Source organism: Theropithecus gelada, chromosome 19, assembly GCF_003255815.1.
Source record: "Theropithecus gelada isolate Dixy chromosome 19, Tgel_1.0, whole genome shotgun sequence".
NCBI classification, from domain to species: domain Eukaryota; kingdom Metazoa; phylum Chordata; class Mammalia; order Primates; family Cercopithecidae; genus Theropithecus; species Theropithecus gelada.
The window spans coordinates 7,731,319-7,870,464 of NC_037687.1; the positions used below are offsets into that span (position 1 = coordinate 7,731,319).

Sequence of the window (139,146 nt, forward strand, 5' to 3'; positions counted from 1 at the left end):
TATGGCCCCCTCTTTTCCCAGCCTTGAGCTCCTGCACTGGATGGGCCCCTCCCGAGACTGGGGGCTCCCCAGAGGCAGGACCTATGCCCCACTCTTAGAAGGGCCAGGAGGGCAGCCCTGAGTCACGGTCACATGCCCCTCGTTCCCTCTGCTTCCTGACCCCCACTCAGGCAGAGAGCCAGTCAACAGGAAGAGGAAAGGGGCGTGTGGGATGAGAAGAGCCTGGATTGCACTTTCATCTTCCGGGAACCTCAGGATCTGGAGCCCAAACCCAGGCTGTTTTTTTGGTATGGATTGCGGCAGTGGGGCGGGGAGAGCTTGGGGGGACTGGTATGTGTGGCTGGGAGTCCTCAGGCTAAGAGGGGACACAGAGATGGGCTTGTCCACACCCTTCCCTCCAGAGGGCCCCCCAGAACTCCAGGAGGGGGGTCCTGGACCACTCATTGCCTCCCTGCCCCCTCCCTTCAAGGCCCCAGGATGCTTCCAGGAACCAGAGAGCTGAGCCAGCAGGTCCTGAGACTTCCGAGAGCAGCCCAGGCCCAGCCTGGGAGATTTGGGGATTTCTCTCCAAGAACGCCCTCAGAGACCCTGAAATCCTGGACTCCAGGCTCCACCCTCACAGACCCAGGCCTTCACCTTCCTAGAGACCTAGGAAGCCAGGCCCCCAGACCCCACCCTCAGGGACCCAGGGTCGCTACGCCCTTACGGACCCAGAAGCCAGGTCCCTAGACCACACCCTCAGGGAACCAGGCCCCCTTGACCCTTAGGGATCCAGGAAGCCAAGGCCCCAGACTCCACTCTGAGGGACCCAGGCTTAGTCTCTTAAGGACCCAGGAAGTCAGGTCCCAGACCCCACCCTCAGGGACCCAGGCTCAGCCCCCTGAGGATCCAGGAAACCAGGCCCCCAAAGCCCATCTTCAGGAACCCAAGTCCCCAGCCCTTTAGGAACCCAGGATGCCAGGCTCCCAGACCCTATCCTCAGGGACCCAGGCACCCTCAGCCCCTTAGGGACCCAGGAAGCCGGGTCCCCAGACTCCCCCATTAGGGACCCAGGCCCAGTCACTTAAGGACCCAGGAAGTCAGGTCCCCAGACCCCAATCTTAGGAACCCAAGTCTCCCTAGCCCCTTAGGGACCTAGGAAGTCAGGCCTCCAGCCCCCACCCTCAGGGACCCAGGCTTAGTCCCTTAAAGACCCAGGAAGCCAGGTCCCCAGACCCCATTCTCAGGGACTCAGGCCTCCCAGCCCCTTAGGGATTCCCTCGGGAAGTCAGGCCCTCACTCTCAGGGACTGAGACCCAGCTACTTAGGGACCCAGGAAACCAGATCCCCAAGCCCCACCCTCAGAGACCCAGGCCCCCTAGCCCCTTAGAGATTCAGGAAACCAAGCCCCCAGACCCCGCCCTCAGGGACTCAGGCTAAGCTCCCTAAGGATCAGGAAGACAGGCCCCCAAACCCCGTCTTCAGGAACTCAAATCCCCAGCCCTTCAGGGACCCAGGAGGTTAGGACTCCAGCCTCTCAATCCTTGAGAGACCCAGGCCTCCAGCCCCGTAGGGACCCAGGAAGCCAGGCCCCCAGACCCCACCCTCAGAGACCCAGGCTTAGTCTCTTTTTTTTTTTTTTTTGAGATGGAGTCTCGCTCTGTCACCCGGGCTGGAGTGCAATGGCGCGATCTCGGCTCACTGCAAACTCCACCTCCCGGGTTCAAGTGATTCTCCTGCCTCAGCCTCCCGAGTAGCTGGGATTACAGGCACCCACCACCACACCCAGCTAATTTTTGTATTTTTAGTAGAAATGGGGTTTCACCAAGTTGGCCAGGCTGGTCTTGAACTCCTGACCTCAGTTGAGCCACCCACCTCAACCTCCCAAAGTGCTGGGAGTGAGGTTTAGTCTCTTAAAGACCCAGGAAGCCAGGCCCCCAGACCTCATCCTCAGGGACCCAGGCCCCCAGACCCCTAGGGACTTCGGTGTGGGATCGTGTATTTTTCTCCTCCGTCCCTGCTGTTCTCATGCAGGTTCTGGGTCTGTCAGGACAGTGGCGGGTGCTGCCTCTTTGCTGGACACACCTGGTCACTGCCCCCACTGTGTAACCCCTGATGTGGGTGATTAAAGGCCATGGGTTCCCAGCCCAGCTGCCCCCCTTTACCTGTTGTGTGACTTAATCCTCTCTGGGCCCCAGTTTTCTCATCTGTAAAGTGGGGATAACCACAGTTCTCTCACATAGGTTGCTGTGTGCATAAAGCCTTTGGCCCAATGCCTGATATTGGGAGGCTCTAAAAATGGGAGCATTTTTAGTGCAATTTCCTGAAACCATCTCTTCTATAATTAAGCAGCTCCCAACCCGGCAGGCAGCAAGGTCCTCTGTGGCTAACGCCTTCTCCTCTCCATTGCCCGCTCTGTTCGCCCCTCCAGTGACAATGACCCGCCTTTCTGTTTTATTTTTGGAGAGATGGTCTCGCTCTGTTGCCCAGGCTGGAGTGCAGTGGTATGATCACAGCTCACTGCATCCTTGACCTCCTGGACTCAGGCGATCCTCCCACCTCAGCCTCCCAAGTAGCTTGGACCACAGGCACATGCCACCTGCCCAGCTAATTTTAAAATTATTTTGTAGGCCGGGCACAGTGGCTCATATCTGTAATCCCAGCACTTTGGGAGGCCGAGGTGGGCGGATCATGAGGTCAGGAGATCGAGACCATCCTGGCCAACATGGTGAAACCCCATCTCTACTAAAAATATAAAAATTAGCTGGACGTGGTGGTGACATGTGCCTGTAATCCCAGCTACTCGGGAGACTGAGGCAGGAGAATCACTTGAACCCAGGAGGCAGAGCTTGCAGTGAACCGAGATCATGCCACTGCACTCCAGCCTGGCAACAGAGCAAGATGTCTACAAGGGTCTCACTATGTTGCCCAGGCTGGTCCCCAGCTACTGACCTTAAAGCAATCCTCCTGCCTTGGCTTCCCAAAGCATTGGGATTACAGGTATGAGCCACCATGTCCCGCTCTTCCATCCTCTTCACAGCCAGAAGCACAGCCTCTTCCATTCTCTCTCTGACTCTCATCCTCCTGCCTCCTCTTGTAAGGACTCCATGATGACATTGGGCCACCTGGATAATCCGGGGTGATCTCCCATCTCAAGACCCTTGAGGTAATTCCATCTGCAGAACCCCGTTTGCCATATAAGGTGACCTACTCACCGGTTCCAGGGATTCGAATGTGACCATCTTTGGGGAGCTGTTATTCAGCTGACCACTATACCCTAGGAGACAGATGTTGTTGTTGTTATTATTATTATTATTTATTTTTTAGGGGAGTCTCGCTCTATTGCCCAGGCTGGAGTGCAGTGGTGTGATCTCGGCTCACTGCAGCCTCCGTGTCCCAGGTTCAAGCGATTCTCGTGCCTCAGCCTTCACAGTAGCTGGACAGGTGTGCACCACCATGCCCGGCTAATTTTTGCATGTTTTTGGGTAGAGACGGGGTTTCCCTATGTTGGCCGGGCTGGTCTCGAACTCCTGGTGTCAAATAATCCATCCACCTAGGCCTCCCAAAATGCTGGGGTTACAGGAGTGAGCCACCGTGCCCGGCCCAAACTCTGGGCTTTCTGTTGGTGTCTGCTACATTCATCCTTTTGAGCTGTGTCTGGCTCTGGGGACACAGGAAAGGTAAGAATCCTCACGGGGGTTTGGGGGACAGGCCTGACAGGGAGACTCTGTCTGCCCCCGCTTCTTTGGAGAGCCCCCTGGGGACTTCCCCACGCTCCCCAGCCTTCCTAGGAAGAAGCCCTCGGGATCTGAGGGGGTTTCCTGGGATCGGGGGAGAGGGGTGTGAGGTTAATAAGAACAGACTACTGTGTCTCAAAGTCATGTCTTTAGAAAGTGGAATCACCATAGGGCTGCTCTGTCCAGGAAACCCTAACTGGGCTCCAAGCTCACCAGCAATTTGCTGACTGAGAGAGCTGCCCTGTGGTCACTCAGGGGGCTACTGGGGGGGACACCCCCTAAAAAGAATCAGGGAGTTGCTGGAAGGTGCACTTTTCTACCTCCATGCCCTGCTTTCCAGCACAAACACCCCTTTGGTCTCTCCAGGGCAGACCCTACTTTCTCTCCCTGTACCCCACTCCCCAAGCTGGAAATGCAACGGAGGGGGCATTGCTTTTCCAAAATTGTTCACGTCAAACCTCACCACGTGGGCACACCCTCTCTGTCTGTCCTCACCACCTCTTCCTCCCTGCCAGACTGTGGGCTCCAGGAGGGCAGCAACCATGACCCAAACCCCAACATTTCACTATGACAATTTTCTTTTCCTTCCCTTCATTCCTTCCTTCCTTCCTTTCTTTTCTTTCTTTCTCTCTCTCTCTTTCTCTCCCTCCTTTCTTTCCTGCCTCCCTCCCTCCCTCCTTCCTTTCTTTCTTCTTCTTCTTTCTTTCTTTCTCTTTCTTTCTTTTCTTTCTTTCTTTTTCTCCTTTCTTTCTTTTCCTTCCTTCCTCCTTCCCTCCCTCCTTTCCATCTTTCTTTTTCTTTTCTTTCATCAGAGTCTTGCTGTGTTGCCCAGGCTGAAGTACAATGGCACAATCTCAGCTCACTGCAGCTTCCACCTCTTGGGTTTAAGTAATTCTCCTGCGTCAACCTCCCGAGTAGCTAGGATTACAGGCTTGAAATACCACGCCCAGCTAATTTTTGTATTTTTTCGTAGAGATGTGGTTTTGCCATGTTGGCCAGGCTGGTCTCGAACTCCTGACTTCAGGTGGTCCACTGTCTTGGCCTCCCAAAGTGCTGGGATTGCAGGCGTGAGCCACCACACCTGGCCAAATTTTTCTTTTTTTTTTTTTCTAATTAAATTTATTTTTATTTTTTTGGCCAGGAATGGTGGCTCACACCTGTAATCTCAGTGCTTTGGGAGTCCGAGGCAGGAGGATGACTTGAGGACGGGTGTTCAAGACCAGCCTGGGCAACATAGCAAGACCCTCATCTCTTTAAAAAAAAAAAAAAAAAAAAGCTAAGCATGGTGGTGTGTGCCTGTAATTCCAGCTACTAGGAAGGCTAAGGTAGGAGGATCACTTGAGCCCAGGAGGTGAAGGCTGTAGTGAGTTACGATTGCACCACTGCATTCCAGTCTGGATGACAGAGTGAAACTCTATCTCAGAAAAAAATTTTAAAAAAATATTTTTATTTTTAGGACTAAATTTCTGTCTGGTGGGACAGGACAGATGGGGTACACATAAGAAGTCCCTTTCTTTTTTTTTTTTTTTTTTTTTTTTTTCAGAGACAGGGTTTTACTCTGTCACCCAGGCTGGAGTGCAGTGGCACCATCATAGCTCACTGCAACCTCCCAACTCCTGGGCTCAAGGGGTCCTCCCACCTCAGCATCCTCAGTACCTGGGACTATAGGCATGTGCCACCACATCCAGCTAATTAGAAATACTTTTCTTTTTTTTTTTTGAGATGGCGTCTTACTCTGTTACCAGACAGGAGTGCAGTGGCACGATCTCGGCTCACTGCAACCTCTGCCTCCTGGGTTCAAGCAATTCTCCGGCCTCAGCCTCCCAAGTAGCTGGGACTACAGGCGCAGGCCACCAGGCCCAGCTAATTTTTTGTATTTTTAGTAGAGACGGGGTTTCACCATGTTGGCCAGGATGGTCTCGATCTCTTGACCTCGTGATCTGCCTGCTTCACCCTCCCAAAGTGCTGGTATTACAGGTATGAGCCACTGCACCTGGCCTTGTTGTTATAGAGACGGAATCTTGCTATGTTTTCTGGGTTGGTCTCCAACTCTTAGCTTCAAGGGGTCCTCACACCTCAGGCCTCCTAAAGTCGTGGGATTACAGGTGTGAGCAACCACAGGCTAATTTTTGTGTTTTTAATAGAGACTGGGTTTTTTCTTTTTTTTTTTTTTTTTTTTTTGAGACGGAGTCTCTCTCTGTCGCCCAGGCTGGAGTGCAGTGGCCGGATCTCAGCTCACTGCAAGCTCCACCTCCCGGGTTTATGCCATTCTCCTGCCTCAGCCTCCTGAGTAGCTGGGACTACAGGCGTCCGCCACCTCGCCCGGCTAGTTTTTTGTATTTTCTTAGTAGAGACGGGGTTTCACCGTGTTAGCCAGGATGGTCTCGATCTCCTGACCTCGTGATCCACCCGTCTCGGCCTCCCAAAGTGCTGGGACTACAGGCTTGAGCCACCGTGCCTGGCCAGCTATTTTTAAGCACACAGCTCAGTAGTGTTAAGTATATTCACGTTGTTGCACAACCAATCTCTGGAATTGTTTCATCTTATAAAACTGAAAAAAAAAACTCAACAAAAACTGAAACTTTACCGATTGAACAACAACTACCCATTGCCCCATGCGCCAGCCCCTGGCACCCCCCATTTGACTTTTTGTGTCTGTGAGTGTGGTGACTCTAGGGACCTCCTACGAGTAGGATAATGTGTAATCATACCATATTTGTCTTTTTGTGGCTGACTTATTTCACTTAGCATAATCGCCGGTGTCCAAATTTCCTTCCTTTTTTTTTTTTTTTTTTTGAGAAGGAGTCTCGCTCTGTCACCCAGGCTGGGGTGCGGTGGCACAGTCTCTGCTCACTGCAACCTCCACCTCCCGGGTTCAAGCAGTTCTCCTGCCTCAGCCTCCCAAGTAGCTGGGATTACAGGTGTGTACCACCACACCCAGCTAATTTTTGTATTTTTAGTAGAGACGGGGTTTCACTATCTTGCCCAGGCTTGTCTTGAACTCCTGACCTCAAATGATCCCCCAGCCTCAGCCTCCCAAAGTTCTGGGATTACAGGCGTGAGCCACCACAGCTGGCCCAGAATTTCCTTCCTTTTCAGGGCTGAATTGTATTCTATTGTATGGATGGAGCACATTCCACTTATCCATTCATCTGTTTATGGACACCTAGGTTGTTTTAATCTTTTTTTTTTTTAGACAGAGTCTTGCTCTGTCACCTAGGCCGGAGTGCAGTGCTGTCATCTCAGCTCACTGCAACCTCCACCTCCTGGGTTCAAGCGATTCTCCTGCCTCAGCCTCCTGAGTATCTGAGATTACAGGCACCCACCACCATGCCCGGCTAAGTTTTGTATTTTTATTAGAGATGGGGTTTCACCATGTTGGCCAGGCTGGTCTCAAACTCCTGACCTCTGGTGATCTGCCCACCTCAGCCCCCCAAAGTGCTGGGATTACAGGCATGAGTCACTGTGCCCAGCCTATTTTTAAAGTAGAGATGAGGTTGTGGTATGTTGCCCTAGGCTGATCTCAAACTACCAGATTCAAGTGATCTTCCCACCTCCGCCTCCCAAAGTGCTGGGGTTGTTTACGGAAATACCAGGGGTTTGGTCTAGGTCCTGCTGTTCACCACACAGATAGCCAATCACCGAGGCAAGGATTATTGCAAGCAAGAAGGCTTTAGGCTTTCATTGGATGCTGCAACCAAGGAGATGGGAGCTCAGTCTCAAATCCATCTCTCTGGCCGATTAAAATTAGGGGTTTACATAGCAGGGGAGAAATAGAACAATATGTGGTAAAACAGGAAGGCAGGAGGGTTCAGGAAGCACTTGTGATGAGTGAGTGGCCTGGTGTCTCGTCATCTGCATGTGATGGTCTGCTGAGTTTCAACTCTGATGATTTTTGAGAGCCTGGGGGTCCTTTCCTGAGAAGGCACTCAGATAAAACAAAATGTTTTTGTTTGTTTATTTGAGACAGAGTTTCACTCTTGTTGCCCAGGATGGAGCACAGTGGCACGACCTTGGCTCACTGCAACCTCCCTGTCCCTGGTTCAAGCGATTCTCCTGCCTCAGCCTCCTGAGTACCTGGGATTACAGGCACCCACCACCATGCCCGGCTAATTTTTCACCTTTAGTAGAGACGGGGTTTTGCCAAGTTGACCAGATTGGTCTCGCACTCCTGAGCTCAGGCGATTCATCCACCTCAGCCTTCTAAAGTGCTGGGATTGCAGGCATGAGCCACTGTGCTCAGCCAGATAAAACAAATGTTAAATTTCAAGCTTTAAGACCACAGGGTCAATTTCTATGTTTATCGAAAAGAACTGTCTATGGCAGCAGTCTGCAACATTTTGGGCGCCAGGGACCGGTTTTGTAGAAGGCAGTTTTTCTTTTTCTTTTTTTTTAGAGTCTTGCTCTCTTGCCCAGGCTGGAATGCAGTGGCGCGATCTCGGCTCAATGCAACCTCCGCCTCCCCGGTTCAAGCCATTCTCCCACCTGAGCCTCCCGAATAGCTGGGACTACAGGCACGCACCACCACGCCCGGTTAATGTTTATATTTTTAGTAGAGACAGGGTTTCGCCATGTTGGCCGGGCTGGGGTCAAACTCCTGACCTCAGGTGATCCGCCCACCTCAGCCTCCCAAAGTGCCGGGATTATAGGCATGAGCCACCGTACCTGGCCTTGAAGTCTGTCTGTCATTCTGTCTCTGTTGTTCTTCAATTGGTCCCAAGTCTCCACCTCACTGTCAGTAAGTTTGATTAGAATCTGTCTGCATCTTCAAGACCATCAGTTAACCCGGCTCATCGAGGAGTGAGACCTCTAGGTAAGTATCTCACTGCTGTCCCACCTGGGAGTCTATCCCAGCTGACTCTGCCCTGTGCTGTGATGCTGTGATGATTAACACCTGGTATCAACTTGACCGGATGGGGGATGCCTGGATGGCTGGTGAAGCATTGCTTCTGGGTGTGTCTGTGAGGGTGTTACCAGAGGAGGCTGATATTTGAGTCCGTGGACTGGGAGAGGAAGACCCACCCTCAATGTGAGTGGGCACCATCCTGTTGGCCACCAGCATGGCTAGAACAAAGCAGGTGGAAGAAGGTGGGAGAAGCTGGCTTGCTCTCTGAGTCCGCTCCCTCTCTCTTCCCCTGCTGTGCCAATCCCTTGGCTTCCTCTCCTCCTACCCTTGGACATCAGGCTCTAGGTTCTTTGGCCTTTGAACTCTGGGACTGGCACCAGTGGCCTCCCAGGGGTTCTCGGGCCTTTGGCTGCAGACTGAAGGTTGCACTGTTTCCTTCCATGGTTTTTGAGGCTTTTGGATTTGGACTGAGCCACGCTACCGCTTCCTCTCTTTCCTGGGCTTGCAGACGGCCTACTATGGGACTTCGCCTTGTAATTGTGTGAGTTCATTCTCCCGAATAAACTCCCTTTACTATTGTGTTAGACTGTTCTTTCCTCCCCCCCCCCCCCCCCCCCCCCCCAGACGATGTCTCTTCTATCGCCCAGGCTGGAGTGTAGTGGTGCGATCTCAGCTCACTGCAAACTCCGCCTCCCAGGTTCAAGTGATTCTCCTGCCTCAGCCTCCCAAGTAGCTGGGATTACAGGCACCTGCCACCATACCTGGTTGATTTTCGTATTTTTAGTAGAGATGGGGTTTTACCATATTGGCCAGGCTGGTCTGGAACTCCTGACCTCAAGTGATCCGCCCGCCTCAGTCTCCCAAAGTGCTGGGATTACAGGCGTGAGCCACCACGCCCAGCTGTGTTAGGCCATTCTTGCATTGCTATAAAGAGATACCTGAGACTGGGTAATTTATAAGAAAAGAGGTTTAATTGACTCATGGTTCTGCAGGCTGTACAGGAAGCATAGCAGAGGTATCTGCTTCTGGAGGGGCCTCAGGAAGCTTCCAGTCGTGGCAGAAGACAAAGGGGAAGCAGGTGTCTCACATGGCGAAAGCAGGAACGAGAGAGAGCATGGCAGGGGAGGTATCACACACTCCTGAACAACCAGATTTTACATGAACTTCGAGTGAGAGCTCATTTATCACCAAGAGGATGGCCCAAGCCGTTCACGAAGAATCTGCCCGTAGGATCCAAAACACTTCCCACCAGCCCCCACCTCCAACACTGGGGATCACATTTCAACATGAGATTTGGAACCATGAGGGTTGGAATTTGCAGCCACTCGACCGAAAGGGGGACTGGAGATAAAGTTCAATCACAAGGCCAATGATTCAGTCAATCCTGCCTATGTAATGAGACCCCACTAAAAACTCCTGAGGCCTTGTGAGGTGGCTCATGCCTGTAATCCCAGCACTTTGGGAGGCCAAGGCAGGAGGATCGCTTGAACTCAGGAGCTCAAGACCAACCTGGACAATATGGTGAAACCCCGTCTCTACAAAAAATACAAACATTAGCTGGACAGGGTGGTGGCATGTGCCTGTAGTTCCAGCTACTCGAGAGGCTGAGAGGTGGGAGGATCACTTGAACCCAGGAGGTTGAAGCTGCAGTGAGCTATGATTGTGCCACTCCACTCTAGCCTGGGCAACAGGGCAAGACCTGGTCTCAAAACAAACAAACACACAAAACACTAAAGCAGTAATTGGATCAATCCTGCCTACTGAAACCCCAATCCTACCTACTGAAATCAATCCTACTGAAACCCCAATAAAAACTCAGGACACTGAGCTCAGTGGAGCTTACTGGCTTGTGAACCCATCGCCCTGGGAGTGGGGAAGGCATAGAAAGAGTGATGTGTACTGATGTTATGGGGAAGGACACAGGAGCTCTGTGTTTGGGACCTTCCCAGACCTCGCCCTACATATCTCCTCATTTGGCAGGTCCTGATTTGTATCTCGTTAAGAAAACTGAAATCAGGGACAGGCACCGTGGCTCATGCCTGTAATCCCAGCACTTTGGAAGGCTGAGGCAGGTGGATCACCAGGTCAAGAGATTGAGACTATCCTGGCTAACATGGTGAAACCCCGTCTCTACTGAAAACACAAAAATTAGCCAGGCATGGTGGTGGTGTGTGCCTGTAGTTCCAGCTACTTGGGAGGCTGAGGCAGAATTGCTTGAATCCGGGAGGTGGAGGTTGCAGTGAGTTGAGATCGCACCATTGCACTCCAGCCTGGGTGAAAGAGCAAGACTCCATCTCAAAAAAAAAAAAAAAGAAAGAAAGAAAGAAAAAGGAAAGAGAAAAGAAAACTGAAATCATAAGTATTAGCATTTTCCTAAGTTCTGGGAGTCATTCTAGTGAATTATGGAACCTGAAGGGGTCATGAGAATTTGTAGGCAGTTTATCAGAAATGTGGGTGGCTGGGGATCCCCGAACTTGTAGCTGGTATCTGAAATGAGAGCAGTCTTGATGGGGACTGTGTCCTTAACCTGTGGATGGAGTCTGCACTATCTGGGTGAATAGTGACAGAACTGCATTTAGAATTACAGGAGATCAGGAGCAGTGGCTCATGTCTGTAATCCCAGCACTTCGGGAGGCCAAGGTAGGCGAATCACTTGAGCTCAGGGGTTTGAGACCAGCCTGGGCAGCATAGTGAGACTGCTTCTCTACAAAAAAATTTTTTTAAAAAAATTAGCCAGGCATGGTGGCACACGCCTGTAGTTCCAGCTACTCGGGAGGCTGAGGCAGGAGGATTGCTTGAGCCTGGAGGACTGCTGGGAAGTCAAGGCTGCTGTGAGCTCTGTTCATGCTACTGCACTCCAGTCCAGGTGACAAAGTGAGATCCTCCCTCATAAAGGAAAAAAAAAAAAAAAAAAACCCCACAGGAGATCATCCTGGATTATCAGGTCAGTCCCTAAATGCAATCCTAAGTGTTCATATAAGAAGGCAGCAAGACCAGCCAGGGCTGCATAGTAAGACCCCGTCTCTACAAAAAAACTAACAAATTAGTTGGGTGTGGTGGTGCATGCCTGTAGTCCCAGCTACTTGGGAGGCTGAGGTGGGAGGATATCTTGAGCCCAGGAGGTCAAGGCGGCAGTGAGCTATGATCGTGCCATTGCACTCCAGCCTGGGTGACAGAGCGAGACCCTGTCTCCAAAAAAAGGTGGTTGTGAGGGGGATGCATAGAGAGATTTGATACAGAAGAAGTCATTGTCATGGCTGAAGGTAGATGCTACCCTACTGCCTTTGAAGATGGAAGAAGTGTCCAGGAATCAAGAAAGATGAGGACAACAGCTCTAGAAGCTGGAAGAGGTAAAGAAACATTTTCCCTTTGATATGGTTTGGCTGTGTCCTCCTCCCCAAATCTCACTTTGAATTGTAATAATCCCTATGGATCAAGGGTGGGGTAAGGTGGAGATAATTGAATCATGGGGGCAGTTTTCCCTACACTGTTCTTGTGGTGGTGTATAAGTCTCTCGAGATCTGATAATTTTATTTTTAATTTTTTTTGAGATGGAGTCTTGTTCTTTTGCCTAGGCTAGAGTGCAATGGCATGATCTTTCGCTCACTGCAACCTCTGCCTCCTGGGTTCAAGCAGTTCTCCTGTCTCAGCCTCCCAAGTAGCTGGGATTACAGGTGCCTGCCACCACGCCCAGCTAATTTCTGTATTTTTAGTAGAAATGGGGTTTCACCATATTGGCTAGGCTGGTCTCTTGGCCAGGCTAGTCTCAAACTCCTGACTTCATGATCCACCTGCCTTGGCCTCCCAAAGTGCTGGGATTACAAGTGTGAGCCACCGCACCTGGCCTCGAGATCTGATTTCATAAGTGAGAGTTCCCCTGCACAAGTTCTCTTGCCCGCCGCCATGTAAGACATGCCTCTGCTCGTCCTTTCTTTTCCGCCATGATTGTGAGGCCTCCTCAGCCATGTGGAACTGTGAGTCTATTAAGCCTCTTTCCTTTATAACTTACCCAGTGTCACGTATGTCTTCATTAGCAGCATGAGAATGGATTAACACATCCTTACACCTTGGTTTTTGCCCAGCAAAATCTGTTACAGTAGTGGTGGGAAACTCAAACACTCCTCCAAACCAACTGTGTCTGGAAGTCCAGCAGCCTGGCCGTCAGTCCAGTAGGCAAGTCAATAGGCTCCTGGACTTGCCCAGTGCCTGCTCCAGATTGCAGGTACAGAGGGATCAGAGGATGGGGGGTTGACAGGTTACAGTGGAAGATTTCCACCTGGCCAGGGAATGTGGTGTTCCTTCTATTTCCTGCTCAGCTGATGCTGTTATACACTCCAGTAGCCTGGGGGCTCCCAGCAGCCTGGAGTTCTAGACTCAGTTCTGCACAGAACTAAAAGCTGCCAACCTGTCACTCCCCTGTTGAACCTGTCTCCATGGGAAATTCTTGGAGAGCCCCTAACTCTCCGAGATGGAAGCAAGAAACTGGGAGTGTAGGGTGAATTCAGATCAAAAGTCCCTGGTTGAGAAAGCCAGGTTCTATGTATCATACACCCCTGTGTGAATTCAGCTATCTGTATACCTTCCAACCTCCCAGGCTTCCTTTTTTGTTTGTTTTTTGTTTTTGTTTTTGTTTTTGTTTTTTTTGAGACTTGGTCTCACTGCATTGCCCAGAATGGAGTACAGTGACTTTATCAGCCGGCGTGATCATAGCTTACTGCAGTCTCGAACTCCTAGGCTTAAGCGATTCTCCCACCTCAGCCTCCTGAGTAACGGACTACAAGCATGCACGCTTGTAGTCTCCAAGCCTTTTTCTTCCTGGGACTTCTGCCTCCAAAGTCCTACCTTCCCAGCTTCATCTACTCAAATGCCATTGTCCCTTGGAAAATCCACCTTCTCTGGAATGTATTTCCTGACCGACCCATCCAATAGTCACAGACCCTAGATGCATGGAGCAGAAGGGACCTGCTCGTCCCATCAGGGTACCCTGTCCCCCACCTGCCTCAAGGGCTTGCCTCAGGATGCCCATAATCTCCACAATGAGGTGACAGTCTTCTCAAAGATGGGTGCCACCACTGCAGTATCTCAAGATGGTCCCTCTCCCCAAAGACAAAGGTGGCCCCTCTGAATGCACAGGTGTCCTCTCCACGCATTCCTCCATTAAATTACTGGTCACTTTGTTCCTGTGCCCAGCTAGACCAGAATGCAGAGGTCCCAGGGGAAAGAACTGCGTCTGACCCATTTCTGTGTCCCCAGTACCCTCTGAGCCAAGCCCCATGCCAGGGACTGAGGAAGTAATGGTGTAGAGTGGGAAACTGCCCCGACCTTCAAGACCTCCCGGCCCAGTGCAAGTTACCCACCAAAGGTCAAGAGGTCACTGAGAGAGTCCAGGGGTCACTCGTGGGGATTAAACTAGGACGTCTGGGATAAAGCATAGAAGATCTCACTAGAGCCAGGATCCTCGATTCATTTCTCAGATATTTATTGATGCTTCCTCAAGCTGCAAAGACAGCTCCTAGTTCGGTGGAAAATGCGAGAAAACCAAACAGTTCCAGTCCTCAGTCACCTAACCTTGGTTAGAGAGAGAAGTAGAGTCATATCACGGGGACTCAGGAGCAGGGATTTTGGAGCAAGTGGAGGTTAGGTTGGGTCTGCGTGAGTGGAGTTGGGATGAGATTGGCATGGAGGTCCCAGAGCACAGGCACTGGACTGGACAGGGCTGTGTTGGGCCGAGTGTTTCTGAGACTCAGTAGTGCTGGATGAGGAAGAAAAAACTCTTTGGCGATCAGCTCCAGGAGCCGGGGAGGTGAGCAGCCCCCAGGATACCACGTGCTGCAATGGGCGTGGCTCCGGGGCACTGGGCGGGGTCAGCAGTTGTGCCTTTTCTCACAGATCCAGCCGTCCTTCTCGCTGTCACACGGTGCGTCGTTCCATAGCCCCGTGCGCAGCATCATGACACAGTCCTCGCGCCCCCGAGCATCATTGGGCTCTCCCTGGTTCCAGTGGCTGCAGTGGTTGAGTGGGAATGTTGCTGGGAATCTAGACGGAGGATGAACGCCGGGTCCCGCCTTCCTCTCCACGCTGTAGTCTATTTATTGCTTGGGTCTACTCTAGACACCCCAGCTGTCTAACCTGAGCGTACACCTGGTATATAACTTTTTAACGCCCAGAATTTAACCTGAGGACAGTTCCTGGGGTCCGGCCTGCCCATGCCTAAGCATAGAGCCCCAGCCAAGGGGTCCCTGAAATCTAGCCAAAGCATGCCCTCTAGAGTCTAACCTGTCTCCCTCCCCAGGTCTCACCAGGAGCCCCTCTCTCACCTGAAGCTGAGAGAGACTCCGTCCACCCACTGGTAGCCCTGAACCTTGCCCAGATGGCGCACAGCCCTCAGGCCCAGCCAGTAACCACGGCCACCTGTGTTCCGAGTCAGGAAGCCCTAGAAAGGAGGGGACATCTGAGCCTGCAGAGTCTGCCCCGCCCCGCCCCGCCCCGCCCCACCGCCTGACCACGCCTCCTCCCTCTGTGCACCTGCTCTTCCAGGCCCCCAACGATCACCAGGTGAGCGCTGGCATCCGCGCAGTGACCCTGCGCCGCCGCCCATGTGGTCTTTGGCACAGAGAAAAAGTAGCAGGAGCCCTCGAAGGACAGCCACGACGTGGGGCACGGCTCGCAGGAGTCTGCGGGGTGGCGAGGGTCGGAGAGGTCGAGTGTTTCCAGGGGGAACGCACCGAGAGGATGCAGCGGGTAGGGGTTCGGCCCCGCGGGCTCAGGGGTGGAGACACAGAACCAGGCCAAGGTCCAAGAGAGGCAGGGCCCACTTACACCCTCACAGCCCGCCCCCCGCCCCTCGTGTTGCTCACTATTATGGAGCCTCACGGCCTCCAGCGCCCGGAACAGCTCAGTGCGGACGTCCTCACGGTTCCTGCTGGCTTCAGCCAAGCCCTGGGTCACTGCGGGGTCAATGGAGCGGGGATTATGGCTGGGGTCAGGGCCAGGACTAGGGTCATGACTAGCTAAAGGTCAGGACCCCTGTCCGTGGTCATTGTGCCTTCGGTGCCAGCATCCAGGATGGCACAGGGTCAAGGGCGGTTACAACTGGGCAGGGTCTGGGTGTGGCCGATGCTGGGAGTCGCAGTCAAGGTCAGAGTGCAGCGTCAGGGTCAGGACGGGGTGCATGATCGGGGTCAGGGGTCAGCACTCAGGACGGGGTCGGGGTCCGGGGACACGGCCAGGACTTAGGGCTGGCGTCGCGTCAGGCACGCACAGCGCTCACGCAGTTCCCGCAGGGCGCTCTCCTGCTCCATCAGCTTCGCCTGCGCCTCCCCAAGCTCCGAGCGCGTGGTCTGCAGCTGCGCCTGCGTCCCGGAGCCTGGGAGTCGCCGGGTGAGAGGCCCGAGGGTGGTGAGGATGGGGTGGGACTTCGGAGACCAGACTGCTCCGCCCCACCGGCCGCAGGCCTCGCCCCCGGCCCCCCTCCCATCCCGGCCACAAGACCCCGCCCCTGCGCCCACAGCCTCGGCCGCGCCCCCTCACAGCAGCTGTGGCAGACTCCGACCTCCTCCTTCAGGGCACCCAGCGCCGCCGTCTGCTTCGAGGCTGGAATGACCCCCGCCCCAAAACGCACGCCCCCCTGGGTCACTTGGGAGGACTCAGGGGACTCCCTTCCCCACCCCAGGGCCAGCCTCAGGGACCAGAGAGTCCCCACGCACCCAAGACTCCATCTCCGGGGTCTCAAACGCTCCCGCCCCGCATGCCCCGGGGGCCCAGGCGCCTGGCTCGGCACGCACCGTTTGTCCTCAGCAGGTCCTGGCCGTCGAGTAGCGCCGCGCGCTCCGTGGAGGCTGTGGAGAGAGGCTCCTGCAGGCGAGGCCAGGGACTTGGAAATCCTCCCCTCGCCCGGGGGTGCGGGGTCCCCCGATTCGGGACCACAGAGCGGGCGGGCAGGCATACAGCGCACACGATGCGCACACACGCCGATGGGGGACAAACGCGCGGGGATTCGCACACACAGACGGCCCGAAGATGTACACACACTCTGCTCACACTCAGACGCGAGCAGGACGCCAGGGTGCAGCTGGTGCACATTGCAATGGGGGTTTTGTGTCCCCAGGGGGGCCGGACGCAACCCCTCCCCATCGAGAGTCACTCACCCTTGGACAATAGGATACTCAGAATCACAGCCCACAGGACTGTGGCGACCAGGACAGCCAGGGCCAAGAAGAGGGGTCTCCCGCTCCAGTGCACCCGGCGTCCCCAGTGCCCTGGCAGAATAAGGACGGCATGCTGGGTCCCCCAGGACTGAGCCCTGGAGGCCTGGGTTCCTCCCAGGAAACTGAGATTCAGAGAAGTTAAGTAACTTGCCTGTGGCCACACAGCTTCTAAGTGGCAGAGTGGGAACTGGACCCTGGTCCAACTGGCTCTGTGGCCTGTGGTGTCTCCTGCACCCACGACCCTGACCCGTCTTGGCTCTTCCCTCCCCTCCCCCATGAAACCCCAGACACAGGCAGGGATGAGGCAGTCTGGTTGCTCATACCTCCGGGGACCTCCTCCGAGCTGCCGCCCCACTTGCTGTACCTGGTGGTGTCCATGGCGGTGCAGGCACCCAGTCCCTGGCAGAGATATAAACTTCACCCCTGTCCTCACTGGACCTACTCACTCCCTTCCTTCCTTCCCATTTTCTTGGCCTTAATTCCTGGCAATTGGAATCCATAGACCAATCACAGGATTGGCCCCTTTCTAGGCTGGGCTGGGCTGGGCTGGAATGAGGAGGGACGGTTCCAGCCTCCCTGTCCTGGCCACTGCAGCGCCATCCCCAGGCTGGTGCTGGAGGCTTCTCTTTGGAGCTAGGTCCCCATTCTCTTATGGGCCTGGGGCTGGGTTTTATCTCGAGAGGGACACACTGAACCCGACCAAATTGTAACCGCTTCTGGCTCCTGAGAAAGCCCCCTCAGGCGTAACCCCCCAGGCCAGTTCAGGTCCCGCCTCAACTCCCCTGCCGGTGCCTGCAGAGGCTGGGTTTGAACCTGACCTTGATCCAGTCCCTCTGGACCAGAAGGGAACAAAGAGGTTTGTTACGGAGGTAGCTGGCTGAGCTGCAGGACTCTACCACTGTGTGGGTTCTAGGTAGCTTCTAGAAGCCTTAGTTTTCCCCTCTGTGTAAAGGAGATGGATATGGACCTCTCTCACAAAGATACTATGATAAAGAAACGGGACGGTCTCACTGGCTCACACCTGTAACCCCAGCACTTTGGGAGGCCAATGTGGAAGGATCGCTGAGCCCAGGAGTTCCAGACCAGACCAGCCTGGGCAACATAGCAAGACCCTCATTTCTACAAAAAAAAAAAAAATATATATATATATATATATATAAAAGAAAATTGAAAACATAGAAAAAAGAAAGAAAATGAGGTTTTACCTGTCTACCTAGGACCATCTCAGGCACATCAAAAACGCTCAATGTTCATGAAATTCATGCATTCTTTCAGCAAACATTGAACACCTGCCATATGCTAGGCATTGATCTTGGAACTAGGGCCACATCAGAGAATAAAATAAGCAAATTCCTCTCTTCTTGGAGCTCATATTCTAGGAGAAGTGTGGGGAGACAGACTCCATACTCAGCATAATAAACATAATTGAAAACATAAGTTGTATAACATAGTAGTTCTCAGCTGGGGGCAATTATGCCCACCAGGGGACATTTGGCTATGGCTGGAGGCACTTTTGGTTGTCACAGAATGTGTGTGTGTGTGTGTGTGTGCGCGCACGCGTGCTCCAGGCATCTAGTGGCTAGAGGCCAGGGATGGTGCCCAAAGTCCTACAATGCACAGGACATCCCTCATAGCAAAGAATGATCTGACTCCTAATATCCATAGTGCAAAAGGTGGGAACTCTAGTATACTATATTCAAAAGTCATAAATGCTATGAAAAAAAAATGAAGGGAAGAAAAAGTCCAGTAAGATAAGTGCTTGGCAGGACTGGGATGGGCACTAAGCAGTGGGCAGTGGCTAGGGTGGCCGGGGCCAGCCTCACTGACAAGGTGAAACGTTGAGCACTTAATGGAATATTCCAGCCCCTCTTGTAGATATGTAAACACACTCCATGTTCTTGAGCCTCTCAAAAACCCTTATCCATGGGTAACCACCCGAATGTGTTCTGGGGAAAGGATTTACATGGAAGTGATTCATCAGCCCTTACGGAGGAGATAGAATTAGTTCATTTGGGAAACCGGAGGAGGTTTTCTGGAAGAGATAGCATGAGACGTGTGGCTTTGAGGATATGTGTACTGTGGACCAAGAAAGGAAGGACACACCAGGCACAGGGCACAGCCAAGGCAAAGGCAAGGGGGCAGGAAAGTGGGACTCTGTTGGATACACCTGTGGCTGAAGCTGCCTTGGCGAGCTGGGGCAGAGCTGTCCAGCTTAGCGAGGAAGCCAGAAGACTGCCCATCAATGTCCTGTGCCCAGACCTCACTGCAGGGTAACTGAGCGGGGAAGAGAGGTCCTAGAAGGAGGCAGCAGACCTCTAACCTCTATCCCTGGCCCAGGACAAGGAAGGGAGGCCTGTTTCTCAGGTGGGTGGGGAACATGTAACAAGGGAATTTGAAGACGATATGATGAGTCTGGGAAGTACAAGAGACTGTGAGAACCACTGGAGACACTGGCTGAGCCTGGAGGGCTTCCTGAAGGAGGTGATGCCTGGGGAAAGAGTCAGAATTATTCCAGAGAAGATGGATACATTAAAGAACGGTCCCAACATGGTATCAGCACATGCAAAGATTGGGAGAGTAAGGGAGCAGGACTTGTTGGAGAAGCTAAGACTAATTCAGGGGCAATCATCTGGGGCTAGGGGGTCAGCTGGGGTCACATCATACAAGGACCTGAAGAGCAGGGACAAGAGGTTTGGGTGAATGTGGGAAGAAGGTAAAAGTCACAGGATTCAGCTCCAAGGCCATGACCACTCCGGTTTCCATTCTCTGCAGAGATGAGAGGATTGCTGTAACCAGGGGAGCCAGCCCACTGCAAAGGGCATGTGGTGTATTGGTTGTCGCTCTGAAGTTTGGCTTTGCTTTTATTTTTTATTATAAAGTATGCAAAGAGGTATGAGTATGCAGGAAAAAATGAAAACGCTTATGCCTTCCACTCGCCTTTATCAAGTTTTGACATCTTCACATATTTCAGATCTTCTTAAAAATCATCACATAACAAATAACATAACGTAACAAATAACATCATATAACAAATAACATCGTCACATAACAAATCATAGGAAACAGAGTGGAGGTCTTTTGTACCCCAACCTCCTCTTATTCCCCTCCCCAAGGCCACTGCCCTCCCAAACTTGGTGTTTATCCTATTTTAAAATGCTTTAATTACACATCTTTCCATGGTGAATATATTGGGCTGTTTTGCATATCTGGGAGCTTTATTAAAATGTCATCACATGGTCTATATCCTTCCGGAACTTGTTTTTGTCCTCTCCACATTGCAATTATGAGATATGTCTATTCAACACTCATTCTTCATTTAAAATGAAGATAAGCACAAAAAAATAAATGCTTAGTTAACAGAGAACAGGATAAAGCTTCCTTAATTTGAGAAGCAGCAATTTCCAGGATCCTACAGAAATGTCTTGCTTAATAGTGAAACATGAGAACCATTTTTGGTAAGACCCAGAACAAATTAAAAATGTCCACGGTGTAGTGGGTTGAACAGTGTCCCCCAAAAGAAATGCTGGGGCCAACTGTGGTGGCTTACACCTGTAATCCCAGCACTAGGCTGGAGAAGCACTTGAGGCCAGGAGTTGGAGACCAACCTGGACAACACAGGAAGACCCCTATTGAGTAAGGCGTTTCGGCAGGCTCACAGAAATTGCCCCTTATCCAGCCAGAATCGGTGAGCTAGGGCTGCCATAACAAAGTGGCACAAAGCGGGGACTTTGAACAACACAAAGATATTCTCTCACAGTCCTGGAGGCCAGAAGTCTGAACTCAAGATGTCAGCAGGGCCGTGTTCACTCTGAATCCTGTAGGGGAGAATCCTTCCCTGCGCCTCTAGATTCTGGTGGTTGCCGACAACCTTTGGCGTTCCTTGGCTTGTAGACCCATCACTGGAATCTCTGTTTCTGTTGTCATGATTTTCTCCCTTCCTCCCTCTTCACATCATCTTCCCTCTGTGTCTCTCTCCTCTCATTTTGCTTTGTTTTGTTTTTAAGAGACAGGGGCTGTGTGAGGCAGCTCATGCCTATAATTCCAGCACATTGGGAAGCAGAGGTGGGAGAATCTCTTTGAGGCCAGGAGTTCGAGACCAGTCTGGGCAGCATATTGTGAGAAGCATATTTAGTAAAATCAAGAACGCGATAAAGAGGTCCCTCTTGCTATTTTGTCAATGCAATGAGAAAACATAAAGAATTATGGCCGGGCGCGGTGGCGCAAGCCTGTAATCCCAGCACTTTGGGAGGCCGAGATGGGCGGATCACGAGGTCAGGAGATCGAGAGCATCCTGGCTAACACGGTGAAACCCCGTCTCTACTAAAAAATACAAGAAAAAAACTAGCCGGGCAAGGTGGCGGGCGCCTGTAGTCCCAGCTACTTGGGAGGCTGAGGCGGGAGAATGGCGTAAACCCTGGAGGCGGAGCTTGCAGTGAGCTGAGATCCGGCCACAGAACTCCAGCATGGGCGACAAAGCAAGACTCCATCTCAAAAAAAAAAAAAAAAATATATATATATATATATATATAAAAAGAATTAAGACCTGTAAACACTGGAAAGGATGAGTCAAAGCTGACAATATTTGGAAGCCGCGATCTTATATCTAGGCAGTTCGAGGGACTTCTGAACTAATTAAAGATCTCAGCAAGGTGATTCTTTAAAAGGAGCAGCTTTCTTAGGTTGCAGCAGTGAGTATTTGCAAATATAGAAGGAAAGAAAACCCTCTTCACAATACAAGGAAGGTTTGATTTACTTATTTATTTCAGAAACCTTGGTCTTGCTATGTTGCCCAGGCTGGTCTCGAACTCCTGAGCTCAAGCGATCCTTCTGCCTCCCACAGCATTGGGATTATAGACATGAGCTACTACAAGAAAAATTCTTGAACATTAAAGAATAATTATAGGAAGAGTATAGATTAAGCCCTTACATGTAGCTAAGATCTGAATAACTAAAGACACAAAGCTGGACACAGCAGCTCACACTTGTGATCCCAGCACTTTGGGAGGCCGAGGTGGGTGGATTACTTGAGGTCAGGAGTTCGAGACCAGCCTGGCCAACATGGTGAAACCCTGTCTTTACTAAAAATACAAAAATTAGCTGGATGTGGTAGCAGGCGCCTGTAATCCCAGCTACTAGGGAGGCTGAGGGAGGAGAATTGCTTGAATCCGGGAGGCGGAGGTTGCAGTGAGCCGAGATCTCACCGTTGCACTCCAACCTGGGCGACAGAATTACAAATGCCCACCACCATGCCTGGCTAAATTTTGTATTTTTAGTAGAGACGGGGTTTCACCATGTCAGCCAGGCTGGTCTCGAACTCCTGACCTCAAGTGATCCACCTGCTTAGGCCTCCCAAAGTGCTGGGATTACAGGTGTGAGCCACCACGCCCAACCAAGTGGTGTGTTTATTACAACTGATGGACTGACATTGACCTGTCATTACTATCTACAGTCCCTAGTTTAGATGAGGGTTCACTCTTGGTGTCCTACGTTCTACGGTTTTGGACAAATGTATAATGACATGTATTCACCATTATGGTATCAGACATACGGAGTAGGTTCCTAAAAATCCTCAGGCTCTGTCTGCTCACAAATAGATTTTTCAAAATTCCATTGAAGGATTGCCAAACAGATTTAAAAACAAACCTGACGCGCGGATTATCTGGAATATGATAGAGAGGTTGCAACTAGGGAGAAGAACCTCTTGAGGTCAGAGAATGAGGAGGGAGCCAGCTTTTGTTTTCGCTGTGGAGCTTGATGTTTCAGTTCCATGTGCACAGGTGACATTCAAAAAGCAAAATAAAAGGTTTAAAGATAGAGTAATTTAAATATCATCTAAAATATTTCACAAGAGTGGCTGAGAACGTTTTGAATAAAGAAGAATCGTAACAGGGCAGGGCTTGGTGGCCTCTCCCTATAATCTCAGCTTTTTGGGAGGCTGAGGCAGGAGGATCTCTTGAGCCCAGGCGTTCGAGACCAGCCTGGGCAACATACTGAGACCTTGTCTCTAAAATAAAATAAAATAAAAAATTGTGTGGTGGTGCACGCCTCTAGTCCCAGCTACACAGGAGGCTGAGGTGGGAGGATCGCTGGAGCTCAGGAAATCGAGGCTGCAGTGAGCCACTGTGATCACACTACTGCACTCCAGCCTGGGTGAAAAAGTGAGATCGACACACACACACCCACACACACAAAGTGCCATGCCTAGTAGTTATCAAAATATTATAAGCTGGCTTGGGTTTCCCTAGATGCAGAGCTTGAGACAAGGGTTTGGATACAAGTAGGTGATCTGGGAGGGGATTCCAAGAAGCACCAGCAGAGGACGGGGAAAGTGAAGACAGTCAAGTAGGGAAAGGAAAAAAGCCGATTCAGAGGCATCAGTGAGCTTCTGACCCACGTGGGTGACTGGACTCAGCTCCTCTGGGAGCCTCTGCACTCCAGGGAGATGGTACAGACAAGCTTTACAGTTCCCCTGTCTGTTGAAGGTTGACTCTAAGTGAGAGGGAATTTAGCCTGCAAGCTGTTTATGAAGGAATGTCCTTGGGGTCAACAATAGTAGAAGGGAGGTGGCATTTGTAGCGTCTTTTTTACACCAAAATATTCTCTAATTCTAACACTAGCCATCTGGAGTTAGCACCACATTCCACAAGTTAAAAAGCCGGGTCCCACAGGAATAACCCTATTTCAGATCCCACGTGCAAAGGGGATGCCCAGGCCACCCACACTTCCGCCTGCCCAACAAAAATTGGGGGTCTTCACAACTCCTTTCAGATCCAGTAATTTGCTAGAATGACACAGAATTCAGGAAAACATTCTGCTTATGTTCTTACCGAACTGAATCGGGTCTGTTTACCACATGCAATGGAAAACCAAACAACTAAACACAGATTTTGTAGAGATAAAAGTTTACTTCAAGGCAGCCAAGCAAGGAGAGAGGAGTCTGGCTCAAATCTGTCTCTCTGAGCTGGGGGCTGCTGTAGATTTTATATACAGAGGGTAGTGAGGTGTAACCTAATTGGATCACGTAACGAGGTGATGTGGGAGGCTTGATCTGATTGGATCATACCATGGGATGATGTCAGAGTGCAATCTGATTGGATCATAGATCATGCCATGTGGTGTCTGCTTCTTAATTCAGTCCCCATTTGTTGGATCGAACACTTAGGTTCTGCCTGTGGCTACTTGCTTGGGTCATCTGGGCATGATCAAGGTATGTACCTTGCAACCTGGGGGTCCAGGTAACTGAAAAATAACTTGCCATTTTACTACACAAAGTTGAACCAGATTGGGCTACTTCTGTGGCTGCAGTGTTTACCAGTTTCTGATAAAAGATACAACTCAGAAACAGCAAAATGGAAGAGATGCGTAAAAGAAAGGAGGATTTCGGGGTGGAAGGGGTTGCATCGAGCCTCCGTGCCTTCTCTGGGTGCCATTGGTTGACTGGGGGAATGAATTCCCTGGTGCTTCCAGCCTGCAGGATGAACTCTGGCAACCAGTAAGTCCCCAGTCAAAGGGGTGCAGGGGCTGGTAGACAGAAATTGAGCAGATGGTAGTTTGCACGGATGAGATAAAGCCTCAGGGGACGTAGCAGCTACACATGGCAATCCAAAAACTCTAATCTCCAAAAGAAAGAGAGAGTAGGTTAATGGAACACACCAAGGCCACCCTCCAGAGGCATTCCACACCAGGTCACTTACAAAGCTCCCAAGATGAACCAGAAACGCAAGCTCTACACCGGGGGACCTTGGAGGCATCCGAAGAAGGACCATGGGGATGAAGAATTTGACAGAGGCCAGGCACAGCGGCTCACGCCTGTAATCCCAGCACTTTGGGAGGCCAAGGCCATCAGATCGCCTGAGCTCAGGAGTTCAAAACCAGCCTGGGCAGCATAGCAAGACCTTGTCTCTACAAAAAGTGTGAAAATTAGCAGGGCTTGACGCGTGCCTGTGGTCCCAACTACTCAGGAGGTTGAGGTGGGAGAATTGCTTGAGCCCGAGAGACTGAGGCTGCAGTGAGCTGTGATCATGCCACTGCATTCCAGCCTGGGTGACAGAGACCCTGTCTCACAAAACAAAACAAAAATAAAGAATCTGATAGAGAACAGTCCCAGAGATTTTGTGAAGGTCCAAGGATGGAGAGAAGGAACCCTGGCTTAAAAGTGGTGAAGTTCCACTATGCCGCGTGGGCAATTGGGGATGCAGAGGCTGAGGAGAGAAGCTGCCCTTCATCTCTGGAGCAGGAGGCTGCAGACTTTTTGCAGATCCAGAATTTGGCAGCACTGCATTTGTCGTCATTCCAGCCATTGCCGTTAAATTCCACACAGTCTTCCTCCCCGATATTGTTGGGCTCTCCTCTGTTCCAATATTGCTTGAAGCTGCAAAACCCATACAGAATGTGAGCCTCTGCTCCCACCTGCTACATGAGCTGTGTTTCTACCTTCCGAAATCTTGATGCTTTTTCTTTTGAGACAGAGTCTCGCTCTGTCTCCCAGGCTGGAGTGCAGTGGTGCAATCTCGTGTCACTGCAACCTCCGCCTCCCGGGTTCAAGTGATTCTCCTGCCTCAGCCTCCTGAGTAGCTGGGATTACAAGCGTGTACCACTAGGCCTGGCTAATTTTTGTACTTTTGGGGGTTTTTTTGTTGTTTGTTTTGTTTTTGACACGGAGTCTCACTCAGTCGCCCAGGCTGGAGTGCAGTGGCGCCATCTCGGCTCACTGCAAGCTCCACCTCCTGGGTTCACACCATTCTCCTGCCTCAGCCTCCCGAGTAGCTGGGACTACCCGGCTAATTTTTTTTGTATTTTCAGTAGAGACAGGGTTTCAACATGTTAGCCAGGATGGTCTTGATCCCCTGACCTTGTGATCTGCCTGTCTCGGCCTCCCAAAGTGCTGGGATTACAGGCATGAGCCACCGCGCCCAGCCATTTTTGTACTTTTGGTAGAGACGGGGTTTCACCATGTTGGCCAGGCTGGTCTCAAACTCCTGACCTCAGGTGATCCACCTGCCTTGGCCTCCCAAAGTGCTGGGATTACAGGTGTAAGCCACCATGCCTGGCCTCTTGATGCTTTAATATCTTCCCTGGGCCGGGCGCGGTGGCTCAACCCTGTAATCCCAGCACTTTGGGAGGCCGAGGCGGGCGGATCACGAGGTCAGGAGATCGAGACCATCCTGGCTAACATGGTGAAACCCCGTCTCTACTAAAAAAATACAAAAAACTAGCCGGGCGTGGTGGCGGGCGCCTGTAGTCCCAGCTACTCGGAGGCTGAGGCAGGAGAATGGCGTAAACCCGGGAGGCGGAGCTTGCAGTGAGCCGAGATCGCGCCACTGCACTACAGCCTGGGTGACACAGCGAGACTCCGTCTCAAAAAAAAAAAAAAAAAAAAATAAATATCTTCCCTGCATGTGTATGCTGGGCACACATTGCTCTGCACACCCCATGGTGTTTGAGTGACACTGCCTTGAGTTCCTGCCTCTCTTGCTGCACCTCATCCTTGAAAGAACTTCACCTATTGAGGGTGTGATTTTCTTTTTTTCTTTTTTTTTTTTTTTGAGACGGAGTCTCGCGCTGTGTCACCCAGGCTGGAGTGCAGTGGCGCAATCTCGGCTCACTGCAAGCTCCGCCTCCCAGGTTCAGGCCATTCTCCTGCCTCAGCCTCCGAGTAGCTGGGACTACAGGCACACGCCACCACGCCCGGCTAGTTTTTTGTATTTTTTTAGTAGAGACGGGGTTTCACCATGTTAGCCAGGATGGTCTCGATCTCCTGACCTCGTGATCCGCCCGCCTCGGCCTCCCAAAGTGCTGGGATTACAGGCTTGAGCCACCGCGCCCGGCCATGAGGGTGTGATTTTCAAATACAAACCAACCAGTCTGGAGTCCACACCCCCAATCACCTGCCTTTCTGGGCTCTTGCATTCATACCCACTCTCTTCCTTTTTTCTGACTCAGAGTCTCACTCTGTCACCCAGGCTGGAGTAGTGCAGTGGCATGATCTCAGTTCATTGCAACCTCCGCCTCCTATGTTCAAGTGATTCTCTTGCCTCAGCCTCCCAAGTAGCTGGGACCACAGGCGCATGCCACCACACCCGGCTACTTTTTGTATTTTTAGTAGAAATGGGGTTTCACCATGTTGGCCAGGCTGGTTTCGAACTCCTGGCCTCAGGTGACCCGTCCGAGCCAAGTGTCAGACAGCTAGGGACAGAACCTACCCCCCAGAGCCTGCCAATATAGGACTCATACCTGCCAATCCTAAGCCTCCTTGCCTGGCCCTGTCTGTTCCTTCCCACGGAATCTATAATAAAGGCTCTGGCTGACAGTTGCCCCCTCTCTGTCTCATGACCCACCTGGTGCTTCATGAGCTGTGATGTGTCCTCTCTCTAGGGATCTGTCAATATGACAAGCTACTCACAATGGTAGGTGTCTCCTGAGCTGGTGGCCTTACTAGACCTCAGACTTCCTATTAATACACTATATTTTAACACACCCACCCATGGGGTAAGCTCCTCTTGCAGCTCTGCTGGTGGAATTCTAGGCACCTGCCATGCTGTCTGCAGGTGAGTATGAAGACCACTTAACTCAGTAAAAACCCCCAGATTCTTGGATCTAGGGTGTCAGGGAGTTGGGGAGGATCCCCAGGGAAAGTTCAAGTCAGAGTTTGACGATTCCAGCCCCAGGAGATAGGGTGCCCCTTCTGAGATCTACCTGGTTGACAGAGGTGAGTCGTCCACCCATTGCCACATGTCTTCCTGATTTAGGTCTGAAAGTCCCATCCAGGCGAAGCGGTTACTTCTGGAAGACTGCAGCTGTAGGAAGTTCTGGAGGGTAGAGGAGGAGTCAGGAGGGAGCTCTGCTTCCCATTTTCCAGGCTCTGTCTCCCCATCTCTTGGCAGGAAGTTCTGCTTGTAGGCTAACCTTCAGCCTTCTGGTACACTGGGTCCTGAGCCCCCTCGTGTCTGAGTCTCTCTCACATGTGTATCCCACGGCACATGTGTCCTGACGTGCACACATCCATGCACAGCTGGCCTCTCCTCACACACTCTTGCTAACACTGCGTGTTTATCCATTTTATACATTCTGTGCATGTCTGCACACATTTACTCGTAACTGGGCTTAATGTATTGGAGTCAGATCCAACCATTTCCTAATTGCTGGTCATGTGCATCTCCTTTCAGCTCTGCACTGAGTGACATCACATTGACAGCTTGAAATCAGCCACCTGGCCGGGCGCGGTGGCTCACGCCTGTAATCCTAGCATTTTGGGAGGCTGAGGCGGGCGGATCACGAGGTCAGGAGATCGAGACCATCCTGGCTAACACGGTGAAACCCCGTCTCTACTAAAAATACAAAAAATTAGCTGGGCGTGGTGGCGGGCGCCTGTAGTCCGAGCTACTTGGAGGCTGAGGCGGGAGAATGGCGTGAACCCGGGAGAGGGAGCTTGCAGTGAGCCGAGATCGCACCACTGCACTCCAGCCTGGGCGACAAAGCAAAGCGAGACTCTGTCTCAAAAAAAAAAAAAAAGAAAAGAAAAGAAATCAGCCACCATGGGAATATTTACACCAGGGAAACTGGCAGACACGACACATCAGGTTCTTCCCCCAGAGAGCTGGTTGTTAACCACTTGTGGCATGCCACTGGGGGTGACTTATAGTTTATATTTTCCCCAGAGCTTTCACACATGTTCAGATTTGGTTTGTATCTGCTCTAAGGGTACCTGGGACTCCCTCATTCATATCCTTCTCCTCCCATCTTTTTAAGTGGAGCAAAGCCTCTCTTCTGCAAAATCCTCTCTGAGCACCTCCTCCCTGGTTGGCCAGAAGCCATGCCCCAGGCCAGGACGGGGACCCCCACCAGGTGTACCTGCTCCTCAGCACTTTTGATTACGACGAGCTGGGCCCCCACCTCCTGGCAGGCGGTGATGGAGTCATGCCAGTTCCGCTGGGAGTTAGACATGAAGTAACAGTTTCCTTGGAAGAATGTCCACTCCCAGGGACAGGGGCGGCACAGGCGTTCTGTTGCGGGAGGCCGGTCAGGGCTGGGCTCAGATGAGGTCGTCCATATTCCTGTATCTGCCCAGCCTTCAAGGTCTTGAGAGTCGGAGCTCTTCCTTGACTGTCCACGCTGGGTGGACCATTCCCCTCCCCACTTCCCGAGACCCTCCCCCATCCCCATGAGAACCTGGGAGTCCTGGCCCCATCTCCCCCAGACTAGGAGAAGTCGGAGCTTTAGAGCACAGAACAGAAGGCAAGAGACCAGCTTGATTGAGTGCCTACTGTGTACCTGGCCCACTGAACACCAAGTGCAAGCATCGCTGTTAATCTGTGTTCTTATTTCACAGAGGAAGAAACTGAGGCTCAGAGAGGGTTAGTGACTCAAGCAAAGTCACACACCGTGGAAACCCTCCCAGGCCCAACGACCCCTGGCATCTGGCCACTCACCCACAGCAGCCTTCAGCTGGGACAGGTCCTGGGAGATCTCGTCCTGCTTGGACTGCTCCAGCCTCTGGGAGCTGGGGTTCTTGGAGACTGGGACAAGGAAAGAAATTGCAATGATTAAACACCTGCTGTGTGCCACGCCCTACATTGCCCCCCTAAGGACGTCATTTCTGAGCACAAAAAATCTTGTTTAAATCCTTTTTTGGATAAGGAAAACTGACACCCAGAGAAGGCAGCAGGGAAGGGGCAGAAGAGCCTGTCCTCCTCCCCTCCCCTGCCCTGGAGATGAGAGTGGTCATGGGGAAAGGCCTCTGGAAACCCAAAGGGACAGAAGGCCAGCTTTTAGCTCTTCGTTCGTCTTGGAACTGGCCACCCCAGCTGCGTCTACAGCAGAAGAACCAGGCCTGGGAGGCCAGGACTCTCAGAGCCCGCTGCTGACCTTGGACAAGGATGGCCACCAGCAGCCCAGTGAAGAGTGTGAAGAAGAGGAGTGGCAGCACCAGGGGTGCGGGGCCCAGACACCCTGCAGGAGAAAAGATTGCTTGGTTCCAGCATGCCAGTGCCCAAGCCTCAGCCTGGCCCAGGGAAAGCCTGGCCACAGCCCCACCTCCCCAAATGGCAGGAGTGAAAGCCCCAGCCCCAACTCTCCACGTGGCAGGAGTCAAGTCCCCAGCCCCCACCTCCCCAGCCCCCAGGAACCCAGGCCCCAGCCCCCACCTCCCTAGGACCCAGGAGTGCAGGAACCCAGCCCTTACTTCCCAGGTGCCAGGAGTGAAGGCCCCAGCCCCCACCTCCCCAGCCCCCAGGAACCCAGGCCCCAGCCTCCACCTCCTAAGGTATCAGTAGTCCACGTCCCAGCCCCTACCTCCTTAGGATGCAGGAGTCCAGGACCCTGCTCCCACCTCTCCAGGATCCAGGAGTCCAGACCCCAGCCTCTACCTCCCTAGGACCCAGGAGTCCAGACCCCAGCTTCTACCTCCCTAGGACCCAGGAGTCCAGGAACCAAGCTCTCACCTCCCAGGTTCCAGGAGTGAAGCCCCCAGCCCTTACCTCCCCAGGACCCAGGAACCCAGACCCCAGCCCCCACCTCCTCACATCCCAGGAGTCCAGACCCCAGCCTCTACTTCCCTAGGACTCAGGAGTCCAAGTCCCCAGGCCCCACCTCCCCAAGACCCAGGCCCATAACCTCCACCTCCCCAGGACCCCAAAACCCAGGCCCCAGCCTCCACCTCCTCAAGTCTCAGTAGTCCAGGCCCCAGCCCCTGCCTCCATAGGACCCAGGAGTCCAGGCTCCCAGCCCCCACCACCCCAGGTCCCAGGAATCCAGGTCTCAGCCCCCACCTCCCCAAGACTCAGCCTCTACCCCCTCATGTCCTAGGAGTCCAGGCCCCAGCCACCAGCTCCCCGGGACCCAGGAACCCAGGACCCAGCCTCCACCTCCCCAGGTTCCAGGAGTCCAGGCTCCAGCCACCTGCTCACCAGGACCCAGGAGTCTGGGAGGTTCTGTTCTCTCCTCCCTTCCAACTAACCCTTCTCTACCTGCTAAGCTCTTGTAGCCTCGAGTCTGTCGGAATCCAAAGTCTCTTGGAAAAAAATTCATACTGCTAGTTATCAGCTCTTCCTCTTCTAAATGGATAAATACGAACTCAGAGCCTGGGCAGGCTGAGGCCAGGGCTAGCCATCCCCTTCCCACCCCAGGATCCCAAAGCATCCCCAGGATCCTAGAGCACCCCAGGATCCCAGAGCCCCAGCTCAGCCTCACCCAGGAGGCCCAGCGGCTGCGCCCTTGGTTCCTTGGAGTCACTCATGTTTCCCCCACCGTCCCTCAATTTCCAGAACTTCTGGGGACCACAATGCTGATTTCCCACCCCGCGATTCTCACTCCCTAAATCTCTTCTTACTGAGGAAGAAAAACAGGAAACTGGGTAGGGATATAACACCCAAAAGGCCGGTGGGAGGGGTCAGAGCATGAGATGGCCCTGACCTTGCAGGAATTTCAAGGAGCTGGTGGGGAATGGTCTGAGGTTGACAGGGAGAAGGATTCATCCACTCCTTCCATAGTTGAGCTGCGTGTTGCTTTTAATGAAATCCAGTAAGTTCTAATGAAAAGTGACTTCGTTATACCCCTCCACCTAGGGCAGGGATGGGCAGGCAGTCCCCCTAGTTCCTGGAACCATCATCCTCCCTGACCACACGCTTTGTTGCTGTGATCTGCTGATGTCCTCATTTATGAGAATTTTTGCTGACTTTGGGAGTTGAGGCTGAATCAGAATTCCTTGTTTATTTAATGCCTATGATAGTCAAGCACTTTTCTAGTAAGTTTATACGCTCATTCACTTGAATCTTCCTACCCTATGGTAGATCATATGATTTCCGTTTTGCAGACGGGGGATACTAAAGCACAGTGAGGTTATGTAACTGGCCCAAGGTCACACAGCTAGTAAATGGGACATCTGGGATTTGAACCCAGACAGTCTGCCTCAATGACAGTCAAAGACAGTTCACCAAAAGACAGTCAAATGGCATCAAGGAGGAAATAAAATATTCATAATGGCTTTGAATTGTTCCCAAATTCCTAAATTTGGTTCTTTCCAAATTGGAACAACCTGTGTGGTCACCAGCATATATATATATATATATATCAGATATATGACATATATATATGACATATATATCTGATATATATGATATATATATATCCTTTAAAGGATATATATCCTTTAAAAAGGAAGGACACTGGCCAGATGCAATGGCTCATGTCTGTAATCCCAGCACTTTGGGAGGCCAAGGCAGGCAGATCACGAGGTCAAGAGTTCAAGACCAGCCTGGTCCATATGGTGAAACCCCATCTCTACTAAAAAAAAAAACCACAAAAATTAGTCAGGCGTGGTGGTGCATGCCTGTAGTCCCAGCTACTCGGGAGGCTTAGGCAGGAGAGTCGCTTGAACCCGGGAGGCAGACGCTGCAGTGAGCCGAGATCGCGCCACCGCACTCCAGCCTGAGTGACAGAGTGAGACTTTGTCTCAAAAAAAAAAAAAAAGAAAAAAGAAAGAAAAAAAAGAAAGGACATTCTGACACATGCTACAACATGATGAACCTTGAGGACAACATGCTAAGTGAAATAAGCCAGTCATAATAAGACAAAGGCTGTATGAATCCATTCAGACAGAGTCGTCAGATTTATAGAGACAGAAAGTAGAATGGTGGGTGCCAGGGGCTGGGAAATGGGGAACAGGGAGTCAGTGTTTCCTGGGAACAGAGTTTCACTTGGGAAGATGAAAAAGTTTGTGAGATGAATGGTGGTGATGGTTGCACAACAAGGTGAATCTACTTTGTAAAAGAAAATAAAATTTCATAGGCTGGGTACGGTGGCTCACACCTGTAATCCCAGCACTTTGGGAGGCCAAGGCGGGTGGATCACCTGAAGTCAGGAGTTTGAGGCCAGCCTGGCGAATGTGGTGAAACCCCGTCTCTACAAAAAATACAAAAAAATTGCCGAGCGTGGTGGCGGGTGCCTGTAATCCCAGCTACTCAAGAGGCTGAGGCAGGAGAACTGCTTGAACCCGGGAGGCAGAGGCTGCAGGGAGCTGAGATTGCACCACTGCCCTCCAGCCTGGGCAACAGAGTGAGACTCTGTCTCAAAATATAAAAAAAATAAATAAAAATCATTTGGGCTCCACCTACCCGACAGATAGATTTTCAAAATTCTATTGAAGGATTTCCAAACAGGTTTTATTTATTTATTTTATTTTTTATTTTTTTTGAGACGGAGTCTCGCTCTGTCGCCCAGGCTGGAGTGCAGTGGCCGGATCTCAGCTCACTGCAAGCTCCGCCTCCCGGGTTCACGCCATTCTCCGGCCTCAGCCTCCCGAGTAGCTGGGACTACAGGCGCCCGCCACCTCGCCCGGCTAGTTTTTTGTATTTCTTAGTAGAGACGGGGTTTCACCGTGTTAGCCAGGATGGTCTCGATCTCCTGACCTCGTGATCCACCCGTCTCGGCCTCCCAAAGTGCTGGGATTACAGGCTTGAGCCACCGCGCCCGGCCTCCAAACAGGTTTTAAAACAAACCTGACAAGCTCATTATTTGGAATATAATAAAGAGGTTACATTCTTTACTTGGGAATAAATAGCAAAGCTACAAGTGGGGACAGTAACCTCTTGAGATGGGAAGATGGGGACGGAATGAGCTTTAGTTTTCACTGTAGAGATTGATACGTTTTGGTTCTGTGTGCACACGTGACTTATTCCACAAGTAAATGAAAACCTTTAAAGCCAGAGTAGTTTCAAAAATCATCCAAAAATTGCACAAGAATACCTGAGAACATTTTGATAGAGAAGAGCCACGACCAGGCAGGCCATAGTGGCTCATGCCTGTAAACTCAGCACTTTGGGAGGCTGAGGCAGGAGGATGAGTTGAGCCTGGGAGCTCAAGAACAGCATGGGCAACACAGTGAGACCCCATCTCTACAAAAAATTTTTTAAAAGTAGCTAGATATGGTGATGTACAAGTGTGGTCCCAGCTACTCAGGAGGCTGAGGTGGGAGGATCACTGGAGCCCATGAGGTCAAGGCTGCAGTAGGTCATGATTGCACCTCAGCACTTCAGCCTGGGTGACAGAGCAAGACCTTGTCTCACACACAAAAAGAGCCATGCCTGGTAGTTATCAAAATATATTATAAGCTTGGCTTGGGTTTCCCCCAGTGCAGAGCTTGAGACAAGGATTTGGATATAAGTAGCTTATCTGGGAGGAGATTCCAAGAAGCACCAGCAGGGAATGGGGAGAATAAAGAGAAGCAGGTAGGGAAAGGAAAGAACCCAATACAAAGGCACCAATGAGCTGAAAAGGGCAACTGGGCCCAATTCCCCTGGGAGCCTCTGGGAGACGACACAGAACAAGCCTCACAGTTCCTCTGCCTGTTGAAGGTCAACTCTAAGTAAGATGGAATTTAGCTTACAAGCTGTTTATGAAGGAGCGTCTTTGGGATCAACATCAGTAGAAGGGAAGTGATGAAAAAAATTCTCTAATTCTAACACTAGCTTCCTGGAATTAGCACCATATTCCACAAGTTAAAGGACTAGATCCCAAAAGACTGACCCCGCTTCAGATGCCAGGTGCAAAGACAGTGCCTTTGCACTGTCTACCCACACTTATGCCAGGCTGGCAAAAAACTGGGGCTTCCGATAAGCCTATCTTAAGTTCAGTAATTTCCTAGAATTATTTAGAGAACTTAGGAAAACATTTTGCTTATGCTGTTGCTGAACTAAATTGGGTCAGTTCCCTGGCTCACAGTGGAAAATCAAACACTGAAGCACTGGGGTTTTGTAGAGAGAAAAATTTATTCCAAGGCAGCCAAGCAAGCGGACACGAGTCTGGCCCAAATCTGTCTCTCCAACCTGGGGGCTGGGGCAGATTTTATACACAGAGAGTAGTGAGGCATGATGTGATTGGATCTTGTAATGAGGGGATTCAGCAGGCTTGATCTGATTGGATCATGCCCTGGAGTGATGCCAGGGCTCAATCTGATTGGATCACAGATCATGCCACGTGGTGTCCACTTCTTAACTCAGTCCCTGTTCCTCCGTCTGAGCACTTAGGTTCCGCCTGGATCTGCACACTTGGTTCATCTGGGCGTGCCCAGGTACGTAACTTGCAACCTGGGGGTCCACAGCAACTGAAAAACAACTCACCATTTTATTACACAAAGTTGAACCAGATTGGGCTGGATCTGCGGTTACAATGTTTACCAGTTTATTATAAAGGATACAACTAGAGGGGCGGGGCAGTGCCACCAAGATGGCTGCGCCCGAGAAGATGACATTTCCAGAAAAACCAAGCCACAGAAAGTACAGGGCCGCCCTGAAGAAGGAGAAACGAAAGAAACGCCGGCAGGAACTTGCTCCACTGAGGGACTCAGGACGCTCACAGAAGGAGGAGGACACTTCTATTGAAAAACAACAGCTAGAAAAGCTATGGGGAAGAGAGACGCAAAGATTACATGAGGAGTGATTGCTGAGCAGAAGGCACAGGAAGAATTCAGAATAAAGAAAGAAAAGGAAGAGGCGGCTCGAAAACGGCAAGAACAAGAGCGAAAGTTAAAGGAACAATGGGAAGAACAGCAGAGGAAAGAGAGAGGAGGAACAGAAACGAGAGGAGAAGAAAGAAAAACAGGAAGCTGTCCAGAAGATGCTGGATCAGGCTGAAAATGAGTTGGAAAATGGCGCCACATGGCAAAACCCGGAACCCCGCCTTGGATTTCAGAGTCATGGAGAAGGATCCAGCTAATTGTTTCTTCTACAGTAAAACAGGAGCTTGCAGATTTGGAGATAGCTGTTCACGTAAACATAATTTCCCAACATCCAGTCCTACCCTTCTTATTAAGAACATGTTTACAGCGTTTGGAATGGAGCAATGCAGGAGGGATGACTATGACCCCGACGCAAGCCTGGAGTACAGCAAGGAAGAAACCTACCAACAGTTCCTAGATTTCTATGAGAATGTGCTGCCCGAGTTCAAGAACGTGGGGAGAGGCCGGGCACGGTGGTTCAGGCCTGTAATCCCAACACTTTGGGAGACTGAGGCGGGTGGATCACGAGGTCAAGAGATAGAGACCATCCTGGCCAACATGTTGAAAACCCGTCTCTACCAAAAATACAAAAATTAGCTGGGCGTGCACACCGCACCCAGGAGAGGCACAGTTCACCAAGTAGAGGAAGAAATAGTGACCGCAGCAGGGGCCGGTGCAGCCAGAGCCAGAACTGCAGGAGCCCTCACAGCTGGAGCCAAAGTTCTCTAGGTCCCGAAGTCATGGCAGGAGGAGATCAGGTAGCAGAGACAGAACTATTCAGAGTCCCAAATCCAAATAAACCTGTTTTATTCTTACAAAAAATAATAGGCCAGGCACGGTGGTGCACACCTGTAATCCCAGCACTTTGGGAGGCTGAGGCGGGCAGATCTCCTGAGGTCGGGAGTTGGAGACCAGCCTGACCAACATGGAGAAACGCCATCTCTACTAAAAATACAAAAAATTAGCCGGGCCTGGTGGCACATGACTGTAATCCCAGCTACTCAGGAGGCTGAGGCAGGAGAATCACTTGAACCCGGGAGGCGGAGGTTGCGGTGAGCCAAGATCGCGCCATGGCACTCCAGCCTGAGCAACAAGAGCGAAACTCCATCTCGAAAAATAATAATAATAATAATAACATAAAGAATACAACTTCGAAACAGCCAACTGGAAGTCATGTATAAGACAAAGGAAGATGTGGGAGGTGGAAGCGGTTGTGTGGAGCCTCCATGCCTCTCTGGGTGCCATTGGTAGACTGGGGGAATTAATTCCCTGGTACTTCCAGCCTGCAAAATGAGCTCTTGCAACCAGTAAGTCCCCAGTCAAAGGGGTGCAGGAGGTGGTAGGTGGAAGTTGAACAGATTGTAGGTTTGCATATATGAGATAACGCCGCAGGGGACATAGAAGCTACACATGGCAACCCAAATATTCTGATCTCGGAAAGGAAGAGAGAGTGGATTCTTGGAACACAAGTCCACCCCCCCAAAAGCATCCCACACCAGCTCACTCATAAAGCTCCAAAGATGGGCCAGAAAAACAAGCTCTATACCAGGGGAACTTGGAGGCATGACAAGAAGGACAGAATGTGGACCCAGCCTTCTAAAGGAGAAAGAATCTGACAGAGAACAGTCCCAGAGATTTTGTGAAGGTCGCAGGATGGAGAGAAGGAATTGTTAAAAGTGGGTGAAGTTCTGCTACTCAGGAGGGGGGTTTGGGGTGGTAGGGGCTGGGGAGAGCAACCGTTCTTCATCCCCGGAGCAGGAGGCCACGGACTTTTTGCAGATCCAGAATTTGGCAAGATTGCATTTGTCATCGTTCCAGCCATTGCCCCTAAATTCCGCACAGTCTTCCTCCCCAATATTGTTGGGCTCTCCTTTGTTCCAATACTGCTTGAAGCTGCAAAGCGCATGCAGAATGTGAGCCTCTGTCTCCCACTCCCCCCGCCCCGGCTACATGAGCTGTGTTTCTACCTTCTGTCGTCTTGGTGCTTTAATATCTGCCCTGCGTGTTTGTGCTGGACATGAATCCCTCTGCATACCTGATAATATGCCTGACTCACGGTGCCTTGGGTTCCTGCCTCTCTTCTCACAACCTGTCCTTGGGTGGACTCCACCTATTGAGGGTGTGATTTTCAAATACAAACCAACCAATCTGGAGTCCATACCCCCAGCCACCTGCCTTACTGGGCTCTTGTACTCCAAGCCACTATCCTGTGCTAATCAACCCAAGGCCAGATGATAGACAGCTAGGGGCAGCCCCTGTGCCCCAGAGCCCACAAATGCTTCATACTTCCCAATCCTAAGCCTGTTCACCTGGCCTTGACCTTTCCTTTCCATACAAACCATAATAAACGCTCTGGCCCACAGTCACCCCTCCCCACCACTCTGCCTCATAGCAGACCCTGGTGCTTCCCCAGGTGGCCCCCAGCTGTGATGTGTCCTCTCTCTAGGGATCTATGTATATGAGAAGCTATTCACAATGGTAGGTGTCTCCTGAGCTGGTGGCCTTACTTGACCTCAGATTTCCTATTAATACACTATATTTTAACACACCCACCACGGGGTAAGCTCCTCCTGCAGCTCTGCTGGTGGAATTTTAGGCACCTGCTATGCTGTCTGGAGGTGGGTAAGAAGACCACCTTCCTCAACTCAGTAAAACTCCCAGATTCTTGGGTCTAGACTGTCAGGGAGTTGGGGAGGGATCCCCAGGGGAAGTTCAAGTCAGAGTTGCAGAGCCCCAGCCCTAGCGGATGGAATGCCCCTTCTGAGATCTACCTGGGCAACAGAGGTGAGCCATCCACCCATTGCCATGTGCCTTCGTGATTTAGGTCTGAAAGTCCCATCCAGGTGAAGCGGTTACTTCTGGAAGACTGCAGCTGTAGGAAGTTCTGGAGGGTAGAGGAGGAGTCAGGAGGGAGCTCTGCTTCCCATTTCCAGGCTCTGTCTCCCCATCTCTTGGCAAGAAGTTCTGCTTGTAGGCTAACCTTCAGCCTTCCAGTACACTGGGTCCTAAGTCCCCTCGTGTCTGAGTCCCTCTTACATGTGTATCCCACAGCACATGTGCCCTGATGTGCACACATCCATGCACAGCTGGCCTCTCCTCACACTCTCCTCACACACTCTTGCTAACACTGTGTGTTTATCCATTTTATACATTCTGTGCACGTCTGCACACATTTACTCGTAACTGGGCTTAATGTATTGGAGTCACATCCATTTCCTAATTGCTGGTCATGCACATCTCCTTTCAGCTCTGCACTGAGTGACATCACATCGACAGCTTGAAATCAGCCGCCATGGGAATATTTACACCAGGGAAATTGGCAAACAGAACGCATCAGGACTTCCTCCCCCAGAGAGCTGGTTGTTAACCACTTGTGGCATGCCACTGGGGGTTACTTATAGTTTACATTTTCCCCAGAGCTTTCACACATGTTCAGACTTGGTTTGTATCTGCTCTAAGGGTACTTGGGACTCCCTCATTCATATCCTTCTCTTCCCATCTTTCCAAATGGAACAAAACCCCTCTTCTGCAAAATCCTCTTTCAGCATCTCCTCCCCTGTTGGCCAGAAGCCATGCCCCAGGCCAGGACGGGGACCCCCACCAGGTGTACCTGCTCCTCAGCACTTTTGATTACGACGAGCTGGGCCCCCACCTCCTGGCAGGCGGTGATGGAGTCATGCCAGTTCCGCTGGGAGTTAGACATGAAGTAACAGTTTCCTTGGAAGAATGTCCACTCCCAGGGACAGGGGCGGCACAGGCGTTCTGTTGGGGGAGGCCGGTCAGGGCTGGGCTCAGATGAGGTTGTCCATATTCCTGTATCTGTCCAGCCTTCAAGGTCTTGAGAGTCGGAGCTCTTCCTTGACTGTCCACGCTGGGTGGACCATTCCCCTCCCCACTTCCTGAGACCCTCCCCCATCCCCATGAGAACCTAGGAGTCCTGGCCCCATCTCCCCCAGACTAGGAGAAGTCGGGGCTTTAGAACTTAGAACAGAAGGCAGGAGACTGGCTTAATTCAGTGCCTACTGTGTACCCGGCCCACTGTAAACACCGAGTGCCATTATCACAGTTACCCTGTGTTCTCATTTCACAGATGAAGAAACTGTGGCTCAGGCAGGGTCAGTGACAAGCAAAGTCACACCACACAATGACCATCTCAGGGCCAAGGAGCCCTGGTTCCAGGAACTCACCCACTGTAGCCTTCAGCTGGATCAGCTCCTGGTAGATCTCCTGTTGCTTGGACCTGTCTGGCAACCCATCGACTGCAGCCTTCAGCTGGGTCAGCTTCTGGTAGATCTCCTGCTGCTTGGATTTCTCTGGGAGATCACCCACTGCAGCCTTCAGCTGGGATAGCTCCTGGTAGATCTCCTGCTGCTTAGATTTCTCTGGAAGCTCACCCACTGCAGCCTTCAGCCGGGTCAGCTCCTGGTAGATCTCCTGCTGCTTGGATTTCTCTGAGAGCTCACTGACTGCAGCTTTAAGCTGGGTCAGATTCTGGTAGATCGCGTCTTGTTTGGATTGTCCCTGACTTAGGGAGCTAGGGACTTTGGACACTGGGTCAAGAAAGAAAAGGAACTGCAATTATTAAACACCTACTGTGTGCCAAGCCCTGAAGTGAGCCCCACGGGGACATCATTTGTGAGAGCCAAGGTCTCCGTTAATCGCCTTTGAAGATGAGGAAAACTGACACCCGGAGAAGGCAGCACAGAAGGCCAAGGACAGCCAGGTTCTTCCCCTCCTCCTCCTCCTCCTCCCTCTCCTCTCCTGCCCTAGAGTGGGGAGGAGCTGTGGGAGAGGCCCCTACAAACCCCCAGGGACAACATCTTGACTCTCAACCCCACCTCCCTCCCAGACCTGGCTGCCCCAGGCTGTGTCCACAGCCAAAAGCCAGGCCTGGGGACCCCAGACCCTCAGAACCTGCGTCTGACCTTGGACAAGGAGCCCAGCCAAGAGCGTGAAGGAGAGGAGTTGCAGCACCAGGGGGCCATGGCCAAGACACCCTGAGAGAGGATACATGCGTCAGCCTGCCAGTGTCCCCACCTGAGCCTGGCCCAGGGGGAGCCTGGTCTGAATCTCTCAGCACCCCAGGACTCAGGAACCCCAGCCCCAGCCCCCTCCACTCCAACACCTGGGAATCCAGGCCCTAGCTCGCACCTCCCCAGGACCCAGAAACCCCATTCCCAGCCTACCCCTCCCAAGGTCCCAGGAACCAGGTACCTGGTTCTACCTCCCCAGGATCCAGGAATCCAGGCCCCAGCCTCTATATCCCCAGGTCCCTGGAACCCAGGCTCTTAGCCCCCACCTCCCCAGGACCCAGGAACCCAGGACCCAGCCTTCCCCTCCCCAGGTCCCAGTAACCCAGGTACCTGCTCCCGCCTCCCCAAGACCCAAGAATCTGGGTCCCAGCCCATACATCCCCAGGTCCCAGGAACCCAGGCCCAAGTCCCCACCTCCCCATGATCCAGGAGTCCAGGCCCAGGCCCCCACCTCTCCAGAACCCAGGAGTCTAGGCCCCTGACCCTACCTCCCCAGGACCCAGGAACCCAGGCTTCAACTTCTGTCTCCCCAGAACCCAGGAGTCTTGGCCCCAGCCTCCACCTTCCCAGGAACCAGGAATTCAGGCCCCAAACTCAACCTCCCCAGTTCCCAGGAGTCCAGGCCCCCAGCCCCACATCCCCAGGACCCAAGAGTCCAGGCCCCAGCGTCCAACTCCTCAGGACCCAGGAGTCCAGGAGTCTCTCTTCTCTCCTCCCAAGCTGCTAACTCCTCTCTACCTGCTAAGCTCTTGTAGCCTCGAGTCTGTCGGAATCCAACGCCTCCCAGCTGTTCCTCCTCTGAATGGATAGACGTGAACTCAGAGCCTGGGCAGGCTGAGGCCAGGGCTGGCCATCCCTTCTCCCTTCCCAGAATCCCAGCGTCCCAACCCAGCCTCACCCAGGAGGCCCAGCTGCTGCAGTCTTGGTTCCTTGGAGTCACTCATGTCACCCCACTCTCCCGCAGTGTCCAGAACTCCTGGGGGCTGGAGCTTTTGTTTCCCATCCTGTGATCTTTACTTCCTAAATCTAGACTCCCACAGGAAGAGAAACAGGAAGTTGGGTAGGTATCTGTCACCCAAAAGGCTAGTGGAAGGGATCAGAGCATGAGAAGGGCCGGATCTTTCAAGAATTTCAGGGAGGGGGTGGGTGATGGTTTGGGGTTGACAGGGAGAAGGACTGGTCCACTCATGGATGGCTGAGCAGTGAGATGCTTTTAATGAAATCTGATAAATTGTAAGAGAAAGCTACTGTGTTACACCCCCTCCACCTAGGGCAAGGGTGGGCAGGTAGCACCCCCAGTTCCTGGAAGCACTGTCCCTTGTGACCTCCTGGCTTTCCTGCCTTGAGCTGCTGCTGTCCTCATTTTTGGGAATTCTTGCTGCCTTTGGGAGTTGGGGCAGAATCATAATTGCTTGTTTATTTAATGCCTAGGCTAGTCAGGTACTTTTCCAACAGCTTTATCAACTCATTCATTTAATGTTCCTACCCTTCAGTAGATCATATGACCTCCATTATACAGATGGGGAAACTCAGGAGGCACTGCAAGGTTGGCTGACCGGCCCAAGGTCACATAGCTGGTAAATGGTGGGGTTGAGACTTGAACCCAGACAGTCTCACTCCACAGTGCATGCTGTTAACCAAAGAGTGAAGCAGTATCAAAGAGGAAAGAAAAGATCCATAGCAGCTTTATTTAGAATGATCTGAAATTGGAATAAACCCTGTGCCCACCAGCAGGTGAATGATAAAAAATATAATGGCATATTTAGAGATTGGAATACTATACAGCAATGAAAAAGCTAAGTACTGATTCATTTAATAACATAGATAAATCTCACAAAACAGGAAAAGGACCAAGACAGAGTGAGTACACACTGTAAGATTTGATTTTATGTGAATTTCGAGAACAGGCAGAACTAACCTTTGAAGGAGACTCAGAATGGGAATTATCAGGAAGGAACCAGTGGAGATTGACAATGGAGTTTCTGTATGCTGGAAATGTTCTATATTTTGATCATAGAGATGTGCATCTACCACATATGTGTTAAACCTCAATGTAAAGATGGAAAATACCTATATGTATCATAATCAAATAGTGGTTTTGACCTGATCTTTACTTTGTATTCTTAAAATGTTTTAATTTTAGAATAATTTTGGGTTTATAGCGAAGTTGCAAATGTAGGAAAGAGATTTCCCATACGTAAATTTCTAACCTCGGGATCCCCAGTGTGAACCCAGTTTCTCCTAATGGTAACATTTCACATGGTAATGAGGTAGGAAACTGGTAGAACTTGTTTTTTGGCCACAACCCTGCAGACCTACACAGAATCTGGTCCAGATGAGATGATGTGAAGAAACCAGCTGGAACCAGCAGATGGCAACAAAAGCAATCCCTGGCTGCCTCATTGCTCATGGGTATCAGATGCTCCCACCAGTGCCCTGACTATTTACCAATGCCATGGCAACGACCCAGAAGTTACCACCTCTTTCCACGGAAACAACCTGGATGTTGCCGCCCTTTTCCTAGAAACTTCTAAAGAAACTGCCCCTCAATTTGCATTGACCCACCCCTTAACTGACATATAACTGAAAGTGAGTTGACATGAGTATAACTACAGTTGCCAAGAGCTTGTATGTTGTTGACTCTGGGTGCACTGCCTATGAGTTAGCCCTGCTTCACAGGGAGCAGTACCATTACATAAAAAATCTCTGTCTAAGGCCAGGTGCGGTGGCTCATGCCTGTAATCCTAGCACTTTGGGAGGCTGAGGTGGGCGGATCACAAGGTCAGGAGTTCGAGACCCTCCTGGCTACATGGTGAAACTCCATCTCTATTAAAAATACAAAAAATTAGCCAGATGTGGCACGTGTCTGTAGTCCCAGGTACTCGGGGGGCTGAGGCGGAAGAATTGCTTGAACATGGGAGGCTGAGGTTGCAGTGAGCTGAGACTGCAACACTGCACTCCAGCCTGGGCGACAGAGTGAGATTCTATCTCAAAAACAAACAAACAAACAAGAAAACGGTGGCTCACACCTGTAATCCCGGCACTTTGGGAGGCCAAGGTGGGCACCTGAGGTCAGGAGTTCGAGACCAGCCTGACCAACATGGAGAAACCCCATCTCTACTAAAAATACAGAATTAGCCGGGCATGGTGGCTAATACCTGTAATCCCAGCCACTTGGGAGGCTGAGGCAGTAGAATCGTTTGAACCTAGGAGGCAGAGGTTGTGGTGAGCCAAGGTTGTGCCATTGCACTCCAATTTGGGCTACAGAGTGAGACTCCATCTCAAATAATAATAATAATAATAAACCAAATAAACAATTTAAAGTAAAAAACCTACATAAGTATCGCAATAGATCAAATTAAAGTGTTCAATAAACCTCAACAGTGACTCGTTATTTACATTTTTAAAAGTCTTAGTCAACTAAGAGTAAAAGGAAATATCTTTTTTTTTTTTTTTTTTTGCGACGGAGTCTCGCTCTGTCCAGGCTGGGGTGCAGTGGTGCGATCTCAGCTCACTGCAAGCTCCGCCTCCTGAGTTCATGCCATTCTCCCGCCTCAGCCTCCCAGGTAGCTGGGACTACAGGCACCCACTGCCATGCCCAGCTAATTTTTTGTATTTTTTAGTAGAGACGGGGTTTCACCTTGTTAGCCAGGATGGTCTTGATCTCCTGACCTCGTGATCTGCCCACCTCGGCCTCCCAAAGTGCTGGGATTACAAGCATGAGCCACCACGCCCAGCCTATTGTACACTTTATTTCTATTATTATTGCATTGTAATATATAATGAAATAATTATATAGATCACCATCATGTAGAATCGGTGGGAGCCCGGAGCTTGTTTTCTTGCAAATAGACGGTCCCATCTGGGGGTGATGAGAGACAGTGACAGATCATCAGGCATTAGATTTTCATAAGCAGTGTGCAACCTAGATCCCTCATATGCACAGTGCACAATAGGGTTCCCACTCCTATGAGAATCTAATGCCACTGCTGATCCAACAGGAGGCAGCGCTCAGGCAGTAATGCAAGCAATGGGGAGCGGCTGTAAATACAGATGAAGCTTCACTCGCTCGCCCTCCATTCACCTCGTGCTGTGCAGCCTGGTTCCTAAGATGCCATGGAGCAGTACTGGTTTGTGGCCCAGGGGACAGGGACCCCCATTCTACATCATCTCCCAGAGGCTCCCAGACAAACTGAGTCCCAGTTGCCTACATGGCTCATAAGCTCGTCCATGCCTGTAAATTGGCTTCCTTCCTTTTCCTACCTGCCCCTCTTCACTTTCCTCCTTGTCTTCTGGCACTTCTTGGAAGTCCCTCCCAGATAAACAACTTGTATCAAAATTCTCGTCACAGGATTTGTCCCTGGCGAAACTCAAGACAAACTTATAGTATGTTTTGATACCTGTCAGTCATGGTTCTTCTCCATCAAAATGTTCTCAGCTATTCTTGTGCAATTTCTTTTTTTAGATGATTTTTACATGACTCTTGCTTTAAAGGTTTTACTTTACTTTTTGAATAAGTCATGTGTGCACCTGGAACCAAAACCCATCAGTCTCTACAGTGATAATGAAAGCTGGCTCCCAGCCGGGCGCAGTGGCTCACGCCTGTAATCCCAGCACTTAGGGAGACCGAGGCGGGTAAATCACCTGAGGTCAGGAGTTGGAGCCCAGCCTGGCCAACGTGGTGAAATCCCGTCTCTACTAAAAGTACAAAAATTTGCTGGGCATGGTATCACGTGCCTGTAATCCCAGCTACTCAGGCGGCTGAGGCAGGAGAATCGCTTGAGCCCGTGAGGAGGAGGTTGCAGTGAGCTGAGATCACACCATTGCACTCTAGCCTGGGCGACAAGAGGGAAACTTGGTCTCAAAAAAAAAAAAAAAAAAAGAGGGAAAAGAAAGAAAGCTGGCTTCCTCCCCATTCTCTGATCTGAAGAAGTTACTCTCCCTAGTTGCAACCTCTATATCATATTCCTGATAATCCACTTATTAAATTTGTTGTAAAATCTGTTTGGCAATCCTTCAATAGAATTTTGAAAATCTATTTGTGAGTAGGTGGAGCACAGAGGATTTTTAGGGCAGGCAGGGAAACTACCCTGTATGATACTGCAACATCGTTACACATTTGTTCAAAGCATAGAATGTACAACGCCAATAGTAAACTCTGATGTAAACTGCAGACTCTGGGTCACAATGATTTGTCAGTACAGGCTCATCCATTGTAACAGTGCACCACCCGCTCTGGTGAAGGATGTTGCATAAAGGATGTTAATAGTGATACAAGCAAGTTGCTCAGCTATTACCTCATGTTGGTGCTCTCCAAAGCTCAGCCCTACCCAAGAAAATCTTATGCGTCAGTATCTAATTTTGGGGGGCAATTGGCAGAAATGTCCATCAAGGCGAATGTGAATGTTTTGGGGAAAACGTCAAATGTAAGCAAACCACCGTGGCGTGCTGCAAGTGTTTTAACAGCCAGCTCTCAGGAGGGAAAGTATCAGTACTTTCGGAAAACTTAAAGGCCGGGAGAGAATGGGATGATGTATTCAGAGTGCTGAAAGAAACAAACTGTCAGGCGAGTGACACTGCTGTAATCCTTTGCAGTGAGTCACTCAGTCCAGCTCCACTCAAAGGAGTGTAAAAATGTGTGAATATATGTTAAAACCGCCATGCTAATTAGTAAGTATTTGAGGGGGAGGCGAAACTTGGAGGTTATGGATCTGCAGCATCTCGGCTCTTGCCTCATCAGAGGAAAGAATTCATCTAAGAAGAATAAGGCAGAAAGTGAGACTGAGGCAAGTTTTAGTGAAGGAGTGAAAGTGTATCAAAAAGTTTTAGAGCCGGAACAACAGGAAGTAAAGTACACTTGGAAGAGGGCCACCCGGGCAACTTGAGAGACTGAGGTGCTCAGTGCAGCCTTTGACTTGGGGTTTAATATGTTGGCGTGCTCTGGAGTTTCATGTCTCTTCTCCCCTGATTCTTTATTGTTGAGGTGGAGTTTTGTTCTTGTCGCCCAGGCTGGAGTGCAATGGCACAGTCTCGGCTCACTGCAGCCTCTGCCTCCCAGGTTCAAGTGATTCTCCTGCCTCAGCCTCCCAAGTAGCTGGGATTCCAGGCACCTGCCACCACGCCTGGCTAATTTTTTTGTATTTTTAGTAGAGACGGGGTTTCATCGTGTTGGCCAGGCTGGTCTCAAACTCCTGACCTCAGGTGATCCACCCGCCTCGGCCTCCCAAAGTGCTGGGATTACAGGTGTGAGCCACTACATCTGGCCTCCCCTGATTCTTTCACTGGGGTGGGCTGTCTGCATGTGCAGTGGCCTGCCAGCACTTGCGGGGGTCCACATGAGCCGTGTATTTACTGAAGTTGTGCACGTACTTATTTGAGGCGTTTTTCCCCTACCAATCAAGTGGTCCTAGAGGAAGGTCATACACCAGGTAAACACCCACCAGGTGCGGTGGCTCACGCCTGTAATCCCAGCACTTTGGGAGGCCAAGGTGGGTGGATCACTGAGGCCAGGAGTTCGAGACCAGCCTGGCCAGCATGGCGAAACCCCGTCTCTACCAAAAATACAAAAATTAGCAGGGCAAGGTGACACGCGCCTGTAGTCCCGGCTACGTGGGAGGCTGAGGCGCGAGAATCGCTTGAACCCAGGAGGCAGAGGTTGCAGTGAGCTGAGATTGCACCACTGCACTCCAGCCTGGGAAACAGAGTGAGACTCTGTCTAAAAACAAACAAAACCTCTACCAATTGCCTCTTGGTGCGCATGCTTGAGCTGACTTGCCCAACTCCTGAGATCTTATGGGGAAGCTGCCAATCACCAGCTCCAGTTGTTTTCTGTCTATTGGGAGCCTGCCTTTCCCTAGGACCAGCTGCAACCAATTATAGCGAACCAATTTTAGCGAAACGGTTTAACAACCACCTGATCATCACCTTGTAGCAGGGGGGGTTCTGTCCTGCTCATGTCTGCCTAACTACCTACTCTAAATGGGGACACGGGTCGGGAGAGGACACGGAATATTTAGCACCTCTCCGCCCCTCCACCCAATCTGCACGAACCTAAAACTTCTCTAACAAATGAAGTCAATTTGTAAAATATATGGGTCTTCCTTGGATAATAATTCCAACTAATAAACGTAGAAGGAATGAAGGAACTAGGAAATCGCCATTAATTGCTGCGTGCAAGATCCAAAGCCGAATGCTCTAATAAATGGAAGACACTGGAAAGAGAAACAGGATATCAGCCTAACCTTAAAGTATCACCTCCCCCTCAAATACTTGCTAATTAGCATGATGGTTTTAACATATATTCACACTTTTTTTTTTTTTTTTTTTTTTGAGATGGAGTCTCGCTCTGTCACCCAGGCTGGAGTGCAGTGGCACGATCTCAGCTCACTGCAACCTCCACCCCTCCAGGTTTAAGCAATTCTCTGCCTCAGCCTCATGGAGTAGCTGGGATTACAGGCGCCTGCCACCACGCCCGGCTAATTTTTTTGTATTTTTAGTAGAGACGGGGTTTCACCATCTTGGCCAGGCTGATCTTGAACTCCTGACCTCGTGATCCACCCGCCTCGGCCTCCCAAAGTGCTGGGATTACAGCCGTGAGCCACTGCACCCGGCCATGTTCACATATTTTTATACTCCTTTGAGTGGTGCTGGACTTAGTGACTCACTGCAAAGGATTACAGCAGTATCATTCACCTTGATAGACACTTCCCCCAATTGGCCCCAAAATTAGATACCAACGCATAAGATTTTGTTGGGCAGGGGGCAGGGGCGGTGACTCATGCCTGTAATCCCAGCACTTTGGGAGGCCGAGGTGGGCGGATCACTCGAGGCCAGGAGTTCGAGACCAGCCTGGCCAACATAGTGAAACCCCGTCTCTACTAAAAATACAAATTACAGGCGTGGTTGTGGGCGCCTGTAATTCTAGCTACTCAGGAGGCTGAGGCAGGAGAATCACTTGAACCCAAGAGGCAGAGGTTGCAGCGAGAAGAGATCATGCAACACTCCAGCCCGGGCGACAGTGTGAGACTCCGTCTAAAAAAAAAAAAAAAAAAAAAGATATTGTTGGGAAGGGCTGAGCTTTGGAGAGCACCAAGACATGGTGATAGCTGAGATTCTTTGTGGCCCTCAAAGAAATAGTTTTCTTCCCCTCAGGAGCAATGTCAACCCTGTTAAGGCAAGGAAGAGAGTATGGAAAGACAAAAAGAGTGATTCTGTAGTAAAGAAACCTGGCAGATACCACCTTAACCAAGGCTAGCATTGTCTATAAAAGGCGTGTTCACGTGGATATCATACACACACCCCATAGGATGTATCTAGAAGGGCACCTAGCCTTTGTGATATTCTTTTTTCTTTTAGATGGAGTCTTGCTCTGTCACCCAGGCTGGAGTACAGTGGCTCGATCTCAGCTCTCACTGCAACCTCCACCACCCAGGTTCAAGTGATTCTCCAGCCTCAGCCTCCCAAGCAGCTGGGATTACAGGCGTGCGCCACCACGCTTGGGTAATTTTTTGTATTTTTAGTAGAGACGGGTTTTCACCATGTTGGCCGGGCTGGTCTCAAACTCCTGACCTCAGGAGATCTGCCTGCCTTGACCTCCCAAAGTGTTGGGATTACAGGCGTGAGCCACTGCACCCAGCCTGTGATACTCTTAATTCCAAACTAACAACCTCCCTCTAACCACTGGACAACACTAGAAAAATCCAGATCAAGGACCAGTCAACACACACCTGATGAATACTCTTCAAATCTGTCAATATCATGAAAGACAAGAAACCTGTCAGCCTTTGCAGGAGATGAAGGAGAAGTGATGACTCATACGAGCTGGATTGTGTCTCCTAGCAAATTCATACGTTGAAGTCCCAACCCCCAGTACCTCAAAATGTACTTGTATTCGGAAATAGGGTCTTTGTAGAGATGACTAAGTTAAAATGAGGTCAGGAGAGTGGGTTCCAACCCAGTATGACTGGTGTCCTTTTTTTTTTTCTTTTTTTTTTCCTTTTTCTTGAGACAAGGTCTTGCTCTGGCGCCCAGACTAGAGTGCAGTGGCACGATCTCAGCTCGCTGCAACTTCCACCTCCAGAGTTCAAGCGATCTTCCTGCCTCAGCCTCCTGAGTAACTGGGATTACAGGCGTGCACCACCATGCCCAGCTAATTTTTGCACTTTTTTAGTACATGTTGATCTCAATCTCCTGACCTCAATTGATCCTGCCGCCTCAGCCTCCCAAAGTACTGGGATTACAGGCATGAGGCACTGTGCCTGGCCTATGACAAGTGTCCTTCTAAAATGGGGAAATATGGACACAGACACGTACAGAGGGAAGACAGCTGAAGACACAGGGAGGAGGGGCCAGACATAAACCAAGAAGAGATGCCTGCAGTAGATCCCTCCCCCACAGCCCAGAAGGAAGCAACCCTGCCGACACATTGATCCTGGACTTCCAGCCTCTAGAACTGGGAAAGAATGGATTTCTGTTATTTAAGCCCCCTCTGCCCAGCCAGCGGTGCTCAGTTACCGCAGCCAGGGCAAACTCCGTCACTGCCTGAATGCAGGGTGGGATCCTGGATGGGATCTTGCCACAGAAAAAGGACATCCGTGGAAAAACTAGTGAAATCCGAATGAGGTCTGTAGTTTTCAGTTCAGAGTATTGCACCAATATTAATTTCTTCATTTTGACATATGTACAATGGTAATGCAAGATGTTAACATCGGCCGGTTGCGGTGGCTAACGCCCATAATCCCAGCACTTTGGGAGGCCAGGGAGGTGGATCACCTGACGTCAGGGGTTCGAGACCAGCCTGGTCAATATGGTGAAGCCCTGTCTCTAATAAAAATACAAACATGAGCCGGGCATGGTGGCACCCGCCTGTAATCCCAGCTACTCAGGGGGCTGAGGCAGGAGAATCGCTTGAACCCAGGAGGTGGATGTTGCAGTGAGCCGAGATCACACCACTGCACTCCAGCCTGGGTGACAGAGCAAGACTCTGCTTCAAAAAAAAAAGATGTTCACATTAAAGAAAGCTGGGCAAAAGATATAGAGAAGGCTCTGTACTATCATTGCAACTTACCTGTAATCTAAAATGATCACAAAGTAAAAAGTTTGAAAAAAGACTCAAAAAACCTATTTAGTATTCCACTCTTCAGGATTCCACTTATATGAGCTACCCAGAGAAATTTATAATGAAAGAAAGTAGAGGCCGGGCGTGGTGGCTCACACCTGTAATCCCAGCACTTTGGGAAGCCGAAGTGGGTGGACCACAAGGGCAGGAGTTCGAGACCAGCTTGGCCAACATGGTGAAATCCTATCTCTACTAAAACTACAAAACTTAGCCGGGCATGGTGGCAGGCACCTGTAATCCCAGCAACTCAGGAGACTGAGGCAGGAGAATAGTTTGAACCCAGGAGGTGGAGGTTGCAGTGAGCCCAGATAATGCCATTGTACTCCAGCCTGGGCAACAGGATGAGAAAGAAAGGAAGGAAGGAAGGAAGGAAGGAAGGGGGGGGAGGGAGGAAGGAAGGAAAGGAGGAAGGGGGGAAGGAAAGAAGGAAGGAAGGAAAGAAAAGGAAGGGAGGGAGGGAGGAAGGAAGGAAGGAAAGGGAAGGAAGGAAAGGGAAGGAAAAGAAAGGAAGGAAGGAAGGAAGGAAGGAAGGAAGGAAGGAAGGAAGGAAGGAAGGAAGGAAGGAGAAAGCAGAATGGTGGTTACCAGGGGCTGGGGAGTAAAAGGAATAGGGACTTTGTGTTTCACAGGGACAGTGTTGTAGTCTGGAAAGTTGAAAAATCCCAGAGATGGATGGTGGTGATGGTTGTACAACAATGGGAATGAGCTTAATCCCACTGAACTGTACACTTACAAATGGTCAATGTTATGTTCTATATCGTTCACCACAATTTTTAAAAAGCTCTATAAGAAAGTCTATTTAGGAATTTTATTGAGATGATCATTTGTTTTACTGTAGGATTTTTTTTGTGGGGGGCAGACAGAGTTTCACTCTTGTTGCCCAGGCTGGAGTGCAATGGCATGATCTAGGCTCACCACAACCTCTGCCTCCCTTGTATTTTTAGTAGAGATGGGGTTTCTCCATGTTGGTCAGGCTGGTCTCAAACTCCCGACCTTAGGTGATCCCTGCCTGCCTCGGCCTCCCAAAGTGCTGGGATTACCGGCATGAGCCACTGTGCCTGGCCTACTCTAGGATTTTTTTTTTTTTTTTTTTTTTTTTTTTTGAGACGGAGTCTCACTGTGTCTCCCAGGCTGGAGTGCAGTGGCGCGATCTCGGCTCACTGCAAGCTCCGCCCCCCGGGTTCACGCCATTCTCCAGCCTCAGCCTCCCAAGTAGCTGGGACTACAGGTGCCCGCTACCGCGCCCGGCTAGTTTTTTGTATTTTTAGTAGAGACGGGGTTTCACCATGTTAGCCAGGATAGTCTCGATCTCCTGACCTTGTGATCCACCCGCCTCGGCCTCCCAAAGTGCTGGGATTACAGGCGTGAGCCACCGCGCCCGGCCTACTCTAGGATTTTTAGGATGGAGGAAACCCCTTCAATGATTAGGAGAGACAAGAGGTGGAAATAGCCGGGCGCGGTGGCTCAAGCCTGTAATCCCAGCACTTTGGGAGGCCGAGACGGGCGGATCACGAGGTCAGGAGATCGAGGCCATCCTGGCTAACCCGGTGAAACCCCGTCTCTACTAAAAAATACAAAAAACTAGCCGGGCGAGGTGGTGGGCGCCTGTAGTCCCAGCTACTCGGGAGGCTGAGGCAGGAGAATGGCGTAAACCCGGGAGGCGGAGCTTGCAGTGAGCTGAGATCTGGCCACTGCACTCCAGCCTGGGCGACAGAGCGAGACTCCGTCTCAAAAAAAAAAAAAAAAAAAAAAAAGAGGTGGAAATAAAGGTTGCATTACTTGGGGGTCCTGGGGAGGGAGGGCATGGCGCTTCCAGAGGCCACACACACACATATACACTCATAGACACACACACACTCACACACACACGCTCATACACACACATACACACTCACACACTCATACACACACACATACACACTCACACACACTCATACACACATACACACTCACACACACTCATACACACACTCATGCACACACACACTCATACACACACACACTCACACACACTCTCACACACACATACACACATTCATACACACACACATACACACTCACACTCATACACACTCATACACACACTCATATACACACACACTCATGCACACACACACATACACTCATACACACACTCATACACACACACTCATGCACACACACACTCATACACACACAAGTCAGGGAGAGCTTTTGCAGGGAGACAGAGGGGGAGCACCCAGTGTGACAATGCCGTGATTGGGTCCAGGGTGTTATCCACACAGGTTTCCCTCAGGGAGTTTTAATTGGTGACTTTCATGGAAGCAGGTGTGAGTCTCAGGAGGTCATGCTGTGACTGAGAGGCGGTCACTGCACTGTATCTGCAGTTCGTGTAAGATGTGGATGGGTGGTGTGGGGATCTGCAGAGCCAATCAACAGGCTGTGTCCAGCTGCCCCATAGGCAGGTGGTCATCGGGGGGAAGTTGGATAAAGCAGATCTGGATTGACCACATTGAGGAACTAGGAGTAGGTGGGGAACTGGAAACTGTGTCAAGGCTGACTGAACCCTGTTTCTGGAAGGAGAGTCAAACATATTCAGAAAGGGGCTGATGCAACACAAATGAGAGGAATTCACTACGGTATTCGATTTATACATTCATTTTGGAAGCCATAACCTTTCTGAAATACTGAGTGTTTTGGGGGAAACTCATCTTGTGTCTTTCTTTGTTCAGATCTTAGTTAGGCATAAGAGCTTTACCCATATTCTTCTTATGACTGTTCTTTAATGTTTAAAAGCTTTTCTTGCCCTGTGAAAAGGGTTTGTTTTCTCCTGTGTTTGCAAATACTCATTACTTCAACCGAAGAAAGCAGCGGCTCCTTTTATAGAGAAATCTTGCTGTGAGTTCTAATCACTCCAGAGGTTAAGCCTCTAGAACTTCCTAGATATGTGATTATGGCTTCAAACTACAGTCCACTTTGACTCTTGCTTTCAATATTTATAGGTCTTATTTATTTATTTATTTATCTCTCTCTCTCTTTTTTTTTTTTTTTTTTTTTTTTTTGAGACAAGATCTCACTCTGTTTCCCAGGCTGGAGTGCAGTGGCATAGTCATGGCTCACTGCAGCCCCAAACCCCCAGTCTCAAATCCTCCCACTTCAGCCTCCTGAGTAGCTGGAACTACAGATGTGCACCACCACAGCCGGCTAATTTTTTTTTTTTTTTTGCAGAAATGGGGTCTCCCAATGTTGTGGAAGCTGGTCTTGAACTCCTGGGCCCAAGCAGTCCTCCCATCTTGACCTTCCAAAGTGCTGGGATGCACGGACATGAGCCACTGTGTTGGGCTTCTTTTTATTTTCTTATTGCATCGGCAAAATAGCAAGAGGGCCATCTTTGTTTTGTTCTTGACTTTACCAAATATGGTTTTCATATTTCATTATTACGGAGTTTCTGTAGGATTGTGGAAATTGCCCCTTATCCCACCAGTATCAGGCAGCTAGGGGCTGTTGTAACCAATTGCTATGAACTGGGAGGCTCCAAACAATGCTAATTTATTATCTCACAGTCCTGGAGGCCAGAAGTCTGAAATCAAGGTGTCAGCAGGGCCATGTTCCATCTGAACCATGTAGGGGAGAATCCTTCCCTGCCTCTCCCTAGATTCTGGTGATTGCCTGTTGGGAGCTGAAAAGGCCAAAGGGATCGTGACCAACTCAGCATTTCACTGGAGGATATATGATCAAACAGCAAACTGTTTAGCATGAACGCAGGATGTGGGCAAACTCACGACTGCGCCTACCGCCAGAAGGTTTGCTGAGGGCAATCACTCCCTGGCACCATCCTCATTAAGGTTATCTACTGGGACATCTAGAACCTATTGCTCGAAGAATGCAGTCTCGCAAACCTGCTGTAAATCAAGCTGCTGACTGACAACCACCCCCGCCCCCATCTCCTTTACCGAATAAAATGCAAAGGGCTCTAAAGCTCAAGGCCCTTGTTCACTAGAAGCAAGGAGCCCCCGACCCCTTCTTCCAAATATACTTTTTTGTCTTTATATTTATTCCTGCATTTGTCATCCTTTGTTCAGTACAACAGGGATAGAATCCGTGGTAAAATGGCGACCCAGAACAGGGACTTGAGGACCTTGCAAAGTGGCATCTGAACACAGGGACCTGAGGACACGAACGAAGAAAGTCGGCTGGAGCAGAGGAACTGAAAATGACAAGATGAACAGGGACTCCGGGACGAGCCTGCCAGCAGCGGGTATAGGGTCAGTGCCCTAAAGGGCTACTGGGAGCGATATAAGGTCAGTGCTCTAAAGAAGTACTGGGAACGGGAAGTTTTCTGAATCAGGGTAACATGGGGCAGAATTTGTCCGTTGAAGAAAAACATGATGTGCAGTTGCTTAAAGTTCTGTTGAGACAGTCGGGAGCTCAGGTTAATTTGCAGACACTAACCTCCTCCAGAAGCCACAAATTGTTATTACGCATCACCCGTGGTTTCCACAGGCAGGCACCCTTGATGTGGAAAACCGGGACAGAGCAGAAGGATTAAAACAGGTTCATGAAAAAGGTCTTAAAGTTGATTCTTCTGTATTCTCCACTTGGAGTCTAGTTCCTACTGTACTTCTGCCCGTTATCGCCTTGTTATTTTGCTGGACAGCAGGCTGAGTCTAAAAATCTGAAAGAATCTGTTGTCCCACCCACGGCTTCAACTGAAAATAAACAACAGGAGAGGGAGGATAAATATTGGCCTATACCGCCACCTCCAGCTGCAGAAATATCTGTAGCACCTGCTTCAGTAGCAGGAATAGAAACCCCAATACAAAGAATTTTACGCTCTGCCGCCGTAGCTGGAGAGCCCTTATGACCTTGCGCTTTTCCTATTTCCTTAAGTCCTGATTCAAATAATCCACAGCAGTTTATTCATGAACACACCCCACTAGAGTTTAAGTTGTTGAAGGAATTAAAAACCAGTGTAGTTAATAATGGGGTACAGAGCCCATTTACTTTAGGATTGCCAGAATCTGCATTTGGTGCTATGCGCCTTCGACCCTTTGATGTAAAACACTTGGCTCGAACTTACTTGTGTGCTAGTGCATATCTGACATGGAATTTAAATGGGCAAGAAGTGTGTACAGACTAGGCTAGACAGAATCGTGCTGCCGGACACGGAGACATTGCAGAGGATTTGCTATTGGGTAATGGCCCTTATTCAGACCCGTAACATCAAATGGAACTCCGAGACGCTAAGCGCGCCACAATTCTTGAAGAGGGAGTCACAGTACAATCCTTTTTACATATCGTGCAAGGGTCACAGGAGCTCTATGCGCAATTTCTTACAAGATTACAAGAGGCAGTGAAGCGTCAAATTCCTCATGCCACTGCCGCAGAAATGCTAACCTTAACTTTAGCTTTTGAGAATGCAAACGCAGATTGTAAACTTGCACCGGCACCCGTGAGGTGTACTAAAAACTTGGGAAATTTTCTTAGAGTTTGTCAGGATGTAGGACCTGACCTTCATCGCTCTGCAATGTTAGCGGAAGCAATGGCTGATTTAGTAGTTGACAAATCTCAAAGGAGCCGAGGATTAAGCCCTAAAGCGGGAAAATGTTATAACTGTGGGAAAACTGGACATTTTAAAAAGGAAAGCCACCAGTTCTCAGGACAGAAAGGACCTGACAATGCAGTATCCCCCTCAGTGGAGAAAAACTCCAGGACTTTTATTTACTTTTATCTACCCAATAAAATGCAAAGGGCTGGCCAGGCGCAGTGGCTCAAGCCTGTAATCCCAGCACTTTGGGAGGCCAGGACGGGCGGATCACAAGGTCAGGAGATCGAGACCATCCTGGCTAACACGGTGAAACCCCATCTCTACTACAAAAAAAAAAAAAAAAACTAGCCGCACGAGGTGGCGGCGCCTGTAGTCCCAGCTACTTGGGAGGCTGAGGCAGGAGAATGGCGTAAAACCCGGGAGGCGGAGCTTGCAGTGAGCCGAGATCAGCCACTGCACTCCAGCCTGGGCGACAGAGCAAGACTTCGTCTCAAAAAAAAAAAAAAAAAAAAAAGCAAAGGGCTCTAAAGCTCAGGGCCCTTGTTCACTAGAAGCAAGGAGACCCCTGACGCCTTCTTCCAAATACACTCTTTTGCCGTTATCTCTATTCCCGCATTCGTCATCCTTTGTTCAGTACAATAGGGATCCAGGTCGGTCACCGTTGCCAACAACCTTTGGCATTCCTTGGCTTGTAGACCCTTGGCTTGACTCTCTGCCTCTTTCGTCATGTGGTTTTCTTCCCTCTTGCCCCTTTACACAATCTTCCCTCTGTATCTTTCTCCTCTTCATATAAGGACACAGTGATATTGGATTAGGGACCACTCTCATGACCTTACCATAATGTAGTTATATCAGCAAAGACCCTATTTCTCGGCCAGGCACAGTGTCTCACGTCTGTAATCCCAGCACTTCGGGAGGCTGAGGCAGGTGAATCACTTGAGGTCAGGAGTTTGAGACCAGCCTGACCAACATGGAGAAACCCTGTCTCTACTAAAAATACAGGGCATGGTGGCACACACCTTTAATCCCATCTACTCAAGAGGCTGAGGCAGCAGAATCACTTGAACCTGGGAAGCAGAGTTTTGCAGTGAGCCGAGATGTCACCACTGCACTCCAGCCTGGGAAACAGAGTGAGACTCTATCTCAAAAAAAAAAAAAAAAAAAAAAAAAAAAAAAAAACCCTATTTCCCAATTTTAAAGGTCACATTCACAGATACCAGAGGTCAGGCATTCAGCAAGTCTTTTAGGGAGATGTAAATCAACCCACTAAACCGTGGACATCTTTATTTGCTCTTCATTTTACCCAAAATGTTTCTCATATTTTAGTATTATGTAAGATATTTCTGTAGGATCCTGGAAATTGCCACTTCTCAAATTAAGAAAGCTTTATTCTGTTCTCTGTTTACTAAGCATTTATTTTTTGTGCTTGTCTTCATTTTTAAGTGAATAATGAGTGTTGAACAGATATATCTCGTAAGTGTAATGTAGAGAGGACAAAAACAAGTTGCGGAAGGATATAGACTATGTGGTAACATTCCTGTAAAGTTTCCAGATGTGCAAAACAAACCAACATAGGTCAGGCGCACTGGTTCACGCTTGTAATCCCAACACTTTGGGAGGCTGAGGCGGGTGGATCACCTGAGGTCAGGAGTTCAAGACCAGCCTGATCAATACGGTGAAACCCCGTCTGTACTAAAAATATAAAAATTAGCTGGGCGTGGTGGCGTGTGCCTGTGGTCCCAGCTATACAAGAGGCTGAGACAGAAGAATTGCTTGAACCTGGGAGGCGGAGGTTGCAATGAGCCGAGATCGTACCACTGCACTTCAGCCTGGGTGACAGAGTGAGACTCCTTCCCCCCCCAAAAACAAAATCCCAAATATTGTCCTTGGGTACATGCATAACTATTTTAAATAAGATAAACACCAAGTTTGGGAGGGCGGTTAACTTAGGGAGGGGAATAGGAGCAGGGTGTGGTACAAGGGATCTCTACTCTATTTGTTATGATTTGTTGTGTGATGATGCTTTACTTTTAAGGTGATCTGAAATACATGAAGATGTCAAAACTTGAAAAAGCTGAGTGGAAGGCATAAGTGTTTATATTTGTTTCTACATACCTCTTTGCATGCTTCGTGATAAAAAAGCAAAGCCAAAATTCACAGCGACAATGAATGTGCCACATGCCCTTGCAGTGGGCTGGCTCCCCTGGTTACAGCAATCCTCTCATCTCTGCAGAGAATGGAAACCAGAGTGGTCATGGCCTTGCAGCTGAATCTTGTGACTTTCACCTTCTTCCCACATTCGTCCAAACCTCTTGTCCCTGCTCTTCAGGTCCTTGTATGATGTGACCCCAGCTGACCCCCTAGCCCCAGATGATTGCCCCTGAATTAGTCTCAGCTTCTCCAACGAGTCCTGTTCCCTTATCCTCTATTCTTGCATGTGCTGATACCATATTGAGAACATTCTTTAATGTATTGATCTCTTCTGGAATAATTCTGAATCCTTCCTCAAGCATCACCTCCTCCAGGAAACCCTCTTGGATCCTCCAGGCTCAGCCAGTGTCTCCAGTGGTCCTCACAGTCTCTTGTACTTCCCAGACTCATCATATTGTCTTCAAATTCCCTTGTTACATGTTCCCCGCCCACCTGAGAAACAGGCCTCCCTTCCTTGTCCTGGGCCAGGGATAGAGGGTAGAGGTCTGCTGCCTCCTTCTAGGACCTCTCTTCCCCTCTCAGTTACCCTGCAGTGAGGTCTGGGCACAGGACATTGATGGGCAACCTTCTGGCTTCCTTGCTAAGCTGGACAGCTCTGCCCCAGCTTGCCAAGGCAGCTTCAGCCACAGGTGTATCCAGCAGAGCCCCACTTTCCTGCCCCCTTGCCTTTGCCCTGGCTGTGCCCTGTGCCTGGTGTGTCCTTCCTTTCTCAGTCCATGGTACACATGTTGTCGAAGCCACACGTCTCATGCTATCTCTTCCAGAAAACCTCCTCCGATTTCCCAAATGAACTAATCTATCTCCTCCATAAGGCCTGATGAAACACTGCCATCTAAATCCTTTCCCCAGAACACATTCTGATGGTGGCCTTGGACGGAGATTGTGCAATCCTTGTGGTTTTTTCCGATTTCCTCCCATTGAGCACCTGTCCCTGAAAGCCTCGTAATGAAGAGGGTGTGCCCTCCAAAAAGTTCTGCCCTACGGTTAAGCCTGCTGCTAAGTCAGCTTTCAGCGCCTGTTGACATGGCTCTGTTTCTGATGATGAAAGCGAGATGAGTCAAATGGTTTGGGAACAAGGGAACTTCTAGAAGGAAGAGTCTAGGAAGCTAAGTTTTGTTAACCCTTCAGTGTCTCCTAAGCATTGCTAACTTTTAATGTTTAACCCTTCCTCCTCCCTCTGTACCATAGACATGCATTCTGATGTGTTTGATACATGCCCTTACATTAGTTTTTAAAAGAAAATACGCTTACGTTTGCCATTCTTGTTGCTATAAATTTACGGGGTACAGGTGTAATTTTGTTGCATGCATAATTTCATAATAGTGAAGTCATATCCTTAATTTTTATACATACTTGGAGTGTGCGTGTGTGTGTGTGTGTGTAACTGAATCAAATTCTTTCTGCTTATCCCAGCTCTAGGCTACTGAGAATCTGGACTGCTGCTGCCTGGACAATGAGTTTATTAGTGATTTTTTTCATGTGTGTACTCACCACACTTTACTTACTCTTTGCCTGCTCAGGGGCTTGTAGGTTTCCCCCAACTCTGCTACTGTAAACAACACTGTGCTGAACATCCTTGTAAATGCCCTTGGGGAAACCTCTAAAAAGTATCTCTTTTTAAAATATCAGAGAGTATATGCCACCTGTATTTCACTACATACTTCCAGACTGTCTTCCAAATTACTGAACTAATTCATACTTCCACCAGCAGTGAGCAACAGTTCCCACTTCCTCATATCTTCACCAACACTTAATACTATGCACCTTTTTAATGGTTGCTATTTTAATTGGTATAAGGTGGTACCTCATTATTTTTTCTACAGTTAAGTAGACATTAAGATTTCCTGAAATATGTACTCAATCTTTGGCTTCTTTTATGAATTGCCTTTTCATTCCCCTGGCCCATTTTTCTATTGATTTTTGTGTGTGGGTTTTTTCTTTTTTTTTTTTTTCTTTTTGAGACAGTCTTGCTCTGTCACCCGGGTTGGAGTGCAGTGGCACAATCTTGGCTCACTGCAACCTCCTCCTCCAGAGTTCAAGCGATTCTCCAGCCTCAGTCTCCTGAGTAGCTAGGATTATAAGTATGTCCCACCACACACCTGGCTAATTTTTGTATTTTTAGTAGAGATGAGGTTTCACCATGTTGGCCAGGCTGATCCTGAACTCCTGACCTCAAGTGATCCACCCGCCCCAGCCTCCCAAAGTGCTGGGATTACAGGCATGAGCCACCATGCTCGACTGTCTTTTTTTTTTTTTTAATTTGCAGAAGTATTTTTGCATATTCCTGGAATAAACTGCTTTTTTATTTTATAAGCAGCAATTATCTCCCCCCATCTGCTACTCAACTGTTAATTCTATCTACTATGTCCTTGGTTTAACAGAGATTCTTAATTTTGATATAGTCCAATGTATCTTTTCTTCTCCTTTGCTATGGGATCAACTTCAAGTTTTTCTCAACTCTAGGCCACAAAGACAAGTGCCTACCTTTTCTTCAATTAGCCTAACAGTTTTGTCTTTTATCATTAGCTCTGAGATGCTGCTGAATTCCAGATTTGTATATGTTGTAACGGAGGAGTTTTTTCTCCATGTACTGAACCAGTTTTCCCAAAATCTTGTTCTACATAATCCAATTGTGTTATATTCTTTCCATTTAATCTAGTTGCCTCTTTCTACACCAACACCACACTTTTTTTTTTAATTAATGTTTTATCAAAATATGGTTTACAGTCTGGTAGGGCGAGTCTTCCTATATTAACTTTTTTCCCTAAAGTGACTTACAATTCATGAAAAATTATTCCTCCACATACATTTTAGAATAAGTTTGTTAAGGTCCTCAAAGAAATTGAGCTGGAATTTATATTTAGTTTGTAGTTAATTTGTAGGTTCAATTGGGAAGAATTGGTACCTTTATGGTTTTTTTTGCTTTTGTTTGCTTGTTTACTTTGAGATGGAGTCTCGCTCTGTCACCCAGGCTGGAGTGCAGTGGCGCAGTCTTGGCTCGCTGCAACCAACTAAAAATACAAAAATTAGCCAAGCATGGTGGCACACACCTGTAATCCCAGCTACTCGGGAGGCTGAGGCAAGAGAATTGCTTGAACCTGGGAGGCGGATGTTGCAGTGAGCCGAGATTGCACCACTGCACTCCAGCCTGGCAAACAGAGGGAGACTGTCTCAAAAGAAAAAAAGAAAAAGAAAGTTGAGGCTTCCTGAAGCTACACACTACACACCCCACACCCCCATCCACCACCCACCGAGTGGTAGAGTCCTGCAGCTCAGCAGACCACCTCCTCACCAAAACCTGTGTTTGCTCTCTTCTGGTACGGAGGGACTGAATCAAGGTCAGGTTCAGACCCAGCCTCTGAGGAGGGACCTGAACTGGCCTGGGGAGCTACACCTTGGGGGCTTTCTCAGGAGCCAGCAGAGAAGCCCCGGGCACTAGCCTGGGGATGGAGCTGCAGCGATGAGGACCGGGAGGCTGGAACTACCCCGCCTCACTCCCAGCGCACCTCAGCCCAGCCCAGCCCAGAAAGGGCCCAACCCTGTGATTGGTCCTTGGGTACCTGTTGCCAGGAATTGAGGCCAAGAAAATGGGAAGGAAGGAAGGGAGTGAGTAGGTCCAGTGAGGACGGAGGTGAAATTTATATCTCTGCCAGGGACTGGGGGCCTGCACCGCCATGGACACCACCAGGTACAGCAAGTGGGGCTGGGGGGGCAGCTCAGAGGAGGTCCCTGGAGGTATGAGCAACCAGACTGCCTCATCCCTGTCCCAGTGTTTGGGGTTTGATGGGGGAGGGGAGGGAAGAGCCAAGACAGGTCAGGGTCGTGGGTGCAGGAGACACACCACAGGCCACAGAGCCAGTTGGACCAGGGTCCAGTTCCCACTCTGCCACTTAGAAGCTGTGTGACCACAGGCAAGTTACTTAACTTCTCTGAATCTCAGTTTCCTGGGAGGAACCCAGGCCTCCAGGGCTCAGTCCTGGGGGACCCAGCATGCCCTCCTTGTTCTGCCAGGGAGCTGGGGACGCTGGGTGCACTGGAGCCGGAGACCCCTCTTCCTGGCCCTGGCTGTCCTGGTCGCCACAGTCCTGTGGGCTGTGATTCTGAGTATCCTATTGTCCAAGGGTGAGTGACTCTCAGTGGGGAAGCGTTGCGTCCGACCCCCCTGGGGACACAAAACCCCCGTTTCGTGGCGCACCAACTGCGCCCTGGCGTCCTGCTCGCGTCTGAGTGTGAGCAGAGTGTGTGTACATCTTCGGGCCATGTGCACTCACGCGTGTGCGCATGGCGTGCTCGTATGTGTGCGAGTCCCCGCGCGTTTGTCTCCCATCGACTTGTGTGCACGTCGTGTGCGCTGTACGACTGCCGGCTCGCTCCGTGGTTCCGAGTCGGGGGACCCCGCACCCCCCGGGCGAGGGGAGGATTCCCCAGTCCCTGGCCTTGCCTGCAGGAGCCTCTCTCCGCAGCCTTCACGGAGCGCGCGGCGCTGCTCGGCTGCCAGGACCTGCTGAGGACAAAAGGTGCGTGCAGAGCCGGACGCCTGGGCCCCAGGGGCATGCGGGGCAGGAGCGTCTGAGACCCCGGAGATGGAGTCTCGGGTGCGTGAGGGCCCTATGGTCCCTGAGGCTGGCCCCGGGGTGGGGAAGGGGGACCCTGAGTCCTCCCAAGTGACCCGGCGGGCATGCGTTTTGGAGCGGGGGTCGTTCCAGCCTCCAAGCAGACGGCGGCACTGGGTGCCCTGAAGGAGGAGATCCGAGTCTGCCGCAGCTGCTGTGACGCCGCGCGGCCGAGGCGGTGGGCGCGCAGGGGCGGGGTCTTGTGGCCGGGATGGGAGGGGGGACAGGGGCGAGGCCTGCTGCGAGCTGGGCGGGACGGGCTGGTCTCCGAAGTCCCGCCCCATCCTCGCGGTCCCCGCCCCTCTCGTCCAGCAGCTCTCAGGTTCGCGGACGCAGACGCAACTGCAGACCACGCGCTCGGAGCTTGGGAGGCGCAGGCAAAGCTGATGGAGCCGGAGAGCGCCCTGCGGGAACTGCTTGAGCGCGGTGAGAGCCCGCCGCGACGCCAGCCCTGAGTCCTGGCCGTGTGTCCCGACCCCGACCCCGTCCTCGTCCTGAGTGCTGACCGCTGACCCCGATCATGCACCCCGTCCTGATCCTGACGCTGCACTCTGACCTTGACTGCCACTCCTAGAGTCGGCCACACCTGGACCCTGCCCAGTTGTAACCGTCCTTGACCCTGTGCCATCCTGGTCGCCGGCACCGAGGGTACAATGACTACGGACAGGGGTCCTGACCATTAGCTAGTCATGATCCTGCTCCTGACCTTGAGCCCAGCCAAAATCCCCATTCCCTTGACCCCGCAGTGACCCAGGGCTTGGCTGAAGCCGGCAGGGACCGCTAGGACGTCCGCTCTGGGCTGTTCCTGGCGCTGGAGGCAGTGAGGCTGCAGAACAGTGAGGGTGACGGGGAAAGGGGGTAGCGGGGGGGGAAGGGGGATGGGAGGGTGTAAGTGGACCCTGCCCGTGTGCCTCGCCGGCCCCCCTCTTTGACCCTGGCCTGGTCCTGTGGTTCCACCCCTGGGCCCTTGGGGCCAAACCCCTACCCCCTGCATCCTCTCCGTTTGCTCGACCTCTGTGACCCTCGCCACCCCGCAGGTTCCTGTGAGCCGTGTCCCACGTCGTGGCTGCCCTTCGGGAGCTCCTGCTACTATTTCTCTGTGCCGAAGACCCACGTGGGCAGAGGCGCAAGGCCACTGCGCCGATGCCAGCGCACATCTGTAGGGGGCCTGGAGGAGCAGGTGTGCAGGAGAAGGGGGCGTTCACCCGAGGGGGCGTGGCCGGGCGGTGGGGCGGTGCGGGAGGGGGCAGGACTCTGCAGGCTCAGGTGTCTCCTCCTTTCTAGGACTTCCTGAGTCATCACACTAGCGCCCTTGAATACTGGATGGGCCGCAAGGCGGTGCAACACTTGTGCAAGGTTCAGGGCTCCTCGTGGGTGGACAGAGTCCCACTCAGCTTCAGGTAGGAGAAGGGCTCCTGGTGAAACCTGGGGGCCACAGGTTAGACTCTAGAGGACATGCTTTGAGGCCGAGGCGGGCGGATCACCTGAGGTCAGGAGTTCAAGACCAGCATGTGAAACGTGACGAAACCCCGAAACCCCGTCTCAACAAAAAAATATAAAAAATTAGCCAGGTGTGGTGGCGCACCAGCTAACCCGGGAGGCTGAGGCGCGAGAATCACTTGCACCTGGGAGACAGAGGTTGCAGTGAGTCGAAATTGCGCCACTGCACTCCAGACTGGCAGAGGGAGTGAGACTCCGTCTCAAAAAAAAAAAAAAAAAAAAAAAAGGACCTGCTTTGGCCAGATCTCAGGGACCCGCTTGGCTGGGACTCCATTCTTAGGGATGGGCAGGCTAGACCCCAGGAAGTATCCTTGGGTTAAATTCTGGGCGTTAGTAAGTTATATCCCAAGTGTACACTCAGGTTAGACACTTACGGTGTCTAGGGTAGACCCAAGCAATAAACAGGCTAGAGCCTGGGATGGAAGAGGGAAGTCCTGAGTCCATCCTCAGCCTAGATTCCCAGCAACACCCCACCCCCCATTCAACTGCTGCAGCCACTGGTTACAGGGGAACCCAGTGAATCTTGGGGGTTCGAGGCCTGTGTCATGATTCTGGGCACGGGGTTGTGGATGGACCCACCATGTGATGATAAGGCTGACCGGATCTGTGAGAAGAGGCATGGTGCTGAACCCGCCCGGTGCTCCAGAGCCATGCCCAGTGCCCAATGGGGTGCCATGCACCATCCCGGCTCCTGGAACCTACTGGCAATGATTTTCTTTTCTCCATCCACCACTGTGAGAACCAATCAGCCAGGCCCAGCCCTGTCCGGTGCCTGCACTCTGGGACCTCTGCTCTGACCTCATGGACACCTAATCTAACCTTCACTGGCTCCAAAATCTCCATTTCTGGATCCCAGTGGTCTGACCCCACCTCTCCTCCTAGCCAAGGTCAGGCAACTGAGGAATGGAGCTATTTGGTTTTCCTGCACCTTCCTGCAAAAGGGAGAATGGTACTTCCTACAAAGCTCTCTTCGCAGCCTGGGGGAGCATCAATTAAGGTTTGAGAAGTGGATCCAGGCTCCTGGCTCTGGTGAGCTCTTCCTTCCTTCTTTCTTCCCTTCCTTTCCCTTCTCTTCCCTTCCCTTCCCTCCCCTCCCCTCCCCTCCCTTCCTTTTCTTCCTTCCTTCTTTCCTTCCTTCCTTCCTTCTTTTGAGATGGAATCTCACTCTGTTGCCCAGGTTGGAGTGCAGTGGCACAATCTCAGCTCACTGCAACCTCCACCTCACAGGTTCAAGGGATTCCTCGTGCCTCAGCCTCCCGGGTAGCTGGGATTACAGGCGTGTGTCACCATGCCTGGCTAACATTTTATTTTTTAGTAGAGACGGGGTTTCATCATGTTGCCCAGGCTGGTTTCAAACTCCTGACCTCAAGTGATCCATCTGCCTCAGCCTCCCAAGTGGCTGGGATTAGAGGCGTGCACAACCACACCTGGCTCATTATTGTATTTTCTGTAGAGATGGGGTTTCACCATGTTGCCCATGCTGGTCTCAAACTCCTGGGCTCAATCGATCCACTCGCCTCAGCCTCCCAAAGTGCTGGGATTACAGGTGTGAACCACCTATGCCCAGCCCTCTGGTGAGCTCTTCTAAGCTTTATCCCAGAGGCCCTGATATGAGCTCTGTGAGTGACCCCGATCTCTCTAAGTGACCTCATAGTCCCATGATGCTTCCAAACCCAGTGAGTAACCTGCACTAGGCCAGGAAGGCTTGAAAGTAGGGGCAGTTGTCCCCTCAGCACTGTTAAAATTCTCAGCCCCCTGACACAGAGTTTGGTTCAGAGGGTGCTGGGGACACAGGAATGGGTCAAACCCAGTCCTTACCCCCAGGACCTCCACATTCTGGTCTGGCTGGGCACAGGAACAATGTGATCCGTGATTTAACAGAGGAATGCATGGAGCGGGTAGCTGATGGGCACGGGGGAGCCACTTTTTGTTGGGGTCCAGCCTCAACACTACCCGTGGATACCCAAAGTCTGGTGGTGATGAAGGAATGAGAAAAGGCAAGTTAAGATTTTAGGCTGGGCACGGTGGCTCACACCTGTAATCCCAGCACTTTGGGAGGCCGAGGTGGGTGGATCACGAGGTCAGGAGATCGAGACCATCCTGGCTAACACGGTGAAACCCTGTCTCTACTAAAAATACAAAAAATTAGCTGGGCACGGTGGCGGGCGCCTGTAGTCCCAGCTACTTGGGAGGCTGAGGCAGGAGAATGGCGTGAACCCGGGAGGCAGAGGTTGCGGTGAGCCAAGATGGCACCACTGCACTCCAGCCTGGGCGACAGAGGGAGATTCCATCTCAAAAAAAAAAAAAAAAAAAGATTGTTTAAAGCAGATCCAGGGGGCCAGTTGCTAGAGTGAAGGCTGCAAAGGGCCCAGAGCTCTGGTTGCCTGACAATTTATTGAGTACAATCTTTTGATCTAAGAAGCAGCTGGTAGGGGGTGAAAGGGTGAAGGACGGGAAGGGTACGTCATTGGAAAGATCTATAGCAGTGGCGGTTAGATGAATTTCCTTTAAGCTAAAAGCGTATGTCTAACTACGAAGATAATCTTTAACTTATCGGGCTGCAGCTGGTGGGGGCTGGTTTTATAGGGGCCAGGATGTCTGGTCACATTCCAGTGCTTCAAGGGAGTGTTTCAGCCCAGAGCGGGTCATGCTGTCTGACCTGGGAACTTAATGGCTTAGGAAAATGATTATCCTTAGGGACCTCTATGGTTTTCCAGAGGTGTCCTACTCAGGGCGACTGACTAAACTGGCACCCCATAAACCTTTCCACCACCACTTGCCCCCCCCCTTTTTTAAATTAATAACCACCATTGCTATCGTGGCTTGCTCACAGTGTCCGACTTCTCTCCCGAGGCGTCTTCCTCACCTGTAGACTAAAAATAAACAGCATAGATAAACACAAATTCAAGCAAAGTTTGCAGCAGTTGATCCTCCAACAGTTTTAATCCATTTCAGAGGATTCAGGACAGAGAGCCCATCAATGGCTCCATTAAGGGCATCAGCATCAGGTATGAGAGTTAAGTGAGCTTCAGATGCCTCAAAAACTTGTTCCTTTAATTTTGCTATATCCAGTGTTAAATTTTCCTCTTTTCCCTCTAAACGGCGTTTGACCTTATCCCAGTGATGCACAGAGGCATTATAAGATTGAGGAGTAATGCAAAAATCAGAAGTATTCCAATCACCCTGCATTTATATTCTATGTTCCAAGTTCATAATTCGATCCCCCATCCACAGTACTGTTTGACAGAGATCGTTCATTTGATTAGCTAATTTTTGATCAATTTGCGTCTGCATATTCCAAAGCTTGGAATAATTCTTTTACTACTAGTTAACATAATCAGCAGTTTGAACAGAAGAATGTAAAGCAACACCTGTGGTTGCGGCCGTGGTGGTAACAGCAATAATGCCCGTGATTATCGCTGTAAGAGTAAAAATAAATATCTTGGTTCTATTTAATATTCCCTTTAGAATTTCAGTTACTATGTGTATAGAAGGGGAGGCTTCTCAAGGTCTATTAAGGGAAACAGGTATATGAACTCCCTCTCGGGCTCTGACAAGCAAGATACTATTATTCTTATCAATTGTGGAATCAATGCAAGTGAAAAGACGACAGTCAAGACATGATGTAGTTTGAGAATCAGGTAGAATATTGATTTGTCCTACTACCAACATAAAAGGAGATTTAACACAACCCTGTAATGGGGTTGTCCATTTGGAGGTCAAAGCTACAATAAATTGAAGTTTTTTACTATGTGTTTATGTTTTGGGTTTTTTTGTTTTTTTGGGTTTTTTTTTGAGACAGAGTCTCACTCCGTCACCCAGGCTGGAGTGCAGTGGTGCGATCTTGGCTCACTGCAAGCTCCGCCTCCCGGGTTCACACCATTCTCCTGCCTCGGCCTCCCGAGTACCTGGGACTACAGGTGCCCGCTTCTATGCCCGGCTAATTTTTTTCTTTGTATATTTAGTAGAGATGGAGTTTCACCACGTTAGCCAGGATGGTCTCGACCTCCTGACCTCGTGATCCGCCCGCCTCGGCCTCCCACAGTGCTGGGATTACAGGCGTGAGCCACCGCGCCCAGCCGAGTTTATGTTTTATATTCTCCTGTCCAAATCTGTACTGGGGTTTGGACCGTCATTAATTTCCACAGTTCTGGGTGTTCTGGGCCTACTATTGGATCAATCATTTTAGGGCGTGGAGGAGCCATACCTCTGCCTTCCCAGAAGACAGGAAAGTTGGCTTTTATTCTATACTTTTGGGTAGGTGCCTCATCAGAATAGTCAACTGGGAAGCCCCGCTCTTGATATCCCTTGTGCTGTCCAGTACAATTTACCGCAAGTTGCCCCTTAGGGGTCCAGTCGATGACGATTCCATAGGAGTTCTTTTGCAGCACTATTTGCAATGCAATCTTCCCAGGTCAGCACCTCCGCTTTCTTAGACCGTACTGTCAATTGTTCTGGGCATTTTTTCTTTCTTGGTCTAAATTGATTAGTAAGAATCTTAGCTATACGGTAGGAATTTCCTGAGGATATGACTTTTTTTTGTTTGTTTGTTTGTTTGTTTTGTTTTGTTTTGAGACTGAGTCTGGCTCTGTCGCCCAGGCTGGAGTGCAGTGGCCGGATCTCAGCTCACCGCAAGCTCCGCCTCCCGGGTTTACGCCATTCTCCTGCCTCAGCCTCCGGAGTAGCTGGGACTACAGGCACCCGCCACCTCGCCCGGCTAGTTTTTTGTATTTTTTAGTAGAGACGGGGTTTCACCGTGTTAGCCAGGATGGTCTGGATCTCCTGACCTTGTGATCCGCCCGTCTCAGCCTCCCAAAGTGCTGGGATTACAGGCTTGAGCCACCGCGCCCGGCGGATATGACTTTAGTTTTAGATTGAAAGCTCCTTCCACTAACTATATGAATAGAGGCCTCTGATCCATGATGTGTAGGGACATAAACCATCCAGCTTTGTTTGTCGTAATCTAAACATCCTGCTGCAGGCCCCAGACGTATGGGAGGAAAGCAATAACCAATGGACACATTTATTAACATTCCTTCCTCCTCTGGATGAATACGGCCTCGGTTATCAGTTGGTCCAGGCATCCAAATACTGTCATTAACATAAACCTCAACCGGGGGGGTTCCAACCAAGTGACAGGCCTAATTAAAAGCGGGAATGGGACATATATCCAATAGATATAATTTTGGGCTGCTGTAGCCCCAGGAAGGCTTACCGCCATAGCGATTACCGTAATTACAGCCACGATCCTGAGTGAATCCCAATACCTCCCCGTTTTTTGTTTTCTGTGTTAGGGTTTTTTGATTGCAGAGCGTAGGTATGTGCAGCCACAGGTTTGTCAGGCAAGGAGGTCACTGCTCTTATTCCAGCTTTGCTTCCTAGGATTAGTAAATAACAGAAGACAAACATGAGTATAGTTAGCAACATTTTTTTTTTCCAGTCAAAAAGTGACCTGTAGTGTTAGTTGGCATCTTAGTTTACTATATGTTATTAATGAGGAACCCCACTGGGGGTATGTTAATTATTTTAGCCAAGCAGTTATGTTGTTAGAAGCTGAGAAGGCGCTGTTTGTCAAAGTAACAGGGCCGAAGAAAGATGGATTTAAGATATGAGCTTAATAGAGTGTAGTAGGTATAGGTAGTAGGAAAAGTGAGAGAATGAAAAATGAATGAATGATTTGGCTTAGTCTTCTGCTTCTTCAGCATGATGTCTGGGGCCTGTGTTGTTTGCGGAAGCTGCATTGTTGAGGCTGCAGTTCTTGTAGGGTCTTTCTTAAGCTGGCTTGAATATTTTCTTCTTTCGATCCTTTGATGAGGTCATAGTCTTCAGGCTGGTGCTGGAAATTCTAGGGGGTGGTACCTGCACCAAAAGACTTTTTCAATCTTTAAAGAGCAGGTTAGTGTTTTAAGAAAAACTTGTGCTTTATTTTAATGTTTAGTGTATAGGACAACTGGATGATACCTTTTTAACTTTAGCAAATACGTCTACACACAGAATTTTTTACAATTATCATTTTAAAACTTGCTTAGGGCCGGGCGCGGTGGCTCAACCCTGTAATCCCAGCACTTTGGGAGGCCGAGGCGGGTGGATCACGAGGTCAGGAGATCAAGACCATCCTGGCTAACATGGTGAAACCCTGTCTCTACTAAAAATACAAAAAAAAACTAGCCGGGCGGGGTGGCGGGCGCCTGTAGTCCCAGCTACTTGGAGGCTGAGGCAGGAGAATGGCGTAAACCCGGGAGGCGGAGCTTGCAGTGAGCCGAGATCGCGCCACTGCACTCCAGCCTGGGCGACAGAGCGAGACTCCGTCTCAAAAAAAAAAATAAAAATAAAAATAAAAATAAAACTTGCTTAGACCTTCAGAACAAACATTATACAACCTTTCTTGCATAAATTCCTTTTTATAACATTTTTCACAACTTTCACAGACAATCTTCAATGTGCCTTAATTTTCTTTTCTTTTTTTTTTTTTTTCGAGATGGAGTCTTGCTCTGTCACCCAGACTGGAGTGCAGTGGCCCGGTCTTGGCTCACTGCAAGCTCCGCCTCCCCGGTTCACGCCATTCTCCTGCCTCAGCCTCCCGAGTAGCTGGGACTACAGGCGCCCGCCACCACGCCCGGCTAATTTTTTGTATTTTTAGTAGAGACGGGGTTTCACCACGTTAGCCAGGATGGTCTCGATCTCCTGACCTCGTGATCTGCCTGCCTTGGCCTCCCAAAGTGCTGGGATTACAGGCGTAAGTCACCGGGCCCGGCCTCTCCCCTCATTGTTGAGGAGAGATTAGACATAGCATTAGTAGGAATTCCTAAAGTGGGCCAAATCCAATTAATATCTCCTAACAATTTTTGAAAATCATTTAAGGTTTGTAAAGAATCTTTTCTAATTTGAACCTTTTGAGGCTTAATGGCTCTCTCCTGTACTTGCATTCCCAAATACTGAAAAGGAGTGGGTGATTGAATTTTGGTAGGTGCTATAAGCAATCCAGTGTTTGTAATTGCCTTTTGCAAAGATGAATAACATTGAATACGCTGGTCTCTATGTTTTGCTGCACGGATCTGGAAATTGATCTCTAACAGGCTGGATAGTTCTGCCTACCAAAGTCTGACAAATTGTGGGACTGTTTAACATACCCTGGGGTAAAACCTTCCAATGATATCTGGCTGCAGGTTCTTTATTATTAACGGCAGGAATGGTAAAGGCAAATTTTTCGAAATCTGCCTCTGCTAAAGGAATTGTAAAAACAAAAAAACAAAAAAACAAAAAAACACAAGTCTTTTAAATCTATAATAACAAGCGGCCAGTCTTTAGGGATTATAATGGGGGATGGGAGGGGAGCCCTGGTTGTGAAGCTCCCGTGGGTTGAACGACAGCGTTGTCCGCTCGGAAGTCGGTCAGCGTGCGCCATCTGCCGGACTTTTTCTTAATTACAAATACTGGGGAATTCCAAGGAGAAAAAGTGGGTAAAACATGTCCTTTTTCTAGTAATTCTTTAACTATTTCATGAAGCGCCCCAGTTTTTCCTTAGGGAGCGGCCACTGTTCGACCCAGACAGAGCGCTGGGTCATCCGTTTTAAGGGAAATTGCTCCTTCACCGTAATGAACGGCAGGGCGAGCCTGAATTTTACCGCGCGCAGCCTCAAATAATTCTTGTGTCTACTCTCAGGCCGACCCATAGTTTCCTGTTGTTACCCTGGAATTCTCCGAGCGCCCCGCTTACCTGCAGAGCTTAACAACCTTTTCATCGGCCAGGCGCCTACAGGTGGCTCACGCCTGTAATCCCAGCACTTTGGGAGGCCGAGGCAGGTGGATCACGAGGTCAGGAGATCGAGACCATCCTGGCTAACACGGGGAAACCCCGTCTCTACTAAAAATACAAAAAATTAGCCGGGCGTGGTGGCCGTCACCTGTAGTCCCAGCTACTTAGGAGGCTGAGGCAGGAGAATGGCGTGAACCTGGGAGGTTGGAGTTTGCAGTGAGCCAAGATCGCGCCACTGCACTCCAGCCTGGGGACAGAGTTAGACTCCGTCTCGAAAAAAAAAAAAACTTTTCGTCCTCGAGAGTCCTCCATCTGTCGATCCTTCATTTTCCACGCTAGAGCATTCCTTCACCAGGTTATTTGGGGGATACCACGTTGGGCGCCAGATGTTGGGGTCCAGCGTCAACACTACCCATGGATACCCAAAGTCCAGTGGCGACAAAGGAATGAGCAAAGACAAGTTAAGATTTTAAAGCAGGTCCAGGGGACCAGTTGCTGGAGTGAAGGCTGCAAAAGGTCCAGAGCTCTGGTTGCCTGACAATGTATTGAGTACAGTCTTTTGATCTAAGAAGCAGCTGGTACGGGGTGAAACGGTGAAGGAGGGGGAGCGTACGTCATTGGAAAGCTCTATAGCAGTGACGGTTATATGACTTTCCTTTAAGCCAAAAGCATATGTCTAACTATGAAGATAATCTTTAACTTATCGGGCTGTAGCTGGTGGGGGCTGGTTTTACAAGGAGCCAGGATGTCTGGTCACATTCCAGTGCTTCAAGGGAGTGTTTCAGCCCAGGGCATTCTGTGTAAAGGCGCAGAGCAGGTCATGCTCTCTGACCTGGGAACTGAATGGTTTGGGCAGATGATTCTCCTCAGGGCCCCCTACGGTTTTCCAGAGGTGTCCTACGCAGGCATGACTGCCTAAACTGGCACCCCATAAACCTTTCCACCAGCACTTTTGTTTCAGGCTCCTGGCTCTGGTGAGCTCTTCTTTTTTGGTTTTGTTTTATTTATTTATTTATTTATTTATTTATTTATCAGATGGAGTCTCACTCTGTCGCCCAGGCTGGAGTGCAATGGCGCGATCTCAGCTCATTGCAACCTCTGCCCTCCAACCTGGGCCACAGAGCAAGACTCCGTCTCAAAAAAAAAAAAAAAAAAAAAAAAAAAAAAAAAAAAAAAAAANGCTCACTGCAACCTCCACCACCCGGGCTCAAGAGTCACCACACCCACCTAATTTCTGTATTTTTAGTACAGACGGGGTTTCACCATGTTGGCCAGGCTGGTCTTGAACGCCTGACCTCAGATGATCCACCCATCTCAGCCTCCCAAAGTTCTGGGATTACAGACAGGCTTGAGCCACCACTCCCGGCCACAAATTATCTTTTACAACAGCCGTTCTGGCTTCATTGCAATGGACAAATGGAAGAGACTAGGACAATGCCACCCAGCAGGGCTTTCTGGGATGATGGAAATGATCTTAATCTTCGCTTTTCAATAGGGACATTAGCCACATGTCGCTGTCAAGCACTTGAAATGTGGTTAGTGCGACTGAGAACCTGAATTTAAAATTTTATTGAATCTTTTTTTTTTTTTTTTTTTGAGACGGAATCTCGCTCTGTGGCCCAGGTTGGAGGGCAGTGGCACAATCTTGGCTCACTGCAACCTCTTTCTCCCAGGTTCAAGCAATTCTCCTATCTCAGCCTCCCCAGTAGCTGGGACTACAGGTGCACACCACCATGCCCAGCTAATTTTTGTATTTTTAGTAGAGACGGGGTTTCACCATGTTGGTCAGGCTGGTCTCGAACTCCTGACCTCAGGTGATCCACCCGCCTTGGTCTCCCAAAGTGCATGAGCCGCCATGCCCAGCCCCCACCCTGTTTAAGAAATAAAATCTCCTCCAATAGGTCTGCCACCTGTTCCCAAGTGGATCTCCAACACTCTGCTCAACCATTCCACCAGCGTGGGTCACTCTGGTCACGTCAACCACTTCTCCACCACAAACATACAAGCAATACTAATTTATCAATTTATTCCTTTAACATACATTGATGAGGCCGGGCACGGTGGCTCAAGCCTGTAATCCCAGCACTTTGGGAGGCCGAGACGGGTGGATCACGAGGTCAGGAAATCGAGACCATCCTGGCTAACATGGTGAAACCCCGTCTCTACTAAAAAATACAAAAAACTAGCCGGGCCCAGTGGCGGGTGCCTGTAGTCCCAGCTACTCGGGAGGCTGAGGCAGGAGAATGGCGGGAACCCGGGAGGCGGAGTTTGCAGTGAGCTGAGATCCGGCCACTGCACTCCAGCCCGGGCGACAGAGCGAGACTCCGTCTCAAAAAAAAAAAAAAAAACATACATTGATGGAGAACAAAAACCTACCACAAGCCAGGTGCTGTTCTTGACACTGAGGATACAGCAGTGAAGAAAACATATTCCATCTCCTCCCTTTGATCAGCCTGCCCCTAGTTGTTTCATAAACAACTTTATTTACAAATAATCATGTATTAGTTTATGCCTCTAATGTCAGCACTTTGAGAAGCCAAGGGGAGAGGATCGCTTGGGACCAGGAATTTGAGACCAGCCTGGGCAACATAGCAAGATCCTATCTCTACAAAAAAATGTAAAAATTGGCCAGGTGCAGTGGCTCATATCTGTAATTCCAGCACTTTGGGAGGCCAAGGCAGGTGGATCACTCGAGGTCAGTAGTTCAAAACCAGCCTGGACAACATGGTGAAACCCCGTCTCTACTAAAAATACAAAAATTAGCAGGCATAGTGACAGGTGCCTGTAATCCCAGCTACTTGGGAGGCTGAAGCATGAAAATCACTTGAGCCTGGGAGGTGGAGGTTGCAGTGAGCTGAGACTGCACCACTGTGCTCTAGCCTGGGCAACAGAGTGAGACTCTGTCTCAAAAAAAAATTAGCCAGGTGTGGTGGCATGCACCTTTACTCCTAGCTACTTGGGAGGCTGAGGCAGAAGGATTGCTGGAGCCCAGGAGTTTGAGGTTGCAGTGAGCCATGATTGCACCACTCCAGCTTGGGTGACAGAGCAAGATCTTGTCTCTAAAAATAATAATAATAATAATGTATTTACAAAAACAAATAGTTTTTTGGTTTAGTTTGGTTTTTTTGAGATGGAGTCTCGCTCTGTCACCCTGGCTGGAGTGCAATGGCACGATCTCGGCTCACTGCAACCTCCGCCTCCCGGGTTCAAGTGATTCTCCTGCCTCAGTCTCCTGAGTAGCTGGGATTACAGGCACGCCCCACCACGCCTGGCTAATTTTTGTATTTTTAGTAGAGACAGGGTTTCACCACATTGGTCAGGCTGGTCTCAAACTCTTGACCTCTCAGGTGATCCACCCGCCTCAGCCTCCCAAAGTGCTAGGATTACAGGCGTGAGCCACTGTGCCTGGCCTGTTTAATGGCTTTTCTGAACTACAGCTGTAAAGTCTATATTCTCTGTCATGGCCACTGAAGTCTCTGCTCAGTTGGCTTCATGGTTAGCTAATGATTGGACAGAGATTGCCTTGAATGTCTGGAATCAGAAGAAGTCTGCCAGTCTTTGCCAAGGAGCTCTGTGTACTTCTTAGGTACACACCTTCAACACTCACCCAGGAAATTTACAACTCTGCTTTAGCTCTCACTTCCTGCTTGCACAGAGAGCCTCAAGGTCAGCCAGCGGTGTGAGCTTAGGGCTATCTCAGGTCCTTCCTAAACATGCACATATCCCCAGAAATATGTCAGAATTTTTCAAAAGTTCCTCTGAACATGTAATGCCTTCATTTTTCCTTCTAAGATTTTTTTTTTTTTTTTTTTTTTTTTTTTTTTGGAGACAGAATCTCGCTCTGTCACCCAGGCTGGAGTGCAGTGATGCGATCTCGGCTCACTGCCAGCTCCGCCTCCCGTTTCACGGCATTCTCCTGCCTCAGCCTCCCAAGTAGCTGGGACTACAGGCGCCCGCCACCGCGCCCGGCTAATTTTTTTGTGCTTTTAGTAGAGACGGGATTTCACCGTGTTAGCCAGGATTGTCTCGATCTCCTGACCTCGTGATGCGCCTGCGTCGGCCTCCCAAAGTGCTGGGATTACAGGTATGAGCCACCGCGCCTGGCCCTTTTCCTTCTAAGATTTTTAGTTAGGCTATTATTTCCCCAAATGTTAACTATTGCCACAGGCAGCTATGATGTGAAAACATTTAACAAGTAGCCCCTGGGGAGAAATGTTTAGCATTGGGTAGGTTCAGGACAGGTCAGGCCTTTCAGAGCAGGGTCTTCCAGAGTACCACTAAACAGGTCAGTAAATGACTCTTCTTGGCCGGGCGCGGAAGTTCACACTTGTAATCCCAGCACTTTGGGAGGCCGAGGTGCGTGGATCACTTGAGGTGAGGAGTTTGAGACTAGCATGGTCAACATGGTGAAACTCTGTCTCTACTGAAAACACAAAAATTAGTCAGGCATGGTGGCAGGTGCCTGTAGTCCCAGCTACTCAGGAGGCTGAGGCAGGAGAATCGCTTGAACCCAGGAGGAGGAGGTTGCAGTGAGCTAAGATCACGCCACGGCAACACACACACACACACACACAAGATCATATCTTGAATGAGGCTTTGAAGGAGCTGCACCTCTGTTCCTTTCCCTGTGGTATCAAGATTGTGAGCTGTTGTTATTTTTCAAGGCTACCCTCCGAGCTGGAAAGCCGGGAATAAGACTAGAGTGAGTTAAAATTCTACAGAGCTTGCTGGGTTTTTTTAAATGTGCTTTTTTTCTTTTTTTTTTTTTTAATTAAATGCTCTGCAAATTACTGTAAGCTTTTGGTTAATTTCCAGAGTTGTGAAAATGTTGATTCTGTCAAATGTTACTGATTTTTTTCATCACTTTTGTAGAAAGGCAAATTTTTACTCTGTCATTTTGCTGACGTTCTTTTTTTTCCCCTTTGATGCTTAAATTATCTTTAATTTGGCCAGTGAAAGCTTTTCTCTCTGGCTTCAAGGTCCTTTTGACATACTCCTATTGGTTTTTTGCTGACCGTTTTTTCTTCCTTTCCGGACTAACTAGATGTTCTAGGCTTCCCCCTCCCCCAAACCTGCCTCAGCCTACCAAGTAGCTAGGACTACAGGAGCACGCCACCATGCCTGGCTAATTTTTAAATTTTTTGTAGAAATGGGGTCTTGCTGGGCCGGGCGTGGTGACTGACACCTGTAATCCCAGCACTTTGGGAGGCCAAAGCAGGCAGATCACGAGGTCAGGAGATCAAGACCATCCTGGCTAACAAAGTGAAACCCCGTCTCTACTAAAAATACAAAAAATTAGCCAGGTGTGGTGACTATAGTCCCAGCTACTCGGGAGGCTGAGGCAGGAGAATGGCTTGAACCCGGGAGGCAGAGCTTGCAGTGAGCCGAGATCGCCCCACTGCACTCCAGCCTGGTTGACAGAGCAAAACTCCGTCTCAGAAAAAAAAGAAATGGGGTCTTGCTATGTTGCCCAGGCTGGTCTAATTTTTCCAAAAAGCCCTGGGCTAGGTGGAGATTGGCAGTCAGAAATGATCTGGGTGTTAAGTGTGCCCATTGTTATTGGGGTATGTGGCTCCCAGATCCTCTTAGCAGATAAATGGGAACACACACACAAACTTACTTCTATATTTATCTATAGATTTTGAAAACCATGAATTCACAACAGTACCTCCAATTCAATAGGGATTATTCTTGATTTTTTTGTTTCTTTTTTATTTTCCTTGAGACAGAGTCTCACTTTGTCACCCAGGCTGGAGTGCAGTGGCGCAACCTTTGGCACAGTCTCAGTTCACTGCAGCCTCGACCTGCTGGGCTTGAGCAATTCTCCTGCCTCAGGCTCCTAAGCAGGTGAGACCACAGGCCCGCGCCACCATGCCCGGCTAATTTTTTACTTGTAGAGACAGGGTCTCACTATGTTTCCCAGGTTGGTCTGGAACTCCTGGACTCAAGAGATCCTCCCACCTCGGCCTCCCAATGTGCCAGGATTGCAGTGGCCGGGTGCAGAGGCTCACGCCTGTAATCCCAGCATGTTGGGAGGCCAAGGCAGGTGGATCACTTGAGTCCAGGAGTTCGAGACCAGCCTGGCCAATGTGGTGAAATCCCGTCTCTACTAAAAAATAAAAATTAGCCAGGCGTGGTAGCAGGAGCCTGTAATCCCAGCTACTTGGGAGTCTGAGGCAGGAGAATCACTTGAACCTGGGAGGTGGAGTTTACAGTGAGCCGAGATCATGCCACTGCACCCAGCCTGGGTGACAGAGCAAGACTCTGTCTCAAAACAAAAACAAACAGAAAAACGAAGTACTGGGATCAGAGGCATGAGCCACCACACCCGGCCTCTGCATTTCATGAGCACTTATTTTGTGCTATGTGCTTTTTGGATATGACCTCAAAGAATCCTGTAACACAGCTGCCCTCATTCTCATTTTAACTACGAGCATAGTGGCTCAGAGATGAGTCACCTGCCCACAGCCCATCAGCTGATAAACACTGGAGTTGGGTTTGAAACTCTGAAAGCAATGAGGACCACATCATTTTCACTCCCCTTCGTGGCTCCAACTCAAACCAACCCAAGAAAGAAGATGTGGAGATTGTGTTACCTTTCATAACTGGGAAGCGCGGGTGAGTGGAGGGGGCCAGATTCAGGATCTGCCTTTCTTTTTTTTTTTTTTTTTTTTTTGAGACGGAGTCTTGCTCTGTCGCCCAGGCTGGAGTGCAGTGGCGCGATTTCGGCTCACTGCAACCTCCACCTCCCAGGTTCACGCCATTCTCCTGCCTCAGCCTCCTGAGTAGCTGGGACTACAGGTGCCCACCACCACGCCCGGCTAATTTTATGATCGGCCTTTCTTTATCTGTCTATGATCTGTTTGCTCCAGAATGTAACCTTCTAGACCAAAGGTTGGCAAACATCTGAAAAGGGCCAAATAGTACATATTTTTGGGCCTCGAGGACTCTCTGCTACAACTCTGCTGTCATAGCACAAATGCATCACAGACAATACATAAATGCATGGGCATAAGACAATTTGTTGGCCGGGCACAGTGGCTCACGCCTGTAATCCCAGCACTTTGGGAGGCCAAAGCAGATTAGGGTTTTCCAAGGCTGCAGGGAGGCAGGAGTGTGGAGTGACTGCTCAGTAAGTATGGGAGGCTGGGCATGGTGGCTCACGCCTGTAATCCCAGTACCCTGGAAAGCCGAGGGAGGAGGATTACTTGAGGCCAGGAGTTTGAGACCAGCCTAGGCAACAGAGCGAGGCCTCATCTCTACGAAACATTTAAAAATTAGCTGAGCATGGTGGCACATGCCTGTGGTCCCAGCTGCTCAGGAGGCTGAGGTGGGAAGATTGTTTGAGCCCAGGAGGCTGAGGCTGCACTCAGTAGTGATTGTGCCATTGCAGTCACTCTGGGTGACAGAAGAAGACCCTCTCTCAACAAAAACAAAAATAAATAAAAGGATGGGATGTCCTTTTGGGGTGAGGAGAATGTCCTGGAACTAGATAGTAGTGACAGTTGCACGATATTGTAAATGTACTAAATGTCACTGAATTGCATACTTTATTTATTTATTTATTTATTTATTTATATATTTTTTTTTTTTTGAGACGGAGTCTTGCTCTGTCACCCAGGCTGGAGTGCAGTGGCCGGATCTCAGCTCACTGCAAGCTCCACCTCCCGGGTTTACGCCATTCTCCTGCCTCAGCCTCCCGAGTAGCTGGGACTACAGGCGCCCGCCACCTCGCCCGGCTAAGTTTTCGTATTTTTTAGTAGAGACGGGGTTTCACCGTGTCAGCCAGGATGGTCTCGATCTCCTGACCTCGTGATCCGCCCGTCTCGGCCTCCCAAAGTGCTGGGATTACAGGCTTGAGCCACCGCGCCCGGCCTGAATTGCATACTTTAAATTATATGCTTTAAATGGTAACATTTATGAAATGAAGGGAATACTTTAGGATGAAAGAACACTAGACAGTAACTCAAACCCACATGAAAGGCCAGGCGTGATGACTCTTGCCTGTAATCCCAGCACTGTGAGAGGCTGAGGCGGGCGGATCACCTGAGTTCGGGAGTTTGAGACCAGCCTGGCTAACATGATGAAACCCCGTCTCTACCAAAAAATACAAAAATTAGCTGGGTGTGGTGTCATGTGCCTGTAGTCCCAGCTACTTGGGAGGCTGAAGTAGGAGAATCACTTGAACGCGGGTGGCCGAGGTTGACGTGAGCTGAGATCGCGCCACTGCCCTCTAGTCTGGGCGACAAAGTGAGACCCTGTCTCAAAAAAAAAAAAAAAAAAAGAAGTCCGCATGAAGAAATAAAGAACCCCTTCCCACCACTGGCATTTTCTGCAACTGCCTCCCATATAAATTCCTTTTGTCCTCAAATTTGGGTAGTGATGAAGCATGGACTCGGGGCAAGTTGCCTAGGTTCGAATCCCAGCCCTACCACTTACAAGCTGTGTGATCACAGTCAATTGTTGACCTCTCTGTGTCTCAATTTTCTCCTCTGTAAAGGAGGATAATAACTGTGCTTTTCTCGTAGTGTTATTGTGAAGACTGTTAGTGTCCCCCTCACCCACCAAGTCAGAGAACACCAGAATCACACATGTGGTTGAACAAATGTCTTTTCCTCCCCTCCCCTCCCCTCTCTTTTCCTCTTTCTTTGAGGCGGAGTCTCACTCTGCTGCCCAGGCTGGAGTGCAGTGGTGCAATCCCGGCTCACTGCAACCTCCGTCCTCCAGGTTCAAGCAATTCTCCTGCCTCAGCCTCCTGAGTAGCTGGGACTACAGATGCGTGCCACCACGCCTGGCTAGTTTTTGCATTTTTAGTAAAAACGGGGTTTCGCCATGTTGGCCAGGCTGGTCTTGAACTCCTGACCTCAAGCGATCTGCCTGCCTCAGCCTCCCAAAGTGCTGGAATTACAGGCATGAGCCACCATGCCCAGCCAGTTGAACAAATTTCAGTGTATTACTTGTCACAGCAAAAGACAATAGACACCACAGGTAGCTGTTACTGAAACACCAGTTCAGTCAGCTGCTTGCCACACAGAAAGCCAATCACTGAGACACTAGTACTGCCCATGAAGAAGGTTTTGATTAGGTGCTACAACCGAGGAGATGGGAGATCAGTCTCAGATCCATCTTCCTGACTGATCAAAATTAGGCGTTTAAGCTGGGCGTGTGACTCATGTGTGTAATCCTAGCACTTTGGGAGGCCGAGGCAGGCGGATCACCTGAGGTCGGGAGTTCAAGACCAGCCTGACCAACATGGAGAAACCCCGTCTCTACTAAAAATACAAAATTAGCCGGGCGTGGTGGCACATGCGTATAATCCCAGCTACTCAGGAGGCTGAGGCAGGAGAATTGCTAGAACCCCGGAGGCAGAGGTTGAGGTGAGCTGATATCGTGCCATTGCACTCCAACCTGGACAACAAGAGCAAAACTCTGTCTCAAAAATTAATTAATTAATTAATTAAAAATTAGGAGTTTATATAGCAGGGAAGAAATGTAACAATGTGTGAGAAAATGACAGGTAGGTAGGGGTAAGGAAGAGAAACTGGTCAACAGGAAGCAGATGGTCAATTAGGCAATCATGATGGGTGAGGGGTCTGACATCTCATTGTCCAGGTGTGATCTGCTAAGTTTCAGCTCCTTGATACTATCTGAGAGGCCTGATGGTTGGTTTCCTGGGAAAGGAACTCAGATAAGACAAATGTAACTTTCTCAAGTCAATTCTATGTTTATTGAAAGAAATCATTAATATAAGTTCTATGGGACAGTGGGGATAGTTTCATAACCATGGGGTATCTCAGTAGGAGAATGTAATAAAGGGCTTATTATATGATTGGGGTTTGTGTTAAGTTCTTTAGGGGAGGATTCTAGGTTGGATGCTATCAGGAAGAGGGGGTAATCTTATGACTAGGCATTCTAATAAGTCTTTTTTTTTTTTTTTTTTTTTTTTTGAGATCAAGTCCTGCTCTGTTGCCCAGGATGGAGTTCAGTGAGGCAATCTCAGCTCATTGCAACCTCCACCTCCCAAGAAGCTGGGAATACAGGCACCTGTCACCACGGTTAGGTAATTTTTTGTGTTTTTGTAGAGACAGGGTTTCACCATGTTGGCCAAGTTGGTCTCAAACTCCTGACCTTAAGTGATCCACAAAGTGCTGGGATTACAGGCGTGAGCCACCAAAGAACTAATAAATCTTAATATGCAAGGAGTAAAGACTAGACTGAGGCTAACGCCATGATTGATAAAAGAGAGTGCTATGAGCTGCGTGTTTAATTACCTCTAAAATTCGTATGTTGAAATCCTAACCCATAAGATGATGTGATTAGGAGGTGGTAATTTGGGATTAGTAATTAGGTCATGAGGTCAGAGCTTTCATTAGTGCCCTTATAAAAGAAACCCTGGAAAGCTTCCTTCACCCTTTCCACCATGTGAGAACACAGCAAGAAGGCACCATCTATGAATCAGGAAGCAAGCTCTCGCCAGCTACCAAATGTACCAGCACCTTGATAGCTGGAAGTGCTGGGCAAAGTTCTAGCAATGCCATGATCAGCTAGAGGACCAGATGAGCTCCTAGAACACCATGGTCACCTAGCAAGGCCATGGCAGCTCCTGGCAACACCAAAGCCAGCTGTGAGCTTCAGGCCTGCTCTTGACCACTCTTCTCCTCTCAGGATTAAACTAGCTATGTCATGTAGAGCATGTAGAACAATGTCTGATAAATCTTTTTTCGAGACAGAGTCTCACTCACTGTATCACCCAGGCTGGTTGCTCACTGCAACCTCTGACTCCTGGGTTCAAGCAATTCTCCTGCCTCAGCCTCCCCAGTAGCTAGGATTACAGGTGTGCATCACCATGCCCAGCTAGTTTTTGTATTTTGTATTTTTTTAATGTTTTAGCAAACTTGGTTATTAGAACAAAAAAAAATACATCATGATTTTGCATGATTTTCTCTCCCACAAAAGCATGGGTGAAAACCAGTAACTTACCTATAAAAATATTTTATTTAGGACTCTAATAAGATAATATGTACATTTATACCTTGTCTCGTGAGTATTTAAATGGGGGAGACGTTCACCTGAAAAAAGTTTTCCCCAGGAAACCCATAGTTTCTTGGCTCAACTGATCCATTAAAAAAGTCCACCTAGGGCCAGGTGCGGTGGCTCACACCTGTAATCCCAACACTTTGGGAAGCAGAGGCAGGCAGATCACCTGAGGTCGGGAGTTTGAGCCCAGCCTGACCAACATGGAGAAACCCTGTCCCTACTAAAAATACAAAATTAGCTGGGTGGCGCTAATGGTGGCGCATGCCTGTAATCCCAGTTACTCAGGAGGCTGAGGCAAGATAATTGCTTGAATCTGGGAGGCGGAGGTTGCAGTGAGCCGAGATCGCACCATTGCACTCCAGCCTGGGCAAGAAGAGCGAAACTTCGTCTCAAAAAAAAAAAAAAAAAAAAAAAAAAAAGCAGACCATCCTGTCCAATGATACCCATTCCATTGGCTCATCCTCAGCTGTCAATACACACCATTTCTGGTTCCATGTCTTTATTAGCAACCACAAAGTGGCCACAGATGAGATCTCCAACCTGCACATATGGTCTGTTTTCTTCTAGTTGCACCTTCAAATGCCAAGTGAAACAAAGAAGCTGGCTCACTCCCTCCAACATCAACTCTAAATATATCTCCAGATTTAGCTGTTACTATGCCAATCACATGGTCTCCTTTCACTCGAACATACTCTGTTCCCGGGGCTGCAGCACTCCCAGCCCGGCAGTGTCTCAGCTTTCCTGGTCCTAGCTCTTGTATTTTTTAGTAGAGACAGGGTTTCACCATTTTGGCCAGTCTGGTCTCGAACTCCTGACTTCAAGTGATCTGCCTGCCTCAGCCTCCTAAAGTGCTGGGATTACAAGCGTGAGCCACCAGGCCCGGCCTGATAAATCTTAAGTGCTGTAATTACTGAGTATCCATCATTCAGACAGACAATTTACACCTATTACTAGTGCACTATATTAAAACTCATAGTAACATGTCCAGGCATGGTGGCTCCTACCTGTAATCCCAGCACTTTGGGAGGCCAAAACAGGTGGACCCACCTGAGGTCAAGAGTTCAAGGCCATTCTGGCCAACATGGTGAGACCCCGTCTCTACTAAAAATACAAAAATTAGCCAGGCAGGGTGGTGCTCACCTGTAATCCCAGCTACTCTGGAGGCTGAGGCGGGAGAATCACTTGAACCTGGGAGCAGATGTTGCCATGAGCTGAGATCATGCCACTGCACTCCAGCCTGGGCGACAGAGTGAGACTCCGTCTCAAAAAAATACAGAAATAGGCCGGGCGCAGTGGCTCAAGCCTGTAATCCCAGCACTTTGGGAGGCCAAGACGGGTGGATCACGAGGTCAGGAGATCCAGACCATCCTGGCTAACACGGTGAAACCCTGTCTCTACTAAAAAATACAAAAAACTAGCCGGGCGAGGTGGCGGGCTCCTGTAGTCCCAGCTACTCGGGAGGCTGAGGCAGGAGAATGGCGTGAACCCGGGAGGGGGAGCTTGCAGTGAGCTGAGATCCGGCCACAGCACTCCAGCCTGGGCGACAGAGCGAGACTCCGTCTCAAAAAAAAAAAAAAAAAAAAAGTAAAAAATAAAAAAATAAATAAAACTCACAATAACAGTGTGAGTCACTGTAGTTGTTTCATTTCACAGCTGAGGAAACGGAGACTCCCAAAAAGTGAGGCTCAAGGTATCAGCGTTGTATATGGGTTCAGACAGAGTCTTTTGACATTGGAGTTGACTGGCTAGTTTCTGCCTGGCCTCTAAATGACTCTCCTCTGTGTCAGGTGCTTCATCACTCACCCCACTTTTCAGGAAGGTGTGTGTCCCCATCCTGTTCCTTGCTCTTCTTCCTGGCTTGGGGAGATGTGGTTCTGAGGACGGACTGCAATGCATGAGGTTATAAAAACCCACAGTCCAGAGAGGGGATGGAGGGCGAAGGGAGTAGAGAGAAGGAGAAGATGGAGGAAGTGTGTGAGCCCAAGGAGCCAGGCAACCCTGGTGAGTCGCTCCCACCCCTTCCGTGGGATGTTGGTAGTGAAACAGAAAAGGTTCCCTTGTCCCTCTTGCAGGGCGTGTGACAGGGGGTGTGGCTCACATCTTCGGTACCCCGCTGCTCAAACCTCCAGGGGGAGCGTGCAGATGGGCAGGTTGTGGAGCTCCAACCCCATGACAGCATCTTGAGGTGAATACTTACAGCTCTTGAGGGCCCCGTGGGCATGTGTTACAGCGTGCCCTTTCAGTTTTGCCGTCCGCAGGTGGCTGATGTTCACGAGCTCAGTTAGACTCTGCCTTATTGCAAGGACAGACAGCTTTCTCTCTCCCGGGGTTTTGGCCTTAGTGTACTGGAAAAATTGGATCACATGTGATCCAATTGGGTGATCCGAATGGAAGGTGGGTGCAAGTTTTTTTTACTGAGTGGTGGCAGCTCTCAGCGAGGTGCATGGGGACGTCAGAAGGGGAATGGAGTGGGAAGGTGGTGGTCTTCCCCTGGAGTTGGGCAGCCCAGCGGTCAGGCTATCCTCCTATCGCCACAGGCAAACTCCACATTGTTCAACGGATTGAAGGCCTGCCGGTGTCTGCTGGTGTCTGTCAGTGTCCTCTCCTGCTGGTGTGTTCCTCTGGACTTCCAGCTACTTGTGTCTCTGGCCGCCAGGGTCTCGGGGTTTTTATAGACACAGAATGGGGGCATGGCAGGCCAGGGTGTTGGCAAATGCAACATTTGGGCACAAAACCAGAAATGTTTGTCTTTGGGCTGGAGGAGGTGGCTCACACCTGTAATCCCAGCACTTTGGGAGGCCGAGGTGGGCGGATCACTTGATGATGTGGTTTAGCCCACCACCACGCCCGGCTAAATTTTTGTATTTTTAGTAGGGACGGGGTTTCACCGTGTTAGCCAGGATGGTCTTGATCTCCTGACCTTGTGATCTGCTTGCCTCGGCCTCCTAAAGTGTTGGGATTACAGGCGTGAGCCACCATGCCTGGGCACCCAATAGTTATTGATTGCCACAAACAAATTGCCACAAATGGCCCAGCTTAAACAACATACCTTTATTATTTATAGTTTTTATGGGTCAGGAATCTGGGCATGACTTAGCTGGATCCTTTGCCTAGGGTCTCTCACAAGACTGCAATCAAGGAGATGGCCAGGACTAAGGTTTCATATGAAGACTCAACTGGGGAAGGATTCACTTCCAAGCTCATTCATGTGACTGTTGGCAGAATCAGTTCCTTTTGTGCTGTTGGGCAGATTATCTCAGTTCCTAACTGGCTGTTGGCCAGAGGACACCCTCAGCGTTTTGCCACATGGGTTTCTCCAACATAGCAACTTGCTTCATCAAAGCCATCAAGGGGAAAAGTCTGCTAGCAAGATAGAAGTCAGAATATTTTGTAATATAATCTCAGAAGTGACAGTTACTCAATGATGAAGTATTCTATTGGTTAGAAGCAAGATAATCACCAGTGGAGGATCACAGAAGGCCATGAATACTAGGAGGTGAGGACCATTTTAGAAGCTACTTACTACACCCCACCAGAACATAAAAATATAAATTCTATTAGAGCAGGAACACTTTGGTTCATGTTAACCATCACTTCTCTAGTGTTTTAATGAGTGAATGGAGGCTGGGCATGGTGGCTCACACCTGTAATCCCAGCACTTTGGGAGGCTGAGGCAGGTGGAGCACCTGAGGTCAGGAGTTCAAGACCAGCCTAGGCAACATGGTGAAACCCTGTCTTTATTAAAAATACAAAAATTAGTCAGACATGGTAGTGTGCATCTGTAATCCCAGCTACTCAGGAAGCCAAGGCACAAGAATCACTTGAACCTAGGAAGTAGAGGTTGCAGTGAGCTGAGATCACACCATTACACTCCAGCCTGGGTGACAGAGTGAGACTCCATCTCAAAAAACAAACCAAAAACAGAGTGAATGGCATATAGTAGGTGATAAATTAATGTTGGTAAAATGAAAGATTCAATGGGGTAAGCTATGTGGTTTTAGAGTGGAATAGCTAGAGATTGCTTCAATTCAACAATTTTTTATTACATTCAGGAATTCTATTCACAGAATCGTCAAGGAGCAGTGGATGGGTGTAATTGTCATGACAGGTAAAACCAGGGGTGATAAATTGTGGGGTGAACACAGACGTAGAAGAGTCACTGGATAAATCTGCTGGCTTGCATCACTGTGTAGGGGTCCTGGATGTGGTCAGCCAGTATTAGGCTTAGTGAATACCATACACCTACAAGGATGTATCACTTAGCTATTGCTGCATAACAAAATGCTCCCAAAATTAATGGCTTAGGCTAATAATTTATTTGGTACACAATTGTGTGGTTCACCAACTGGGGTCAGATTCAGCTGGAAAGTTCTGCTGGGTATAGCTGGGCTCATTTATGCATCTGTGTTCAGCTGATGGGTTGGCTAAATCTGGCTACTCTTGAATGCTTTGGCAACTTCAAAATACAGCTGAAAATACTTTGACAAGGCTCTTCTTGAGAGGCAAACTCACTATCCCCTCTCCTAGAATCTGAGCAGGCTTGGATTGCTTCAACCAACAGAGTACAGCAGAAGCGATATTATATAACCTCCAAGGCTAGATCATAAAACATCATGCAAGCGTCTGTCTTGTTTGCAGGAAGATTCACTTCCAGAGCCTTGAGACACTATGTAAAAAGTTCAACTACCCTGAGACTGCAGTGATGGAGATGTCATGTGGAGGGACCACATGGAGAGTTCCTAAAGCTACAGGGGGAGAGAGAGAGAGAGAAAGAGATTGATCCCCCAAGAGACTTCAATCATTTGAGTCATCCCAGTCCAGGAACCAGACATGTGAATGAAGAAGCTTCCAAATAATCCCAGCTACCAGATACCAGCTCCCAGCTACTGTAGGCACTCCCCCACTCTTCAAGTCTCCCCACCGTAAGCCCTAGACGTCAGAGACAAACCATCCCCACTATGCCCTGTCCAAACTTCAGATCCACAAAAACCATGAGGATATTTTAAAAAGGACGGGTGCAGTGGCTCACGCCTGTAATCTCAGCACTTTGGGAGTCTGAGGCGGGTGGATCATGAGGTCAGGAGATCGAGACCATCCTTGCTAACAAGATGAAACCCCATCTCTACTAAAAACACGAAAATTAGCCAGATATGGTGGCGGGCACCTCTAGTCCCAGCTACTCGGGAGGCTGAGGCAGGAGAATGGCGTGAACCCAGGAGGTGGAGCTTGCAGTGAGCCGAGATCCCACCACTGCACTCCAGCCTGGGCAACAGAGCGAGAGACTCCGTCTCAAAAAAAAAAAAAAAGATTGCTGTTTTATGCCACTAAGTTCTCGGATGGTTTCTTATACAGCAACAGAAAACTGGAACAGGGCTGGATGCAATGGCTCATGACTGTAATCCCAACACTTTGGGAGGCTGAGACAGGTGGATCACCCGAGGTCAGGAGCTCAAGACCAGTCTGGCCAACATGGTGAAACCCCATCTCTACTAAAAAAAATACAAAAAGTTAGCCAGGTGTGGTGGTGTGAGCCTGTAATCCCAGCTACTCGGAAGGCTGAGGCAGGAGAATTGCTTCAACCGGGGAGGCAGAGGTAGCATTGAGCCAAGATCACACCATTGCACTCCAGCCCGGGCAATGAGAGAGAAACTCCATCTCAAAAAAAAAGAGGAAAAAGAAAAGAAGAAAGGAAACTGGAACAGATAACCTCACTCACAGCTGGAGGGTGGTCGGCTGACAGTTTAGGCCATGAGGGTGACTGAGCCACGGGCCTCTCATCTTTCAGGCTACCTCCGGCTTATTCACATGATGGTTAAGAGTGGCAAGATCAGTGCGAAATGACAAAGTAGGCAGTTCCAAGCCCGCGTTCCCCACAGAAACATCAAAAAACAAGCAGAAACTGTCAGATGCAACTTTGTCAGAACTCTGGGAAACAGTCAAAGGTTTACGGTAGTCCAGTGAATGCCGAATCCAGAAGAAAGACAACTTCAAAACGATAGAAAGCTTTTGACATTTCGACTTGCCTTTGCCCCCCTTGCCACTGCCCTCCCTTGTGTGACAGCAGTAGAGGGAAGAGGGAAGCCCCACACTCCCAGCGTGAGACTCGTTCCTCCTTCCAGAGGGAGCAGAGCAGACTTTATTTGCAAATGATAGTGTATATCCGCTCTAAGCTGTCTGGGAGCCACCTGAAGGACAAGGCGCTCATCTCCGTTTTTCCTGCCTTGGCACTCAGGCTGGAAAAGTGGTGGCACTGCTCAAAAGCACTGCAAGCCTAACTAACAAACCATAGACGTCTATTCCAAAGATTACCGTCAAAACACACAACAGACGGCCTAAGGCTCAGGAGCAAAAGCTGGGGCGCGTTTCCTGGGGAAATTAGAAGCACCTGCATGCACAGGGGGATTTACAAACACAGGGTTATGACCCCGGCAAGATGCACGCTCAGAAAAAACCTGAGAAGACCCTAAGATATGCTTAGCTGATCCCTAGGCTCAGTGCAAGCCGGAGGAAATGGTAAAAGAGTGCTCCAGCACAGGGCCAATCTGCAAAGACTGAGCGAGGGAAAGATTTTTTGTTTGGGTGGTTTGCTTGCTTTTTTAACTCTTGGTGTTCAAGAAAAATCTGTCAAAACACTAGCTGAACACAAGCTAAGGAACAGAGACGTCAGTGACCACATGCAACAAGTTATATAGTCTTTGCCAGAATTGTTTTGGAAAGTCATTAAACCAAAACTACTACAGTTTTTAACAATAAAACAACAAACCAGCAAACCCTGAAACAGTGGGCGAATCTGACATCCAAATGTATCACATTACGAATATTCAAATGTCCAGTTTTTAACAAGAAAAATCACAAGGTATAGAGAGAAATAGGAAATGATGGCCCATTCAAAGGGGAAGAAAATGGCAAATTGACAGGAATTATTCCTGAGAAAGTCCAGATCTGAGATTTACTAGACAAAGACTTTAAAACAGTTGTCTTAAATATGCTCAAAGAGCTAAGGGAAAACATGGACAAAAATCTAAAGGAAACCAGGAAAACAATGTATGAATAAAATGAGACTATCAATAAAGAAATGGCTGGGTGCAGTGGCTCACGCCTGTAATCCCAGCACTTTAGGAGGCTGAGTTGGGTGGATCAGGAGTTCGAGACCAGCCTGGCCAACGTGGTGAAACCCCATCTCTACTAAAAATATAAAAATTAGCGGGTCGTTGTGGCAGGCACCTGTAATCTCAGCTACTCAGGAAGCTGAGAGGGGAGAATCGCTTAAACACAAGAGTTGGAGGCTGCAGTGAGCTGAGGTTGTGCTACTGCACTCCAGCCTGAGTGACAGAGTGAGACCCTGTCTCAAAAAAAAGAAAAAGAAAAAAAAAGTATGGAGGTCAGAAGACAGTGTGATGACATATTTAAAATGCTGAAAGAAAAAAAATCAACAAAGAACTCAACATCTTTCAAAACTGTCTTTCAGGCCAGGCGCGTTGGCTCACGCCTGTAATCCCAGCACTTTGGGAGGCCGAGGCGGGTGGATGACCTGAGGTCAGGAGTTCGAGACCAACCTGACCAACATGGAGAAACCCCATCTGTACTAAAAATACAAAAACTAGCTGGGCATGGTGGCACATGCCTATAATCCCAGCTACTCGAGAGGTTGAGGCAGGAGAATCGCTTGAACCCAGAAGGCGAAGGTTGCAGTGAGCCAAGATTGCACCACTAAACTCTAGCCTGGGCAACAGAGTGAGACTCTGTCACAAAAAAAAAAAAAAAAAAAGAAAGAAAGAAAGAAAAAAAAAGCAGAGACTGGCAGAATATTTTATTTTATTTTTGAGACAGAGTTTCCCTCTTTTTGCCCAGGCTGGAGTGCAATGGTGCGATCTTGGCTCACCATAACCTCCGCCTCCCAGGTTCAAGCGATTCTCCTGTTTCAGCCTCACAAGTAGCTGGGATTACAGGCGCCTGCCACCACGCCTGGCTAATTTTTTGTATTTTTAGTAGAGATGGGGTTTCACCATGTTGGCCAGGATGGTCTCGATCTCTTGACCTCGTGATCTGCCCACCTCGGCCTCCCAAAGTGCAGGGATTACAGGCGTGAGCCACCGCGCCTGGCCTAGATTGGCAGAATAATTTTTTAAAACGTGATCTATGTCTTTTTTTTGAGACAGAGTTTCACTCTTATTGCCCGGGCTGGAGTGCAATGGCGCAATCTCGGCTCACTGCAACCTCTGCCTCCTGGGTTCAAGCGATTCTCCTGCCTCAGACTCCCGAGTACCAGGGATTACAGGCACCCACTACCACATCCAGCTGATTTTTTGTATTTTTAGTAGAGACGGGGTGTCATCATGTTAGCCAGGGTGGTCCTGAACTCCTGACGCCCGGCCTAAACATGATCTATGTCTTGTCTACAAGAGACTCATTTTAGATGCAAAGATACAAACAGATTGAAAGTGAAATGGGCCAGGCGCGGTGGCTCAAGCCTGTAATCCCAGCACTTTGGGAGGCCGAGATGGGTGGATCACGAGGTCAGGAGATCGAGACCATCCTGGCTAACACAGTGAAACCTCGTCTCTGCTAAAAAAATATAAAAACCTAGCCGGGCGAGGTGGCGGGCGCCTGTAGTCCCAGCTACTCGGGAGGCTGAGGCAGGAGAATGGCGTAAACCCGGGAGGCGGAGCTTGCAGTGAGCTGAGATCCGGCCACTGCACTCCAGCCTGGGTGACAGAGCGAGACTCTGTCTCAAAAAAAAAAAAAAAGAAAGTGAAATGATGAAAAAGATATTCCATGCAGCCGGACAAGGTGGCTCACACCTGTAATCCCAACACTTTAGGAGGCCGAGACAGGCAGATTGCCTGAGCTCAGGAGTTCAAAATCAGCCTGGGCAACATGGCGAAACCCCATCTCTACTAAAAATACAGGTTTGGGCATCGAGGCACATGCCTGTAGTCCCAGCTACTTGGGACGCTGAGGCAGGAGAATCACTTGAACCCAGGAGGCAGAGGCTACAGTGAGCCAAGATCGTGCCACTGCACTCCAGCCTGAGCAACAGAGCGAGACTGTCTCAAAAAATAATACTAATAAATTTTTAAAAAGTTATTCCATGCAAATAGTAATCAAAAGAATTAGTGTGCCTGTACTAACATCAGATCAAACAGACTTTAAGTCAAAAGTTATCACAAGAGAAAAAGAAAGACATTATATATTGATAAAAGGATTGGTTCATCAAGTAGACATAACAGTTATAAACATACACGCACCAAACCAAAGAGGGCTAAAATATATGAAGCACACATTGACAGAGCTGAATGGAGAAATAGGCAGCACTCCAATGAAAGTTGGAGACTTAAATACACCACTTTCAATAATGGAGAGACTATCTAAACAGAAGATTAATAAGAAAATAGAGGATTCGAGGTCAGGTGCAGTGGCTCATGCCTGTAATCCCAGCATTTTGGGAGGCTGAGGCGGGAGCATCGCTTGAGCCTAGAAGTTTGAGACCTGCCTGGACAACATACAGAGAATTCGTCTCTACAAAATACATATATATATATATATATATATATATATATATATATATTTTTTTTTTTTTTTTTTTTTTTTTTTTTGAGACGGAGTCTCACTCTGTCTCCCAGGCTGGAGTGCAGTGGCCGGATCTCAGCTCACTGCAAGCTCCGCCTCCTGGGTTTACGCCATTCTCCTGCCTCAGCCTCCTGAGCAGCTGGGACTACAGGCGCCCGCCACCTTGCCCAGCTAGTTTTTTGTATTTTTTAGTAGAGACGGGGTTTCACCGTGTTAGCCAGGATGGTCTCGATCTCCTGACCTCGTGATCCGCCTGTCTCGGCCTCCCAAAGTACTGGGATTATAGGCTTGAGCCACCACGCCTGGCCCCATATATATATTTTTAAATTAGCCAGGCATTATGGTGCACACCTGTGGTCCTAGCTACTCTGGAGGCTGAAGTGAGAGGATTGCTTGAGCCCAGGAGGACAAAGCTGCAGTGAGCCATGACTGCACCACTGCACTCTAGGCTAGGTGACAGAGCAAGACTCTGTCTCAAAAAAGAAAAAGGAAGGAAGGAAGGAAGGAAGGGAGGGAGGGAGGGAAAGAGAGAGGGAAAGAGAGAAAGAGGGAGGCAGAGAAAGAGAGAAAAAGAGAAAGAGACAGAGAAAGAGAGAAAAAGAGAAAGAGACAGAGAAAAGGGAAAGTAAAGGGAAGGGAGGGGAGAGGAGGGGAGGGGAAGGGAGGGGAGGGGAGGGGAGGAAAAGGGAGAAAAGACAACACATCAAAGTTTATGAGCTGCGGCAAAAACAGCACTGAGGCTGAGGCAGGAGAATCACTTGAATGCCGGAGGCAGAGGTTGCAAAGAGCCAAGATCGCACTACTGCACTCCAGCCTGGGCAACAAGAGTAAAACGCCATTTAAAAAAAAAAAAAAGCCTTCCAACAAAGAAAAGCCCACGACCAGATGGTGAATTCTACCAAACATTTAAAGAATTAACACTAATCCTTCTCAAACTCTTCCAAAAAATTGAAGCGAAGGAACACTTCCAAACTCATCCTTTGAGACCAGCATTATCCTGTTACCAAAGCCAGACACAGACACTATAAGGAAAAAAAAAAAACAAACTACAAATCAATATCCCTAATGCATATTGATGTAAAACTCCTCAAGAAAACAGTAGCAAGCGCTGGGAGCAGTGACTCAAACCTGTAATCCCAGCACTTTGGGAGGCCGAGGCAGGCAGATTGCTTGAGGTCAGGAGTTCAAGACCAGCCTGGTCAACATGGAGAAACCCCATCTCTACTAAAAATACAAAAAACTAGCCGGGTGAGGTGGCGGGCGCCTGTAGTCCCAGCTACTCGGGAGGCTGAGGCAGGAGAATTACTTAAACCCGAGATTGTGCCACTGCACTCCAGTCTGGGCAACAGAGCAAGACTCAGTCTCAAAAAACAAAACAAAACAAAACACTAGCAAGTCCAGGCGTGATGACTCACTCCTATAATCCCAACACTTTAGGAGGCCAATACTGGAGGATCACGTAAGGCCAGGAGTTCAAAACCAGCCTAGGTAACATAGCAAAACCCCACCTCTACAAAACACACACACACACACACACACACAAATATACTAGCCAAGTGTGGTGGTATATGCCTGTAGTGCCAGTTACTCAGGAGGATCACTTGAGCCCAGGAGTTTGAGACTGCAGCGAGCTATGATTGTGCCACTGCACTCCAGCCTGAACAACAGAGCAATACCCTGTCTACAAACAAACAAACAAAAGACAAAAAAAAAAAAAAAAAAACAACCCACTAGCAAACAGAATTCAACAGTACACGGAAAGGATTATACACCATGACTAAGTGGGATCTGTTCCTGAAATATTATACAAACATGGTTCAACATATGAAAATCAATCAATGTAATACATCATAGTAACAGAATGAAGGAAGAAAAACCCCAAGCACATAATCATCTTAATTGCTACAGAAAAAGCCTTTGACAAAATTCAACAACTTTTCTTTGGGTTGAAGCAGGAACCAAATAAATAAATAATAAAAATTCAATACCTTTGCATCTTTAAAAAATAAAATAAAATAAAGTAAAGCCCACCCAATAAACCCCACTGGCTGGGTGCAGTGGCTCACGTCTATAATACCAGCACTTTGGGTGCCACGTGTAGGACGATTGCCTGAGCCCAGGAGTTCAAGACCAGGCTGGCCACCACGGCAAGATCCTCATCTCTAAAAATAAAATAAAGGACAGGAGCGGTAGCTCCCACCTGTAATCCCAAGACTTTGGGAGGCTGAGGCAGGCGGATCACTTGAGGTCAGGAGTTCGAGACCAGCCTGGCCAACATGGTGAAATCCCATCTCTACTAAAAATACAACACTTAGCCAGGCTTGGTGGCACATGCCTGTAATCCAAGCTACTCAGGAGGCTGAGGCAGGAGAATTGCTTGAACCTGGGAGGTGGAGGTTGCAATGAGCCAAGATTGCCCCGCTACACTCAAGCCTGGGAAACAGAGTGAAACTCTGTCTCAAAAAATAAATAAATAAAAAATAAAATTAGAAACAAAAACAAAAACAATAAACAAAGAATAGAAGGAGACTTTTTTCTTTGGACTACAGGCGCATGCCACCATGCCCGGCTAATATTTTGTGTTTTTAGTAGAGACAGGGTTTCACCGTGTTAGTCAGGATGGTCTCAATCTCCTGACCTCATGATCCACCCACCTCAGCCTCCCAAAGTGCTGGGATTACAGGCATGAGCCACTGTGCCTGGCCTTTTTTTTTTTTTTTTTTTTTTTGACAGAGTCTCACTCTCACCCAGGCTGGAGTGCAATAGCATGATCATGGCTTGCCAGAGCCTCAAACTCCTGGACTCACGCAATCCTCCCACCTCAGCCTCCTGACTAGCTGAGACTACAGGTGCACACTCAGAAGACTACTTCAACATAGTAAGGACTGTATATGGAGGCCGGGCACAGAGGTTCACACCTGTAATCCCAGCACTTTGGGAGGCCAAGGCAGGCAGATCACCTGAGGTCGGGAGTTCGAGACCAGTCTGACCAACATGGAGAAACCCCGTCCTACTAAAAATACAAAATTAGTCGGGCGTGGTGGCAGGCACCTGTAATCCCACCTACTCAGGAGGCCAAGGCAGGAGAATGGCATGAAGCCAGGAGGTGGAGGTTGTGATGAGCCAAGATGGCGCCATTGCACTCCAACCTGGGCAACAAGAGCGAAACTCCGTCTCAAAAAAGAAAAAAAGAAAAAAGGCAAAACAATCTTTAATAAAAACGAAGTCAGGCCAGGCATGGTGTAATCCACCTGTAATCCCTCCCTCCCTTCCTCCCTCCCTCCTTCCTTCCTTCAGCCTCCCCAGTAGCTGGGACTACAGGCACCTGCTACCACGCCCAGCTAGTTTTTTGTATTTTTAGTAGAGATGGGGTTTCACTGTGTTAGCCAGGATGGTCTCGATTTCCTGGTCTCGTGATCCACCCACCTTGGCCTCCCGAAGTGCTGGGATAACAGGCGTGAGCCACCGCGCCCAGTAATTTTTGTATTTTTAGTAGAGACAGAGTTTCGCCATATTGACCAGGCTGGTCTCAAACTCCTGGCCTCAAGTGCTCCTGCCTGCCTTGGCCTCCCAAAGTGCCAGGATTACAGGTGCAAGCCACTACCTGTCCCCAGCCCTTTCCCAGGATTTTTCTGTACCTTAGAAGCTCTTTTTTTTTTTTTTTTTTTTTTTTTTTGAGATGGAGTCTCACTCTGTCACCCAGGCTGGAGTGCAGTGGCGCGATCACTGCTCACTGCAACCTCTGCTTCCTGGGTTCAGGCGGTTCTCCTCCGGAGTAGCTGGGATTACAGGCACCGCCACCATGCCCAGCTAATTTTTGTATTTTCAGTAGAGACAGGGTTTTATCATCTTGGCCAGGCTGGTCTTGAATTCCTAACCAAAGATGATCCACCCACCTCTGCCTCCCAAAGTGCTGGGATTACAAGCGTGAGCCACTGTGACCAGCCTCTACATGAAATTTTAAAATTAGCCAGGCATGGTGGTATTTGCCTACAGTTCCAGGTATACGGGAGGCTGAAGACAGAGGATCACATGAGTCTAGAGGTCAACGCTGCAGTGAGCATGATTGTGCCACTGCACTCCAGCCTAGGCAACAAAGTGAGACCCTGTCTCAAAAAAAAAGACAAAAAAAAGAAAGAAAAAGAAAAAGGCCGGGCACGGTGGCTCCCTCCTGTAATCCCAGCACTTTGGGAGGCCAAAGCAGGTGGATCACTTGAGGTCAGGAGTTTGAGACCAGCCTGGCCAACATTGTGAAACCCTGTCTCTACTAAAAATACAAAAATTTGGCTGAGCTCGGTGGCTCACGCCTGTAATCCTAGCACTTTGGGAGGCCGAGGTTGGGGGATCACGAGGTCAGGAGATGGAGACCATCCTGGCTAACATGGTAAAACCCCATCTCTACTAAAAACACAAAAAATTAGCCGGGCGCGGTGGCGGGCGCCTGTAATCCCAGCTACTTGAGAGGCTGAGGCAGGAGAATGGCGTGAACCTGGGAGGCGGAGTTTGCAGTGAGCCGAGACTGCGCCACTGCACTCCAGCCTGGGCGAAAGAGTGAGGCTCCGTCTCAAAAAAAAAAAAAAAAAAAAAAAAGGAGGAAAATAAAGTCCTGTGATTTTTTAAATGGGGGAGAGAGTATAGGAGTGGGGAAGGGTGGAGGGGAGACATAAATTCTATTTTTACCACCCGTGTTTTTAGAAATGTGGCGGGGGAGACCGGGCGCAGTGGCTCACGCCTGTAATCCCAGAACTTTGGGAGGCCAAGGTGGGTGGATCACTTGAGGCGAGGAGTTCAAGACCAGCCTGACCAACATAGTGAAGCCCCGTCTCTACTAAAGAAAATACATATATATATATAAAAAATTAGCCAGGCATGGTGGCACATGCCTGTAATCCCAGCTACTCAGGAGGCTGAGGCAGTAGAATCGCTTGAACCCAGGAGGCAGAGGTTGCAGTAAGCCGAGATCACGCCACTGCACTCCAGCCTGGGTGACAGAATATGACTTCATCTCAAAAAATAAAATAAAATAAGTAAGCAAATAAATATATTTAAAATATTTTTAGAAATAGAAATATGTTTGGGTTTTTGTTTTTTGTTTTTGATGGAGTCTCATTCTGTCGCCCAGGATGGAGTGCAAATGGCGCAGTCTTGGCTCACTGCAGCCTCCGCCTCCCGAGTTCTAGCAATTCTCCTGCCTCAGCCTCCCAAGTAGCTGGGATTACAGGTGTCCAACACCATGCCCGGCTAATTTTTGTATTTTCTATAGAGACGGGGTTTCACCATGTTGGCCAGGCTGGTCTCAAACTCCTGACCTCAGGTGATCCACCCACCTCAGCCTCCCAAAGTGCTGGGATTACAGGGCCACCAGCGTGAGCCACCACGCCCAGCCTAGGGTTGTTTTTTGTTTTGTTTCGTTTTGTTTTGTTTGAGACGAAGTCTCGCTCTATCGCCAGGCTAGAGTGCAGTGGCGCGATCTCAGATCATTGCAACCTCCGCCTCCGGTTTCAAGCGATTCTGCTGCCTCAGACTCCCAAGTAGCTGGGACTAGAGGCAACCGCCACCATGCCCAGCTAATTTTTGTATTTTTGGTAGAGACAGGGTTTCACCATGTTGGCCAGGATGCTCTGGATATCTTGACCTCATGATCTGCCCACCTCAGCCTCCCAAAGTGCTGGGATTACAGGCGTGAGCCACCGCACCCGGACCCTCGGGGGGATTATTAACAGGTCCAGAACGCTGGCACATGCAAAATAGGAACAGGGAGGGAGAGGCAGAGGGAGCTGGACAGAAGCCGGGACCATGAGTGGATGTCAGTCACTGCTTGCAAGACCACACAGAGTCCCCTACTACAGAGAAGGTTGAGCTCTCAGACCTTAGGAAGTCCTGACATGCCCCTCCCTGGGTCCAGCCTTCCCTTCCCCATTCTGAATTTAGGACGTCTAGCTGGGTGAGGTGGCTCATGCCTGTAATCCCAGAACTTTGGGAGGCTGAAGTGGGAGAACCTGGCACCAGGAGTTCCCGACCAGCCTGAGCAACATATAGCAAGACCCCAGACTCTACCGAAAAAATTAGCCGGGCATGGTGTGCCCGCGTCTGTAGTCCCAGCTACTGGGGAGGTTGAGGCGGGAGGATCATTGGAGTCCAGGAGTTCGAGGCTGCAGTGAGCTATGTTCGCATCACTGTACTACAAACTGGGACACAGACTGAGATCCTGTCTCTGAAAAATAAATAAATAAAAACACTTATGACGTCACCCTCTCTGCTGTGACAAGGTCCTTCCCTGCCCCACCCCCTCCAGGGCCCATCCCTGCATTTTGGGGAGGAAATAAGTCCATTTTGCTCAGTCTTTCCCGCTGTCAGTAACTGTCCCTACGTATTCCTCTCTAGCTTGAGGGATTCTCCACCCCTCCCTTCTCTGTTAAAAGAATCACGAGCCCATTCATTTATTCATTCATCAAACGTTTATAAGGAGTTCCTACGCTGGGGACCCGGAAGATACCCGACCTAGGCCCCGCATCCCGACTCCCCGAGGATCTAGCAGTCTGGGAGGATGGGGGATGGGAGGGCCTATCCCTCCCCATGATCACTGCGCTATCCGAGCTTTGATGGAGGAACACGCGGCGCTGTGAGCTTCAGAGAAGACACTTAACCTGGCCTAGAGTAAGACAGGGGGCGGGCCTGAATCTTTTATGGGACCCCCCAATCCCAACCACCCCCTCCCCAGCACAGAACTGGGCTCCTTGAGGATACGGTGCCATCACGTCCCTCTTAGTCGCCAGGATTTCTGGCCACGCCCCTTCTCAGACCCAACCCCCGAGCCCCTCCCTTGCGTGACCCCGCCCCATCTCTGGCCTAGGCCACGCCCTTCTCTTAGCCCCACCCCCATTTCATTCAACCCAGGCCTCAAGTCCCACCACCCAGGACGCCCACCAATCTCACATACCCATTGGTCAGAGAGTGTCACTTTCCCGCCCTCCTTCAGTAATATTGGTTCCCTAGGTGTCAATCTTTATAGCGCCCCCAACAGTTGCCAGGGCCCAGGTTTGGGGGGCAGATAATAATGGACGTCTTGGGACGTCTCGTTATTGGGCAGAAAGCCCGGCTCTGGGCGGGGCTTAGCGCCAAACGCTTGGCCGCGTCTGCCTGATGTTCCTGAGGGCCGCAGCCTTTCCTCAGAGACACACCCCCTCTTTCCTTGCTATTGGTCTCATCAGGTGTTGATCAACAGGATTTCTCATTCCGATACGTAAAGCTCCCTGTCCTTCATCGCTTCCCTCATTTCAATTCGCTCTCTCCTCAGAGGCGGCAACCTTCTGAACGTAGCCAGGGCCCGCCTCACGGAGTGGTCACAGATTGGTCAGACGCCCCGTCACTCCTGGCTGATGGGCGGAGCCAGAGCGCCTAGGGGCGGTGAATTGGCGGATGGGGCCTCGGGGGCGGGGCAGCGGCTCCTGTCAGCGGGTGAAATGGCAGCGGCGGAGCCGGCGGCGGCCGCGGTCCCGGGGGGCGGCTGAGGGGGCCGGGCCGGGGCTGCGGGGCGAACGGCGCGGCTGGGATCCGGCGGCGCAGCCCGGGGCGGCGAGGCTCGGCACGGCGATGGCGGCGCGCTCGGCGCAGGTAGGGCGGCGCGGGCCGGGCCTCCCCGGCGCCTGCTCAGACCGGCGGCTCCGCGATGCGGCCCGCGGGGAACCGGCAGGACCGCGACTTGGGCCGTTGTGCCCCGGAACCCGCGCTGGGAGCCTCGGCATCCCCAGCCCGGGACCCTTGGGGGACCCTGGACCCTGCCCACCCTCGTTGCCGATCCCTCCGGACCCCTCCCCGGGAGCTCCTGCGAGATCCCCCTCCCCCACTCCGTCCCCTCCCCGTGAGGACCCCGCAGGCCCAGGACCCCCGTCCACCCTTTGCAGTGACCCTCAGGACTCCTTTCCGGGAACCCCCTCAGGGCTTCCCATCCCCCCACTCCGCCGATCAGCCCCGCACAAGCCCCCCCAAGTCCAAGAACCCCAGTCCACCTTCTGCCCTGATCTCTCAGGACCCCTCCCTCGTGGACAACACTTGCCACCCCCTCCCCGCACCCCCTCACTTCACGTCCTCCTATCTTGGGCCCAGAACTGCCCCCACCTCTTCCCAGGGAGACCAGCCTCAGGGCCCTACCCGCCTCCCATACTGACCCCACAGGACCCCTCTCTGGCCTCTGTAAATCGGATTTCCTACCCCTGCCCACAGCCCTCAGCTCAGCCTGCAAGCCCATCTCCCACCACAGCTGCCCCATGCCCAAGGGCACCCCTAAACATCACTCCCGGGCGTCCACCCAGCACACTCTGGTAGCTCCACTGATCCTGCCCCATCTGGATCCTGGCTTCCTGAAAAATCCGCCCGTGCTCAAGACCTCCCCATGGATATTCTGAACCACCCCACTCCCCATCCAGAGCCACCCATCTTTCTGAAAACCACAAACACACACACGCGCGCACTCACACACACACGCACACAGTGGGTCACTTAGATCCCCCAGCACACACAGAAAAACTTAAGAGCTCCAAGACAGACCCCAGGCCTGTCTGCCCCTGTCCCCACCCACTCAACACTTCTGCACTCCCCCTCAGATCCCACCTGTCTAGGCCCTCCCAGAGCCCCCGACAGCTCCCCCAGCTCAAGCAGAGACTCCAGAGACCAAGAGGTGTCTGCCGCACCCTGGGAAGCCAATCTGCCCCCCGCCCCCCACCAAGCCAGCGCCCACACTAGGGCCCTGGAGGGTGACGGCCCCAGAATCCCCCAGCACCTGCCCCTGTGGGAACCTGTCCCAGGCCTTTGCCAAGTTATCCATCCTTCCCTGCTGTGCCCTTTCAAAAGGAAGGGCGCTCACTTTCTCTCCTACACTAGTGTCCCACAGGAACCACTGCCCGCCCCCTGATTTATGCCACCCCCTGGCGGGAAGGAAGGGGATTCCAACAGCTCCTGGCTTTGGTCCTGAAGTCTGCCCCCAGTCTCCTGACCCCATCACGCCTCCTGGCCTCAAATGGCAGAGCCAGCAGTGCAGTCCAGGTTGCTCCTCAGAGCTGGCCCCTGACAGCCCGAGTGAGTTCTTTCACCCACAACCACTGTGTTTGGCCAAAACAAAACGGCTTCTTTCTATCCCAGTATTTGAGACCCGGGTTGGGGCCTGCCAGAAGCAGGCAGCTCTTTGTTAAGGAAGCTTTTCAGAAGGGAAAAGTGTGCTGAAGAGGCTGGGGTGGAACACGAATGAGTTGTCTGCTTCGTTTTATTCCCCTTCCGCCGGGCTGTGATTGAGCTAGAGGACCCGTGTCCCTGTCTTTCTGTCTTATGTGGCTCTTCCCCTCCGTCCCACTGCCCTCCCCACTCCCATCTCTGGCCTCAGGGTCCAACCTGTAGGTTCCCCTGGGTTTCTGTGGTCAGCGGCAGGTGGTTTGGAAGGGATCGCAGGTGGCTTGGCCCCAGCACAGGGATGAGACGAGACAGGAGAGGAGATGCTGGTGCGACACTGTGGCCAGGACTGCAGGGGGCGAGGAGGAGCCGGGCCAGTCCAGCCCCGCGCAGCCTGGGCACCGTGCGTCTGGGGTCCTTCTGACAATATAACCGTGCTTGGAAACCCTGAGATAAAAAGCCCAAGCTTCCTTGTGGATATTCACTAGCGGATTATGGACCACCCCGGGAAAGAGCTCATGCGGCTCAGTGCCTCAACTTCCCCATCCGGAAACTGGGGTGCCGGGAGAGCGGCTCAATTTTTAGAACAGAACTTGGAACTGCAGGGAGGCTAGGGTGTGGCCCTGTGTGTTCCCCAAGTGCTATGTGGAAGGGGACGATAAGGTCTCAGAGGGGAGTCCTGTGGGCTCCTGTGAATCACTGGCCACCCAGGTCCCTGCTGGGGTCTTCGTTGACACCTCGCTGGACAGTGGCCATCTTCCTAAGGCTGAACTGTATTGCAGGGAGCCAGCTCAAATCAGAGCTGGTAGAATGAAGATGAGAGACGGTCTGTTGCAGGATTTGTGGTTATACACAGGGTCTTCCCAGGAGGACCACGGGGAACGGGGTGGGCATGAGGGGCTGTCGGATAGCCATGCTGAGGCCCCACATAGATCTCTGATGCCCCACATAGACCTCTGACGCCGGGTAGGAAGAGGTTTGTTCTGTCCGCTTGCTGAAGGAAGGCGTGGAGGAAAAGACTCTTGAAGGTCACGTGGTATCTCTCACGCACAGGAAACTAAACTCTATACAGCCTCCCCAGGGTGGAATTTTGTGCAGAGACAGTGGGGTAGGAAGGCTCCCGGGGAATGACTGTGAACTCTATAGGAAACCACGAGGAGGGCTTGTCAGTGATACGAACACAGTTTTACCCGAGACTGGGTTCGTGGAGCTGCATCTTTGTTTGTGTGCTTTGAGAGGTGCAGGGGGATGAGGAGGAATGTATATTTCAATTTCCTCTTGCAGAAAAGAGATGCCAGTTGTTACAGGGAAGCCCTGGGCCTGCAGTCAGATGTTGGGGTATGAAGGAATGTGAGATATGTACAATGTGGTCCCTGCTCTGCATCTAAAACCCCTCTTGCTGGCATGCGACGGCCTCCGCCACGTGCTCAGCACCATGCCAAGCACCATTGACATATTTTCTCATTTAATCCTCCCCAAAACTCGCAGGAACCAGGATTCCAGCCCGCACCCTTGCCATCCTGGCCTGAGGCCTGCTGCGGGGAGCATAAGACAGAATTATGTACAGCAGGCTGCAATGGGAGCCTGGAAAAAAAAGCCTGATGCATCCCTGGGGTGTTGGGGAAGGCACAGCAGGGATGACGTAGGGGCCAGGTCACAGGCAGGCGTGGCAGGGAAGGGTCTTCCAGGCAGCAGAAGTACTTGGACACAGGCCCAGGAGGCAGGAGCAAGTGTGCTGTGTTCAGGGAGGTGTGTCCCTGCACTTCCTTTGATGGGCGTCTTACTACAGGCCCTTGTGTCCCCAATGCCATCTGTACACTTGGCACACACGGTGGGGGGCTCCCCAGCAAAGGGGATCCCTAGTTGGGAGAACTTGGAAAGGCAGCAAGGCCGCCCTTCCCAGAGAAGACTGCAGCACACACATGCTAGCAGCTCGGGCAGTAGAAGGAAGGAGGTTAATTTAGGAGAACTAACTCAGCTCATCAGGGTCAAAGAGAACTAACTCAATTCATCAGGGTCAGGGAAGAGACGTACCCTTTTGAGGGAGATTTGGAAGGCCTCATTGGCGTGACTCACCCACCTTCATTCATTTCTCAGCATGCCACGATGTGCTTGTGAGAGTGTTTCATTGAAATCTGAGGCCAGGCGTGGTGGCGCGCACCTGTAATCCCAGCACTTTGGGAGGCCGAGGCGGGCAGATCGCCTGAGGTCAGAAGTTTGAGACCAGCCTGGCCAACATGGTGAAACCCTGTCTCTACTAAAAATACAAAAATAAAAATAAAAAATTAGCCGGGTGTGGTGATGCATGCCTGTAGCCCCAGATCGCTTGAACCTCGGAGGCAGAGCTTGCAGTGAGCCAAGAACGTGCCACTGCACTCCAGCCTGGGCGGCAGAGTGATACTCCATCTCAAAGACATAAATTAAAAATTTAAAAATTAAAAAAAAAAAGAAAAGAAAAATGAAGTGTTTGCCAGAAGGGACCCTATTATAATAGCCGAAAGTAATCTGGTCAGATTACAAGACAGAAAATATTTTTTTAGGTCAGAAAGGATTCCGCGGGTCAGAATGGTTCGCCCCTCAGATTTTAGCCCAAAGGTGTGTGCTGCTGTTGCTGCTGTTGCTGCTATTGTTATCAATAACGATGATTCTAGTTTTACTGTGTTTAGTCTTTAAACAGGATCACCACAGAAAGGGAGGGCCTGTTGAAGAGAGGAGGTTTATTTATCCCACAAATATGGGATGCCTGCTAGACTCTTAAGATCCAATAGTGGGCTAGACAGCCCCAGCCCCTGCCCTAGTGGAAGTTTTCATCCAGGAGGGAATAAATGTCACATGTCAGGCTTGTCCTAAGCACATGACACGTTTAAGCTCATTGACTCCTTCCAACAAAAACTTTGGGGTAGCTACTGTCATTAGCCCTGTTTTCAGATAAAGAAACTGAGGCATGCCAGGTACAGTGACTCACGCCTATAATCCTAGCACTTTGAGAGGCCGAGTCAGGGAGATAACTTGAGGCCAGGAGTTTGAGACCAACCTGGGCAACATAGTGAGACTCTCTCTCTGCAGAAATAATAATAATAATAACAAAATTAGCTGGACATAGTGGCAGATGTCTGCAGTCCCAGCTACTTGGGAGGCTGAGGCAGGAGGATCACTTGTGCTCAGGAGTTGGAGGCTGCAGTTGGCTATGATTGTACCAGTATACTGAAGCCTGGGTGACAGAACAAGACCCTGTCTCTAAAAATAAAATAAAAATAAAAATAAAAAAATTGAGGCAAAATACATCATACCCAAGGTCACAAAGATAGAAAGAGGTGGAGGAGGCCAGGAGCGGTGGTTCATGCCTGTAATCCCAGCACTTTGGGAGGCTGAGGCGGGTGGATCACCTGAGGTCAGAAGTTCGAGACCAGCTTGGTCAACACAATGAAACCCTGTCTCTACTAAAAATACAAAACTTAGCCATGTATGGTGGCAGACATCTGTAATCCCAGCTACTCAGGAGGCTGAGGCAGGAGAATTGTTTGAACCCAGGAGGCAGAGGCTGCAGTGAGCTAAGATCGTGCTACCGCACTCCAGCCTGGGTGACAGAGGGAGACTTGGTTTCAAAAACAAAACAAAAGAAGAAAAAGAAAAGAAAGGGGTAGGCCGGGCGCGGTGGCTCAAGCCTGTAATCCCAGCACTTTGGGAGGCCGAGACGGGCGGATCACGAGGTCAGGAGATCGAGACCATCCTGGCGAACACGGTGAAACCCCGTCTCTACTAAAAAATACAAAAAACTAGCCGGGCGAGGCGGCGGGCGCCTGTAGTCCCAGCTACTCGGGAGGCTGAGGCAGGAGAATGGCGTAAACCCGGGGGGCAGAGCTTGCAGTGAGCTGAGATCCGGCCACTGCACTCCAGCCCGGGCGACAGAGCCAGACTCCGTCTCAAAAAAAAAAAAAAAAAAAAAGAAAAGAAAGGGGTAGAGGAGGGATTTGAATCCAGGCTGCAAGCTCTGAAGTTCTCACCTGGAGCCAAGAGATCTGGGATAACAACCTACACTCCAAGACCAGGGATATGGAAACTTCCAGAACCATGTGGAGGAGCAGCTAGACTGGGCGCAAGAAGAGATCAGGCAGGGACCTCTGAATTCCAGCCGCTGTTCTTGTTATCCAAGCGGCAGCTCGCCTGTCAGTTGTCCACCCACCCCTTGCCAAGGAAGAGAGGACCTAAGGTGCTAGGTTGGGCCATCTCCCCAGAGGTCAAAGCCAGCCAGGACAGCAGCAGTCTGTCAGGCTGGACAAATCGGGATCACGTGGCATCTTGGGCTTTAGATTCAGAAATGAGTCTGTGTCCCTGGTAATTATTAGACGAGGAGGAATCAGAAATGGGGGGCAGGGCTGGGCACAGTGGCTCACACCTGTAATCTCAGCACTTTGGGAGGCGGGCGGATAACCTGAGGTCAGGAGTTCGAGACCAGCCTGCCCAACATAACGAAACCTTGTCTCTACTAAAAATACAAAAATTAACCAGGGTGGTGGCATATACCTGTAATCCCAGCTACTCAGGTGGCTGAGGCAGGAGAAGTGCTTGAACCCAGGAGACGGAGGTTGCAGTGAGCCGAGATTGTACCACTGCACTCAGGCCTGGGCAACAGAGCAAGACTCTGTCTCAGAAAAGAAAAAAAGAAGGAAATGGGGGTAGGGGAGAAAGGGAAACAACATTGAAAGGAAACTCAGGGTCTTCATTGCTGTCTCTGAAAATGCCACAGACTGAAAGATGCATCATATGCACTCGCCCTCTCTCCCTGTTGAAAAATAACGACTGTTTTCACCGAGTAACCCCTGCACTTGGGGTGTTACATACATGTATCATTCCCAAAGCAAAAGAATACAGAGAGAGCTGCAGCACACACATGGATTTAGGGCAAAGGCTGTACAGTCAGAAATCCAAGTTCAAATCCTTCTTCCTCTACAGCCTACTCAGGGGACTCTCTGTGCCATATGGTACTTGTATGTTAAAGCTGTCGTCGGCTTTTCTGCTTACACTGTACAGAAATTTCTATTTTTATTTTTTTTCATTTTTTTTAGACAGAGTCTCTCACTCTGTCATCCAGGCTAGAGTGCAGTGGTGCAATTTCAGCTCACCACAACCTCCGCCTCCTGGGTTCAAGCGATCCTCCTGCCTCAGCCTCCAGAGTAGCTGGGATTATAGCCATGCGCCACTATGCCCATCTAATTTTTTTTTTTTTTTGTATTTTTAATAGAGATGGGGTTTCACCATGTTGGCCAGGCTGGTCTCAAACTCCTGACCTCAAGTGATCTGTCCCCCTCAGCCTCCCAAAGTGCTGGGATTACAGGCATGAGCCACCATGCCCAGCCTTTATTATTATTTTTAAAATAGACTTGGGCTGAGGCAGGAGGATCCCCTGTGGCCAGGAGTTCAAGACCAGCCTGGGCAACAGAGCGAGACCCCTGTCTCAAAAATAAAATAAAATGCCTGAGGGATATGGAAAGTTTCATCTTCCTTTATTCAACAAACGTTTGTTGAGCATGTATGGAATGCCAGATTGTGCATTAGGGACTTGGAATAGAGAATTAAGAAGAGAGGCTTTTGCCCTCGAATTGTGCATGACCATAGGGCAGGCAGGCAGGCAGGTATAGAAATAATTGCCATAGACTGTGCATTGGACTTGGGTGTAGGTGGGGGGTGGGTGTCTTCAGGGAGGGAGAGGGGAGAAGTGAGCCAGGATGCTGGAAGAACGGAGGTTGACAGAGAAGGTTTCACAGAAAGAATGGCCAAACCAGCTGGGCACAGTCCCAGCACTTTGAGGAGCCGAGGCGGGAAGATTACTTGAGCCTAGGAGGTCAAGGCTGTAGTGAACAGTGAGCTGTGATCATACCGCTGCACTCCAGCCTGGGAAACAGAGCAAGACTCTGTCTCAAAAAAAAAAAAAAAAGACAGCAGCTTCCAGCCTGGAGAGCAGAGGCCAGTTGGGAGTGAGGTATGGGGTGTAGGTGGTAGGCTTGGCTGAACTCTAGAACATGAGAAGGCAGCAGGAGAACACCCAGGCCTGGCCAGAGTGGGTGGGTGGAGGTGGCAGGTGGCACCAGGGACCCAGATAGATGTACCCGCAGTAGGACAAGGGGCTGCTTCTGTCACAAAAGGGTTGAATTTGAAGAGCATCTCCGCATGGGGGGCCGGAGGGTCTTTCTAAAATGCAAACCTAGGCCACGCGCAGTGGCTCATGCCTGTAATCCCAGCACTTTGAGAGGCCCAGGCGAGTGAATCCCCTGAGGTCAGGAGTTCAAGACTAGCCTGGCCAACATGGTGAAATCCTGTCTGTACTAAAAATATAAAATTAGCCAGGCATGGTGGCGCATGCCTGTAATCCCAGCTACTCGGGAGGCTGAGGCAGGAGAATCGCTTGAACCTGGGAGGTAGAGGTTGCGGTGAACTGAGATCTTGCCATTGTACTCCAGCCTGGGCAACAAGCAAAACTCCATCTCAAAAAAAAAAAAAAAAAAAAAAATTCACCCCATTAAAGCTTACAGTTTGGTGGCATTTATTCCAATTGTGTTGTGCAACCATCCCCCACTATCGAATCCTGGAGCATTTCTATCACCCCAAAAAGAAACCTGTACCTACAAGCAGTTTCTTCCCTTTCCTCTCTCCCCCTGGCCCCTGCTGACCACAAATCCACTTTCTGTCTCCATGGATTGGCCTATTCTGGACATTTCGTATAAAGGGAGCCACACAGTGTGTGGCCTTTTGTGTCTGGCATCTCTCACTGAGCACCTTGTTTTCAAGGTTCATCCATGCTGTGGCCTGTCTCGGTGCTTCACTCCTTTTCATGGCTGAGTAATATTCCACTGTCTGGGTGGACCATGTTTTTTTGATCCATTCACCTGTTGATGGACATTTGGATTGTTTCTGCTTTTTGGCTGTTGTGAATAATGCTGCTGTGAACAGATGTTTGCCATTCTCTTACGTTGAGCCCTAGGAGTGGATTTGCCGAGTGGCATGGTGACAGTGCGTTTAAGTCTTTTTTTTTTTTTTTTTTTGAGACAGAGTCTTGCTCTGTCGCCCAGGCTGGAGTGCAGTGGCCGGATCTCAGCTCACTGCAAGCTCTGCCTCCCGGGTTTACGCCATTCTCCCGCCTCAGCCTCCCAAGTAGCTGGGACTGCAGGCGCCTGCCACCTCGCCTGGCTAGTTTTTTGTATTTTTTTTAGTAGAGACGGGGTTTCACCATGTTAGCCAGGATGGTCTCAATCTCCTGACCTCGTGATCCGCCCGTCTCGGCCTCCCAAAGTGTTGGGATTACAGGCTTGAGCCACCGTGCCCGGCCGTGTTTAAGTCTTTGAGGAACCACCTGACTGTTCTCCATCCTACCGTGTTGTTTACTGCAAGCGTTTATCTAAATCTGTGAAGGAGGGTCTGGGTGATTGTTTCTTGCTCTCTGCCCCGGACACTCCAAGAGGGCAGGTGTGATTCCTGCCCCAGTGGGGGAAACACAGAACATGGAATGGGGGGTGGGCCAGGGGCTGATGGAGCTGTTCTGGCAACTTTGGCAACTTTGGCCAGTTCTTGAGAGAAAGGAAAAGCTGGTGACATACCTTTGGTCATTTAAGCCCCAAGAATGAGGTCCCCAAGGGCATCAAGACCAAGGCCAAGGAGGGACTCGGGGAGGAAGAGATGCCACATGGGAGACTGAGAAGTCCTGGCCAGAGAGGCAGGAGGGAAGCCAGGAGCCCAGTCCTCGTCAGCCAGGTGGGAGGGGGCTTAGGGAAGGAGGAAGCGTGCCCAGAAGTGCCCCCCGAGAGGGAAAGTGAAAGGGAAGTCGAAGATGCCCAGCATTCCAGCACTTTCCATCCCCACGGCCCCCACAACCCCCGAGCACAGCCTCTTTCCAGTGCTCTGGCCTGGCTCAGCTTCCTCAGCTGTGGGTGGCCCTGTGGAGGTGTGGCTGGAGTGGGTGCTGGCAGGGACAGGGTCCATGACCCCCTTTCAGATGGCTGAGGAGCAGTTGAGGTGAAGCATTGAAATTAAGGACATGGAGAGGCTGCGACCCCAGACCCAGAGGCCAGTGGGTGGGTTGCCAAGGTCTGTGCCCATTCAGCATGGGGAGATGGAGATGGGACCTCCCCTGCCTCACTCCCCGCCACGTCTCCTGCCTAGACAGTGGCCGGCCCTCAGGTGGCCCTCAGTCAGCACCAGGAAGGAGTGATTGAGCCAGCGAGGGTCATGGCACCGTGGGTGGGGTGCAGGGCCGCCCACAGAGTTAGGACAGCAGCCCGCCTCCACCCCAAACCCGCTCTGTTCCCAGGGGCCAAGGGCTGCTCCGCACAGGAAGTGTGTGTGAGCGCATGTGTGTAGATGGGTGGGAATGTGTGTGTGCCTGAGTGTGGGTTCGTGTGAGAGTGTGTGTCAATGAGTATGTTTTGTGTTGAGAAGTGTGAAAGAGTATGTGTGTATGCCTGAGTGTGTGAGCGTGTCATGTGCATGTGTATGAGGTGTGTACTGTGTGTGTGAATGTGCATGGGTGTGTGTGTTGAGTGTGTGCATGTATACGTCCGAGTGTGTGAATGTGCATGGGTGTGTGTGTATCCAGGTGTGTGCATGTGTACATGTATGTGTGAATGTGCATGGGTATGTAACAAGTGTGTGCGTGTATGAGAATGTGTGAATCTGTGTTTATGTATCAGATGTGTGCATGTGTGTGAAAATGTGTGAATGTGTGTATCAAGTGTGTGCATGTGTGTGTGAATTGCGTGGGGTGTATCATGTGTGTGAATTATGTGGGTGTGTGTATCAAGTGTATGTATGTGTGTGTCAATGTGAATGGGTGTGTATCAAGTGTGTGCATGTGTGTGAAAATGTGTGGATGTGTGTGGTGTGTATCAAGTGTGTGCATGGATGTGTGTGTGAATCATGTATCGTGTGTGTGTGGATATGCATGGGTATGTGTGTACTGAATGTGTGCATGTTTGTGTGAAGGTACATGGATGTGTGTGTATCCATGTGTGTGCAAATATGCATGAGCATGTGTATCAAGTGTGTGCATGTGTGTGTGAATGTATATAGTTGTGTGTGTATCCAAGTGTGTTCGTGTGTGAGCATGTGTGTGTGGATGTGCATGGATATGTGTGTATTGAGTGTGTGCGTGTGTGTGTGAAGGCACTGTGTGTGTGTACCCGAGTGTGTGTGTGCACAAATATGCATGAGCATGTGTGTATCAAGTGTGTGCATGTGTGTGTGAAGGTGTATAGGTGTATGTGTATCTGAGTGTGTGTGTTTGAATGTGCACAGGTATGTGTGTATTGCACACAGGTATGTGTGCATATATGTGTGTGAAGGTACTGGGTGTGCGTGTATCCGCATGTGTGCATATGTGTAAATGTGTGACTATGGATGAACATGTGTGTCAAATGTGTGCGTGTGTGTGTATAGGTGTGTGAGCGTGTGTGAGAATAGGCATGGGTGTGTGTGTCGAATGTGTGCATGTGTGTGTGTATAGGTGTGTGAGCGTGTGTGAGAATAGGCATGGATGTGTGTATCCGAGTGTGTGCATGTGTATGTGTGAGAGTTTGTATGTGAGTGGGGGTGGGTGTGAATGTATGTACATGCGTGAGGGAGTGAGGGTGGCTGTGAAGAGAGCATGTGTGTTGTGCATGCACACACGCTTCAGAAGGATGGTTTCCACTGAGAGAGTCTGGGGATGAGTGGAGAGAAAGTTCTGGTGGGATCAGAAGGTTCCTGCCTCTCAGACTGCAAGCTTCAGCCCTGCGTATTTAATACATTTCACTTCCTGTATGAAATACACACACATTCCTGATAAATAGCTGAACAACCTCTGCTAGTGGACGGCTCTGGGATTTGGGGATTTTTAAAATCAGAAACCGAGGCTCAACCAGGCGCGGTGGTTCACGTCTGTAATCCCAGCCCTTTGGGAGGCGGAGGTGGACAGATTACGAGGTCAGGAGTTCGAGACCAGCCTGACCAACATGGTGAAACCCTGTCTCTACTAAAAATAGAAAAGTTAGCTGGGCGTGGTGGCACACGCCTGTAATCAAGCGAGAGAATCGCGTGAACCCGGGATGCAGAGGTTGCAGTAAACCAAGATTGTGCCATTGCACTCCAGCCTAGGCGACAGAGCAAGACTCCGTCTCAAAAAAAGAAAGAAAAGAAACCGAGGCTCCGGCAGAGATTGGGTGGGGTTGATGCCCTGAGCTTGGGTTTCCTCGGTTCTGAAGCTCTCACTGCTCCCCAACTCCATCTGTGGTTCTGAAGCTCCAGCCTCACCTCCACCACCTCCTCCCCATTCTCACTGCTCTGAAGCTGCCCTCCCAGCCCCGCCCCCCACCCGAGAGGTTCTTTTCATCAGCACTTCTTGTCCACAGCCCCCGTCTCTGTCCTGGCAGACTTTGACTCTGTGGGAGGCCCCAAAGCGGCCCCCACTGTCCCATCTGAGGAATGATTAACTCCTGGTTAGGTGGTGCCCAGCAGCTTGGTCTTTAGGGCAGGTGGCTCCGGCCCACTTGGCAATGAGAGAGTTCCTTCTGCTCCCCAAAATCCAAAACCCTCAGCACCCGGCAGACTAGGGGAACACTTGAGGTCCCAAGGTAGAGCCAGCGGCCCTAGGGAGCCACAGAGGCCTGGAGAAGGCGGGTTCTTGGTCCTCATGCGGTGAAAAAAGAATGGCGCGCCTCCCCCAACCCCATCCCAGGAGGACTGCAGTGGCCGAGGTCAAGTCCACCCAACCCGTGGGCCCTCAGGGCTTGGTTGGGGGCTGAGTTTGGGCTGTGGAAGGTACCCAGCGACCCAGTGGTAGCCAGGCAGGTATAGAGTGGTCTGCTGTGGTCCCGCCACTGTCCCCCTGCCGCCTGGGGGTCCAGATATCCCCACTCGAAGGACCCAATGAGGCCCCTTCTGTAGGTGGAGCTGTCAGCCAGGTCAGATGGGGCTAAGTGGCACACGGCGGACTCCTGCTACAGAGCGTGCCGGGCAGTGGGCGGGCATGAGGGGCCGTGCAAATAAAGAGGTGGGAGCAGGGTTTCCTTCCTGCCGCCAGGACCCTAGGTATCCCCATCTTCCCAGACGCTGGAGGCTAGCCTGGGCTCGCCAGGAAGAAGCATGAAGGAACACTCCCCAGCCGCTGCCTCCACTCCCATAGCCGTCCCTTTCCCCTAGGGCCCCCTGCTAGGGGTCCCCTGGCCATCAGTCCCCACACAGGCCACAGCAGAACCCAGGAGCCCTGGCCTCAGGATGGACAGTGACAGCCAATGTCCATGGGGCCGTCGCTGAGTGTCAGGCTCTGTTCTGACCACGGTATGTGCAGTCACATGCTCAGTTTCCACAGCCACCCTTGAGGCTAGGTCCTGTATGATCTCAGCGTACGGAGGCTCAGAGACACCAAGTGACTGGCCCAAGGTCACACAGCTGGTGGAGGGGAGCCATGCTTCAGACACAGATCCATTTGAGCCCAGGGCCTTTGTTTTTGACACGGCATTGATCTGCCTCCTCCAGCTGGCAGAAGGCAAGAGGTCAGTGTCCTTCAAGCCCCTAGAAGGATCAGGCCAGATGACACGGCAAAAGGATAGGAGAGATGTGCATGGGACTCGCCTGGCACGTGGCAGGCAAAGATCTGGATACCGATCGGCGCCCACGGCTCTGGCTCTGTGTCTGCCAGGGCACAGATTCCCAGCACTCTGCCACGTCCCTGGCTTCCCAGCCCAAGGGGAGTCGACTCTTCCGGCCCTTGGCAGCACCAGACAATTAACAGTTGAGAGTAATTGCTCTTGGCCGTGCCAGCAGCCCACTTTGGTTGATGAGATGGGGAGAGTCAGACACTGATGTGGGACTCCCAGGGCAGGCCGCAGAGGGGACGGGGACCGAGCTGTTAGGAAGGGCTGGCAAAACAGAGGCTCCTGCACCCCGAGGTCCCAGCAGGGTCCGTGGAGCCCCGTGTGACAGGGAGCCTCCGCTCTGGGCCCTGCTCCAGCCTTAGGGGTGTCGAGTTGAGCCTTGGCCTGCATTCCCAGGGACAGCAGGACAGCTCACGTCCTGGCAACAGTCCTCCCGTCTCCATCCAGACGTCCGGCCTGATGAGACAGACAGGGATCCCAATCACCAGGGTCTCAAACAGAAGGGGCAGCATGGCTGTCAGCTGGGCTGGAGCACATGGGGATGAGGGGTGCACAGACTGGGGTGGACCAGAAGTAGGAAGCCCAGGGTGAGGAAATGTCCCGAGAGTGGGCAGGCAGGATGGAATGGGCACCCACCCAATGCCGACCACGCGTGTCTCTGGCCCCCAGACAGAGCTGTGAACCAACCCCGCTCACGGCTAACAAGCCCACCCACCATGGCGAGCCCCACTCTGAGCCCCGACTCCTCATCCCAGGAGGCCCTGTCGGCCCCCACCTGCTCCCCGACCTCTGACTCTGAGAACCTTAGCCCCGATGAGCTGGAGCTGCTGGCCAAGCTCGAAGAGCAGAACCGGTGAGTTGGGGACTTGGGGATGGGGTGGAATCTTGGGGTGCAGCCTGGGCCCCCACAGGAGTTCCCAGGTGCCCTCACATTCAGAGCCAGTCCCAGTGTGTGCAAGGTGACAGCCACCTCCAGATGCTGGACGAGGGACACCTCCTTTCATCCCCCCAACCCTGGCTGAACATACGTGTCCCCACCCCGTTCAGATGAGACCGAGGGTTTAGGAGGTCAAGTGAATCTGTGGATCCCCCGTGGTTGATGGAGCCAGGACTGGAGGGAAAGTTGAGCGGGGCCTTCCTGCTTTCCTCCTCTGGCCCCACACCCGTTTAAAATGCAGGTTTTAGGCTGGACGTGGTGGCTCACACCACCCAACACTTTGGGAGGCCGAGGCAGGCGGATCACCTGAGGTCAGGAGTTTGAGACCAGCCTGGCCAACATGGTGAAATCCTGTCTCCACTGAAAACACAAAAATTAGCCAGGCGTGGTGGTGTGTGCCTGTAATCCCAGCTACTTGTGAGGCTGAGGCAGGAGAATCACTTGAACCCGGGAGGCAGAGGCTACAGTGAGCCGAGATTGCGCCACTGCACTCCAGTCTGGGCAAAAGCGAAACTGTCTCAAAAAAAAGGGGGTGCTGAGGGCAGTGGCTCACACCTGTAATCCCAGCAGTTTAGGGGCCGAGGCAGGCGGATCACCTGAGGTCAGGAGTTTGAGACCAGCCTGACCAACATAGTGAAACCCTATATCTACTAAAAACACAAAGTTAGCCGGGTGTGGTGGCATGCACCTGGAATCCCAGCTACTCGGGAGGCTGAGGCAGGAGAATTGCTTGAACCAGGAGGCAGAGGTTGCAGTGAGCTGAGATCGCACAACTGCACTCCAGCCTGGACAACAGAGTGAGATTCTATCTCAAAAAAAAGAAAAAAAACACAAGAGGGACCCAATCCCTGGTGTCCTCTGAGACCCCCAGAAGGATGGGTTGGGTTCCCCAAGGATCCCTGTCCCTAGGGAGTCACTGGTGCCCCTCCGCTGGCCCTTCCTGTCCAGGCTCCTGGAGGCCGACTCTAAGTCCATGCGCTCCATGAATGGCTCGCGGCGGAACAGTGGCTCCTCACTGGTGTCCAGCTCCTCGGCCTCCTCCAACCTGAGCCACCTGGAGGAGGACACGTGGATCCTGTGGGGCCGGATCGCCAATGAGTGGGAGGAGTGGCGGCGCAGGAAGGAGAAGCTGCTCAAGGTGGGGGACGGCCAGGCAAGCGGGGCAGGGCCGACGGCGTGAGCGGGTGGTGTGGTCACTCAGCCACCGGGCAGCGCCAGGGTCTGTGGGGCCTCAGCCTGGGCACAGTGGCAGCAGTGGAGATGTGCAGGCACTTTCAGAGTGTCCTGCCAGGGCACAGGGACAGGAGAGAGTGAGTGAGGGTGGTGCTGGACAGGCCCTGCACCTCAGGTGCCCATGTGCTTGCTGCCCTGTAGTGCCCACGAAGAATGGGGGCACAGTGGCTCACGACTGTAATCCCAGTACGTTGGGAGGTTGAGGCAGGTGGATCACCTGAGGTCAGGAGTTGAAGACCAGCCTGGCCAACGTGGCGAAACCCCGTCTCTACTAAAAATACAAAAAATTAGCCGGACGTGGTGGTGGGCACCTGTAATCCCAGCTACTTGGGAGGCTAAGGCAGGAGAATCACCTGAACCTGGGAGGCAAGAGGTAACAGTGAGCCAAGGTCACGCCACTGCACTCCAGCCTGGGCAACAGAGTGAGACTCCATCTCAAAAAAAAAAAAAAAAAAAGTTTAAAAACTAGCCAGGCATGGTGGTGCACACCTGTAGTCCCAGCTACTCAGGAAGCTGAGGCAGGAGGATGGCTTGAGCCCAGGAGTTCAAGGCTGCAGTGAGCTATGTTCACACCAGTGCACTACAGCCTGGGTGACAGAATGAGACCCTGTCTCTAAAAAAAGGGGGTAAAAAAAGGATTGGGGACCATGAGTTCTGTGCCATACTCGAGGCCTGAACGAGCCACGCCTGAGGAGCCGGGCTGGGTGGCCACGGGGAGGCTGCACTGAGACCGAGTCCAGCCCCGGCTTCCCACTCCCGTGGCCAGGAGCTGATCCGCAAGGGCATCCCACACCACTTCCGGGCCATCGTGTGGCAGCTCCTGTGCAGCGCCACGGACATGCCAGTCAAGAACCAGTACTCTGAGCTGCTCAAGATGTCCTCGCCGTGCGAGAAGCTGATCCGCAGGGACATTGCCCGCACCTACCCAGAACACGAGTTCTTCAAGGGCCAGGACAGCCTGGGCCAGGAGGTCCTCTTCAATGTCATGAAGGTGAGGCCCAGGGCTCCCCACTCCCTCAGTCCCAAAGGAAGGAGCAGTTCCCCAGTTCACCGGCTGTGCTGGACGGCGGGACCCTGCCCTCAGGACTCGCTCTCTTCCAGGCATACTCGCTGGTGGACCGGGAGGTGGGCTACTGCCAGGGAAGCGCCTTCATCGTGGGCCTGCTCCTCATGCAGGTAGGTTGCTGGGGGGTGGCTGAGATCCTGCCAGACAACAGCCCACGCTGGGCTCGGCCTCCAAGAGATGAACAGAAGTGGCGTGTCCTCCCCCCAGCGTCCTGCTAGAGGCAGATCCTCCCTCTCTATCCACACCCGTGATCTCTGCCAGTCCCCAGGCCAAGGCCCAGTGAGTGGCACCTGTCTGGTTGGGTCCTGTCTGCTGTACCATCCAGGACAGAGACAGGGTTTGGAGGGACCTCAGACTGGGGACTTAGGCCATCCAGCATGGTGTTTATGGGCCTTGGGGCTCTCCTCCAGAGAAACTGGGGGGCTTAGGACAGGGAGAGAGGACGCAGCTGGGAGTGGACAGGAGATGTCCTAACCAGGTGGGTACTGGCAGTGGCCAGCCCTGGGTTCAAGTCCAGCTTCCCTGTTTCCCGCCAAGTGGCCCTTGACAGGTGACCTCAGCTTCAGGTTTTCCATCAGTAAAACAGCGAGTGGGGACACAGGGACCAGCAGTGCGTTGTGAGGATCTAGGGAGCCAGATACCAACATGGACACAGGCCCCTTACCCCAGGGCGCTGATGAGCAGCGAGACGCTCCTCCCCACTGCCCTGAGCCCTCCCACCTGCCCATCCCCCCAGATGCCCGAAGAGGAGGCCTTCTGTGTGTTCGTGCGGCTGATGCAGGAGTACCGGCTGCGGGAGCTCTTCAAGCCCAGCATGGCTGAGCTTGGGCTCTGCATCTATCAGTTCGAGTACATGCTGCAGGTGAGCAGGGCCACAGGTGAGTAGGGCCACAGGTGGGCAGGGCCGCAGGTGAGCAGGGCCACAGGTGGGCAGGGCCGCAGGTGAGCAGGGCCACAGGTGGGCAGGGCCGCAGGGGAGCAGGGCCACAGGTGGGCAGGGCCGCAGGGGAGCAGGGCCACAGGTGGGCAGGGCCGCAGGAGGGCAGGGCCGCAGGGGAGCAGGGCCGCAGGAGGGCAGGGCCACAGGTGAGCAGGGCCGCAGGAGGGCAAGGCCGCAGGAGGGCAGGGTCACAGATGAGCAGGGCCGCAGGAGGGCAAGGCCACAAGTGGGCAGGGCCACAGATGAGCAGGGTCACGGGGGAGCAGAACTACCGGAGGGCAGGGCTGGCACCCCGGGCCGTACCCGGGCATCTCTTGGACTGAAAATTCTAAGCTGTGAAATCACACCTGGATGTTCCAACTCCAAAAGGCACTCCTCTCCCCATGCCTCACTGCCCTGAAGGATGCTTGGAGGGACAGGAGAGCCGCCACTGAAGGGGGGCTCCCAGGGCCGCTGAGGCAGAGGGGTGGGGCAGGCTCACATCGGGCAGAGCCGCGGCCACCTCCCTGTCTGCTCCAGAGTGTGGTGGAAGGAGGGAAAGTGTTGTCTGCCTGCCTGATTACCAGAGAGCCACAGACATCTGTTTATAAATAGCAGCCCCCGCAGGGCCTGCTCCTGGCTGGCAGACAGAGCCGCCAAGGCTGTGCGCGGACATATACACATCCGCGTGCACACTACACACACCGGCCTGCCTCTGCTGCCATGGCAGGTGGGGCTGTGCAGTCATCTCTGGATGTGACAGCCCCACTCCCTGGGCCTGGAGCATGGGCAGTGCTGTAGCCTAAGGGGGCCTGGCAGTGCCACAAGCAGGAGGCCTGGGCTGCAGAGAAGGTGCCACCCCACCCCAGGCTGGGTAGCAGAGCCCTCCCACAGCCAAGCTTGCAAACTGAGGGTGCAGAGAGCCCCCGGCACTGGGAGGAAGCCCAGGATCCTAATGCCTTCTTCAGCCTCAGTTTCCCCAGCCATCTGCCACTTTCCGGCTGTCTAGAGTTCAGGCCAATCCAACACAGCTTGCACAAAGCTTTATGCTGTGGCCCGAGGGAGGTACAGCAACTGGCAGGTCATGTAACAAGGTGAGGGGGAGCTCCCCCCAGGGCCAGGGGCTTTCACCTGCCCATGCTCCACCTCTGGCTCTCAGGGTGTCTGTGAGGAGTGATCCAACTCCCCCAGCCTCAGACACACCCTCTCAGGCTGTCGTGAGGACCCCATGAGCTGCCACAAGGGCATTGCCTACCCAGGGTGGGCCCCCAACACACACAGGCGGCTACAGCTCTTGCCATCCCTGCTTGTCCCCACCCCATGCTGCTCAAAGCTCTGGGGTGCTTCGGCCTCCCCCAGACAGATTGCTGAGGGCACACCAGGAAGGGAGCCTCGGGCTGCCCAGCACAGGTCCAGGAAGGCTCCCTGGAGGCAGGGACACTGAGGCCCAGCACCCCCCGGTGGGAGGGCGTCCCCCTCACTGTGCCCACCTGGCCTCCCACCCCTGCAGGAGCAGCTCCCAGACCTCAACACCCACTTCCGCTCCCAAAGCTTCCACACATCCATGTACGCCTCATCCTGGTTCCTCACACTGTTCCTGACCACCTTCCCACTCCCTGTCGCCACCCGGGTCTTCGACATCTTCATGTATGAGGTGAGGACCGACGGTGCCTGGGGAGGGAAGAGAGCCCCTTGGGGGTGGCTGGAACAGAAGCCTCCCTGCCCTCCTCCTCCCACTGCCTTTGCTGCCTTTGCAGGGGCTAGAGATCGTGTTCCGAGTGGGCCTCGCCCTGCTGCAGGTGAACCAGGCGGAGCTGATGCAGCTGGACATGGAGGGGATGTCCCAGGTGGGCCAGGAGGGCCAGGGCCAGTGGGGCTGCCCCCAACCAGGGGCTCCGAGTCACAGGATGCCCTCGCAAGTGACAGAGAGGGCCTGGCTTCGAGGGTGGAAGGTGGCGTGCCTGACCTCCCTGATCTGTTTCCATCCACTCTGTTCCCCTGAGGTCTCCCTGAGGAGGCTGAGCCCTGGGAGCCCCACTGCCCACCTCCTGCCCCAACCCTGCAGGTTCCCCGAAGCCTGATGGCAGGTCATGAGTCTGGCTGACCATGAGGGCATCCCCACCCTGCCCCCCGGCCTGGTGAGGGCACAAGAGGGAGTGCAGGGGTCTAGGCAGCCTCACGCCTTGCCCCGCCTCGGCCTGGCCTGCCTGGAGGCCCTGCTGCTGGCCAGCCTGCCTCCCACCGCCACTTCTCTGCTGTGCAGGCCCCTGCCTCCTCCCAGCGTCCTCCAGCTGGTGCTTCAGGGAAGAATGCACAAAGGCCACGGTTGTGTCCGTGAACACGGGCAGGCATTGTCCACAGCTGCCAGAGGGGGCCAGCTGGGCCGGGTGCGGGAGCCGTGTCCCCCACCCGCTTACCTTAACCCTTTGCACAGGCCCAAGGCCCCCAGCATGCCCGTCCTCCTTCCCCCACGAAGGTCCCCTGTGTCAGACCCCCCGACCCTCAGCCTTCACTCCCAGGAGAGCCTCCTTGGCCTGCTTTTCTCTTTTCCTTTTTCTTCTTTCTTTCTTTCTTTTTTTTTTTAAAGTCGGAGTTGCTCTGTGGCCTAGGAGTTGCTCTAGAAGTGCAGTGGTGCAGTCCTAGCTCCCTGCAGCCTCCACCTCCTGGGCTCAAGCAATCCTCCCACCTCAGCCTGCTGAGTAGCTGGAACCACAGGTGCACACCACCACGCCCAGCGAATTTATTTATTTATTTTTTTTTTTTAGAGATTGGGTCTCACTATGTTGCCCACACTGGTCTCAAACTCCTGGGCTCAGGCGATTTCCCCCACCTCAGCCTCTCAAACCTTTGGGATTATAGGCGTGAGCCACCACATCCAGCATCTGCCTGCTTTTCTTCTGGAAACTAAGGCTTTGGCTGCAGGCAGCCCCCCATTCCCTCCCCTCACGCTCAGTCTTTCCGGTGCTCCTCAAACACTGAGGACACGGCGTTGAGGACATGGCGACATCCTGGGCAGACTGGTTCCTGCCCCCCTCCAGGGCAGTAGGGCTCGGGCGGTCCCCAGTGGTCAGGGCCTGCATCTTGGTGACCTGGTGACCGGCTGTGTCCCCACAGTACTTCCAGAGAGTGATCCCCCACCAGTTCGACAGCTGCCCGGACAAGCTGGTCCTCAAAGCCTACCAGGTCAAGTACAACCCCAAGAAGATGAAGAGGTCGGTGCCTGCTGGGCAACCAGGGTGCTGGTGGGAAGGGGGGACCCCCGAGGGCATGACAGTAACCATGGGGCCCTCCCACTCTGCAGGCTGGAGAAGGAGTACGCAGCCATGAAGAGCAAGGAGATGGAGGAGCAGATCGAGATCAAAGTGAGTCCAGGGACCCGGGGGGCGGGGACAGGCATGGGAGGCCCTTGGGGGCTGCCCTCCGTACTTTAAGATCAGCCGCTAGGGGGCGGGCCTTCCTAGCGCACAGGCGGACTCGGCCGTCCTTGGCGGACAGGCCTCGGCCTACCTGCGCCGTCCTTCACCTGTTAGGCCAGCTGTGAGCGCCTCCCCCGCCTGACGCCGCGGTAACCAAGACTGTCAAGGTCCCTGCCCTGCTGGGCCGTCCAGAGTCATGGGGAAGCAATCAATAAACCACTGAACTAGAGTGTGGACTCTAAATGCTCTGGACAAGGATGTGCGCGGTGGGCAAGGCTGACCTGGGCAGCGGCTCCGGGCCCAGGGTGTCCAGGGCTACAGGCCCAGGGCAGCAGCGTGCCTTGGGGGCTGGAGGAATTTCAAGAAGGTTGCAGTGGAGGACCCCCTCAGGGGACCGCCTTATGGGGAAAGATGGAGCACGCAGGGCCCAGACACCAGGGTGTGTAGGGCAGGGCGTGGGCACTCACCTGGGGCCCCTGGTTCCTGGGGCATCTGGCCCGCCAGCCCTGCCAGGTCAGGGGGTTTCCTGAGTGTGCAAAGCTGCTCTCTCCTTCCTTGCGCGTTATTCCCTTTTCACGTGATTTTAGTTATTTACTCAACAAGCATTTATTGCCGGGTGCAATGGCTCATGCATGTAATCCCAGCACTTTGGGAGGGGGAGGCAGGTGGATCTCTGGGGGTCAGGAGTTCAAGACCAGCCTGACTAATACGGTGAAACCCGTCTCTATTAAAAATACAAAAATTAGCCGGGCGTGGTGGCGCACACCTGTAATCCCGGCTACTCGGGAGGCTGAGGCAGGAGAATGGTGTGAACCTGGGAGGTGGAGGTTGCAGTGAGCCTAGATTGCGCCACTGCACTCCAGCCTGGGCGACAGAGCAAGACTCCATCTCAAAAAAAAAAGAAAGAAAAAAAACATTTATTGAGCACCTGCTGTGTGCCAAAGTCACAGCTGAGACTGAGGACGCCCCAGTGATAGGAATGGACACACACAAACCCAACACAGCCTGGCTCCATGCTGTTCAGGGGCAGAGCCACACAGTGGCTAACACTGGAGTCCAACAGACAAGGACCGAAATCCAGCTCCAGCAGGCACAGTGGCTCACACCTGTAATACCAACATTTTGGGAGGCCAAGGTGGGAGGGTGGCTTGAGGCCAGGAGTTGGAGACCAGTCTGGGCAACATAGCAATACCCCGTCTCTACAAAAATATAGAAATAAATACAAAAGGCACGCCCAGCTCCTGCAGGGATGGCTGTGCTTGGTGCTATAATGGGTTGAAGCCAGAGAGATGACAGGGAAACCCAGGGGCCAGGGATCAGGGCTCCAGATTGCTATGAGGACCAGAGACCTGTGCCTGAAATAGCTCTGACCCAGCCGAACTGAGGAACTAGAGCAATGCCCTGCCCCCCTCTGACTCAGTTTCCCCACATGACATGCATCCATGGCTGTCAAGTCTGCGGTTCTGTCTGACTGCATTTGCTTCCTGGGAATATTCTAGGTGTTTCCATCACCTTTTCTCCCCAGAAGAAACCCAGGAAATATTCTGTGTGACCTGCAGTGTGGCAGGACCCTCACTCACCTGCCAATCCAAACAATTTCTGTACCACCTTCGTATCAAGCAAGGGGGCGCAGGTACAGTTGAGATTCAACTCGTTTGCAAACCTCACCTGCTCCCCAGAGAGACCTGGGGAACCTAAAGTGCAAATATCTTTTTCTTTTTCTTTTTTTTTTGGAGATGGAGTCTTGCTCTGTCACTCAGGCTGCAGTGCAGTGATGTGATCTCAGCTTACTGCAACCCCCACCTCCCAAGTTCAAGTGATTCTCTTGCCTCAGCCTCCCCAATAGCTGGGATTACAGGCATGCGCCACCACTCCTGGCTACTTTTTGTGTTTTTAGTAGAGGCTGGTCTCGAACTCCTGACCTCAGGTGATCTGCCTGCCTCAGCCTCCCAAAGTGCTGAGATTACAGGCGTGAGCCACTGCACCTGGCCTAAAACTGCAAATATCTAGCCAAAATCCATCAGCACAGAATGGAAGGCAAGAGCAAGGGAAACGTCTTCTAAACCCCAGCCAGGGAACAGGCAAAAACCACTGGGAACAGGTTGCTCTCGGCAAGTCACGGGAATGTAGTTGTCGAGGAAGGATGCGTGATCAGCAGGCTGGACCCAGACTCAAAGAGGAGCCTGCCCCCGGAATTGAACCCGGGTGCTTGAGGCAAAGCAGCGAGGGGTGGGTGGGGGCTACTCCACAGCTGCTTCCCCCACTGATTCCCCCACAACCCTGGGCAGACTGACCCACCTGTGGGATGGAGTCTTCTGAGCGGTTGTGGGTACTGACTGGCCCCCAAACACACACATGGCCACGAAGGGACTCACGTTATTTTTACTGAACCCAGGTTTCTTTTAAAACTTTATTTATTTATTTATTTTGTAATAAAGCCAGTCTGGACAGGAATTGGCCCTGTTTTCTGAAATCGCTGACCCAGAACGTAAGATGCTGGCTACACCCTGCCCGGAAAAGTGGCCTGGCCCTAAGGGGACTGACCCCGCAGTGGGTTGAATGAGGGGTGTGTGTAGACAGGTGTGGGGGGCGGCCTATGACGTGATCTCCCCCCACTCCCATAGAGGCTTCGGACGGAGAACCGGCTCCTGAAACAGCGGATTGAAACCCTGGAGAAGGTGAGGGGCGTGGCCACCAACCTGGGACTGACTCCTCCAAGTCTTTTCCTCTCTGGAGGACTAAGCAGCCCTACCCTCCTGCCCCAGGACCCGACCTGAACCCGATTTGGAGTGCCGTAGAACTGGGGGCGACTCGTATTGTGATTAATCCTGGAGTAGGGGCGAGTTACAACCCAGTGGCCTGCAGCCACGGGAATACATTTGTGTTCCGCACCCTCCCCGGCTGCGCGGATGGGGAGGGGTGAGGAGGAGGGAGAACTGCCGCTTTGGTGGATGAGCCCCGTAATTGGGCCACAAGGCACCGCACCCTGTAATTTGGAAGTCTCGCCCTCAAAAGAAAGGAAAGGAAACGCAGTGGAGGAGAAGCGTGGCGCCATGGTGGGGAGCCACAGCCCGGATTCTGCGCCCCAACATGTTAGGGGGGTGGAATCGGGGACTCACTGAGCCCCAGCCCCGGAAGCCCCCACTTCCTGCTCCTCATTCGTCCTTACTTGACCCTCCACTGGCCACAGGAAGTGGGTCGGCAACCGTATTTGACTGCCCTCACCCCAAAGCCTTGTTCTGCCTTAAAATTAAAACGCACCCCACTCCTCTCCCACTATCCGGGAGGTCTGCACGAAGCCGAAATTCCCTCCGCCCCTCCCAGCCCACAGTTTTGCAGCCAGCCGCAGCCTGGCTGGCCGTGGAGAGTGAGACAGTGGGTTTCCCAGCCCTGCGGCCTCCCCCGCAGCCGCGGGCACCCCCGACCTCCCCACGCACACCGAATCCCTCTCCAGGACGGAACTGGCTCTAGCTTTGTTCTTCCTCCCGGTCCTCTCCTGCTGGTTCTCTGGTCTTCCCTCCTCTCTCCCCCGCTTCTAGAGATAGTCCACTGCGTTAGTGACAAGTGGTTCTTGTCTGTCTCCCCTCTCCTGTCCCCGCGCCTTCCGCTCTGCCTCCTCCCCCTGTCGCTGGGAATCCCCTTCGCCGGGTAGGAGAGCGCTGCTCTGGCTGATAGGTTAATCCAGGTACTGTAGCTTTTTATCCCCTCTCCGGATTCCTTCCTGGCCCCTTCCCTGCACCCTGCACACGACAGCCAGTAACCGCCTCTTCCCTACCATTCTGCGGGCAGGCCTGGCGCCATGCATGGGGCAGCTGGGGACCGCTTCTGGGGGACACAGAGGCTTCCCGGTGGGCGGGGCATGTGAAGTGGGGAGAAGTGTGTGTGTGGAGGGGCTGTCTGTGAGTGCGTTTGGGTGTGAATGTCTACACGCATGTACAGAAAGCTTCCTCCAGGCGACACAGGGTGGGGACCCAGGAGGGCTGGGGAACCTAAAAGCATATTTACATAAGGCCCTGGTGTGTGCAGTGCTGCGGTCACACACACACGCACAACGCGCGCACACACACACACACGCATGCGCACGCACGCACAACACGCGCACACACACATGCACAACACACGCACACAAGCATGCACACACATGCACACACGCACAACACACGCACACACACATGCACACACGCACAACACGCACACACACATGCACACACGCACACACACGCACAACACACAACACGCACGCACACAGACGCACAACACACGTACACACACGCGCACACACGCGCACACATATGCACACACACGCACAACACACGCACAACACACGCACACACACACATGCACACACGCGCCCCGGCCCTCACGCTGCTCCTCTCTGCTCCTACCTGCAATGCCTGCTACCATCTTCTCTAGCTCACCTGCTCCTGCTGCCACCTCATCTTGAATGGCTTTATCTGGAAGCTGCCACCCGCCACCTGGTGGCTTTGAGCCTGGAATGGGGGGCCCAAGTTGGGTAGTGGACGAAGATGAGGTGGGGGAAAAAAAGGGGGTCTTAGCCCCAGGCAGGTGGAGGCCCCAGAGCCCAGGACTGGAGAAGATGCCCCCTGGGAGTCCAGTCCTGTCCTGCTGGGGCCTTGGCTGTCCCCAGATCCTCACCCTCACTGGCAGAGTCTGGCACGAATAGGCACAGGTGGCCTCGCTGTGCCTCTGGATAAGGACCCCAACTGGGGCAGAGACCGAGAGCCAGAGTGGGGAAGGAGATTGAGCTTTCCAAGCCCAGGGCTAGCTCTGTTCCTCCCAGGCTCCTCCAGGTGTTCTATTCCTGCCTGTCACCCACCCACGTCCCCAGGCCCAGTGGGACGCCCATCCCAGGCTCTGAGTACGGGAGGCCCCCCACCTCACTTCCACCCACCTCCACTCTCTGGGCCTCCCCCTGTGGCGGGAGGCAGGGCCTTGGGTGGGAGCCGAGGGTCACGGCCTCCCCCTCCCCGCCCCCATCCTTGCTGTGCCCAGGGGCAAGTGACACGGGCGCAGGAGGCAGAAGAGAACTACGTCATCAAGCGGGAGCTGGCGGTGGTGCGGCAGCAGTGTAGCTCGGCGGCCGAGGACCTGCAGAAGGCACAGAGCACCATCCGGCAGCTGCAGGAGCAGCAGGTACAGGCGGGTGTGCGGGGCTGCTGAGCGGGGCCACGCCCCGCGCCCCCGCCCCACAGTTTTCTTTCAGGGCTCAGATCTGCGGGCCTCAGCGCCTGGCCCTCCTGTTCCTTTCTGGGGTAAGGGGAACCCAGAGACAAGCGCAGATTCTCCCCCAGCAACTCCACATTCTGCGACATCCTGATTCCCATTTCTTGCCACCTCGTAGGGTGTCTGCAGTGTCTGACTTCCCAACCCCCCAGCCTCAGCAGGGAGACCTCTGAAGATCGGGCTATCCCTGCAAGGTTCCCTCCATGTCACAGGCAGCAGACAGGGCTATGACTGCTTACCAAGGCCCTTGCCTCTCCCCAGAGTCTGAAGAATTGTTGAGTGTCCCCAGGGGGCCAGCCATGAAGAATGGGAGCAGGGCAGTCCAGGACTGTTTGGGGAGCTCTGAGCCGGCAGGGTGGGGCTGAGGGGGCACCCTGAGTGTCTTGTGGGCCATGAACTTTGGATCCCATCATGGGCAGGCGCATGAGCTGGGCCCCCCCCCCGCCGCAAAATCTGCTTCTCCTGAAAGCTTTTAGAACCTAACTGCGACCTGGCACAGTGGCTCACAGCTGTAATCTCAGCACTTTGGGAGGCTGAGGTGGGCAGATCATCTGAGGTCAGGAGTTGGAGACCAGCCTGGCCAACATGATGAAACCTCGTCTCTACTAAAAATACAAAAATTAGCCGGGTGTGGTGGCATGCACCTGTAGTCCTAGCTACTCAGGAGGCTGAGGCGGGAGAATCACTTGAAGCCAGGAGGTGGAGGTTGCAGTGAGCTAAGACGGCACCACTGCACTCCAGCCTGGATGACAGAGCAAGACTCCACCTCAAAAAAAAGAAAAAAGGCCGGGCGCGGTGGCTCACGCCTGTAATCCCTGCACTTTGGGAGGCCGAGGCGGGCGGATCACGAGGTCAGGAGATCGAGACCATCCTGGCTAACACGGTGAAACCCCGTCTCTACTAAAACACAAAAAATTAGCCGGGCGCGGTGGCGGGCGCCTGTAGTCCCAGCTACTTGGGAGGCTGAGGCAGGAGAATGGCGCGGACCCGGGAGGCGGAGCTTGCAGTGAGCCGAGATCGCGCCACTGCACTCCAGCCTGGGGGACAGAGTGAAGACTCCGCCTCAAAAAAAAAAAAAAAAAAAAACTTAATTGCAGCTGCACCTAGCAGTCGGGCTTCCTGATTGCAGAGACCACTAGTGGCTGCAGCCCTAAGCCCCGCAGGCCACCGGGACATATGCCCCAGAGGGCAGGGAGCGATGCTGTAGGCCCCACTGCCATCCTGGCCTGACCCAGCAGGGCCTGGCGGTGGGGTGTGGGTTGGAGAAACCATGGAGTACTTGAGAAAGAAGAGCCATCCAATACAGAGGTGCCCCCTCCACCCCCAAGCCCAGAGACTACAGCTCAAGCCTTGGCCCGGGGATTCTAGTTGATCCCCTGCTCCTGGGGAGCGGAAGGGCAGTTTCACTGTTTCTCACTTGTCCCCGTGAACCCCATCGGTATGATGCTGCTGTTGTGGCCCTCAGAGTCTGCGAGCAATCTCGTCCCACCTTGCTATGAGGCAGCATGGACGTTAGGGAAACTGAGGCTGGGCTCATCCCACCCACCGCATGATGCTTCCTTTCAGGCTCGTCAGAGAGACTCCTGAGCTCTGGCCTTGGGGGGGATGCAGTGATGGGGGAGGCCCAAGGCCACCTCCTCAGGCCCAAAGGGAGGCCACTACAGGCAAGATGAGGTGGCCTAGAGGAGCCACAGCCTGGCAGGGCCCCCACATGGGGCCTGGAGGCCATCTGGGCTGAGGCAGAGCCACCGTCACACATGGATCTCAGAGACCCACAGGAAGAGGGTGGTGGCTGGGAGGGCTGAGGCAGTCCCCCAGAGAACTGCGCTACCAGGACACAGGGTCAGTGAGAGGGAGCCCGGCTCCCACCCCAGGGGCCAGATGTCCTTTTTCAGGTCCAGGTGGCAGTGTCCATCACTCCGGGGGCCCCCCCACTGGGGAACTTCTGAGAAGCCAGGGCAGGGAGCAAGAGGTTGATACCAACACTCTTTCCCCATCCTTCCCTGTTTTGAAATGGAGGGTGGGATGCAGAGGAGAAAGGTGGAGAGACAGGTGCACAGCCCCAGGCCTCGCCCCCACCCCTGGCCTTACCTACCATGTGGCTGGAATGGTGACCACCCAGCAAGAACCCATCTCCCACCCTCACCAGTGACCCTGGAAAACCACAGTCACTGGGGTCCCTCGGGGCATCCGAAGGCCAAGGCAAGTCCCCTTTCAGAATGTCCCCTCTGTGCAGCCTTTCCAGGAAGGAAGCTGGACCGGGCCAGCTGCATGGGTGCCAGGACCTCTAGGCCCTCTGCTCTGAGCATCAGGGGGTCCAGCCCATGATGCCCCAAACCTGGGCCCCTCTCCCTGCTGAAGGGCTCTGGGGAGGGAGGCAGAAGCCAGCAGGCGTGGAGGCTGCCCATCCCCCAGCCATGGCCTGGGGCCCCACACAGCTCTCTGCCTCCCCCAGGAGAACCCCCGCCTCACAGAAGACTTCGTGTCCCACCTGGAGACTGAGCTGGAACAGTCGAGGCTGCGGGAGACGGAGACACTGGGGGCCCTTCGGGAGATGCAGGACAAGGTTCTTGACATGGAAAAGGTGCGACAGGAAGCAGGCGGGCAGGTGTCGGGGGAACCCTGGGGCATAGGAGGGGTCCTGGGTAAGCTTTGGGGGTGACCCCAGGTCAGAATCCCCCACCCCCATGCACACATAACCATACATATGCACACACACAGCACAACCCCACGTGGCCATGCCCACCCTCCTGTATGAGGCAAACTCCAGCAGCGTGGCAGCTTCTATGAGCTTCCTGGATACCCCCATCCCACCTGTGTGTGTTTCCCCAGGTACCGGGGTTCCAGGAAGGAGGGAGGGAGGGAGAGAGGGGGATGGGGGAGGGGGACAGGAAGGAGAGAAAGGAAGGCCCAGGCCCACTGGGGCTCCCTCCCTACACATTCCCATGGAGACACCATCCCAGGCCTTCTGGGTCCCTCCCCAACTGCTCTCTGACTTGGCATCGACTCCACTCTCCCACGGAGCTCCCAGAGGAAGGAAAGCACCCAGAGACCCATTCACACATGCAGCAGGAGCCTCCCCACCCCTCCAGCCTGCACTATTTTGGGAGTCCTCCCAAATGGAGGACTGAGAGGCCATCTGCTTCCAGGCCCTCACCACCAGCCAAGAGCTGGGCTCCGCTCCCGCCTCCCTCCACTTCACAGGGAAGTGTGCCTCCAGGACACGCTGCTGGATCCGTCCCAGCCCTAGACCCAAACACGGGTCAGTGCGGACCTCATCTAGAAAGCTGGATTTGGGTCCTGGAGCATCAATCCTCCATCACGGAGCCCTGGGGTGCCAGGCCAGGGCCTAGGCTGGCACTCAGCCTGTTCCCAGTGAGAGCGACTGCCTGGCCTGGTGTGGCCTGGCCTGGGGGCCAGAGGGCAGACAGGGTGTTTCTGCTGGGGCTGGTTCTCTACCTGATCATTCCCCTGAGCGGGTGGATCTCAGACCTCGGGGAGTCTGAGTATGTGCAGGACGGCGTTTATGGGGGTTGCCCTAGGACACCCTGTGAGAGTAGGTGCTGTTATCACACCCATTTTACAGCTGAGGAGCTCCAGCCGGTTCCACAGGCGAGTCTGCTCCCCGTGGACCTTGTCCAGGGGGTCGCCCTCCCCCATCTGAGCCGCCCAAGGCAGAGCTCAGGAGGAAGCGTGGCTGGGGGCGTTTGTCCTGCAGGAAGGGCCATGCAGCTGCGCTGCTCCCCCAGGCCCTGATCCCTCTCTCCCCGCAGAGGAACAGCTCGCTGCCCGACGAGAACAACGTGGCGCAGCTGCAGGAGGAGCTGAAGGCGCTCAAGGTGCGGGAGGGCCAGGCGGTGGCCTCGACGCGAGAGCTGAAACTGCAGCTGCAGGAGCTCTCGGACACCTGGCAGGTGAGGGCCGGGTGGGCGCCGGCGGGCAAAGCGGCCCCTAGGGCCATCCCCTCGGGGCTCTTGAGCGGAGGCTGACCGCCCGCCTCTCGGCTTCACCCCCCAGGCCCATCTGGCCCGCGGCGGCCGCTGGAAGGAGTCCCCACGGAAGCTGGTCGTGGGCGAGCTGCAGGACGAGCTGATGAGCGTGCGTCTGCGCGAGGCCCAGGCCCTGGCCGAGGGCCGCGAGCTGCGGCAGCGCGTGGTGGAACTTGAGACGCAGGTGAACTCTGGGTGCCTGCCCGTTGGGGGAGGGGCGTGGTGTCCGTGGCCAGCCCCTGGGTTAGGCCCTGACCGCCACGGTTCTCCGTCCTCCCTTCCTCCCTACCCCAGGACCACATCCATCGCAACCTTCTGAACCGCGTGGAGGCGGAGCGCGCGGCGCTGCAGGAGAAGCTGCAGTACCTGGCGGCACAGAACAAGGGACTGCAGACGCAGCTCAGCGAAAGCCGCCGCAAGCAGGCCGAGGCAGAGTGCAAGGTGCAGACCCCCGCGGCCCCTCCCGGCCCGCGGCACCTGCCCCGGACGCAACCCTACATGAGGCCCCGCCCCTAATCCCCCCCTGCCCGCGGTCCCGCCTCCTGATCCGCCCCCACCCTCGGCGCCCCGCCTCCTGATCCGCCCCTGCCCGCGGTCTCGCCTCCTGACCCGCCTCCGTCCGCACCCCGCCTCCTGATTCGCCCCTGCCCGCGGTCCCGCCCCCTGATGCGTCCCGCCCCCTGACCCTCCCTCCTTTTGCCCCCAATCCCCCGACCCCAGAGCAAGGAGGAGGTGATGGCCGTGCGACTGCGGGAGGCGGACAGCATGGCTGCGGTGGCCGAGATGCGGCAGCGCATCGCTGAGCTGGAGATCCAGGTGAGCGGCGGGGGCGGGGGCAGGGCCTGGGGCAGGAGCGGGGCCGGACCCCAGGCCCAGCATGGCACTGGCCCCGCGTGACCTGGCGCACCCCGCAGAGGGAGGAGGGCCGAATCCAGGGTCAGCTGAACCACTCGGACTCATCGCAGTACATCCGCGAGCTCAAGGACCAGATCGAGGAGCTGAAGGCCGAGGTGAGCCGGCGCGGGGATGCCGGGGACAGGCCTGGGTGTCGTCGGCCTGGGACGAGCCGAGCGCCGGTGCCTTGCGGAGGATGCGGCTGGGAGGGCGGGGCAGAAGGCCGGTCCACGCCTGCAGCGCCGGTCCCCCGCCCCAGGTGCGGCTGCTGAAGGGCCCGCCGCCCTTCGAGGACCCGCTGGCTTTCGACGGGCTGAGCCTGGCGCGGCACTTGGACGAGGACTCGCTGCCGTCGTCGGACGAGGAGCTACTCGGCGTAGGCGTGGGCGCTGCCCTGCAGGACGCGTTGTATCCTCTGTCCCCGCGTGATGCGCGCTTCTTCCGCCGTCTAGAGCGGCCGGCCAAGGACAGCGAGGGCAGCTCAGACAGCGACGCCGATGAGCTTGCCGCGCCCTACAGCCAGGGCCTGGACAACTGAGGCCGTGCCCCGCGCGCCCGGAGTCAGGAGACCGCAGTCGCGGGGGGCGCCCGGGCAGTCCGCGTTCTGCGCTCCACCTGCCGCACTTGACGAACTCCGCGCCCTCTGTGGCTCGGCCACCCACAAAGCGAGGCCCGGCGAGGCAGCGCAGAGGGTGGGGTCCGGCCTGGGGCTCCTCAGGACCCCGGGGCAGGCTCTCCCTCCCCAGCAGTGTTTACCCATCTTGGTCTGTACTCCTCCGGGCCCTCTGGCGTTCCGGGGTGCCTGGAGGGGCTGACTGCTCTCTTAACAGGAGGGCAGAGGGCAAGAGACAGATGACCCAGAGGTCCCAGCACTGAATGGGCAGGCAGCTCCCACCTCCCAGCAGGATTCCTTCTGGGACAGGGCGGCATTGCTGGGAAGCGCCCAGGAGCTAACCGAGGCCTGAGGAAGGAGAGCACCAGCTCTGGGCTGGACATCAGCACCCCATGACACTCCTCGGGACGAAGTGACCCTTGACCAACCCCTGGCCATCTCTAGGGGAGTTGGGCCGCTGGGGACAGATGGCCAGGCCGGCCTCTCCTGCCTGGTGCAGGCACCATGGCCCCTGCAGCAGAAACCAAAGTCCCCCATACTGTGTGCAGGGCCACCTGGGGAGTGAGTGGCGAGCGGGAAGTCTCCCTGCTTCTCTGGGGCCAGAGCAGCTTCGAGGAAGTGAAGAGACCCCTCTCCCCAGCACCCCACATCTTCCTCTGGGAGACACTCACACCCCCTATCCTGGCCTGTGATGGAGGGGTATCTCTGGGGGGGTGCTCAGCTTCCATCTACTTCCCTTTCTTCCTGTGTTCCCAGCCCCACCCTCAGCCAGGGCCAGGCCACCACGTAGGAGCTTCCTAGCGAGCGGCCTCCCCTCACTTCCTCCTGGTGGTCCCGTGGCCTCTGCTGAATCAGAGCTGAGAACGGTGCCAAAATTCAACGATGCCCCCCAGTCCCCTTCCTCCCTCCCCCCAGCCCCCCCGGGCCTCATGACCTTGGGGCTGCCCCCCTCGGTGCTCCTGGAGCCTCCAGTAGAGTAGCGTCACAAGCAATCTCCCTGGCGCTTCCTGGGGTGGGGACCCCTGCTCCGTCCCCACTTCCTAGCTGCCCACTTTTCAGTGTTATGAAGCCTGGGGACCGGGGCAGGCACCCGCGGGGCTCTCCCACACGCCCCCTACACTGCCCACCACCATTTTGCACACTGCCTGTTCACTCCACATGTTGCCCAGGCGGGAAAGATGGAAAATAAAGTGTATTTACACAGTCACGGACTGGCCTGCGGGCTGGGAGAATTGCAAGCAGTGGTGGGTGCCCAGCCCCAGGACCAAAAACCGTGCTCAGGGAAGGCGACGCTGTCCTCGCCCTCAGGAGCTCCCCACAGTCTCATAGAATGGGGGTGGGAGAGGACAGAAGGGCATTCAGTTTGGGGGCAGGGCATGATTTCCCACCCGGGTGAATCAACCTGAGCCTCCCCTGAAGGAGAGAGAGGCATGCCAAATGGCTGGGCTTCAGGAAGCACAGGACCCAGTTGCGTTCATTCTGCTCACACCTCCAGGGGTATTGCGGGGTACTCTGTCCTGTGCCTGGCTCTGAGGGGGGTCTCCAGTGGAGCGGAGGAGACAGGTACTAGGCAGCGGGGAGCCTGCACTAATGTGGTAAGTGCTCAATAGACAAATGTGCAGGGAGATCAGGGAAGGCTTCCTGGAGGAGGTGGTGTCAGGGCCTTTTCCAGGGGTAAAAGCATAAAGATCAGACCAACAGGAGGCACACCATGCCTAGGAAGGAGGAATAGGAAAGCCTGGGCGTGGTCAGATCAAGAAGGGACTGCTTACGGCAGGAGAGGGAGTTTGGGCTTTGAACTGGGGGCCATTGGGAGCCCATGGAGGGCTTAGGTAAGAGGGCCCCACCAGATGGACCGCAGAGTCTGTGAGGGGCTAGTGCAGGGAGGATAGTGAGTAGGGGGCAGAAAGAGTCCTTTGTGGGGTTCCCCACAGAGCTAAGGCAGAATCCCAGCTCCTGGGTGGCGGTGTGGGGCGGGGTGGAGGACAGAGCCAGGAGTGGCAAGGCAAAGCTTCCTAGAGGCAGAAACGTTTGTTTGTTTGTTGTTTTTTTTGAAACGGAGCTTCACTCTGTCGCCCAGGCTGGAGTGCAGTGGCGTGACCACACCTCACTGCAACATCCGTCTCCTGGGTTCCAGTGATTCTCCTGCCTCAGCCTCCCGAGTAGCTGAAACTACAGGCACCTACGACCATGCCTGGCTAATTTGTTTTGTTTTGTTTTTTGAGACAGAGTCTCACTCTGTCACCCAGGCTGGAGTGCAGTGGCGCGATCTTGGCTCACTGCAACCGCCGCCTCCTGGGTTCAAGTGACTCTCCTGCCTCAGCCTCCTGAGTAGCTGGGACTACAGGCGTCCGCCACCACGCCTGGCTAATTTTTTTTTTTTTAGATGGAGTTTCGCTCTTGTTGCCCAGGCTGGAGTGCAATGGTACAATTTCGGCTCACTGCAACCTCCGCCTCCCAGGTTCAAGCAATTTTCCTGCCTCAGCCTCCCAAGTAGCTGGGATTACAGGCGTGGNGGCAAGGCAAAGCTTCCTAGAGGCAGAAACGTTTGTTTGTTTGTTGTTTTTTTTGAAACGGAGCTTCACTCTGTCGCCCAGGCTGGAGTGCAGTGGCGTGACCACACCTCACTGCAACATCCGTCTCCTGGGTTCCAGTGATTCTCCTGCCTCAGCCTCCCGAGTAGCTGAAACTACAGGCACCTACGACCATGCCTGGCTAATTTGTTTTGTTTTGTTTTTTGAGACAGAGTCTCACTCTGTCACCCAGGCTGGAGTGCAGTGGCGCGATCTTGGCTCACTGCAACCGCCGCCTCCTGGGTTCAAGTGACTCTCCTGCCTCAGCCTCCTGAGTAGCTGGGACTACAGGCGTCCGCCACCACGCCTGGCTAATTTTTTTTTTTTTAGATGGAGTTTCGCTCTTGTTGCCCAGGCTGGAGTGCAATGGTACAATTTCGGCTCACTGCAACCTCCGCCTCCCAGGTTCAAGCAATTTTCCTGCCTCAGCCTCCCAAGTAGCTGGGATTACAGGCACGCGCCACCACGCCTGGCTAATTTTGTATTCTTTTCAGTAAAGATGGGGTTTCGCCATGTTGGCCAGGATGGTTTCAAACCCTTGACCTCAGGTGATCCACCTGCCTCCCAAAGTGCTAGGATAACAGGCATGAGCCACTGCACCTGGCCCAATTTTTTTTTTTTTTTTTTTTTTTTAAGTAGAGACTGGGTTTCACCATATTGGCCAGGCTGGTCTCAAACTCCTGACCTTGTGATCCACCCGCCTCGGCCTCCCAAAGTGCTGAGATTCTAGGGGTGAGCCACCGTACCTGGCCATTTTTTTTTTTTTTTTTTTGTATTTTTAGTACAGACAGGGTTTTTCCATGTTGGCCAGGCTGGTCTCAAACTCCTGACCTCAGGTGATCCGCCCTCCTCGACCTCCCAAAGTGCTGGGATTACAGGCATGAGACACGGTGCCTGGCCCCTAGGGGCAGAAACATAATTGGGTTCAGGCAGATGCCAGCCAGGGCCTGCCCTCTGCACCCAGTGTGGGTCCACAAAGTGCCCCTTGCCCCCATGCCTGACAGCCAAGCAAAGGACATGACACTGCTTGTGCACTGAGACAGCCAAGTCCCATGTACTGTCCTATCACAAGCCACAGCTCTCCTGGCCACACACAGTGCAGATGTAACCCTGGGGACCCTGACAGTCACTGTCCATGCCTCCTGCTTCCATGGTAATTCCACCCCCGATGGCGCCCCAGGACGGGGCAGGACCCCAGAGGAACTGTCTGAGGTTGTGCCCTGTCCTTCCTGGCAGTTGGCCTTGAGCCTCTGGCTACCCAGCATGTCAAGAGTCAGCCTTGGGCTTGTCCTAGAGTCTGGAAACAAAGACACCCAGGTCCCCAACCCCACCAGGGCCCGGCTTGAGAGAACACCTCTATGGTTTGCCACAAAACTCTGAATTTGACCGAAGGACTGTGCTGGTGTCCTCCTCCTTTAGCTCCCAGAGGTGCAGGTGGCACCCCTCCAGGCCAGAGCCCATTTCTCCTCAGACCCCAGGCTGGGAAGTGCCTTGTCTGGGATGGGGACAGGCAGGACTTGCTGGTCTGTGACTGACAGGAACCTGATCACAGGATGGCGTAAGGGTACTGGGTCCAGGGGCAGAGGCAGGGCTGAGGGCCCAAGGCCAGATCCTACTCTGTCTTCTTAACCAGCTGGGAATGTTGCCATCATTCTTGGTGCCATGCAGGAGACCCAGGGGAGGAAAGGCCTAGTGGGGGAGCTCTCTGCAGGGGCACCTGGGAACAGGGAGAAACTGGCTAGGGCTGAGAGGCTCCAGGGTCAAGATGACTGAGCTGGGGGTTAGGGTTAGGGTTAGTTGGGGGAGGAAGAGCAGGAAACTCTGATTGGAGGGGGCCTGTGAAGATGTTTGGGATCTGATAAGGACGCCTGACAAAGGAGACAGGGCAAGGATGCCGTGGGGGTGGGATGCACCAAGTGGCACTTCGAGGACACTTGGAGACAGGGTGCAGTGTGAGGACTCCATCTCCCACCCAGCCCTGGGAGAGGCCACTTCTTCCTGCAATCCCCTACTGGGGCAGTTGGCCCGAGGCCCTATACCAGCCGAAGGGCCATGGGAAGGGGTCTCCCATCCTTGCCTCGGTGCCCTCCAATCTTCCCACCTGTTCCCCTGGAGTACTAGTTCCCCGCATCGAGTTTGAAAAGTGTGCCAGACCAGGCACGGTGGCTCACGCCTGTAATCCCACCACTTTGGGAGGCTGAGGAGGGCAGATCACCTGAGGTCAAGCAGAAGAAGAAAAAGAATAGAGAAGAGAAGGGAGGGGAGGGGAGGGGAGGGTTCCAGTCGCTCCTTCACCTCGGTCATGCACTGGCTCATCCACTAGGGCGCACAGCCCCAGCCAGGCCCCTCCTGCGCGGAACGTTTCCACCAGAAGTCGGACACCAAGAGGCCCAAGTTCACACACTTGGATGGGTGAGCGGCACCAGATGGCCAGGACTCGGCAGGGCCCCGCCCTAACCCCACCTGGCCTGCCCCTTTTCTCACAGAAGAGGAAAACCGTACTTAATCCAGAGCTCCAACCGGTTCGCGCACAGCCGCCAGCAAGACCTTACCTGGCCTGGCCCCCCGCGCCGCTCAGCCCGCTGGAAGCCCCCAGCCCCGGCCCTCCCGGTGACAGCGAAGGTGTGCAGGCCCCAGTGTCCCAGTTTTATTGCAAACTCGGGCTGTGCGGGGTGGGCAATACACTGGACATGGGGCGGGGCTCGGGGAAATGGGACGTGTCCTAGGCCAAAGGGGCGGAGCTCGAGGGGCGGGCCTAGTCAAAGCTGTGGGTAGGTCCCGAGCCTCCGAGGCCAAAGGCAGGGGTGGAGCCTGGGCCGAAAGGCTCAGGATTCAGGGAGCTAAGACCAATCCACCCAGCGGTGCTCCAGGGCAGTGGAGGCGGGGTCTAAAGCAAACAGGCATACCCAGAGGGGCGGATCCTAAGGCAGGGGTGGGGCGTAGCAGGCGGGGCTGTGGTCTGGCTCAGTGGAAGGTCTCCACCTCCACCACGGTCCAGTCACCCTGCGGGGAGGCCACGTCGTCCGGAGAGAAGCTGGTGACCGAGGTGATGCTGGCACGGGACTCGTCCAGGGGAGACAGTAGTTCGGCCCAGCGGCCGAGTTCGGCGTCGCTGAGTGCAGTCCGGGCGCCCCCCGTGACGCCACCACCCTCGGCGCCTCCTGGGCCCCCGCCGCTGCCGCCCGCGGCACCCTCGGCAGCTGCCAGTAGCAGCGTCCGGCTCAGCAGGTGCTGCACGACGCTAGCCTGCAGCGCCCCCAGTGGCAGCTCGCCCAGGCGCGCCTGCTTCGGGCTCCGCGAGGACACCCCAGGCCCGGCCCCAGCCCCAGCCCCAGCCACCGCCTTCCCACCGCTCGCGCCGGAAGTGGGCCCCGGATCCAGTGCGCCTGGGGCTGGGGTCGCCGACTCGGGCCCTTCAGTCTCGTAGATGGTGCACAGACCGTCAGCAGAGCCGGGTCCGCCAGCGGGAGGCCACGGCAGCTGCGCACCTGCGGGGAGGGACGCCAGGTGGGCGGTGGGGGTGATAAGACATGCCTCTGCCTCAAGGTCCCGCCCCCTTGTGAAAGTTCCGCCCCGGACCCAGCTGTCCCGCCCCCGAGCTGGGAAGCCTCGCCTCCGACCCCGCCCACAGCCAGGCCGGGTCTGGGGTGCCCCTTACCTGGAGCTCCGCGGAAGGCGAGTGGCGGAGCGGGGCTTCGACTCCAGGCAGCCGGGTGGCAAGCGGCGAGCTCTGCGTCGGGGGGCGGGGAGGCTGCGGCGCCGCCCTCGGGCCCACTGTCGTAGCCACGCAGCTCCTCTGGCGTGCTCGTGGCGCTGCTGCTGTGGCCGGCCAGGTCCGGGCCGCTCAGCGTGCTGGACGGGCTGCGCGAGGGCGGCGGCGGCGGGCCGGGGGCCAACGCCAGGGTCAGCCGTGGGCCGGAGACGGAGGTATCCGGACCCGGGGTCGGGGGGCGGCGTGGGGCCTGCAGGGTGGGTGAGGCAGGGGGAGAGGGAGGAACCTGCAGAAGGGGCGCTGCCAGAACAGGTGGGGCCTGTGGAGGAGGCGTGGCTAAAGGAGACTTTGGGGGTGAGGCAGAGGGTGAGAAAGGGGCCTGCTCAGGGAGTGAGGCAGGCGGAGAGGGAGGGGCCTGCAGAGGAGGTGTGGCCAGAGCAGGCGGGGCCTGTGGAGGGGGCTTGGCCAAAGGAGACATTGGGGGTGAGGCAGGGGGAGAGGGCAGGACCTGCAGAGGAGGAGCGGCCAGAGGGGGTGGGGCCTGTGGAGGGGGCGTGGCCGAAGAAATTGGGGGAGAGGCAGGGGGAGAGGGTGGGACCGGCAGAGGAGGCGCGGATAGCGGGGGTGGGGCCTGTGGAGGGGGCGAGGCTGAAGGAGACATTGGGGGAGAGGCAGGGGGAGAGGGTGGGACCTGCAGAGGAGGCGCGGCTAGAGAGGGTGGGGCCTGTGGAGTGGGCGTGGCCGAAGACGACACTGTGCGTGAGGCAGGGGGAGAGAAAGGGGCCTGCCCTGGGGGTGAGGGAGGGGGAGAGGAAGGGGCCTGCAGAAGGTACACTGCCATAGCAGTTGGGGCCTGTGGAGAGGATGTGGCCAAGGGAGACAGAGGGGGTGAGGCAGGTGGAGAGGGAGGGGCCTGCAGTGGAGGCAAGGCCAGGGCAGGTGGGGCCTGTGGAGGGGGCGTGGCCAAAGGAGACAGAGGGGGAGAGGGCAGGCCCTGCAAAGGGGGTGAGGCCAGAGCAGGTAGGGCCTGTGGAGGAGGCGTGGCTATGGAAGAGGGGGTCTCCGGAAGGGGCGCGATCAATGGCGAAGGTGGTGCTTGCAGAGGGCGTGGGTCTGGACAAGGTGGAGTCTCCAGATGGGATGT

General features: G+C 52.3%; 5 protein-coding genes and 2 pseudogenes across 8 annotated transcripts in view; 3 read left to right on the plus strand and 4 right to left on the minus strand.

Moving 5' to 3' along the window:
- Window positions 1–14,017: 14,017 nt before the first annotated feature.
- Window positions 14,018–17,216, minus strand: CLEC4G (C-type lectin domain family 4 member G). Of its 2 annotated transcripts, none has more exons than XM_025368323.1 (9): window positions 17,129–17,216; window positions 16,710–16,820; window positions 16,347–16,400; window positions 16,093–16,155; window positions 15,824–15,928; window positions 15,420–15,509; window positions 15,088–15,236; window positions 14,880–14,995; window positions 14,018–14,565 (listed from the first exon to the last, which is right to left on the minus strand). In XM_025368323.1, exons 1-9 carry the CDS (start codon window positions 17,145–17,147, stop codon window positions 14,427–14,429), a joined length of 846 nt encoding a protein of 281 aa, XP_025224108.1. In that variant the 5' UTR covers window positions 17,148–17,216; the 3' UTR covers window positions 14,018–14,426. The 2 variants fall into 2 exon arrangements, with proteins under 2 accessions (XP_025224108.1, XP_025224107.1); XM_025368322.1 differs by having other exon boundaries at window positions 17,093–17,216.
- A 7,722-nt stretch (window positions 17,217–24,938) lies between these two features.
- Window positions 24,939–31,002, minus strand: LOC112612558 (CD209 antigen-like protein 2). The gene is made up of 7 exons (XM_025367232.1): window positions 30,957–31,002; window positions 30,734–30,820; window positions 29,634–29,717; window positions 29,198–29,284; window positions 28,620–28,771; window positions 27,465–27,577; window positions 24,939–25,140 (listed from the first exon to the last, which is right to left on the minus strand). Exons 1-7 carry the CDS (start codon window positions 31,000–31,002, stop codon window positions 24,939–24,941), a joined length of 771 nt encoding a protein of 256 aa, XP_025223017.1.
- Window positions 31,003–34,518: 3,516 nt separating this feature from the next.
- On the plus strand, window positions 34,519–36,826 carry LOC112612866 (annotated as a pseudogene).
- Window positions 36,827–36,950: 124 nt separating this feature from the next.
- LOC112612557 (CD209 antigen) lies at window positions 36,951–41,320 on the minus strand. The gene is made up of 7 exons (XM_025367231.1): window positions 41,191–41,320; window positions 41,031–41,090; window positions 40,185–40,256; window positions 39,447–39,809; window positions 38,870–39,021; window positions 38,031–38,143; window positions 36,951–37,152 (listed from the first exon to the last, which is right to left on the minus strand). Exons 1-7 carry the CDS (start codon window positions 41,234–41,236, stop codon window positions 36,951–36,953), a joined length of 1,008 nt encoding a protein of 335 aa, XP_025223016.1. The 5' UTR covers window positions 41,237–41,320.
- A 20,501-nt stretch (window positions 41,321–61,821) lies between these two features.
- LOC112613205 lies at window positions 61,822–65,271 on the plus strand (annotated as a pseudogene).
- A 34,805-nt stretch (window positions 65,272–100,076) lies between these two features.
- Window positions 100,077–132,924, plus strand: EVI5L (ecotropic viral integration site 5 like). Of its 3 annotated transcripts, none has more exons than XM_025368966.1 (20): window positions 100,077–100,237; window positions 114,076–114,259; window positions 115,292–115,481; window positions 116,343–116,567; window positions 116,678–116,752; window positions 117,379–117,504; window positions 119,072–119,215; window positions 119,319–119,408; window positions 120,676–120,773; window positions 120,863–120,923; window positions 123,602–123,655; window positions 124,630–124,662; window positions 125,991–126,131; window positions 128,677–128,805; window positions 129,995–130,135; window positions 130,239–130,394; window positions 130,505–130,651; window positions 130,931–131,026; window positions 131,125–131,220; window positions 131,364–132,924. In XM_025368966.1, exons 2-20 carry the CDS (start codon window positions 114,123–114,125, stop codon window positions 131,640–131,642), a joined length of 2,418 nt encoding a protein of 805 aa, XP_025224751.1. In that variant the 5' UTR covers window positions 100,077–100,237; window positions 114,076–114,122; the 3' UTR covers window positions 131,643–132,924. The 3 variants fall into 3 exon arrangements, with proteins under 3 accessions (XP_025224751.1, XP_025224753.1, XP_025224752.1); XM_025368967.1 differs by having other exon boundaries at window positions 100,184–100,237; window positions 114,080–114,259; XM_025368968.1 differs by lacking the exon at window positions 124,630–124,662.
- Window positions 132,925–136,922: 3,998 nt separating this feature from the next.
- PRR36 (proline rich 36) overlaps window positions 136,923–139,146 on the minus strand; it is a 5,612-nt gene continuing 3,388 nt past the window's right edge. The window contains exons 5-6 of the mRNA XM_025368327.1: window positions 137,949–139,146; window positions 136,923–137,778 (exon numbers count right to left, since the gene is read on the minus strand). The exon at window positions 137,949–139,146 is cut by the window's right edge and continues 1,778 nt beyond it. Of these exons, the coding sequence (XP_025224112.1) occupies window positions 137,255–137,778; window positions 137,949–139,146 (1,722 nt within the window). The 3' untranslated portion in view covers window positions 136,923–137,254. The remainder of the gene's footprint in view (window positions 137,779–137,948) is intronic.

Excerpts from the sequence above, each read along its gene's own strand:
- CLEC4G (XM_025368322.1), bottom strand. The coding sequence starts at position 17,147 with ATGGACACCACCAGGTACAGCAAGTGGGGCGGCAGCTCGGAGGAGGTC. Across the intron at positions 16,821-17,092 it reads CTCGGAGGAGGTCCCCGGAG|GGCACTGGGGACGCCGGGTG; the intron begins GTATGAGCAACC and ends TTATTCTGCCAG. Across the intron at positions 14,996-15,087 it reads TTGGGGGCCTGGAAGAGCAG|GGCTTCCTGACTCGGAACAC; the intron begins GTGCACAGAGGG and ends CCTCCTTTCTAG.
- LOC112612558 (XM_025367232.1), bottom strand. The coding sequence starts at position 31,002 with ATGAGTGACTCCAAGGAACCAAGGGCGCAGCCGCTGGGCCTCCTGG. Across the intron at positions 29,285-29,633 it reads GGTGGCCATCCTTGTCCAAG|TCTCCAAGAACCCCAGCTCC; the intron begins GTCAGCAGCGGG and ends TCCTTGTCCCAG. Across the intron at positions 28,772-29,197 it reads CCAGCTGAAGGCTGCTGTGG|AACGCCTGTGCCGCCCCTGT; the intron begins GTGAGTGGCCAG and ends CTCCCGCAACAG.
- LOC112612557 (XM_025367231.1), bottom strand. The coding sequence starts at position 41,236 with ATGAGTGACTCCAAGGAACCAAGACTGCAGCAGCTGGGCCTCCTGG. Across the intron at positions 39,810-40,184 it reads GGCTGGGCTCCTTGTCCAAG|TGTCCAAAGTCCCTAGCTCC; the intron begins GTCAGACGCAGG and ends TTCTTGACCCAG. Across the intron at positions 38,144-38,869 it reads TCAAAAGTGCTGAGGAGCAG|AACTTCCTACAGCTGCAGTC; the intron begins GTACACCTGGTG and ends TCTACCCTCCAG.
- EVI5L (XM_025368966.1), top strand. The coding sequence starts at position 114,123 with ATGGCGAGCCCCACTCTGAGCCCCGACTCCTCATCCCAGGAGGCCCTG. Across the intron at positions 119,409-120,675 it reads ACATGGAGGGGATGTCCCAG|TACTTCCAGAGAGTGATCCC; the intron begins GTGGGCCAGGAG and ends GTGTCCCCACAG. Across the intron at positions 130,395-130,504 it reads TGGTGGAACTTGAGACGCAG|GACCACATCCATCGCAACCT; the intron begins GTGAACTCTGGG and ends TCCCTACCCCAG.